A 111,896-nucleotide genomic window follows, 5' to 3' on the forward strand; every position below is an offset into this window, starting at 1 on the left:
GGTCAAGTCAGGACATGATTTATTTTGAAACTCCTCTGTAGCATGTTTAACATAAGCACATTTCACTGTACCGCTAAGAATAGTCCTATAGAAATGGAGAGAAATTTAAAGCATGTGTGCATGTTCGCAGCACTGGGTGAAAGGGACCTAACATAAACCACGAGTTCATTCTGTGCAACATTAAGTGACAGTTTTTCACTCCTTCCTTGCCTCCAGGGACAGAGTCTTGCTGAGCAGTGAAGGGGTGTTTAAATCATTAGCACTGAGGAGAAAAAACTTGCACAAGAGTAAAGACGGACTCCATGGAGGAAACAGCAGTTCAGACTGTTGGTTATGGCTCTCAGTAAGCAAATGGCAATGAATGTTGAGTCCGTACTAGTACTGACATCCTTTTTTTTTTGCTTTAAAAGGTTTAAACTGCATGCTGCAAAGTGTCTGAGCATTCTCATCTGAGCACCGCGCCCAAATGAACCTGTTGCTATTCACAGCACAACTAGCATTTATACATAGAAATGCAGCAAGAAATGCAGGGCTTATCTTCATTGCAGAGTTAAATTAACCTTATAATGTTGTAAATTGAATATTGCCTTTATATTAAGTCCTGCTGACACACAAAAACTTCACTCAAGTATGATGTAGAGCCGACAGAGGGTAGAAATAGGTTAGTGCTGCCAGTCCTCACACACCTTTCCATAATTCCCATGCATCAAATTCTCCCAGAATTCACAGTGAAACAGTTTACAGAACAATGTCCTATATCTTTTCTGGTAATTGTAACCCAGACCAATATGATCCTTGTCTGCCCCAGTAGTCTGTCAGAAGCTCGCCTTTCTCTCATAGCAGGAGCAGCAGACGTAAGAGCATATTTTTTTTCCCGGAACTGTGGCTTCATGCACATTACTAGGGCTTTGCACGCTGTCAGATTGCTCAGCAGCACAAATTTAATCTTGATCACGTCTGGGCATATGACTGCATTTTTGTCAAATCAGAGAGAGCACATGATGGAGCTTTCACTCTCTTTTTCTATTAACACGAACTTTACAGCAGCCCGGGAAGGGTGGATGACGCCTGATCTCTCACAAAGCCAGGCAGTACGAAGTTAACCCGCTACATTACTCCGAACCGATCCGAGCTGGCAGAAGGAGTACGTAGGAGGTCAGCACTCTGCAACCTGGGGCCGTGCCATTCTGGATGCCATTAGGAGAGCCCAAAAAGCAGACGGACTGCATGAGCCAGCCAAGGCCTCACGGCAGCACACAAGCCCAGATGCTAGCTTATGCTGGCAATTTGAAAATGGATTTGCACTTGGGCATCCTTGGCCAAGTTACGCGCCGCCAGCCTATGGGGCCAACAAGAGAGACGCTATGGTGTTATCCCCCATCGCTCTACCTCACACGAGATTACCTCCAAGTGAAATAACTCAAGAAAATAGATCTAAAATAACTCTGCTTGAACACTGCAAATGCTTCACTGTATGGCCTAAGGCACACAGGCAGTACTGGCCTCCCTGGCTCAAGAAGCAAAGCTCAGAGCCATCTCCTGGCCCTCCCCTACAGACTGCTACCACCTCGTGGCCATTCTCTTCCCTACATTGACAACAGCCCCCGAATCCTCTAAAAGTTAATTCTATTTTCCCCCATTAGCTGTTCCAGTGGAGATAAATGATTTTTAGGGAAAGAAGTAGCAAACCCAAAGCGGTGTGGGAGAACTGTGTCACTGTAGAAAAAGTAACGTTGAAGAAAAACATGTCAAAAACCTTTTTCGTCAAGTTTGCACAAGGATCGCAATATAGCACCTATCGCTCCATTTTGCAAATGCAAATTAAATTCTTTTAAGGAAAGATAGCACAGATGCTTTAAAAACAAATGAGTAATTTGTGAAGAAACAATTTCTCTAATATCAAACAAAGCACTCATTCTGAAATCCTGCCATACAGGTCAAAAATGCACAGTTAGCACGTCACTACTGTAAGAGGCAGGTTCAAATACTCTCTCTGTTGCTCAGTAGAAGAGTATGCTTACCACCCACAGTCCTTCTGTGACCGCCTGTCACCTCTGTGACTTGCTTTGGGCAAGGTTCAGGGCACTGGGCAGTCATGCCTGCCCGTAATTCGCAGAAATCCTGGGGATAGGTATTCACACTCAACCAAATTGGACTCCTAGTTTAGCCAAGGAACTCTCCCCCGGAACCCTCTATAACCGATGGAAGAAAAGCAGGTCTTCCAGAGAGCAAACCCAAGCAGAACCAAAATTTAGTGCTCTGGATTGTTCTTTGGGAGAACCTACCTTCAGGGACAACAGAGGAAGCTGAGGGAGTCCCGCTAGTTTGCTTAGGTGACTGCGACTTCCAACATCACAGTTATTTCTGAACTCCTGTCTACGTCCCCCTTTCTGTCGGGTCTTCGTTCCTCTCTTTAGCCACTGACCTTGTCCTAGGAGAGCAACACATAGGTCTGCTTTTCTTCACTCTGCCTTCCTTTACTTTCTGATCCCCTCAGTCAGGGATGTTGAACCACTGGCACCGTCGCCAGGCTGGTCATCAGGAGCTGGGGCTGGCACCAGGAGGCGAGCTTCAGGACTCCAAAATTAATTTGGCACTGGTCAGCAAAGAGGTTAACCCTTCCTCCCCTGGGTGGTCTCTGCCCAGGCTCTGGACTCTGGGCACTTCTCTGGGCCTTGTGCAGAGGCGTTGCTCTGGAAGCTAGCTCGTTTGGGAGTCAGCCATCCAGGCACTAGAAAGGGTGAAGAACTATGACAAGGAAGCTAGAGATTAAGAGGGCAGCCTCCTCTTAGAGACGATGCCAAGGAAGAAGGAGTCACACTACATGTGAACTGTGGTGTTTGCAGCCCCACTGTGGCACTGGTTTAGGCACACCTAAAGCTCAGTGCAATCTCCTACATCCCTTTCTACCTATTTTAGACAAAAGGGATGCTGTGAAAAAATAGGAAATCTAATTATTGTAGCCACGAGACTGAAGTGATAGGGTAACATCGTGGTGTAACCCCAGCCAGCAACTCAGCACCACGCAGCCGCTCGCTCACTTCCCCCCCACACCCGGTGGGATGGGGGAGAGAATCAAAAGGAAAAAGGTAAAACTCATGGGTTGAGATAAGAACAGTTTAATAGAACAGAAAGGAAGAAAATGATGATAAACAATAATAATAAAAGGATTGGAATATACAAAACAAGTGATGCACAATGCAATTGCTCACCACCTGCCAACCAATGCCCAGTTAGTTCCCAAGCAGTGATCCCCCCAGGCCAACTCCCCCCAGTTTATATACTGGGCATGACGTCACATGGTATGGAATACCCCTTTGGCCACTTTGGGTCAGCTGTCCTGGCTGTGTCCCCTCCCAAATTCTTGTGCCCCTCCAGCCACCTTGCTGGCTGGGCATCAGAAGCTGAAAAATCCTTGAGTTGGTCTAAACACTACTCAGCAACAACTGAAAACATCAGTGTGTTATCGACATTCTTCTCATACTGAATCCAAGACATAACACTGTACCAGCTACTAGGAAGAAAATTAACTCTATCCCAGCCAAAACCAGGACAGGTAATGGCCAGAATGTAACAAGAAACTGGAAGAGGGATGACTGAGCAGAACATCTTCTGTCCATGAAAGGGCCCGCAAAACCCTACAGAAGGCAGCTACGATACCGCCCAGCAAGAATGGGAAGATGGGGAAATGTCTCCTCCGGTCTCTCCGGCACCGAGCGCCCACTCCCCCGTGTGTCTGCGGGGCGATGGCCCAGGTACAGCCCACCAGAGCCTCCTCGGAGAGCCGAAGACCACCCTTCCTCCACAGGAGAAGGGGTTGCCTGGTTGATGGAAACCCACGGCGTTCGTCAACGCGGCATTGACTTTACTGCGGCGCTTTGTGCTGCTTGCCTTCCCTCACTTAAAGCTCCAAGGCTTTACAGGGGACAGCGGGAAAACCTCTGCTCCCCCCACCCCAGTGTCACGACCCAGACTGGATAGACCAGGGAGTTGTGTTTAATTCGAAATTTCCTCGGGCTAAATTGAGGTGAAATGACACCAAACGATCAGTTAAATATTTATTTATGACAGAAGCAAACTGAACTGGGGAGGCGTGGTAGGAGGTGGCCGGGTTTCTCACAACAGGAATTGGCATGGGACTACTTCTGTAAACCGTGCAACCATGTACATCCATTCAGGGAGTAAGGAGAACCTCCCGTTGGGTCAGGAGGTTCCGAGCAGACCCCCGTGCTTTCCAGACCCCTCCTCAGAGAAGGGCCCAGGGGCGGCTGGATCCACTCTTAGTCTCAGACTTGGTCAACGGTTTATATCTTGAAACGGATGAGGTGTAGGGATTGTGGAAAAGGAAAAGGAACGAGAGAAGAGGACAGAGAGAGAAAAAGGAAGAGAGAAAGATTCCACCGGTGCTGGGCCCAGTGTTGGTCCAGTCAGCCAAGGGGTCCAGTCCCGGTGGGCTTGCGCACCCGGGGCCTCAGTGTGTGTCCTTTTATCATCCTCCTTCGGGCGGGCACCCGAACTCCTCAGGTTAACGAGCAGTTTGTGAGCCTTTGGGCCTGGGGGTCGCTTGCGGAGTAACTTCTGCTTGCCTGCAGACGCAGCCATTGTTTGATCTGTGTATCGGAAGAAGGAGCTGGGCACCCTCCAGCACGCCCTCCCGCTCCTGTTGCTGATGCCCGAGCCGATGGGCTTTCCCCCTTGTCTCCTCGCTGTGCAGGGTTCGCCTTTAAGCAGAACTTGCCCCACCACAGCGTTTGAGACCTTACCTCCCCCACTCCCTCACACCCAGCCCCGGCCGGCGCGGCTCAGCCCCTCACCCAACTCTCGCGAGAGCCGGGCGGGCCGCCCGCCGGTTTTCCCGCTCGGGCGGGACGGGCCTTTGCCGCTGCCGCCCCTCAGGGGCCGGGGGCACCGGGGGGGGGACACACACCGTCCCCTCGGCGGAGGGCCGGGGCCGGGCGGGGAGAGCCTGGCCGTCGGGGAGGAAGGCAGCTCAGCCAGAGCCGTCGGCGCCTGCTCCCGCTCTGAGGTGGTCCCCGGTGAGGGGGAAATCAGCCGTAAGCCGTTAGAAGCATCTTATTCTCATGAGAAAATCGGTAAGCAGCCCCCCCCCCCGCCTCCCGAAGCTTCTACAGGCAGCCGAAGTGCATCGCGTCTGTCAGCTGCATGTGGGGAGCTCGGCGTGTGCGGGGCTACCCCCGCCCCGAGAGCCCATGCCCCTGTGGCGGAGGGCAGGGCGGGCAAAATAAAGTCCTCCGTCTCCTCCACATGATGATCCTGCCCGTGCTTTGGTCCCTGAACCGTCTGCAGTGCTTGGCCTCTGGAAACCGAGCGCCTCATCAGCTGCTGGACTGACAAGCAGGTTTTCGGAAACCCTGCGTTATGTTTGCAAGTGTGGTGAATGGCAATAGGGGCAGTAAATAAAGGTTGAGAGTGTTCTTACCGGCTGCGAAATGCACTACCGGCATTTATTCCTATCTCAGGAAGGAAATTCGGGGTTTAATTGAATGCGATGTTAATGAAAGGGGACTAGACTGAAATCCCAGGAAATAAATGTTCCATGTTAAGCACAGGGAAGGGGACAAGCACTGTTGTCTCAGTGCTGCCTTGCCAGTGCGCTCCAAATTTAACCCAGGGTAGTTGGTTGCTTTTCATGGCCCACATGCACTTCGGCTGCAAAGTGCTACTTCTTTAACTTTCGCAAAGTGTTACGCCTCAATTCCCCTGTATCAAGTTCCTCACCTCCCTGTCCCAGTCATTATCGCTTTGGGATAATTGTGGCATATATCTGGGCTGCCACCAGAAGGGCCGTCCTAGCTCTTGGTTTCCATTGTCTCTCCTGCTCGTAGATCAGGAGGCTTGCTTGATGAGTGGGATCAGAGGGCTAATTAATGCAGCTGAAAACCAAACATTTTTTTCTTATATCAGCTTTCTGCTCTAGCTTTTCACACAGCAGTAGGAATACTAGTACTGCACAAGAGAGGCACTGGGGAAGCAAAAGAGGACAAGTGGAAGCGTGTCGCCTTTGAGCAGCAGACGGGAATAATGATGGAGTACACGACCATGCAGATCTGGCCTAATTCTTACTCGGGCCATGAAGTAAACCAAAACAGAGGCAGCTCTTCTCTCTGAAAGTAAAAAAAAAAAAGCAAGCTGTCCTACTGTGGACTTTCGATTTTATTTTAGTATTTTAATTATTATTTTTTTTTAGGTTGAAGGCGCCTCTAACTCATTTGTGACAGAAGACAGTCAGCAGTGTGCTGTTCTTACAGGTTAAGACCCTTTCAGTTATTCCCCTACGTTTTCCCTGTAAGACCACAAGGTGGAAGAAAGGGGACAGGGGAAGATATTAGTGCTCACATAACTGTCAAGGTCTAAACAAAATTGGAGGTAGGTCTAGTCATACTTTATGGTTCTTGACCTAGGTGAGTAGTTATCTCAGTCCCATCGTGGAGCATGGCCTTGGTCACCAGTTACTGATTTGGTGTTATAGTAGCCAGGTATCCATTAGAGTTAGGTATCCACTACAGTTTAAAAATGGGTTTAGCATTTTTATTTTTAATTCATTTACTTTTCACATATGATGTCATCTACACTTGAAACCAGATCCTTCAGGTGAAGCTCTTCTGCTTAGTATGTTCTTTTGTTTGTTGTGAGGAGAATTAGATCTAGCAACCAGGTCTAAAGCTGTTGAGAATTTTTTTCTGGTAAAATAAGTCTCACGGGTGCTGGTATCTGATTCAGACCCAAAGCAAATACAAAAAATTTCCCATTAAACCAAACTCCTATCTTTTGGCCAGCTGTAAGCAGATAGTAGGAAGGATGGGGAATAATTTGAAAGGAGATCTTTTCATATCTATGGCAAAAGACAAGTAGTTAACTCTGGGCAGTGTTGTGGTCAGTGCACAGTACCAGCAGTGCCAATCATCCAATTACTAGATTTTTTTTCAAAGCCTTTTCTCTGCCTGTCATGTTTTCATTCAAGTGGCTTCTCACAGAATTCCTTGCTGACAAGCAACCCCCCACCTCCTCCAAATGTCTCCATTGCTTTACAAAATTCTTGACAGCATCAGATTTTTACCTTTCCTGTCGTGCTAGCCAGTACTATCTCGTTGTTGCATACATGCTGTGTGATAAGTTTTGTAGGAATACGCTTTGTTAGTTATTTGTGTAATATCGCACAGTACAGATTTTGACTCGGGTATCGAGATTGTAGGCCTCACCGTAACACACTAGTAATAAAAGCAGTAATAATAAAGGATGCCAACATTTTCTATAGGAACTATAGTTAAGCAATTAACTATAACAATAGTTAAGTAAGCTATTCCCTGCTGCAGTTGAATGCTTGATGTGCTTTGTGGTTTAATGAATTAACGGTTCAGTCAACACTACTTTTAAATTCAGTGTGACTTATAGGATGAAGCATTAAATTTACATTTCAGTGGGATGTAATTTTACTGTGCCATGCTTAGTTATGTTATTTTTACGTAGATAATCTCTGCAGCCTGTTTCCACTTGGAAGAGCAAGAGAGACTGATGTGAGGGTTCTTTCACTTTCCTATAGATTCCATTTGTGCTCATCTTCTTCCAAGGACGAAACAGATTCTGTTATCATCTGACTCGGAGGCAGTGGTACCCTATCCTCAGGAGCCTCAGAATCTGGATGACTCGTCACCTGCCAGTCAGTTTTCCCTGGTGTACTGGCCACACCAATGTAAAGTCATCAGGGACAGAATTGAGCACATTGGTAAGTTATTGTGTTACCCTTAAAATCGTGTGTATGGGCAAAGAGGAAGCACACCTTTTATATAAATAAAGCCAAGAATTTGTAGTTAGTAGAAGTGAAATCTTAAGAGACAAATCATTATTAGTCCAGATTGAATTGCTACATTAAAAAAAAAAAACCAATAATGCAGTTACAATTATTATACATATGCTTCTCACACCCTTCTCCTGGCTTCCCTTCCACTGCTCCTCTAGGTCCTAAGGTCAGCGGTTTCATTGTAGAGGTTTCGTTCTGGAGGAGGGGAGGGGCTGTTTGTTGCGACTTGTCAGCCTCTGGAGTCCTTTGCTGGGAGAAATACGATGTTTGTATTGATGATGTCTTCTTCCTCACTCTAGGATCCAAATAACTCTGGGGTCATTTTCACATGTTTGCTAGCTCAGTCTTACACCTTTCTCTTTCTTCATCAGTCTGCAGCTCCATGTTGCATCTGAATTTACTATATATGGTGTTCTTTACATATGTTAGATATTATTTCATTGTTCTCTTTGTTACCCCTAAAATGAGTTTTGTCCAGCTCTAGGTCTGCATTTCTACACAGAACAACTCCTTGTTACTGCTCTCTGTATAAGCCTATGGTTGTACCACACAAAGATAAACAAAAATAAAACAAATTAGCCATACATATCTGGTCAATTTGAGAAGCTGCTGTCACAGCTAAATTAAGTGAAACAAAGCTGCAGGCAGATAAAGAAAAGTTCAGACAGAGCAAACCTGACAAGCCTTAGTCCTGAAGTCTTAACATCAGTACAAATCTCATCTGTTACTAGCCGTGTCAGTACTGTATTTCAGGGCTATACAGTTAAATAGGAATGTCAGCTAATAACTGCTTTTATGCAGTCTATACAAAAGTCATACTGCAAACCTATTTCGAGATAGCGAAGACTCGAGCAGTCCCTGTGCTTTATAGATACAACCAATTGCAATTTGGAAGTAATCAGTAGAAATTGGAAATGCACAGAGGTGGGATTGAGACATCTATGCCCTTATTCTGTTACCTTTGAAAATAGATCCCAGTATCTTGAATGGAGTGGGATAGGACTGCTGTGAGTATTACAGTAAGGAAAGGCCTACTGTCAGAATGAATCAGTGTTCAACAGATCTTTGACATGCCAGGCAGATGTCACGCGAGTTACATGGAGACACTGCATTATAGCCATGCAGCCTCTGTGTGGTCAGCAATCAATGATTTCACTCTGTAGTTGGAGCATCTGTTTTCCTAATGGTACCAATGCTGTCTAATGTTCACCATTGTCATCCGAGCTGATGGTAAGCAAGCTGTACAGGGAATAGAGGTAAGTTTGCACAGCAAAAGTTAGTCCATGCACAGATTCATATGTCTTTTTATTTAGAGTTATAGTGAAGATTTGTTCACCGATCCAAAAAATGAGGTTCAAAAGGGGGCTTCCCTATTCATTTATGTGCAACTGGTATAAATAGGATGAACCACTTTTCAATATGTCCTTCATATTATACAGACTCTAATACAGTCTTTGTGCTTGTACTCCTTCTATGTGTCTCTTCTTTTTCAGATTGGATACCCACTACCCCTGAGCCATTGTACACTACAACAGGTTTGGAGATGACACCACCATACCAAACTCCTGACAAAGGCACTGTGATTTATCTAGGAGAAGAAGGTGGGAACACCCTGAGAAATCTTGCTGTCAGCTGTAGGTAGATGAAGCACGTGCTTTGATCTCCTTTATGAACCTAATTCAAAGCCTGATGAAATCAATGTGATTTTCTATTGTTATTTTGAAGCACTTGGGAATAAATTATTTTCCTATAGATAGGGAAGGAAATTAGTTACATAGTTACACAGCTGTCTCATCATCGATAAGTTCTGCTTGTACTTTTAATTATCTCAAAAGTCCAGCTCAGCTGAAGCCATTGTTCTGAGTGAATAACAGTATGAACCAGCCTAAAATGAGTTTGTTCTGAAAATATGAGTGGAGAAAGGTAACTTAACAGCCAAAAGAGGAAGTGAAAAAGATGAGAGCTGTGTAACTGCAAGATCAATACTAAAGTCTGTGTTGGGAGAATATTTTGTTATCCTGGTTGCTGTAGTGGTTTTGCCAAGACTTATAAACAAAATCTGGTCAAAGTGTGTATTTTGGTATCATGGTTCTCAGGCTTTGTTAATGAAACTTTCCAACCGAGGAGGTGAAAACTGCTGCCTTTAAGTATGGCCAGTTCTCCCTCCTGCTCCTGAGGAATGACATTGTGCAGGCAGTTACAGGCAGACAGTTAGCAGTTCCTGGGCTAACAGACATCAAGCTGCAGCAGAATACGAGTGCTTGCTATCACTGTGGAGACTCTGTATCTAAACATATGGATAGTAATAATATTTGTTGACTACAGGTTGAGTTTTTAAGTGACTGTAATTGTACGTTCACTGCCTTGAGTGTGCCGCTTTGCCCCCTAGCCTTGGGTTTGGCTGTTAGCAGGACCCATGGAGAACTTCAGAGCCCTGGAGCCTTTACTCCCCCTTCCCTGCTTGCACCAGGGAGAGTAGACTGCTTGGGCGAACTGGGCTGATGGGTGCTGCGGCCAGCGGGGGGACAGGAGCAGGTAGGAGGAGGAGGTGAACTTTGGAGCCCCATGGAATTCATCTTCTTTCTGTTCCTGGGACACAAACCTCCAGCTTGCCAGCTTTGCCATCCAAGTTATATAGCAATAAATATAATTTTTAAAACCCTAAAATCCTCCTCACAGAGAAGCTCTATAGCGTAGGACAGGCATCTGCATTATGCAGATTTATGACCTGAGTGCCTCAGACTGGCATGTAATGAGCTATCGCATCCTGTGGGAGACAGCAGCAGCACTCTCCTGATTCCCACTCAGTTTGAATTTGAATTCAGCAGGAGCTGGGAGTTACTGCCTGTCTGGGAACTACCTGCTGCTGAATTCCTACAGGCCCTCATAAAATCTGATTTGAGAAGGAAAAATACAATCCAATGGTGACTCCCATGCAGAAAAATTAAAATATCATGGTAGAGATCTCAGATTTTATGCATGCATTTCATTCTATAGCATTTGACTGATACAGATGTTTCCAGAAACAGTTTTACTGGATTAACTACTGAATCCTTTTTCTTCCTTAATGTTAAGGAAGAGCATGAAGAGGAAGGGAAGGGTAGAGAAACTGTGAATGAAATTTCAGCTAAATAGAAAGTAATTATTTGAGTGGGTATCCCAGCCAGCAAAGCTAACAGTCTTTCTCTATAATGAAAACCCCTGTGGGTCTGTAGTAACTTCAGTCACGAAGAACAGTACACTGAATATGGCATCTTTTGTGTATGGCAACAGTGATTTAAGGAATGAAAAAATTACTTCTAGGAATCTTGGCTTTACACAACTTCCCTGAGTAGTACTGTCAGAGCGTTAATAACACTACAGGGGAGAATAAGACAGACAGACTGCTGCAGGATAAATCTCTAGCGCAGCCCCAGTCACGCGAGGGCAGACACAACTCTGATCTGAATGGGGGCTGCTGTGCAGCTTTAACTCTGCTGTATAGTACAGGGTCAGTCCCCCTGATCTGACAGCACGGTAAGGCGGCTGTTTCTCCTCAGGGGGATCCAGCAATAGGGAGATAGAGAGAAGCAAGAATACAGGAGTTGAGAATACAACAGCTTGGTGATCAGTGTCCAGCCACCAGTACAAATCCTTCCTTTTGCCAGTTAGAAGGTTATGTAGCAGGGAATTTCACTTCAGGCAGATAAGACAGCCAGTTCGATATTGGCGGTGTGAAACCCACAGTCTCACAGTATGTAGTTCCAGCCCGGAATACCTACAGTTTTCACCTGTCCTTGTTTTCCCTGAGCTGGTCTTAACCCAAGCAGAGTGCAGCTCGTGCTGCTGGGGTCGGCCAGAGTCGCCAGCATGGCTACACTGACTCTGCAGCAGGACCTCTGGGCTCCCAGCTTTCAGCAGAAGAGGCGCATCCTCTCTATTTTGTGGGTACAGTTTGGAGATGATAGGAAGTTTTGATTACCCCGGTTTTCCACACCTTGGTGGCAAAAGCCTTCTGGTATCTAACGAACTGCCCCACCAGAAAAGTAAATTCTTGCTGATGGCAAATCTAGAAGTTCTGTTTTTTAATGAACTATGGTAATGAAGATTGGAGTAAAAAGTTCAGTTATGCCTCTGTGAGCATCTCATCTGAGGAACAGTGAATGGTGATTGCTGCTGGGTCTGGGTGTCACCTTTTTTACTTCCAGACTAGAATAATTGAAAACAGAGATTTAAAAACAAACTGATGGCAACGGTTGTCAGCTACATATGATTTCTGAGCAGAGAGGTTGCCCATTTGACTGGTGAAAAGACCTGGGGGAGCTGAGTCCTAGAGTCTTTCCACCTAACTCAGTTGCTTTGCCTAAGTGCAGAGTATGAATTACCCTTTGCTTGTGCAGAGAGACACAGGTGCCTCCAAGACAGAATCAGATCTTAGGCTGGCTGAAATCCATAAGGTTAAGTGGGAATGGGCAACAAAACCTTTGTATAATTTCTTCTACACTTACCTGAGATATGCTTTGAAATTCAGCTCCATGCAATTGTCTGTTTCTAGAAGGAATTTTCGGAAGGATGCAGGTATTCCCTAAAATGACTCAGACAGAAATGAAAGACATCTGTTCTGCTCCTTCCCCTAGCTAACAAGAACTCCTGCTTTATGTATTCCCAAGAGAGAGGTGTCTGCCCCCTGAAGCAGATCCTCCATCAGAAAGAGGACAACACACTGATCTTCGAAGCACGGTTTGAGAGTGGGAATTTGCAGAAGGTGGTCAAAGTGTAAGTTTCTAATCTTTTTTTCTTTTATTAAGATGGAGTTATTATCAGAGTTGTTATTATCAGCAGCCTGCTGTCAGTTTCTGAGCAGGATGTGTTATTCTGGGTTCGTAACTTGTTTTACATTAGTTGAACAAGCTTCAAAAGTAGTTTCAGGTAGCCTTCACTTGAAATGGTCTGATAGCCATTCCATAGCACTGGATGATTGCTGCAGGTGATAATCACCCACACAAACTCAACACCCTTTCTTAAGCACCTCCTTTTAAAGCATAGCGTGGAGAACATTTTTAGAAGTCCTAGTTATCATTAAAAGTCCTAATGAAGACAGCAGTTGCATTATTGACACACTTGGTGCGATTAGGCATCTTTTCCTGGCAGCTGCGTAGACTTTGATTTATGACAGTGTAAATTGGATTTGCACCTCATTCACTGCAGGGTGCTTTTTCATTGCAATCTGCATTATTTGACACTGCATCATACTACAGTGCTAGCCAGCATCACAACTGTTTGTCTTCTTTTTGGTACCAGCAATGAATTTGAGTACCAGCTGACCCTGCGCACCGACCTCTACACAAGCAGACACACACAGTGGTACTACTTCCAAGTAAGCAATACACAGGCAGGGATGCCATATCGCTTCACTATCGTCAACTTTACCAAGCGTAACAGCCTATATAAACATGGCTTGCGCCCACTGTTGTACTCAGAAGCTGATGCTAAGAAACGCAAGGTTGGCTGGCGAAGGACTGGAGATGAAATCAAGTATTACAAAAACAATGCGGGCCAAGATGGACGTCAATATTTCTCACTCACTTGGACATTCCAGTTCCCTCATGACCGAGACACCTGCTACTTCGCCCACTGCTATCCTTACACCTACTCCAACCTGCAGGAGTACCTGGTGGCCATCTCTAAAGATCCAGTGAAGTCCAAAATCTGCAAGATTCACATCTTGTGCCATTCACTGGCAGGAAACTCAGTGTATGTTTTAACTATCACCAAGCCCCCCAAAAGTGGCAAGGGCACCAAGAGAAAGGCTGTGATACTAACCGCAAGGGTGCATCCAGGAGAAACTAACAGTTCCTGGATAATGAAGGGCTTTCTGGATTACATTCTTGGCAATTCAGGCAAAGCTCAACTCCTGCGGGACAATTTTGTCTTCAAAGTGGTACCCATGCTGAATCCAGATGGTGTGATTGTGGGAAATCACCGCTGCTCTTTAACAGGTCAGGACTTGAACCGCAAATACAGATCTAATGTGAAGAAATTTTATCCTTCCATTTGGTATACCCGAAACATGATCAAAAGGTAACCTCATTTTCTTTCCCTTTAGAATAGATGATTTGCCTTTCCACTGTCTCTTTGTTTGTGTGACTTCTCTATGTCCCTTATTGTTTTGTTATTGTTTACATTTTTGCCCTGTACCCAAGCCTTTTTGACTGTTTTGTTTACGTTCAGTTGCATTTCAGAGTGGGTTATTTTATCCTTCAGTATTGTGCAGGTTTTCCTTTAATATACTTTCTCCATTCCTGGTAAAAAGTTGTATCTCCAAAGTAAAAGAGTTTTCGTCAAAACATTTTCAGCATATTTCTTCCCACTATCCTTTGCCAAAATCTACTTATCAAATTCCTTGTTTCTTTCATTTTCTTCTTTTCTGGCATACAACCATGTCCCAGAATGAAGTTAGGTTCAGAACAGATCCCAGATGTCCATTTGACAGCAAAGATTGCCAAGTTTGCTGTATGTTTTGCTACAAAGATGTTTGATTTCTTATGCAGACTTCCAGTCACAGAGACATTGATCCTCTGGATATAAAACTAAACCTTTGGATATTAAACTAAACCGTCAGCTAGTAAACTAAATCCATCTGGTTTAACTTCTGTAACAAATTAATACAAACAAGACTTTTGTGCAGAAAGCCAGTGTCAGAATCAGTACAAGTTTTTCATCTGGTAATCAGTAATGTTTTTCATCTAGTTACAGCCTGTTTTAAATAAGATCTGCGTTCTTTCAAATGAATGTTGTGGCATGTAGATCCCTAGCTTACAGGGGATGAGCACTGTGCCTCTCCTTTTCCATGAGAATTCCTCTCTGTGTCTTACAATATGGAGAGAGCCTGCATTTGTGAGTGCCCTGTAATTAATATTAATTATGTCTGCTGAAGTGCTACTGACCTTCAGCCTCATATTAAGCTACTGTCAGCTGAGACAGATGTGTTTATTACTGCTTCCTTCTTAGTTCCACCATGGATTTCCAACTCCTGCCCAGAGTAAAGCCCCAAGTGACAAGCTGTGGTGCCATCACATCTTCCCTCTAGAGCTCTGCCTCAACATGAATTGGGCTTTGGGGGTGTGGGTTGCTAAACCCCAATGTGTCTGTCTGCAAATTTTCTTTAAAAAGTTAGTTAAGCAATAATACATTGCAGAATCTTGGCATATCATAAAAATTGATGTCTCCAGTTTGATAAAGGAAAGAATATTCACTGCCATTTATGCTTCAGTCTCATAATTGTACAACATGTATTATTCAACACATGTACAATAGTGAAAGAGCAGCAGATAAGAATAGCGGATTTCAGCTGTACAACATGCTCGTGTACACGTCTACAGAGCTGGATGTATGTAACTGACCCTCAGAGTTAGAACAAACACGTGGACAAAGGCTGATGATGCATACACTTATATCTTATCTCTGTGCAGTGACAAGTGTTTTATTCTGGAGGGAAATGAGCAGTTTGGCTCTAATCTAGCATGCCAAAGGTTTAACTTAGAGCTCAGAATATGAAACTTGTATTGATTTCTTGCTCTTTAGGTTACACATGAGCTTCAGTGTAACGTATTAGCTTAGACTAGTTTCTGAGGTGGAAAAAAAAAGGCACTTTTAATGAAGTATTCTATGTCATCCCATATTACAGAGTGATGGGGGACCATGGTGTTTTTCTGTATTGTGACATCCATGGTCACAATAGGAAACAAAATGTCTTCATGTATGGTTGTGAGAGAAAGCAGCAAGCAAAAGCACCATACATGCATCCACGTGTGTTCCCACTCCTGCTGAGCAAGAGCTGCCCAGATAAGGTAAGAAAATGTCTGGCTAGAAACTTACTCACCTAATAATTCAAGCACCGTCTGGGATCCCTCATTTTTTGTTGAGGTATCACATTTACTAAAAGACTGCACTTCACCCAGTAAAATAATCTTCAATTGGCTAAAACTAGAAATGGTAGAAATTAATTATTAATTAGGAAAAAAAAAAAGTTTAGTAGGAAATGACAGCTTTCAAAATAGGTCATTTTCAAGCAAAATCTGACTGCAGTAAGCTTCTTTTGAACCAGAAAGGTTGCAAAGGCTCTGGAATAAAACAACACACAAACTAACCTACTAGGTGTCATTTCATACTTGCAGCTAATGCTGTTTTCCTCAGATATCAATAATGAGGTGGTTGTGAGCTCCAGATCGGTTGCATCAAACTGTTGGTCTGTTAATTCACGAGAGAAGAGCTATTCCAACTTTTTAGTAAATATGCATGTTGGTATGTAACAGGATTTGTGGTATCTCAGCTGGTCAGCTGTCGATATAGGATCGTTTAGAAACAGTAAGTACAGCCACATAAAAAATTACTTGCAGATGTCTCAGAAATCCGTAAAGTAAAATAAACTTTTAATCAAAGAGCTGTTATTTCACCTACATCTCCGTTATACCAGTAATAACAGTATGCTCTGAGCTATGTTGTGCAATATTCAAGTAGAGTGAAAACTCACAATTGTTTACCTGGTAGATAAGATTTAAAGACCTTGGAGGGTTAAAATGTAATTATTGCATCCTCCTGTTTACTTCAAAGGCTAATGCTGTACCTGTCTTTTAAGTTCTCATTCCCAGACTGCCGTTTTGGAGTACAAAAGAGCAAAGAAGGCACGGGTCGAGTGGTAATGTGGAAGATGGGCATCAACTACAGCTACACTTTGGAAGCCTCTATCTGCGGCTCTAAGTTGGGTGAGACAATTCCCTGTAGCTATTTAGTAGGAATCATCAAACAAGACCTTTACTTTTGGTTTTTCATGGAAAATGGTAGCTGGAGCTACCATTCCCTTGGTGTTCACTCTTATTGGGTAGAAATGAATGATGCTTTAAGATAAGAGTTGGAAAATACACTAAAACTAGGGCATTCACCTAGCAACCTTTCAGGCCACCGCTAGCATTATTGCATAAGTATCATGAAACAACAACATTAGTGGATGGCAAATTCAAAGCAGTAACTAAAGCCAGTTATATTTGTAGGAAATTTTGTAATAGGAAATCAGTTAACTATGCAATATAGTTAACCCCCTTCGAGTGGTTAGATTTGTTCACATAAGCAGGATAATAGTCTGTAATATCTGTATAAAACTCTGGCAGTCATAGACTTGTCTAGCATCCGTGAGTGAAAGATATGTGAGTTTGCAGTCAGCCACCATCCTGAAATACCACAGATACCTAGCAGCCAGGAGGATGACTGACATTTTCATTTCTGTCTTGCTCCTATTGATGCTGCAGGCTGCAGACAAAGCACCCATTTTGATACGAAAGACTTGGAGTCAATAGGACACCATTTCTGTGATGCTCTCTTGAACTACTGTGTTCATAACAAGGAGGTAAGGAAAGCCCCCCTAGGCCTTTTCTCCTGCCTCAGTTCATCCTCCTGTGACAAAAAATAATACTCTGTGGGGTTATATCAATAATAAATTTGATAATGGCTTTCTTTAAGCAGTGAACTAAATTTGTGGTGTTTCTTATTATTATCTGTGCCTGAAGGAACACAAGAAAGTAGTGAAACAGCAAGCCAGGGTGAACTCCAAGGTCCTGAATTCTGATGTGTTAGACTGGGATTCCAGGTAACTTAGAACTATTCAAATATGCCACAATTTATTATATGTTCTCTGCACCTCATAAGGAGTGCCAGAGTAAATGTTAGAAATATTACTAAAATTGGACTTTTAATTGTCACACTCCTTAATTTAACACTCCTTAAAAGATTGCATACAAATCTTAAATCCAAACCTTAATAGCCAGTTCACTGGAAGTAGAGCTCTGTATCTACCCCAGGTGGCCTTCCTGAGGAGAGATGAAACCGTGTTGGTACACAGCTTGGTCTATTGCATCACTTAAATCAATACGCTTTTTTTCAGCTCTACATTTTGCAGAGCAGTCTAGCCACAATATAAGGTATATTGTTTGGGGTTTGTGTAAACCTAATTTCATTAACCATGGAAGATGCTAATCTGATTCCATTTAGCCAAAGGGGTTAAGTTCAGGGTAATTGATAGCAGTGCAAGAATCTGTACCCGACCAAAGGATATACCTATGAAACATGATCAGCTCCTCCTGTGCCAGTGCGGACTGGGAGTGACTGCAAGATCAGTTGTGAGAGGTGGGCATTTGTGTTTTATGAACAGCTGTGGCCCTGTGGTCATTTATTAAGGAATAAAACTTATGTACATTTCTTTTTTGGGGAAACATTAATAGGTTGGATCTATCTTATCAAACTTTAGGTGCCCAGAGTATAGAAATCAAGAGCTGAGCTTCACAACTGGTGCTGAACTGCAAGGAAATAAAAAGAGACACAAGATCTTAATGCATCATCAGAGAACTAGGAGAAGACTCATTGGGAACAAAGAGGATGATGTTCTGTGAGAGGATTTAGGAGGGGAGGGGGAAGGTGTGTGAAGCAGAACTAAAAGAAACCTAGGTAGGAGATGCCATCTGGATAGATCACATCTCTTTCAGTAACCAAGCTTTTTGTAAGATGATAATGCCCACTTTTTGCAGGTTAGCTGTAGGTCTGTAAAATTAAAATGTGCATCTGGAAGGCAGGCATGTGGAAAATACATTTACATCTCTACAACTAGGGCTGCTACAGAAAACACCTGCTAATGGTTGAAATGAGTGGTGCAAAATACTGTTTGCAATCACCAAATTTGGAAATTAAACAAAACAATGCTCATCTTCCACAGCAGGCAAACTTCTGACAGCCCAGACTCCTGTGATCTTGTTGAACACCAGCTAAAACTAGGTACTAAGGTATGCTATGACTTTTTCTTGTGTGTTTACATCTCTGTCCTGGATGTGACTGGGAAAGAATCACTAGAGTTTAACAGGCTCTATTTTGAAGAACCTTAGGATTAAGTCAGTCAGAATAATTAACAAATCAATGGTCTATAGAGATACAGTCCAAATGAACAGTGCAGAGCAGTATTAATTTTCCCTATAGCTTAACCCAGGTGGTGTGTTTGTTCCAAAAGAAGGTGCCTTTCTACCTGTCAGGTTCTACAGTACAGCTGAGCAAGCAGACACAGGGTCAGGATGAGGAGGGCACCAGCGTTAAGCACAAGAAGTATCGTGACACCAGTACACTGGTGTCAGCCATACTTTGCAGATACCCAGTTCAGAGTGTTCAGGAGTTGTGTTCTCCTCTCTTGTGTGCAGGCAAGTCATCACACTGGTGCTAAGTGCTGTCAGCATAAGACTACCCCATTGCCTGCTTCTAAGCTCACAGGCAAATGTAGCCCCAGATTTAACAAAATACTTTCACTGGAGGGCAATGAGAACATTTTATTTTCCTGAAACCTGTATTTACTTGTTTTGCTGAAAAGAATAGGTTGAAACATGGTTTTTGTCCTTGTTTACTTGGTGGTTATTTCTTTGGTGCCTGTGATTACCATAATATTACTCAAGATGTTTCCTGTAGATAAGCAAAACAAACTTTGTTGAGTGTATTACTTTCAGAAAGCTTGTGGATGAATTTTAGCCAACAATAATAGTTCCTGTAAATTCTTGCTTCCTGTTTGTGACATAAATACAGTAAATAAACGACAGTAAAAGGGGAAGCTGGTACCGGGACTGTGTACTAAGAGTGTGTAAAACTGAAGTGACCCCTGTAACACTTTGCAAAACATGCAGATAGGCATTTCAGATGACTGGGCTGGTTGACAAATTGCATGATTTGGAGTTTTAGATCTAGTTTCAGAGATGATAGTTTGACACATGATATAGTCAGATAAGCTCTGGTGAGTGCACTTGTGGTGAGGGAAGCTGCCACAGATCCCTTTATGTGCTCTGCCCCTCCCTGGAGGTGCTTGTCCCTGGAGGAGTTATATGGAGAACCCATTTTTGTGCAAAGTCCAACAGTTCCACTTAGTCCCACTGCCATCCAGAGTTTAAGCAAAGCTGCTGGGTTTTGTATTTCAGGAAGGTGAAGTCCAGACAGACTTTCCAGTTGCCCAACCCACCTGGGGGGTAGTAATTTCTGATGGAAGGACTGTGAGGGTGGTGTCGACTTTTAATGTTTATCCACAGCTTGAAATTTCTTCCCCTATTCTGTTCAGTGCTAAAGAACCAAGCAGGAGTTTCCACCACTGATGCCATGGTATTTCCAGGACTATATTAGTTACAGAAGGTCAACTGTAATGGGTTGGATGAAAAGTCTCTTTTGCATGGTACAAGGACTGGTAGCAGAGGGTTAGTGAAAGTACACAGGGGAGGCATGAGTATTGAGATGTTTTTTCCTTAATGTACCCTCTGTCTTGTTTGTTCTTGTAACGCTTCCTTTGGGATTGAGTTTATTCATATGTGAATGATAAATCCACACGGGCACATTTCCTGATGCTGGATTTAAAAAAAAAAATTATTCATGAAAACTTTAGAATGAAAATGGTAAATGGACTCAGTTAGCAGCATTTTCTGGTTAACACCAAGCATCCTGGGCCTTTTAGTACTTCTCCGCCCTTCATGCTTTCTTGGCCCACCTCCTCTCATCTGGCCGGCAGTATGCCTGTGCATGGGGGTGTGACATGGGGCTGGCAGCTCTCAGGACTGGCAACTTGAGAAAAAATTGCCTAAAACTCTGAGCCTTTCCACTTCATTTGCTAAAAATAGCCTTGTTTGGGTCGAAACACTCAACATGCCAGGCAGTGGGATTGATTCTTTTTTTTTTCTGATGTCCGTAAGCACCATTTCCTTGTGGTCTGTAAATGGTACATACAAGCAAGGCAGGCGGGTTTGCCTGACATGTGTGACTAAGCTGTAGATTGAGCAGGCTGCCACATAACTCATTCATAACTGCGTATTGCAAACATCAGTATACATTGCAAAACTGTTAGTTAAGTGGAGCTTCACTAGGTCCTGTTCTGTAATTTCTGTGCTGAAACACAGGCAAAGACACCTTTCATGCAATTGTAGGAATTGCATTCATGCATCTCTCATGCAGTGAATTAAAGCGCTTTTGCTGGATGCATGCTAGGAGCAAAACACGTCAGAGTGATACCGTTACTATGTAAAGAAAGCAACAACAGTTTATCAAATGAGTTTGAAAGAACAGTACATCACAATTCCTTCAAGAAGTTTCTTTCTTTTGTTCTTTTCATGATTATGTGCATTTTTCCATGTGGATCTACTTCAGTGACTAATTAAAGTTATTAGATCAAAAGACCTACCAAAATTTCCGTTGTTGTTCTTGATGGGAGTTCTTAAAGGCATTTGAAAAAGGTGAATAGCAAGGAATATCACATGTACAGTAGAGTTTTTGACAGAAATTCATGCTGGAGCTGTATGTACATAGCCCTCAGCGGCACTTTGTTGATGTTCAGTCTAGAAACATATATAGCCCTCAGATGTAAAATAGGAGCACTGTTATTATTGCCTAGAGAAAGCAAACTGTTGTTTGGAAAGAAGAAGTCACATTAATATTTTGATGGGTAATATTCTTGTTATGTACATAAACATTGTAATGCTGGCTGCTTTATTAATGCTTTCATTGGTTTAATAGGTTGACCAGCGCTTCCCAAGCTTTTTGCATTTTATGCCAATCTTTCTTTTCGGAAGCCCCAACGTCAGAAAAACAGAGCAGTGGCAATTAATACTACTGAGAAAGCATGGCTGTCCAGGTTCCCAGACTAAAAATAAACAAGCCATATTGAGTAGGAAGTGAGGTCCCTAGTCAATGTGATATGTTTGTGTCCAGGTTCATAAGTATTTGCTGAACAGAACAGCATAAGGAATTCAGTCTTGAGCAGCTGGCTTACATGTGTTCCTTCTGGCATTGTGATTATCATGTTTATTTGCAACTGTTGGGTTTTTTTGTTTGTAACTATAATATTCCCTCATGAATCAAAATGGTTACATACTATATTCTGTGCAGAAAAAAACCAAAACATCAGGAGAGCATTTTCACAGCATTGCTGAGGACAGAAATCATGAAAGCAAAAATGTGAGTATTTTTCATCCTGGTAGAAACATCTTGTGCTCTTTTTCTGACCAGTCTCTGACACATGACAACTTAACTCAACCACTGTAACTTTAGACAAACAATTTTGTCACCAAAAGCTGCTGACCAAGAATGCCCATTGCTCTTTGTTGTCTATTTCATCTGTGAATGAAGAAGTATCAACACCAACAAGTCTGGGGCAGGAAAAAATGGTAAAATTATGTCTTATGAATATATTATTTGATACATTTAGATCTTTCTGTCAAGTAATATGCCTTGGAGCTGGAGATTATACCAGTTCTTGTTCAGTCTCCAAAACTGCTAACATCTCACCCCCTCAGCTGGACCTGTTTCACTTCCCGTTTCATTGAACAGGATTTTTGCCAAGTCCATTAAAACATTTTCTGTTGTGTTTTCCAGTCCAGTAGAGTGGTGTGAAAAGAAGAGAAGGACATTCTAGGGAAACAGGCAATACATTTTTTAATTAACTTTGGGATCAGCCCAGCCCTGAAATACTTGTGCTGGCAATATTCCTAAAGCTGCACTGTGCCCCTCCCTACCATTCAGAGTGTGTGACTTGGTACTCGGCATTAGTCGGCCTAGCAACTACCATGGTATTAAGTTTACTAAAGGGTCGTTGTCAGAATAGTTGGTATAAGATCTAATTTTTTTAAAAACATCCCTTCTCCATCTATTATTGCTGTTTGGCATCCTACATGACTGTTTATGAGCCTTGCTGTAGTTGACAAACGCTTAAAAATCATAGATGAAAATAGTGTAGTCTAATGTTACGTTCCTACTTTCATGAAAAGGAATTTAACTTAAATATTTTTTACAATGCTGAACACCCAACAGCTTGCAATGTGAACACAAGTTGCTGAGTTTTCTGAGCTTTTGAAAATCAGGCCAAATACCGAATGCCTAGCTTGCCTTCTGCTTGGGGGGGGGGGGGGGGGAGAACAAAAAGAAAAAGCCCAGCCTTTACATGTTAGCTCTTTTCCCACTAGTTATTGAACCCTTACCAAGCTTCCCCTGTCCTAACCTAGTATACTCCTAACCTAGTATACACTCCTTGAACATGCCATAAAGTGGCTGACTAATAATACCTTTCTGTCAGTCAGTCTTTTGGAACTTAATAATACTAATAATTCGTTCATGTTTCTATTCTGTTTCACAGACTCCAGGCATTGAAACTCAGCATAAGATATTTCAGGTACTTGAACCAGTGAAAAAAGGTAAACATTATATGTTTGTTTAATTCTTAAAATCCCAATAAGCCATTTTTTTTCTAGAATCACAAGCCTCAGTAGGGAGTATCTTCCAAAAAGATAAGTACAGAGTTTCTTGGCTGGGATTTCACTCAGTCTCAGCATTTGGAAGAGCTCGTTTTTCTTTAGTTTAAACTGTCCTCATCACATTATTACACTTCGCTTTACTGATTGGGAACAGTCTCACTGGAGAAAAACAACCCGAGGCCAATTCCAGAGAGGTGAAAAAATATTTGCTCCTGTTTGCAGTAGGATACATGCATTTCTAATAATGTGCTCATTTGGTCCAGAGAAACTAGAGGAGAAAACATTCATTGAAGTCAAACAAGGCAGGCCAAATCCTATGGAAAATTAGGATCAACCAGAACTTTTTGGTTTCAATACAGACAAAATGAAAGAAGCAAATATGGAGGCTAAGGAAACAGAACTGGAGGACTTGTGTCATTGCAAGCACTAGGAAATCTAGGAAAGATTTAGGTGTCAAAGTGAACAAGTAGCTCAACATGAGTTATCTTCATACTGTGCCATGAGGACAAATACAGTTCTTCCATATGTGAAAATAGGAGGGAAAAGCTATTTTGACTTCTTTGTAGAACTTCTCTGAGACTAATACTGACTGACTTTGACTGCTTCTAGTGTCATCGTTATTTTAAAGAATTTTTTAAAAAAGAAGAATGCAAAAGAGAACCCCTGAAAGTATTTAAGAACCGAAGACAACCTCCTGTCATGACACTTAGAGAGTTCAGCCACTTTATGATGAAATGAGACTTTATGGGATGAAAATTGTCTCCTAAAATACAAGGACATTCTGCAGTAGAGCAGCTCAGAGTAGCGGGGATAGCCTCAGTCGAAGAAAAAGAAAGCACGAGAAGCTGTGACTGCAGTTGATAAGACAGAAATTTGCATTAGAAGTAAGAGATGCATGTTTTGGCAGGGAGTCAGAACACCCAGTAGTGCAAATCCCAGATGTAGTACGTTTTCTGTCTCGCTTCATCGAACACACAATCTGCAACAGGGTTCATAGAAAACTGAATAAAATTGCTGGCCTATTTTTCATGGTAGGTGAAACAAATGATGAGAGAATCTGTGGTTCTTTTTGGCCTTAAAAATCTGATTTTCATAAACTTTTAATTTTTGACATTGAAACAGAATAGGCTTCTTACAGGAGCATAGAGTTTATTGAATTCAGGAGTTTAAGGATAGGGTTTGGTAGAGTTTTTGGTAGGGTTTTAATTGAAAACATTGATGTGGACAGAGTACTGAAAAAACAATGGAATTTGTTATGCCTAGTGTCAGACTTTGTGGCTTCACAGATACGCTAAAAGCCGTGAAATAGCCTGCTATCAAGCGTACAAAACCAACAAGTTAATCTATGAGGAAAATAGCGAAGTAGAAATGTCCTGAATACAAAGCTGCCTGCCCTCACCTCACAGTGTCATAAGTCAGCATTCATTGATTTTAGCCATTGTTATTATGTTTACTTATTCCAGCAAACACCTGTGAGCAGTGTTAATTACAGCATCATGTTACTTTTTAAAAATTCTTACAGTTCATTCTCTTGCCAAAATTTTGCAAAGCTGATATTACATTTCACTTCTGACCTCTCCTACACAGATAAACAAGCCTTATGAAATATTCTGAGAATTACAAAAAGAAAATAAAAGGATTCTTCTCATTGAAATAAGAGCTTTAAAGTCTTTTCCAGATGTCACGTCAGCAAATCATACAGAACACTACTTCAGCTGTTGTTTTCATGAGCAGGGATCTAGAATTCCTCAGTGAGGACCAGATGAGAAATATTAAAATAGTTATACCTATTATCTGTGGTTTTATATAAATCTGTGGGTTTTATGAATTCATAGGGAGCTATCACAGATCAGTTAAACAGAGGAATGTGAGAACATACTACTTATTCTCTGCCTACATTAAGGATACTGGAATTAATTCTCAGGACAATCCTTATTCATGTGATTTTCACACTTTGGGTGATGAAAATCTAACTGTCATGCTGTAGTGGCATGTTTTAGTAATGACTTTGTGCTTGGTTCTGAATTCCTGTCTTGTTTTTCTCAGACATGTATCCAGAGCTATTCTGCCTTATGACTACTTTGGTTTTGTCTTGGAGAACTTAACTAGAAAAAAAAACAAACAACAAAGCAGCATGGTAACTGAAAAACTAACAGATGAATATTTTGTTTGTGAAAGGGTTTGTAGGAAGAATGTGCCTGTGATAGGAGAGGACTGGATTCATTGATTGAGGAGATCCTGTGTTCTTAATGTATTTTTTAAACCTATGTAAATATAACTGGAAGGTTTCCCTGGGTTTTGCCCTCCCTACTTTATTTTGGCCAGGTGGGTTAAATATTATTAATGAAATTCAGTATCAACTGTATAAAGCACCTCTTCACTTAGAATAAAGGGAGCTTCAAAATGTTGTAAATGTTGTGTCTAAGGGACACGCCTGCGCATACACTGTCAGACCTGGTTCATCTCGCCCATGGACCTTACGCAGTAGTTTGCTGCCTCACCGGGGCCATGCCTGTCACACCAGCCAACGTGCTGGAGTTCCATGTCTTGAGAAGGAAGATGCCTGAGCCACCTGCAGTATGGAGGGAGAGGTGAAGTTAAAAGTGACTTTCCCTCTGCCAGCCTCTAAGTCTGGGCACAAATCATTACAGCTGTAATTGGCTTCTGTGGGACAGGCAGCCCAGTTAAGTACAGTTTAAGTACCGGTACAGTTGAGTACATTTAAGTGTTATGACTGATAAGGGCTTGCCTGCCAAAGAGGAGATTAATAAAGAATGCATTTTTAAATGTTTTTGCAATCTTGGCTGACTTTGAAGAACTTTCTTCCCCAGCTGCAGCTGTTCATTCCTAGCTATTGTGTACCATACCCAAGGGTAAAAATTTAACAGATCACATTCTTCTAAGCTTTCCTGGAATTGATGTTGCTTGGAGGAAGGGAAACAAACAAACAAACAAGCCCCAAGCAAAAGCAACAAAAAAACCCCAAACACCATATCCTGGCTCTTAATACTTTGTTACTGGTTTTTTTTAGATCCGGACTGGAGTACTGTCCCACAGCCTGTAAAACACTTTATAACCCCTTTTTCTCCCTCCTACTGCTCTTCCGGAGATGTCTTATCAGCAGGGTGTGTAGTGAAGGCAGGTGCTATATATGTACCTGAGAGGAAACAATTTCTAGCCCAAAGGTTGCTGTCACTCAGGTACTTTTATCACACCTGCACTGGACCCCTGTTCAGCTGCTGCCCGAATGCAGTGGCACCACCACGCTGGAGGCTTCCACACTACGTAACTTCTAGCTTCCCTGGGTGCTGGCACTGCTCTTCCCCCGGGGCACCTTGTTCTTACGCAGCCAGCAGTCCATGAACACCTACCGCCTGTGGAGATCAGTCGGGTGGCACCAGCTCTTCTTCTCTCCCACTCCCACCCATGTTGCTTGACCAGTGGGGCTCGACATAGTACTCGTGCTCTGGAGATGTCTGTTAGGACCCTAGTCCAGTGTCATTTGGATGTTAAACACTTGCTTTCCTTGGAGCAGACGCGAGGAGCGAGAACATGTTCTTCAACAGAGCTGCATGCTTACCAAAACAAAATAATCATGTTGCCTTTGGCACCTTCACTTCCTGATTTACAGTTCTATGCATAGTGGAACAGTTTCAGAGTATCTTCCTAGATACCTAGAGTATCTTTTTCCCAAAACAGCCTTTATTAGGCAATAGATGAAGAAGGGGAGGTGGGCATGTGCGTTGGAATCTGCTCAATATGAAGAAAATCTTAACCCCACAGCTAGTCATCTGAGTAAATGGCTTGATGTCCAGCAATGTCTGCTTAGTGTAACTCTACTTACTGTTACAGTAAGTAGCGTTACTGTAAGTAACTGTATCAGCCTCAGCCAGTTATTGAGTCTGAACTGGCCAAGACAAAATTTGGATGTTTCATTGTGTTGATGGTTTTTTTTAAGACATCTGATACGTGCTTTCAGTGTTTTTCTTTTTTCTACTTTTTACAGTAAAATTGCCAATTGCAGCCTCTGCCAAACAAGTAGGAGAGGATTTCAGGTAGGATACTATTATATTTTACAAGTTTCTAGTATTTTTCACAAAGCGGGAGTGAGAGAATGATCCCAGCCTGATTCCTCTACAAATCCACTCTCCTCCTTTTTATGCTCCTCTGACACTGTGCTTCATTGTTTTTCATTCATAAACTAGACAGCTGTCCTTGGCCACTTCACGCTGTGGTTGAGACTGCAGTGGAAGGTGATATTAGAGAAGCAGAGAATCCTCTTTCCTCCATCTCATCTGGAGCACCAGCCCCTCTCCTTCAGCACATAGCTGAAGCTCCTTTCCCCAGCTTTGCTGGACTCACTGGCTCACAGGCACTGATCTGGTGCTTTTCTGGAGGAAGGGGTGATTGCTGCTGCCTTGGGAGAGAGAGAGAAAATAGGGCCATGCAGCTACTAAGAAACAGGGCAGAGGTGAGAAAATAAAGGCCAAGCCAGGCTAGGTGGCACGAACAGTCCAAAACAGACATTTACTTATTTAGAATGGTTGGATATCTTAAAATCACAATATTGTCATGGTGCTAGTGCATAGCTTATTGGTAGTGCACTCCCTTCACTTCTGGGTTCTCATGCTTTGGTGATGAACAATGACGGTTGTACCCTCTTAGGGGTGTGCAAGGCCCCGTGGCAGTAACACTGACAATCAGTGTTGACTACTTTCCTACTGATAGCATAAAAAGTTCTGTGTCTTGCCAAGCATACATGTGGCTGTTGTTGGGTAATGGAGCAAAGTGGAGTTAGCTAGCTAGTTAGATTGTAGCGGATCCTGCCACAAACACTTTATGAAATAATACATATTAATTTGTTCACACTAACTGATTTCAAGGACTCCAGCTTTGCACCTTGCAGCTCAGACTTTGCTACACGAACTTGAAAATTATAGGCTCTCCCCTGATAAAAGAGGAAAGAAATGTTTTTGGTGTCTGTCTGTACTTCTGTGATAAGGTAACCCTCTGCTGTTTCTATGATGGGTACTTCTGGCTGACGCAGAAAGGATAGTGATATAATGGCTACATGATATTGGCAATAGTGTCCTTAAGATAGTATCGTGGCATTGTGGTTCTTTGTAGTTTGAAATACAGTAAATTCTTTTGGTTTTTTCCCCCCCCTCATATGATTCTTGTGAAATGCTCCAGACTAAAGTAGGAGGAATTTTACCTGTAAGGATTTTCTATTCTGCATGGTCATCTTTATGTATATCTTGTCATGAAATTGTGTGGAGATAAAATATTGTCCGGCCTGACCTCTGTGTGTTTTAGCTCTGAGAGTCTCACCCAGGATGCTAAAGGCAGTCATGAAAAGCCGTCTGTGCCACAGGAGGCAGGAAAAAGTGTGTGCCGTGATACGATCCTATCCACAAGAGACAATTTCCATTCACCCAGCTTTAATCTGGTCTCCCAGAAGAGGAAGAAACACAATGGCAAAAGTGTCTCCAAGTCTGCAGAGAAGACATTCCAATATTTAAAAGGTTTCTCAGTTATTGTTCTATTTGAAATACACCAGAGAATAGTATTTAGTTCTGTTTGTTGGGTTTCTTGGTCTAGCTATCTCAAGGTACTGAAAGACATAAGACAGATGGTAGCAGTACATCAGCAGTGCTGGAAAATTCCTAGGTGTTCAGCAGCAGCTGATAGCAAGGTGGCAGATACCAGAACTGGCGTCATGGAGCTTCCCGGCTGAAACACTGGAGGTCCAGAAGCTCATTAACCTCTTTGTGAACAGCCCAGGGAAAAGAGCTTGGAAAATCTCAACCTAATGGCAAAGGATAATGCCTCTGACCCTGCACTATCCTTCTGCAGTTACTGGTGGGAGAGGCTCTAACCATCGGTTCATTGCTTTTCATATGTATCAGCATTCCATAAAGGCATGTCTGGTCTGATGCTGTGAAATGTTGGAATTAGCCTTTCCAGGGGAGGTCAATAGAATATCATATCTCTGGAGCAATAAAACCAGGTCCTGTGCCTATGGCTGAAGTTTCCACATTTTAGTACTAGATTTTGAGTCATGCTGTGGCTCTCCTTTAGTAAAGGAAATGTTTCTGCCATAATACCACAGTTTCTTGTGAAGGAAACCAAAGCCATGTACTTTTTTAGTAAGTAGTAAGTCTGTAGTAGTTGATATGGTTTTGTTTTTTCCTCCTTTTTGGCTCAGGTCATGATCGTACTGCAAAGAGCAATTCAAAAAAGGAAGAAAGGAAAATGAAGGAGAGGCTCCCCTCAGAAAGCACAAGGTCCAAGAAAACCAGGACAGCAAGCCAGTATGCAAATTTGGGGAAGAGTAAATCCTGCTAGCCACAAGACATACGGTAGTTCTCCCTGTCGTTACTGCCTGAAGCAAAGAACAGACAACATGCTGCAAAATATCGGGGTATATTTTGGAGCCCCAGTCCTTCAGCCAATGAAGGCACATGAAAGTGTCATGTAGCTGATTTGCTTAAACAGTTCCCAAGACTTTGGTTATGGATTATGACTCTACCAGCAAGGGAGTAGATACCTGCAGATATCAAAATTCTTCTTGCTCTTTTTTTTTCTGAAAAATAGTTCACACACATTGGCTAATGTAGACATAAAGTTTCTCTCACCACATGAAGAAGATTCCTAAATTCTAAACCAGTTTAGTAGCGAGTCTCTCCTGAATATAAAGTATCATTTGTCTTAAACAATATATACTGGTTTTGTGAGGCAGACTCCCCCCTCCTTTTTTTTCCTTCTTCACTCTATTTGGAAGTTTCCCTAAGGTTCTCAAGGAAAGCGATTATTCACCAAGCAGCTGAAGCCACCATTCCTTGATCATAGTAGAGAAACTGGAGAGTCATAAGCCACAACAATCATTCCCCCCTTTCACCAACAAACCAAATACATGTTACACTCAAAAACATTTGACATAAAATCTGTACACAAATAGTCCATCTGTGGAACTCTTTGCTAAAGGATGTAATGGATGCAAAAAACATACATGGATTCAGGTGGATATGTACCTTATAGATAGACCACTGGGAGTTTTTGAATAGACACATACGGCTTGGGAAATCTCCTCCAGGGAAAAGAGTGAGAATCTAGGAGAGTGCTTGGGAAAAGCATTGGATATGTTTGTTCTGTTCCTGCTCTCTCCTGGGCATCCACACATGGTCACCTTGGAGGTGGGGTGCTGTGATAGATGGCCCCTTGCCCTAAAGCAGTGTGGCCATTCATGTGTTCTTACATAATTGGGTAATATTTTATTTGTAACAGTCATCTACCTGCACAGTGTGCATTTTTCTTAATGTGTAGCATTGTACAGACATTTGGGAGACAAGATGAAAAATACACTGTTTAAGACAGGTACTGAGTTTTGTTTCCTTTAAATTTCCTAGCACTTAGGATTGCCCAGTAAGCAAGTCAGTGGTGTTCCTCTCTCTACCTTGTCTCTGTCTCTACAGCATGCTCCATTTTAGTCTGTACATTGGAACCTATTGCTGCAAAATCAGGGCCATTAACTTTGGAGCATTTGAGAGGGGCTGCTCTAGAATTGCCAATAATAAATAAAACCTAAATTATATTGCTTTGGGAAACCTAGGGTTCAAACTGCAGAGCAACTAACACTGGATCCCCAGACCAAGCTGCGCTTCTTTAACTGCACTCTATCTGCAAGAAGAAAGAATTGGCCAAATACTTAAAATGTATTGCTGGAAGGAAATACCCCATACAGCCCCTCTGTTGTGCACCATATAAGAAACAAGACGACAAATCATACTGTATTGCAGCAAGACAAATGGAGTAATAAAGACAAAAGTCCTGGGGATTGAGTTCTGGGAGCCTCATACCTGATACCCTATGGGATTAGGGTTCAGTCTCACGGAATCCTGAATGCAGCACACGTGCAGACAGCACAAAGCCGTTTAGCTTTGCACTGCTTTGGACTCCAGTTCTTAGGTTGCCAGCAATGTCCTCATGACAGCTATAGGAATAAAAGCATAACGTTGGTTTCGTTTCACTGAGATTTATTTATTGTTAGTTGTCAGCAGATTACAGATGAGGAAAAAAATAGTCATTTCATGATTTGTTCTGAATAAAAATTATTTCTAAACAATGTAGAAGAATATGAAGTGAGCTCCAACCTCTCTTCTCACCAGCCTAAGGACTCCCACAGGAATCCCTCAAGTCTTGTACAATAGGGCAGTACTAGCTATATCTCAGAGGGGTTTTGAGTAACTAGAGGGAGCAGAGTTCTGCTGTGGAGATTCCTTCAGGAATGAGGACCAGGGTCATGACCAACTTCTGGGAAGCAAGTCTGGTAGCTTACTTTTAAAACAGCAGGCTAAAATAAGCAAAATACTTTTGAAAGTCCCAGCTCATCTCATGCTTTACCTGTCATTGCTAATATTACTAGAACTGCTGACAGTGTTGCTGTGTGTGCTTTAACGGCACCACAGGGAACTGCAGAGCAGTTCCTTCCACTGTAAAGCCATGTGAACATCTTAACACACACAAGAAATATTACATTTCTATTTCAGGAAGCAGTTCCAGGAAGAAACAATTGCATGGGGATTTAGTGGAAGCTGACTCCTGGGAAGAGCTCTCCTTTCCCACCCACAGACACCAGGCCCCAGCAGCCCAAAGACTCACCCGATCTGTCCCACCTCCAGGCACACATGTAGAAGCCCCGCTCTCTTTCTCCTCTCCCTTCCCCTTCTTTCTCCATTAGACGTGTTGACCATCACCCCCCTGCTTACCTCACCCCACACCCACCGCACCTCTCCTCCCCTCCCCAGCTGCTCCATCATCAGACTTTGAGCATCTGAAGCCACAGGAGCAGCCAGGGGACCCCTGTAAAACGTCCCTAGGAAGAAGAAGAGTGGCGCATGTTGCATCCTGCCCAGCCCTCAGGCACAATCTTCCCTGCCCAAATGCCTGGAAGGAGAAGGCAGGGGAACAGCCTGCCAGAGAGGCGGCCAAAGATGTGGAAGGCAGCCTACCGAATAAGGTCAGTGGTACCAAGGGCAAGTCTTGAGCCAGAGGCTGACTGTACCTCTCCCCGCCGGCAGCCTGGGCATCCCCGGAGGCATTAGAAGCAGCAGAGAGCGAGACCCTGCAGGGGAGGAGACACGGGAAACACGGAGGAGCGCTTCCACCAGAGGTGCACAATCAGGCGACCGGCTCTGGCCAGGAAGGTGCCACACTCCAAAAGTAACGTTCCCAAATGGCGTGTTTAGTGCTCTGAGCAGTGCAGAGAAGGCCGGAGAGATGGAGGTGTATGCAAAGGCTAAAGCCAGGATGCGTGGCCATCTGTCAGGCTCACGAAGGCTGAGGCGTAGGAGATGGGAAGGGGATCAGACGCCTCTCTAGGAGGAGTGCCGTGGCATGATGGAGCAGACCCATTGCGGCAGTCATCCCGATTGCCCCAGCAAACAGGACCCCAATGCGAAGTGAGGATGCGTGTGATGGAGCTGCTTGTGCCTCCTTCTTGTGGCTGCAAAACGGCAAACTCCCCTGCGGTGCTGAGGTCAGCGGAGGAGTCGGCTGATCACCAGACCCAAATCGTAACGCCCTTTTCCTTCCTGAACGACAGAAAAGTGAGTGGTGTGAGGCGAAACCGCGTGAGAGCACAAACGTGCCTCCTGCCAACGCGTGTTTCCTCACTGGAACAGAGGTCTCACCTTGGTGCTCTCTGCTCGTACCCCAGTTTCGCAGCCAGCAGCCCCAGTGTTAGTTACCGGCCATATTCAGCCCCGAGGCTTCCTTCTGTGCCGCCACCATTCACCACGTTCAGCTCAGCAGCTATGGCCTGCGAGGCTCTATTTGCTGCAAACCTTCCACCCCCACCCCGATTCCTCCCACCATAACCCCAGCCCAAGCTATCTGTGATCCGAACCACCTCAGTCCAGCTCCTTGTCCTTCTCAGTGCTAAAATTATTCCACGCACACAGGCTGGGTAGGAAGGCACCTCCCCACCGCTACCTGCCTGATGGCTCTATCCATCCAGCTTCTCTTCTTCCTCCCGTATTTCCCTTCACCTCCCTCGTGCTCTTGGATGCGAGTGCCAATATTACAGGCTCACAACCTCTGTACCACCCGGAGGTTTCCAGACCGTGCCTAGGTGTGGAATGACTAGGTGGGACTCCGTGAACAGCTTCATGGCTAGGTGTCCCACACGTACCCCTCCCCAACACACACCTCTCTACCAGACCCACCACCAAGGCTGCTTACAGGACAGGACAAGCAGTTCTGGACCTGGCCAGGAGGACTAAAGGAAGGAGAATTTTACCCCTTACATCACTCGAGGTTTCACAGGTTTCCTGTCGCGGCAGGCAGCTTGCCGCTTCTGCGCCGTGCCTGCGTGGGCGCCGCGTCTGCAGGCGAGGGGGAGTCGGAGCAAAGCTGGGTCTGGGAAGCGGAGGGAGGGGAGCAGTGTTCAACGTGCAAGAAGGGCGAAGTGGTCAGTGTTGGGGTTGGCACTGGGATGGTCAGTCACCTCTACAGAAGTATCCAAACAGAACAAACTCGTCTCGGCCCCCACGGACACCCAAGCCGCTCTAGTAGCACAACTTTCCTGGGTGAGCTTAGCCCGGTCAGTTATTCCCGTCGGTCAGCACAGCTGGGAGAAGAAAGTGCAAACCCGCCACCGCTTTGGATGGCAGTGGCAGCGCTCGGCCTGTTTTCTTGCTCATATTTATTAGATGACGCAGCATCAGGGAGGAGCATTGCATCAGGCTCCCACGACCTTCAAAACTGAAAGAGAAACCAGAGGCAGCTGCTTGTGACACACCAGGGGCTGCGGTGTCAGAGCCCAGACGCCACGGGACCTGGCAGCAGCCACAGACGGGCTCGGCTCGCCGGGGTGGCACCTCGGCCCTCTCCAGCGAGTTTCAGCTCCGCACCCAGCCAGATGGGCAGCCCGTAAGTATCCTCCGCTGGGTCCCCCACCTTTTTAATGCCGCTGCCATCGGGGAGAGCTGCCAGGAGAAGAAGTGCTGCAGGACGCAAATGTCTGGGAGGGAGCAGTTCCTTCCCCAGCTGTGGCACACTTTGGGGACAGTTCCTCCGCAGCCTGGTCCGCGTACCGTCGGCTGGTTTCTGTTTGCCAGCAATCCCTAATTCGTGAGCAGCCTTTCTTCCCCTGTGGTTTCCCTGCAGCGGATCCTGCCTGAGGGGGAAAGAGGGATCCTGGGGAGGAGCAGGTGGCTTAAAGGAAAGGTTCCAAGTCCAAAGCTGCCTTCCTTTCCCACCACTCTTGCGCGGCATTACTCGCCCCAGCAGCCGGGGAGGGGGGATGCAGGAAAGCCAAGGCACTGAGCCAGCAGCTCGCTGGGGAGGGACGCACAGCCCCAGCCTGGCAAGCCGCTCACCTGCCCGTGAGTCAGCAGAAGGAAGGGCCCCGCAGCCCCGGCAGCACGGAGGGTCCCTACAAGCCCCATCTCACACACAGAGACCTCCCGAGCGGCGCACACGCAGCCTTTCTCTGCCCGGGAGACAGACACAGAGCTCTCCCGTGGTGCAGTCCGGTGCTTCCAGCGATGCCAGCCCAGAAACAAGGGGGCTGAAGCCAGGCTGGGGGTCCCTGTGCCATGCTGGGGTTCCTCTTTCTTGCATCCTTGATGGAGAGCCGCAGACTGACCTGTCCAACGGCACAGGCACCTCCTTAGAGCCGGAGGGGCTGCAGATGTCTGGGAAAAGCCTCAGCTGGACACGGGCTGACAGCTCTTTCCTGTTTATCCCCTGCGTCTCTGCTGGGCTGCCTCCAAACCGGCCTCGGGGCCGAGCTGCAGAACTCAGGAATGCCAAGTCTGGGACACCAGGTCTCAGTTTTCCAGTTACCAAACCATCCGTCGCCTCCAGGCCAGCCATGCGCGCTCTGCCCCAGCTGGCACCGGGCACCCGCATCGGACGGGTTTCGGTTTCTGTCCGTCGCAGTCACGCCTGGGGACAGGGATTTTACCTGCTGGGCTGGGGACACAGCGGGAGGCTGAGAGGGAAATCTGCCCACAGTTTGGCAGAGCGAACAGAGGGGCATCGCTGGGAAAAAAACAGGTCTTTATAGACATGAGCCTCAAAGCAGAGGAGAGGGCAGAAATACCATTGGATTTCCCCGGGGCCCTCATACACACGGAGATCACGTAACAGCACAGGGTCTCTGAGGTGGTTCTTCTTCGCCCCTGCCATGTATTTCCACGAACCTGCTAGGAATTTAATTCTCTGTCCCCTCTCTAGTAAACAAGTGCAATTTTTAATTACTTTTATATTTTATGGAGGTGGGGGAGGGTTAATAAAAAGTAACGCAAGATGATTGAACGAAAAGCCCGTATTTCTACAGACCTGCCTGCCTTAGGAAACTGGTCTAAAGAAACACAACAGCAAGGGTTAGTGGGTGAGGAGGGCCAGGAGCCAGCTGGGCTGTACTGGTCCCAGCTCTGAGCTCTAACACAAAACCGTGGGGAGCTGGTCAGCTAACCAAGAGCCCCCTCCAAGCACAGCTTGTTCTCCCTCCGAGGGCTGCGAGGCAGGGAGAACAGTGGGCAGGCGTAAGCCGTTGTGGGACAGGGAGAAGAGCAGCAATGCCTGGCTGCAGGAGAGCATGCGTAAAGCCAGACAAAACACCATGACAAACATGGTGCAATTACATGTGCAAGAGGTCTCGTTCTGGAGCACGCTCTGGGGCCAGGCACAGATCTTTTCCTGGTTGTTTGTGTCTCCATTGTAGATTCAGAACCATGGGCATCCTCCGCGTGACCGTCCAGTCTCTCCAGAAGCCTGTTGTGAAGACCTCCAAGGGAAGCTACAAGAAGTAGTGAAGTAGTGAGCAGGGGAAGGGGACAGGTCGGTGTCTGGATGCTGTGACCCCCTTCCATGGTGTGTGTGCTCCTCCTGGCTATGACTGTGGAGGACGAGAAGTTTGGGATGCAGAAGCTTTATCGCTGTGCACATTAAACATGGGTGCCCCACTCCCAAGTATCCAGGGAGACAGGGAGTGTGGGGGGGATGCTGAAGGGTCTCTACTCACCAGCACTGCAGCCAGGCACCGGGTACAGATTGAGTGGGGTCTCTCCTGGCACTCTAAAAACTCAGAGGCTGTACTAAATCCACAGGCAGCTGTGGGGTGATGGCCTGGGACATCAGGATGATATACCACTGGGCAACGGGCAGTGGAGGGGAGACAGCAGGACCGACGTTGTGAACTTCTGGAGGGAAGGTGGTAAATCACAGGAGATAGTGCTTGGCATAGGCAGGAAAGGGGTTATCTGCAGAGCCTCAAGCCGGAGGCTGAGCTTGAAGCCAAGGTCTGAGCTCCTTGCCCTGTGTGTGCCTCTGTACAGACTTGGGTGGGCAGCGCTGCGATGCTGCATGGCTCTGCAGCCAGCGGTACCCCTTCCTCATGCCAATTCCCTGTTTTTCAGTGTAAAGCAGAAGCCTGCAAGACGGCACTGAGGACAGTCCACGTTTCCAGGACAGGAGCAGGGACTCGGGTTTGCCAGGCAGTCTGAGAGAGGAGCGAGGAGGATGGCAATCGCAGGTCTGTCTCCGTAGCCTCAAAGAAGGGCAAGTGGCTGCAGGTGGGTCCAGGGTGTCTCTTTGTGGTGGATGACTGCCCGTCTGCGTGGGGCATCGGTCCTCAGGGAACCGGGACAGAGGAGCACCATGTCTGCCAGCCTCAGCGGGGAGCAGGGCTGCAGGCCATCAGCCCTGCTGTGCCCAGAAATGTGCAGGCACACGGGCCTCGGGGGCATGTGGATGCTGGAAATGAGCAGCATCAATGGCATCAAGTGTCCCAGAGCTAGGGGGGGGGAGGCAGGGGGAGCCTGCACTTCAGATCTTGTCGTGCCTGCATTTTACTCACTTGTCCAAAGATCACAAAGGATGTCCTTGTCTGGCCACAACTGAAAGAAAAGCATTTTCCCAGAATAGCTCTTAACCCCTTCCTTACCAGACAACAGTGTTTTGCTCCCCTCCCATCACTGCAGTTTACTGACAAATGCTTCTCTTGTCCAACATGAGGCCGTGGTGCAAAGGGCCCGTGTGGGGCTAAGGGAGCCATACTGTCCTCCCAGTGATGGTCCACACACAGGACATCATTAAAGCCACCTTTGCTGTGACCAAAAATGCACACCCCCCCACCCAGTAACACAGGCACAGCACAGTCAGAGACACTCCTGCTCTACTTGCAAGGGGAGTCCCGAGACCTCAGGGCCACAGGCTCAGAGCACACCTTGGGAAGGGTGCCATGAGACGCAACCACCAGTGGGTTCCCCCCCTTCGTGTTTGGCAGCAGGCGTCCCCACAGCAGGCTGTACCACGGTATCAAGAGAGCACGCAGGCGCCAGGATGGGTCTGCTGCTGCAGCAGCGGTGCACCGGGCACCTGCTGTGTGCACTGACCTTCCTTGAGGCTGCTGGAAACTTGGCCCTGATGCTCTACGCGCTGCTGTGGGAAGCCGGGAACCCGGTCGACCGCCCTGACAAACGCATTGGCTTTTACAACTTCTGCCTGTGGAACGCGACAGCTGGGGAGCTGCAGTGCCTGGAGTACAAGCATCTGCAGGTGATGGGCATCAGCCTACCAGGAATGGTGCTAGCCAGGGTTTGTGTGTACGCCTGCCTGGTCTTCAGCATCTTCTACCCCGTTTTTGTTGCACACGTGCAGTGCAGAGAGGAGAGGGAGGGCTGGAAGGCGATCCTCATCATACTCATCATCAAGATGATAATCCTCTCTGGAGGCCTGGGTACGTTTCTTTTCCAAACCTCGCAGTGGATTCACCTCTCTGATTTCACTGGGGGCTTCCTGGCATTGCTTGGGACTCAGGCTCTGCTACTGCTCCAGATTCTCACTGCCACTATGTACCTCAGCTGGGCCAAGCAACACACACCCGGGTCAAAGCCCTTTTCCTGACAGGGCCCTGCCCGTCGGCATTTGAGGGCGAAGAAGATGCAAGCGCTATTGATAACATGCTTTAAAACAGTAATCCCGCTACAGCTTTAGTCACTGGTAGGAATTTGATCCTTAGTCCAAAGGCCCATCTCCAGCCTCTGGCAAACGGCTGCGTGCAGTGCTCCTGCAGCAAGCAGGCAGCAGACACCAACACCCGCAGCACGGCGTGGAAGCTTTCTGGGAACAGCAGCGTGCAACACGCCCCTCGGCCTGGGGCACAGCATCATAAGCGACAGCATTTCTGGCCCTGACCCAGAGGAGAGCGAAGGGGACGGATCAGAACCAGCACACAGCGGACACAACCCTCTGGCCATATCTAGCCTAAGTATAAGCAGGCAGAGAAGCAAGCAGGCTTCCTTTCTTGGCGTTGCCCAAAGAGACTCTGCTCCTTCTCCACCTCCCGAACTAACCAGGGACGCCTTCGAAGCAACTTGAGGAGCTGTGGCTTCACACTGCCACCACAGCAGTGGCAGCCCCAGAGGGGCACTGGAAATACTCTTCAGCAGGAGCACCTGTACTTCACCTGCTGGAATAACACCTGGAGTGACTCTGCTTTAGTTCATTCGGGTGAAGTGGCCCACATCCAACCCCAAGCAGCAGCAGAGCCCCTGCAGGGGCAGCCCAACAACTTGCTGAGCACTGAACACAGCTCTGAGGAGGAGGAGGGTTTCCACGAGGAAGCAGAGGATTTTGGTGCAGAGCCCCAGGTTTGTCCCCACTGACATTACGGGGCTGAGCCCAGCAGTCCAGCAGCCTTTGAGACTCCAGGAGAACGGGTTCTGCGCGAGGGCAGGTCACCGCAAAGCTAGCCCACACCAACGCACGCCCCGTGCAAGCGTGTGCTCGGGGAGCAGCGCAAGGGCTGCCGAAGGCTGGGGTGCAGTGCCCCAGCTGGGCCATCGCAGCCAGCGCACTGGATGGGGTCTCTCCGCCTTAGCGGCGGTGCACAGCACCGCTCCGTGCCACGTCTGTAACCTCGCACAAAGCAGCGCCTGCTTCCCCCCCCCATCCCCTTAACCTCGCACAAAGCAGCGCCTGCTTTCCCCCCATCCCCTTCGGGACACCAGGGGCCGTTTTCTCCCCTGCTGCCCTCGTGGTGGGGGTGTGGCTGGTGACGCTGCTGTGACTGATTCTGCGTTTCATGAAAGGCTCTCGCACCTGCCCTGGCTTCGTGTGGTTTGTTCATCCCCGCTTCAGACTGGCTCTTGCCACTGAGCCATCCTTATCCCTCCCTAGACCCCCGCGCACCCTGCCATGGGGTCAGCCCCCTCAGAACGGTCCCTGCCCCTGCCAGTCTGCTCCCACCCGTGTCCTCCCCAGCTACGGGAGGCCTGCCCGAGCCTGCGGGCAAATCCAGCGTCAGGCCCAACGGGGACAGCCTGCCAGGCCCCACGGCAGCTGTCACGGAGGGACCGCAAGGACAAGGGAGCCCCAAGGCTGGACCGCGACTATTCGGCTCCGCAGAGCCAGCAAAAGCCTGCCAGGGCCAGCAACTCCCTGCTCCCCTCGAGCCCCGACACCGACCCACCAAAGGGACGCTCACGGGAACCCACACCTCCTCTTTCATCTCTCCGTGCTCCGAGATGCCGAGCAAAACTGAACACAACCTAACCCGGAGCCAAAGCCCGCTGAAGCCAGCACACACCGGGAGAAGCCAGTGCCCCCTTCCTCTCCCCCATGGCTTTCGCGGGCCTCCTACCAGCTCCGCAGGCTACCAACACAGCAGCTCCACAGCCCGCTCCAGGTCCTCCTCCCACCGTCCTGGGTGTCCCCTTGGCTCCTGGGCAGCGGCGGAGCAGGCAACGTCAGCTGAAAAAGATCTCCCTGACGTATTTCAGAGCATCGTCCTCAGAGTCCTCCCAGCCTGGCCTCCCCGCGGCGCCACCGGCAGGGGACGGGAGAGCCGGGCTGCGGCCGCTGCCTCCCCCGCTGCTGGCCGTGCTTCCCGGAGCCTCCTTTGGCGTCGGCTGGAGCTCCTGCTCCTCCCGGCTCCCGGACCGGGCCTTCTCCTCACCTTCCTCGCGCTGCAGGTTCTAGCCAAAGGGAAAAACAACCAGAGCCGGCTGGGCGCGAATTGCACCCCGAGGGGCAGAAGGAGCAGCCCGCCCGCCCCCCCCACCGCGGGACACCCCCGGCCAGGCCCCAGGGAGCCGCCGCCGCCGCCGGCAGCGCTCCCTGCCCGCTCCCCCGAGCCCTCCCCGCTGCCAGGACCGTGTGCGTGTGTGTGTCCCCCGCCCCCGCCCCCGCCCCCGCCCCGGGGGGTCCGCGCTCACCTCCGCCAGGACCGCCAGGGCCACATCCACCAGCTCCGCCTCGGTCATGCAGTACACCGCCGCCCTGCCAACCGCACGGGGAAGACGCTCAGGGCGAACCGGGCCCGGCCTCGCCCGCCCCAGCGGCGCTACCTGGGACCCGCCGCCTGCCGCCGCCTGCCGCCGCCGCCGCTGCCCGCCCTTGGCGGGGGGGGTCCCCGCCGCGACCACCCGCTCGTCCCCCGCCGCCTCCAGCCAGGCCGGCAGCACCCGCCGCCTGCCGCCCGCCGCCATTGCCCGCGCCGGGCGGGGCGGGGCGGGGCGGGGCGGGGCCGCCCCGGGAGCCGCCCCCCTTGGGCCCGCCCCCCGTGGAATCCCCCCTTGGAACCGCCCCCTCCTCCCCGGCCGCCGCGCCCCCTGTGTGACGCCCCGTTGCTAGGCTGCCCCCTGCCGGCGCAGACGGCGTCCTGTGCGGAGCGGGAGCGACCGGAGCTGCCGAGCGGCGGCCGGCGCTCGGGGCTCGGCTCTTCTCGCCCCTGCTTCGCTCGGTTGGGCCTCGGGGAGACCGCCCGGGGCTCGGCAGAGCCCGCCGGGCGCCATCCCCGCGGCGGCATGCAGCGGCTCTTCTCGTGCTGCCTGGGGAGGGTGCGGCGGCCGCCGCCCTCCGACGGCGATGCCGGACCCTGCGCCGCCGAGCCCTCCGAGGTCCGGGAGAAGCCCCGGGGCGGGCTGCACGGCGCGGCCGCCGGAGGTGACCTGGCGCGGCTGCAGCGGCACTGGTGGAGGAAGAGATTCCGCATCAACAGGCGGGACGCGGAGAAGCAGTAAGGGGCGGGCGGCGCCCGGAGCAAAAGCCTCCGGCCGGCCACCCCGGCGGAGCCCAGCCCGGTGGCAAGCGCCCTTGTATCGATGGGAAGCAGGAGAGAAGGGTGCCTGGGTAAACTGTGGAGTAAAAACCCCTTTAGGAGTAAAGCACGTCTGAGGATTGCTCTAGCAAAACAAGATGCTCGTTCCTTCCCTCCCGGCTTCTGGCACAGCATCCCTGTTGTGCTAATGCACCACTTTGCATAGCAGCCTTGGTCTGGAGCACGTTTCTAGTATTTTCTTTTCTTGTTTGGGGGGTTTTTTTTGGTTTTAGTTCTGCTTATGCAGCAAACCTGAAAGTGGTCTCTCTCCAGAGCCCCACCTGACCCTCAGCCAAGGTTGTTAGAAGATAACACCTCTACAATGTATTAGCGCCTGCAGTGCTTGCCATGCAACCACAATCTTTGTTGGCCTCTTGATATCCCAACTAGGAGCTCTCTAAACTCTCCGGTCCTCTGGCTGACCATGGGAATTTCTTAAGCCCTTCAAAGTCAGGACTGGGTTTGAGGAGACGTTACCCCAGCTTCACGGGAAGAGTAGCTGCAGCATTAGTGTAGCATCCCACTGAGGTAGAAGCCTTGTAGTGAGATGTCAGTCTGCCAAGGGTTGTCTTAATCTCAATGGCCCTCAAAATGGAGAGGGGGTTTGTCGGATGAGACTGTAACCAGTGGGGCTGAGATACTCCATAGACAAGAATAAGCACCTGCAGCACGAACATGCCTGTAGTGAGTATTTCAGCCTCCAGTAGTCGTGCAGCAAGGTGTCGCTGGGTGTGGGTGTTACCCTTTACCAGCTGGCTATGAATATGGCTCGGATGGCTCATGAATGGCTGTTGCTCTTCCAGTAGAGAGTGTATGCAAGCGGGGGGGTATTTTTAACAAATGCATTTCCTTCCTTTCTGTATATAGTATTCAGAAGCAAGTGGAGCAAAACACCGGCTGTGAAATGAGGGGAGAATGTTCTGCAGGAGGCACAGAAGGCCCAGCAGTGCTTGACAGCTCTTGCTCTGGGAAGACTGCTGACTCTCCCTTGGGCACCCCTACACTGACCGGAGCAGGTAGGATCCTTCACCGTGGAGGAGGTGATGAAGACAAATCACTGGCCTGTAGAAGAATGATAACCTCTTGATTGGATGCAGGGCTTGAGGGATGGGGAAAGGCAGAGTGAAATAAGCACTCACAGCAGAGTCTCACATCTTACCTCCTTTGTAGGTGTCTTGCCAGCAGCAGGAGGACAAGAAGAGGAAGATTACGACTCCTCTTTTGATTCTGAGGTACATTCATAGAATCATAGAGTCAGTGTCAAATGGTTGCCCCTAGGGCCTACACTCTAGGCGCTTAGCTGCTTCTGCCTAGGTCCTCTCTGCCTTGGGCAGGTGTACGTCGGCCCCTTTGAAATCCGTGCTCAACAGAGATGCCTAACACGCCGGTGGTGTTTGCCTTTCCGTTCTTTCCATCATCTGATACCACGTTACGGGTGTTGGCTGAAGCGGGAGCTTTGTGCGTGGAAACGGGTTGAGAAGGAGTCTGTGCCAGTTCTCACGCACGTCTTTTCAATTACGCAGTCGGATTGTGAAGCTCCAACTAAAGCGTCGGCCGACGAGCTGCCTCCTGCTGCAGATGGAAAGGGAGCGTGCGCGCAGCCCGTTGCAGAGGAGAGCGGCAACGGTAATTTCCAGACGCACTAAATGGTTACCTTTGTAAGCTTCTCTGCGGTGAAGCACATGGGGAAAAGCAGAGTGAAATAAGCACTCACAGCAGCGTCTCGCTTCTTGCCTCCTTTGTAGGTGTCTTCCCAGCAGCAGGAGCACAGCAGCAAGATGATGACTCCCCTTTTGATTCTGAGGTAGATTCATAGATTCGTCTAGGTGGGAAAAGACCCTTAAAAGTCCAACCGTAAACCCAACACTGCCAAGCCCACCCCTAAACCGTGTACCCCAGCGCCACATCTACACCTCTGCTAAATACCCCCAGGGATGGTGACAGGTAGATTCACAGAATCATAGAGTCAGTGTCAAATGGTTGCCCATAGGGCCTACACTCTAGACGCTTAGCTGCTTCTGCCTAGGTCCTCTCTGCCTTGGGCAGGTGTACATCGGCCCCTTTTGAAAGCCCTGCTCAACAGAGATGCCTAACACGCCGGTGGTGTTTGCCCTTTCCGTTCTTTCCATCATCTGATACCACGTTACGCGTGTTGCCTGAAGCGGGAGCTTTGTGCGTGGAAACGGGTTGAGGAGGAGTCTGTGCCAGTTCTCACACATGTCTTTTCAATTACGCAGTCGGATTGTGAAGCTCCAATGAATGTGACGGCCGGCGTGTGGATTCCACCTGCACACAAACTTGGAGCATGGGCGCAGCCCGTTGCAGAGGAGAGCGGCAACGGTAATTTCCTGACGCACTAAATGGTTACCTTTGTAAGCTTCTCTGCAGTGAAGCACATGGGGAAAAGCAGAGTGAAATAAGCACTCACAGCAGCATCTCGCTTCTTGCCTCCTTTGTAGGTGTCTTCCCAGCAGCAGGAGCACAGCAGCAAGATGATGACTCCCCTTTTGATTCTGAGGTAGATTCATAGAGTCGTTTAGGTTGGAAAAGACCCTTAAAAGTCCAACCGTAAACCCAACACTGCCAAGCCCACCCCTAAACCGTGTACCCCAGCGCCACATCTACACCTCTGCTAAATACCCCCAGGGTTGGTGACAGGTAGATTCACAGAATCATAGAGTCAGTGTCAAATGGTTGCCCATAGGGCCTACACTCTAGACGCTTAGCTGCTTCTGCCTAGGTCCTCTCTGCCTTGGGCAGGTGTACATCGGCCCCTTTGAAAGCCCTGCTCAACAGAGATGCCTAACACGCCGGTGGTGTTTGCCCTTTCCGTTCTTTCCATCATCTGATGCCACGTTACGGGTGTTGGCTGAAGCGGGAGCTTTGTGCGTGGAAACAAGTTGAGAAGGAGTCTGTGCCAGTTCTCACGCACGTCTTTTCAATTACGCAGTCGGATTGTGAAGCTCCAACTAAAGCGTCGGCCGACGAGCTGCCTCCTGCTGCAGATGGAAAGGGAGCGTGCGCGCAGCCCGTTGCAGAGGAGAGTGGCAACGGTAATTTCCTGACGCACTAAATGGTTACCTTTGTAAGCTTCTCTGCAGTGAAGCACGTGGGGAAAAGCAGAGTGAAATAAGCACTCACAGCAGCGTCTCGCTTCTTGCCTCCTTTGTAGGTGTCTTCCCAGCAGCAGGAGCACAGCAGCAAGATGATGACTCCCCTTTTGATTCTGAGGTAGATTCATAGAGTCGTTTAGGTTGGAAAAGACCCTTAAAAGTCCAACCGTAAACCCAACACTGCCAAGCCCACCCCTAAACCGTGTCCCCGAACGCCACATCTACACCTCTTCTAAATACCCCCAGGGATGGTGACAGGTAGATTCATAGAATCATAGAGTCAGTGTCAAATGGTTGCCCATAGGGCCTACACTCTAGATGCTTAGCTGCTTCTGCCTAGGACCTCTCTGCCTTGGGCAGGGGTACGTCAGCCCCTTTTGAAAGCCCTGCTCAACAGAGATGCCTAACACGCCGGTGGTGTTTGCCCTTTCCGTTCTTTCCATCATCTGATACCACGTTACGCGTGTTGCCTGAAGCGGGAGCTTTGTGCGTGGAAACGGGTTGAGGAGGAGTCTGTGCCAGTTCTCACGCACGTCTTTTCAATTACGCAGTCGGATTGTGAAGCTCCAACTAAAGCGTCGGCCGACGAGCTGCCTCCTGCTGCAGATGGAAAGGGAGCGTGCGCGCAGCCCGTTGCAGAGGAGAGCGGCAACGGTAATTTCCTGACGCACTAAATGGTTACCTTTGTAAGCTTCTCTGCAGTGAAGCAGATGGGGAAAAGCAGAGTGAAATAAGCACTCACAGCAGCGTCTCGCTTCTTGCCTCCTTTGTAGGTGTCTTCCCAGCAGCAGGAGCACAGGAGCAAGATGATGACTCCCCTTTTGATTCTGAGGTAGATTCATAGAGTCGTTTAGGTTGGAAAAGACTCTTAGGATAATCGAGTCCAACCGTAAACCCAACACTGCCAAACCCACCCCTAAACCGTGTCCCCAAACGCCACATCTACACCTCTTCTGAATACCCCCAGGGTTGGTGACAGGTACATTCATAGAATCATAGAGTCAATGTCAAATGGTTGCCCATAGGGCCTACACTCTAGACGCTTAGCTGCTTCTGCCTAGGTCCTCTCTGCCTTGGGCAGGTGTACATCGGCCCCTTTTGAAAGCCCTGCTCAACAGAGATGCCTAACACGCCGGTGGTGTTTGCCCTTTCCGTTCTTTCCATCATCTGATACCACGTTATGCGTGTTGCCTGAAGCAGGAGCTTTGTGCGTGGAAACGGGTTGAGGAGGAGTCTGTGCCAGTTCTCACGCACGTCTTTTCAATTACGCAGTCGGATTGTGAAGCTCCAATGAATGTGACGGCCGGCGTGTGGATTCCACCTGCACACAAACTTGGAGCATGGGCGCAGCCCGTTGCAGAGGAGAGCGGCAACGGTAATTTCCTGACGCACTAAATGGTTACCTTTGTAAGCTTCTCTGCAGTGAAGCAGATGGGGAAAAGCAGAGTGAAATAAGCACTCACAGCAGCGTCTCGCTTCTTGCCTCCTTTGTAGGTGTCTTCCCAGCAGCAGGAGCACAGCAGCAAGATGATGACTCCCCTTTTGATTCTGAGGTAGATTCATAGAGTCGTTTAGGTTGGAAAAGACCCTTAAAAGTCCAACCGTAAACCCAACACTGCCAAGCCCACCCCTAAACCGTGTCCCCGAACGCCACATCTACACCTCTTCTAAATACCCCCAGGGATGGTGACAGGTAGATTCATAGAATCATAGAGTCAGTGTCAAATGGTTGCCCATAGGGCCTACACTCTAGATGCTTAGCTGCTTCTGCCTAGGACCTCTCTGCCTTGGGCAGGGGTACGTCAGCCCCTTTTGAAAGCCCTGCTCAACAGAGATGCCTAACACGCCGGTGGTGTTTGCCCTTTCCGTTCTTTCCATCATCTGATACCACGTTACGCGTGTTGCCTGAAGCGGGAGCTTTGTGCGTGGAAACGGGTTGAGGAGGAGTCTGTGCCAGTTCTCACGCACGTCTTTTCAATTACGCAGTCGGATTGTGAAGCTCCAACTAAAGCGTCGGCCGACGAGCTGCCTCCTGCTGCAGATGGAAAGGGAGCGTGCGCGCAGCCCGTTGCAGAGGAGAGCGGCAACGGTAATTTCCTGACGCACTAAATGGTTACCTTTGTAAGCTTCTCTGCAGTGAAGCAGATGGGGAAAAGCAGAGTGAAATAAGCACTCACAGCAGCGTCTCGCTTCTTGCCTCCTTTGTAGGTGTCTTCCCAGCAGCAGGAGCACAGGAGCAAGATGATGACTCCCCTTTTGATTCTGAGGTAGATTCATAGAGTCGTTTAGGTTGGAAAAGACTCTTAGGATAATCGAGTCCAACCGTAAACCCAACACTGCCAAACCCACCCCTAAACCGTGTCCCCAAACGCCACATCTACACCTCTTCTGAATACCCCCAGGGTTGGTGACAGGTACATTCATAGAATCATAGAGTCAATGTCAAATGGTTGCCCATAGGGCCTACACTCTAGACGCTTAGCTGCTTCTGCCTAGGTCCTCTCTGCCTTGGGCAGGTGTACATCGGCCCCTTTTGAAAGCCCTGCTCAACAGAGATGCCTAACACGCCGGTGGTGTTTGCCCTTTCCGTTCTTTCCATCATCTGATACCACGTTATGCGTGTTGCCTGAAGCAGGAGCTTTGTGCGTGGAAACGGGTTGAGGAGGAGTCTGTGCCAGTTCTCACGCACGTCTTTTCAATTACGCAGTCGGATTGTGAAGCTCCAATGAATGTGACGGCCGGCGTGTGGATTCCACCTGCACACAAACTTGGAGCATGGGCGCAGCCCGTTGCAGAGGAGAGCGGCAACGGTAATTTCCTGACGCACTAAATGGTTACCTTTGTAAGCTTCTCTGCAGTGAAGCAGATGGGGAAAAGCAGAGTGAAATAAGCACTCACAGCAGCGTCTCGCTTCTTGCCTCCTTTGTAGGTGTCTTCCCAGCAGCAGGAGCACAGCAGCTAGATGATGACTCCCCTTTTGATTCTGAGGTAGATTCATAGAGTCGTTTAGGTTGGAAAAGACCCTTAAAAGTCCAACCGTAAACCCAACACTGCCAAGCCCACCCCTAAACCGTGTCCCCGAACGCCACATCTACACCTCTGCTAAATACCCCCAGGGATGGTGACAGGTAGATTCACAGAATCATAGAGTCAGTGTCAAATGGTTGCCCCTAGGGCCTACACTCTAGGCGCTTAGCTGCTTCTGCTAGGTCCTCTCTGCCTTGGGCATGGGTACATCGGCCCCTTTTGAAAGCCCTGCTCAACAGAGATGCCTAACACGCCGGTGGTGTTTGCCCTTTCCGTTCTTTCCATCATCTGATACCACGTTACGGGTGTTGGCTGAAGCGGGAGCTTTGTGCGTGGAAACGGGTTGAGGAGGAGTCTGTGCCAGTTCTCACGCACGTCTTTTCAATTACGCAGTCGGATTGTGAAGCTCCAACTAAAGCGTCGGCCGACGAGCTGCCTCCTGCTGCAGATGGAAAGGGAGCGTGCGCGCAGCCCGTTGCAGAGGAGAGCGGCAACGGTAATTTCCTGACGCACTAAATGGTTACCTTTGTAAGCTTCTCTGCAGTGAAGCAGATGGGGAAAAGCAGAGTGAAATAAGCACTCACAGCAGCGTCTCGCTTCTTGCCTCCTTTGTAGGTGTCTTCCCAGCAGCAGGAGCACAGCAGCAAGATGATGACTCCCCTTTTGATTCTGAGGTAGATTCATAGAATCATAGAGTCGTTTAGGTTGGAAAAGACCCTTAAAAGTCCAACCGTAAACCCAACACTGCCAAGCCCACCCCTAAACCGTGTCCCCGAATGCCACATCTACACCTCTGCTAAATACCCCCAGGGTTGGTGACAGGTAGATTCACAGAACCATAGAGTCAGTGTCAAATGGTTGCCCATAGGGCCTACACTCTAGACGCTTAGCTGCTTCTGCCTAGGTCCTCTCTGCCTTGGGCAGGGGTACGTCGGCCCCTTTTGAAAGCCCTGCTCAACAGAGATGCCTAACACGCCGGTGGTGTTTGCCCTTTCCGTTCTTTCCATCATCTGATACCACGTTATGCGTGTTGCCTGAAGCTGGAGCTTTGTGCGTGGAAACGGGTTGAGGAGGAGTCTGTGCCAGTTCTCACGCATGTCTTTTCAATTACGCAGTCGGATTGCGAAGCTCCAGCGAAAGCGTCGGCCGTCGTGCAGCTTCCACCTGTATGCAGACGTGAAGCATGGGTGCAGCCCGTTGCAGAGGAGAGCGGCAACGGTAATTTCCTGACGCACTAAATGGTTACCTTTGTAAGCTTTTCTGCGGTGAAGCAGATGGGGAGAAGCAGAGTGAAATAAGCACTCACAGCAGCGTCTCGCTTCTTGCCTCCTTTGTAGGTGTCTTCCCAGCAGCAGGAGCACAGGTAAGAGGGAGGTTTTGACTCTTCTGAGAGCAAGTTACTTTGTTTTCCAGAGGTAATGCCGAAGTCACGCTCCCGTATCCCCGGTGCTGCAATGCAGTGCGATGCTGCAGTCTTGCTGGGGATTCCTTTCCCCACGATCTGTCTGTCCGTGTTCTCACTTGCTCAGGTTTCTGCACCGGAGAGAGAAGAGCTTCAGCTAAAGAAGGATGCTTCATGTCAAACCGACCTTCAAGGCGACAGACAGGTGACTCTAGTAGAGGCTGATGCAGATATCCATAAATAGAACCAGTCAGTGTACAGAGATCTGTTCTTGCTACTGTGTTCATTTTGGAACGCTGCTGAGAGGAGGTGACTGAATCCGGACCTGAGGTGTATTTCGCACCTCATTTTGTTCCCTTTGTGAAGCCGAAGGGCTGCATAAAGAGGGAAAACAGTGGGTTGGACGAAAGCACGTGCGCAGACTCTCATCCTCTATTCCAAGGAGAAGAATATTTAGCCTTTTCTGTGTATTAGGAAAGAGAAAGCCTCACGAAGAGCTGGCGATCCTGTAGATATGCTCAGCTGAGACAGTTGCCTGCTGGTGGCGGCCAAAATCTCTTATGTTTGAATTCACTGAGTCACAGAAGCATAGAATGGTTTGAGTTGGAAGAGTCCTTTAAAGATCATCTAGTGCAACCCCCCCTGCCATGGGCAGGGACACCTTCCACTAGATCAGCTTGCTCAAAGCCCCATCCAGCCTGAACACTTCCAGAGATGGGGCAGCCACAATTTCTCTGGGCAACCTGGTCCAGTGTCCCACCACCCTCATTGCAAAAAATGTCTTCCTTATGCCCACTCTAAATCTACCCTCTTTCAGTTTAAAACAGTTGCCCCTTGTCCTGTCACTTCAGGCCTTAGTAAAAAGTCTCTCTCTCTCTTTCTATTTTGAAAGGCCGCAGTAAGGTCTCCCCAGAGCTCGCTTTTCCCCAGGCTGAACAACCCCAACTCTCTCAGCCTTTCTTCACGGGAGAGGTGTTCCAGCCCTCTGATCATTGTTGTGGCCCTCCTCTGGACCTGCTTGAGCAGGTCCATGTCCTCCTTGTGCTGGGGACCCCAGAGCTGGATGCATTACTCCAGGTGGGGTCTCATGAGAGCAGAGTAGACGGGCAGAATCACCTCCCTCGACCTGCTGGCCACCCTGAAGGCCGAGCTAATGATATCATCCCATGAGTAAAAGCATCTCTCGTGTTGTCATCTTCTCACTGATTTCTCCATGCTCATGGAACACCATTTCTTTAGACATGGGTCAAGCAGCCGTGGCAGGAGCTCGCCAACCCTCTCAAAAGGAGCTCCCTCACAGAAGCTTCACCTGAAGCTGTGAAGTGCTACAGCGTGTACCTGCAGGAACAGAAACTGCAGTTGCAGAAGAAACTGTACCGTTCCAAAGCTAAGGTATGGAGAAAGCCTGTCTCTTGTCTCTTGGCAGGGGCCCAGGCCTTTTTTGTAGCAAACCAGAGCGGGGACCTGATCCTTTCTTGGGGGTTTTGTGTAACCCAGGGTGGTTCAGTGTGCGGTTCGCTGTGATGAGCGGGATGGGAGGGAACAGCACTGCTGCCTTGGGTGCCTGCCTGTTTGCACCACTTGAAGTAAGAGCGGAGGGCTGCACTGAGGTGGTCTTAGTACGCTAGACACCTTTGCAACAGGAGCAGACCGAGTGACATGTAATTGACTCGCCTTGTTTTATAAGCCTGGCGCCTACAATTAGTAAGGCCACTAACCGTGAAGTCACTTTGTCCTTGATTGGAGAAGGGGGGGGGTATTCCTTTCAAACAGCTGCTTCTCAAGGTTCACGGATCACGTGTATTTGCTGCTTCTCTTTGGCTCGGCAAAGCGGAGTGTGTGCTGACAGAGAAAGAGTAGGCATGCTGGAGTGTTGTGCTCACGCTTTTTTGCAGTTCCTCATCACGTCATCATTGTTATGGAGCTGCAAAGTCACTTTAGGAGCAGGAGGAGCTGCTAACCGTGTTGGAGTAGCCAACAAGCGGCTACAAAGAGTGTTTGGAGTCCTTGAGAGAGGAGGAGGAGCGTTGTGGCAGCGTTTAGGAAACGCTTTAGGAAATCATTTTAGACGTAGGAGAGGGGCCAGTGTAAAAGATGAAGTAACGTGGGTTTTGAGAGTCGACATGAGAGTCAGAGCAGTCCACTCCTTTTTATCAAACCTAAGTTGACTACCGGCGATTCTTCTTGTGGTTTGACAGCTGCAGGAATTAAAAGAACGGCATACCCGGACTGAGTGTTATGCCGAGTACCTGAAGGATGCCATCAGGAGGAACGAGAGGGAACTAACTTCCAGGAACCTGCAGGACCTTCTGACCACTTCTTCTGGAACTGCAGCTATCCCAGAGCTGGAAGACCACATACGACGGTAAGGAAGTAACAGAGTGGAGCAAGGCTTCGCTTTCTGCGATTGTGCGAAAACAACAGGACTGTCTTCTTGCATCCCAGCAAGATAATAATACACGATTTTCAAAGACGCTTTTGTTTTAGATGAGGTTCTTTCACATTCTTCTTTGGGGATTTGTGCTCTTGTGGCCTCCTGTGATAAGGCCTGTCCTTCTTTTCCAGGCTCCAAGGTGAAAAGGCCAGGCTGGAAACCACAGTCCAGCAACAAGCAAAGACCATCGAAGCCCTTTGGAAAAAACTGCAAGCCTGTGCCTTAGTAAGCTACTCACAGCCTTCCCTTTTCGTGAGCTACAGAGCCTAGTTCTGTATCTGTGTGGGAAATTTTAAGATGAGGTTTTCCTGGAGAGCCTAGGAGAGATCAGTTTCTCTGTTCTACTGACTACAGGCTGCTCTGAAAGTCCTGCTGGCCCATTCCCCCAGCTTTCTGGCTTTGAGAGTTGTTCCGTGAGACTATAGCAAGTCCTTCTTAATGCCATCTTTGTTAAGGACTTGACAGCAATGCACTGGCTTAAGTATTTTCTGCTTTAGACCAGTCGTGAGCTTGAGACCTCAGGCAGCACTTCAGACAGTCCTGCGGTAGAGGGGTTTGGTGCCTTCGGTTGCGGACACTCCTTGGGCTCTGGTGGTGGTGAGCACGTAGTCCTGGAGGCCTGACTGGCATCATCAGACTGGGACAGGAATTCTTCCGTGGCCTGTACTCTGGGCACCTTCCCATGTTAGTGGCCATGGATTCCTTGGCCAGAAGGTGTAGGTCTGTAATGCAACGAGAAGACCTCCAAAGATGAAAGGCTGCAACTAATAAGGGAATGACACCTCCATAGGCCATATTTTGTATGCTTGGTTGGCGCTGCCGTGAGGTATGACCTTCAGCCAGGGAAGTCCTAGTGTGACTTCTTTTTTCTTCTTTTAATGCTGCTGTAGTCTCATAATGGCCTGGAGGACTCGGTAACCGGCTTTCGGACAACACGGACTGCAAAGGAACACCGACGTCGGCAGGTATATGAACAGCTTCTGGGAACGACTGGTTTTAGTCTTTGAATTTCTCGTGGGCAGGTAATTTATGAAAAGGTCAGGTGGGCTGCGGGGAATCCCCCAGGTTTTTGGGCAGGACACCCTCAGGGGAAAAGTCTATACGTTTCCTCATTCCCCTGGTGCTACTGTGTTTTGCATCTGCTCGGTAGACAATATGCGGGCACTTGCGTTCATCAGCACGATTCCTTTGATGGGTAGGCTGTGTGCTGTGGACAGGAGAGACAGCTGTGGGTGAGAGCTGTGAGAGGAGACTGGACTTGGGAGATACATGTTTTCTCCTTTGTGGAGAAGGCTGGCTGCACATTCTGCGTGTGGATCCTGTTCCTGTGCTCTGTGTGTGATGCATCTTTTCTATTTTGAAAGCGTGGCAGTGAAAGCAAGGAAGTAAAGAAGCTGGGCAAGACGCAATGCCGATCGGAAGCGCTTCCGGATGAAGCGTGGAAAAGAAACGCCGCGCTGGAGGAAGAACAGACCAGGCATGGCTTTTTAGTGCTTTAAAGAAATACACACTGAGGAGAAGTCAAGCTTTACTGAACCCTAGTGTAAAAGCATGTGCATAACCGTTTGCGAGCAAATTCAAGCCTCGCATTCGATCTTGCCAGGTGCTTCTGTGCATGAGCCTATGGTTTTAAAAAGCTGCAAAAGGCCTTGCAAATGCAGGCTGCCTGCACTTCTCCTGGGTGGGAAGGAAGTCTTGTCCTCTTCTGTTCAGAGAAATTTGGGGCCCTCCAAGTGTTGGGTGGTGCTGGGGAGCTGGCTGCTCTCAGTAATTCCTGGCTTGTCAAGCACATTACAGATGAAGCAAGCCATCCGGGGCTGTGCTGCTTAGGTAAGAGTGTGTGCAAAAGGCCGACTGCTGCTTTGCTTCACGCTTTCCTTACTAATTTGCTGTGCAGGTTGAAGATGCTTCTGCAGATGTCTTCGACAACCCTGACTGCGTCTGCAGCGCGAAGGAGAAAGTCCCAGCTCAGTTTCTGGCGAGAGATGAAGTAAGTTGTTCCGAATTGACTAACTAAATTGGTAAACTAAGAAGAAAGCTGAGCTCTGGTTTGGTTGGTGGATTTGAGGCGATTATTCTTTTCTGCTAGAACCCGTGTGATTCTTTTCCTATACTTTTTTTCCGCGCTGCTAATTATCTCTTGGCTGTATTTTGCAAGTGATTGACTGCTCTTGATGCTCCTGCTCCTGTTGTGGCAGTAGATGATGATGATGTTGATGAACACAGATGTAGTTGTCGTGATGGGTAAAAACCACGAGCCAGGAGTCCCAGCAATGGCCTCACTGACCAGCATGCAGTGCCGGGGGCCCTGAGCAAGAACAGCGGAGCTGGTCACCACACACTGAGATTTTAATACATTTCAATACTCTGTCTGCAGGTGACGAATGCAGTCTCGATGGCCCCCCACCTTACGGATTTCCAGTCACAGCTGAACCTCCAACGCGGTTAACGATGAGAAGATGCACAAAGAGCGGAGGAAGTGCCAGTGCCAGAAAAGAGTGCTCCCAGGGGAGATGCGTGAAGCCTGGAAACCTTTGCCTTCCACCCTGTGCACCCACCCCACCCCCTCCCCGCCCACCCCTAATTACAAGTGTTCTGTCGCAGTTTGGTATTTAATAAACTCTGCCACCTCGTACGGGTCTTAGTTTTGCTGCACAACCGGAGCTCTTCGGACCTAGCGCGTCCGGACGAGGAGAGTCCTGTTCCTGAAGGCTCGCTCAGGCTCCCTTCCCACGCAGGCAGTCAGCACACCTCTCCCTGCCCTCGCTCGGAACGACCCCCAGTCCTGCAGACATCTCCGACGGGGAGCACGCGTCCGTGTCCTTTCCCTCTGCGGAGGCTTGAACCGTGGCGGTGCTCAGACCAGGGACCAGCGCTGAGCGACTGCTCATCATCGGTCGCCAGACTCCTTTCTAGAGCAACCCTCCCGCCGGTCTGGGCAGAAGGGGGTGGGCGAGCTCCCGGTAGCCACGGACGCTTTGCAGATCCCACCGGGACCTGGCGGATTTGCAGCCTGCCGAGGGGAAAGGCGGGAAGCAGCGGGCACGAGCCGCAGCAGGGAGAAACCCACCTCGACCCGAGGAAAAACCTTTCCTCCTGCGAGGGCGGCCAGGGACCGCTGTCAGGGAGCAGCGCGGGCACGCTGCTCCCTCAGGGACGGGGAGCCGAAGGGGGTCCCCGCAGCCAGCGGGGCAGACCCAGCCTCGGCCCGCACGAGCGAGGGGAGCGGGGCCGTCCCCGGGGAAGGCAGCCGAGAGCCCGCAGGGACGAACGAGCGCCTGGGGAGGCGGCGGCGCCGAGGGCGAACCGAGAAGCCGGGCCAGGCCGGGCCGGGGCTCAGGCCCGGTGGCGGCCAGCGGGGTCGGAGACAGCCCGGTGGTGGCCAAGCAGGGCCACGGGGAGGCGGCCGGCGGGCTGGGGTCCGTGGCCGGGAGAGACCGAGCTGGAGACGGGGACGCCATGACGGAGCTCGGGCAGGGCCTGCAGGCCTCCGCCTCCGCCTCGGGGGGCCTCCCGCGCCGGAGGCCCCCGGGGTGAGGCCGGAGGCTCCAGCTCAGCCCACCGGTGGCTTTTTTGTGCCACAGAGAGGTTGTAGGGTCTCTGTGCTTGGAGACGCTCCCGCCTGGACGTGGCCCTGGCTGACCCTGCTTTGAGCAGGGCGGGGGGGGGGAGACGAGACGAGGCCCCTTCCCGCCGCGACGACGCTCGTGCTTTCGGCGCTCTGGGGATGTCGCGCTGCGGGCCCCGTTTGCTTCGGCCAGACCTCCCGCCTGCTTCAGTGAGCTTTTTGCCAGAGTCTGACCGCGTACAAAAGACGACGGCAGACTGTACCCAGCATCTCCGGGCACAAAGACGGCAACGACCTTCTCAGACGCCCAGCCATGGCGTGAGGTGTGATGCCACCAGCGAAGAACGGCCGTCGAGTTAGCCGACGTCGACTTAGTTGACTTCCAGCCCCCAGTTTGAGAGCTGGAACTAGGAAAGAACCATCACACTCCCAGTCTGGCTGGGCAGCAGTGGGAGCTGCCAGCTAGGGAGGTCCACCTGGCCCAGTCCCCACCTCTTCAAACACAAGGAGACGGCTAGCTAGGCATTACAGCCTTGACAAACCACTCTTCATAAATACGCCAAAGCACGCTGGGCAAAGACAAACTGAAATAACGTTCCACCTCCTCTCCGGCCAATCGGCCGTCAACATGCTAACACATGTCCGGGCTCTAAAGCCAAAACGGCTCTCGGAAAATACCAAAGGTATCTTCAGACGGCAAATTGGACCCGTTCTCCACATAATCGAGAGTGAGAGCTCTGCCGAGGAACAACAGTACCGCAGACTCCCAAGAAAGGCCAAGAACGTAAGCAGCGGTGAGCTCGACGGCAATGGGCAAGCAGATGAGAGCTGGCTGCTTAGCCGTCCACTCAAAGACTATGCAACACCCGAGCACAGCACCTCCCCTGATGTTGGGGGGGTGCAGGGGGACAGACAGCTCCAGTGACAGAGAGCACTGTACATGACCAGACTGGTTCTGGCCCCCCCTCCTCCTATCCACCATCAGGTAGCTGCCAGGCATTTACGGAGCTTCTGAACTCCGACACAAGCCTTTCAAAAAGTCTGACTAGGGATCTCTCCTCTAGTTGGTAGCTGGCATCTATCCCAAGGCAATACCATACATCCAAACGCACGCAATTATTTTTGTTCCTGGATGTCTTGCACCGCTTCCCCCCCGTGTGTGGGTGTCAGTGCTGGAAGCACCTGGTGAAAGCCCAAGGGTCTTTTCGCCGTGCAGGAGACTTTCCTAGCACATCCCTGCCCCAGCCACCCTCCCCATGTTTTGCAGCAACAACTGAACAGAGCACAGGAATCAAGTGCAAGGGAGTATTTTCTTTTTATGGGGGAAAAAAACAAACGAACAAACACACACACAAACAAAAAAAATAAAAGCACAACAACAAATGCTATACTGAAAGAATACTCTGCTTTTGCACTGGCCTTTCCAGTTTGAGTCATCTTACCACCGTGCACTGTGCTGCCTCATGCATGCCTCCCCCAACCTCACCTTCTTCTGCAGAACCCCTGACGTGATCCCAGCAGCCTTCTAGCCACATGCTACTCAAGACTCCCTAACAGAGCGGGTCCAGCTGCCACTATGGATCAGTGAAGACTTAGTTTTCAGTGCTGCCACTGATCCGGTCCCATACCAGCATTCTACTGCACAGTGGTTTGGCAAACGTATTTAACTTTTCTCAAGAGGCAAAAGCTACAATGAGAAGAGGGACTGTGGTTTGCCTTCTCTCCCATGCAGTTTGTTCCTGTGGAGTTAACGCTGGTTTTGTCAAGTCTTTTGCTCTTTCCCTTCGGCACCGTCCAGGTTAAGACTTCCGAGCCAGTAAGGTTGTTAATTTAATCTTCCCATCCATAGAGGCGGTGAGGCAGGTCCCGCAGTCCATGGCCGTGCTCCAATCCACTGTGACAACGGGAGCTCTGTGTCCTCCCAGGGAAAGGCAGCTCTCCAGAACCTTTTCCTCACCGTTCAACTGAAAGAAGGAAAGCATAAGGTTTTAAGGAGGCAAGGTTCTGCAGTGGGGGCAGCGCACCCACAGGAGAAGCCAAAGCCTGCTACAGACTCCGTATCCCCATCAGCATACATAATTAAGCGGAAAAATCAGAGACATGTCGAGATGTACGTAGCACGCATGAGGAAGCAAATTTCCAGTCTCACAACAGAAGCACGCAGTCTCAAGCAGCTCAGTGTCTGCTATCAGCTGAGCTGCAGTAATTGAACAGGGCAGGCTAAAAGCACACGCTGATGAAGAGCACGTAAGCCTAACCTATAGCTCATGTTAGTGCGGGTGCTCCGAATGCCCCAGATGCAAAGTAAAAATTCCATCCAATCTGCCTTGCAATGGCTTATACTGATGCGTATTGACTCAAGAGGAGGCAGGCAAGGGGCAAGCGATCAGTAACCGCTTGTTACTGCGGCACAGAAATTGGGGTGCTTGGAACCATTCAGCCTTACCCTTCATTCCATTTCAGTACACAGCAAGAGGAGGGAATCAGGCTGGGACTAACATAGCACGAGCAAGCACACAAGGCAGATTAAAGACGAGCATCAGGCAACAATCGCGCATTTTGCGTTGAACTGGCATGCATCAATATATTAAAAAAGAATAATTTAAAACTTTGTCCTAGGCACTTGGGTACTAAGGAAAACTGCTGCAGCTAAGCTTTAAGAACACGGAGCACACGTACTCTAGCTACATACAGAGAGTCAAACGCTTACAGAGGGTTCAAACACTTGCTAAGCACCACACGCTGCTAAAACGCACGCTGTATGAAACTGAGCAGCAACTTGCACAGAGCACGGATGGGTAGGTGCTGCTCGAGAACTTCAGCAGCTGCTGTTGCAGCCTTGTAACAACAAGAGCTTGTATGGATGTGTAAGAGTACTCCCCGTCACTTCTCAGACTTACCTTAAAAAGGACTCCCCCAGTAGAAGAACACGTCAACATATAGTTGCCCTCAGAGTCAAAAGCAAAAAGCCTCCCTCGTGGGAACTGGACTTGCTTGTAGCCACTGTACCCGGACAGAACAAAAGGACCCGTAGCTTCGCTGGGAAGATCGTACTCAGGCACCTTCAAGCCACTTTTGTGAATATTTGTCGTGGTTTAACCCCAGCCAGCAACTAAACACCACGCAGCCGCTCACTCACTCCCCCCCACCCAGTGGGATGGGGGAGAAAATCGGGAAAAGAAGCAAAACCCGTGGGTTGAGATAAGAACGGTTTAATAGAACAGAAAAGAAGAAACTAATAATGATAACACTCATAAAATGACAACAGCAACAACGAAAGGATTGGAATGTACAAATGATGCGCAGTGCAATTGCTCACCACCCGCCAACCGACACCCAGCTAGTCCCCGAGCGGCAGTTCCCCGCGCCCCCTTCCCAGTTCCTATACTAGATGGGACGTCCCGTGGTACGGAATACACCCTTGGCCAGTTTGGGTCAGCTGCCCTGGCTGTGTCCTGTGCCGACTTCTTGTGCCCCTCCAGCTTTCTCGCTGGCTGGGCAGGAGAAGCTGAAAAATCCTTGACTTTAGACTGAACACTACTGAGCAACAACTGAAAACATCAGTGTTATCAACATTCTTCGCATACTGAACTCAAAACGGAGCACGGAGCACGGTACCAGCTACTAGGAAGACAGTTAACTCTATCCCAGCCGAAACCCGGACAGTCCAACATGAGGCCGTGGTGCAAAGGGCCCGTGTGGGGCTAAGGGAGCCATACTGTCCTCCCAGTGATGGTCCACACACAGGACATCATTAAAGCCACCTTTGCTGTGACCAAAAATGCACACCCCCCCACCCAGTAACACAGGCACAGCACAGTCAGAGACGCTCCTGCTCTACTTGCAAGGGGAGTCCCGAGACCTCAGGGCCACAGGCTCAGAGCACACCTTGGGAAGGGTGCCATGAGACGCAACCACCAGTGGGTTCCCCCCCTTCGTGTTTGGCAGCAGGCGTCCCCACAGCAGGCTGTACCACGGTATCAAGAGAGCACGCAGGCGCCAGGATGGGTCTGCTGCTGCAGCAGCGGTGCACCGGGCACCTGCTGTGTGCACTGACCTTCCTTGAGGCTGCTGGAAACTTGGCCTTGATGCTCTACGCGCTGCTGTGGGAAGCCGGGAACCCGGTCGACCGCCCTGACAAACGCATTGGCTTTTACAACTTCTGCCTGTGGAACGCGACAGCTGGGGAGCTGCAGTGCCTGGAGTACAAGCATCTGCAGGTGATGGGCATCAGCCTACCAGGAATGGTGCTAGCCAGGGTTTGTGTGTACGCCTGCCTGGTCTTCAGCATCTTCTACCCCGTTTTTGTTGCACACGTGCAGTGCAGAGAGGAGAGGGAGGGCTGGAAGGCGATCCTCATCATACTCATCATCAAGATGATAATCCTCTCTGGAGGCCTGGGTACGTTTCTTTTCCAAACCTCGCAGTGGATTCACCTCTCTGATTTCACTGGGGGCTTCCTGGCATTGCTTGGGACTCAGGCTCTGCTACTGCTCCAGATTCTCACTGCCACTATGTACCTCAGCTGGGCCAAGCAACACACACCCGGGTCAAAGCCCTTTTATTGACGGGGCCCTGCCCGTCGGGATTTGAGGGCGAAGAAGATGCAAGCGCTATTGATAACATGCTTTAAAACAGTAATCCCGCTACAGCTTTAGTCACTGGTAGGAATTTGATCCTTAGTCCAAAGGCCCATCTCCAGCCTCTGGCAAACGGCTGCGTGCAGTGCTCCTGCAGCAAGCAGGCAGCAGACACCAACACCCGCAGCACGGCGTGGAAGCTTTCTGGGAACAGCAGCGTGCAACACGCCCCTCGGCCTGGGGCACAGCATCATAAGCGACAGCATTTCTGGCCCTGACCCAGAGGAGAGCGAAGGGGACGGATCAGAACCAGCACACAGCGGACACAACCCTCTGGCCATATCTAGCCTAAGTATAAGCAGGCAGAGAAGCAAGCAGGCTTCCTTTCTTGGCGTTGCCCAAAGAGACTCTGCTCCTTCTCCACCTCCCGAACTAACCAGGGACGCCTTCGAAGCAACTTGAGGAGCTGTGGCTTCACACTGCCACCACAGCAGTGGCAGCCCCAGAGGGGCACTGGAAATACTCTTCAGCAGGAGCACCTGTACTTCACCTGCTGGAATAACACCTGGAGTGACTCTGCTTTAGTTCATTCGGGTGAAGTGGCCCACATCCAACCCCAAGCAGCAGCAGAGCCCCTGCAGGGGCAGCCCAACAACTTGCTGAGCACTGAACACAGCTCTGAGGAGGAGGAGGGTTTCCACGAGGAAGCAGAGGATTTTGGTGCAGAGCCCCAGGTTTGTCCCCACTGACATTACGGGGCTGAGCCCAGCAGTCCAGCAGCCTTTGAGACTCCAGGAGAACGGGTTCTGCGCGAGGGCAGGTCACCGCAAAGCTAGCCCACACCAACGCACGCCCCGTGCAAGCGTGTGCTCGGGGAGCAGCGCAAGGGCTGCCGAAGGCTGGGGTGCAGTGCCCCAGCTGGGCCATCGCAGCCAGCGCACTGGATGGGGTCTCTCCGCCTTAGCGGCGGTGCACAGCACCGCTCCGTGCCACGTCTGTAACCTCGCACAAAGCAGCGCCTGCTTCCCCCCCCCATCCCCTTAACCTCGCACAAAGCAGCGCCTGCTTTCCCCCCATCCCCTTCGGGACACCAGGGGCCGTTTTCTCCCCTGCTGCCCTCGTGGTGGGGGTGTGGCTGGTGACGCTGCTGTGACTGATTCTGCGTTTCATGAAAGGCTCTCGCACCTGCCCTGGCTTCGTGTGGTTTGTTCATCCCCGCTTCAGACTGGCTCTTGCCACTGAGCCATCCTTATCCCTCCCTAGACCCCCGCGCACCCTGCCATGGGGTCAGCCCCCTCAGAACGGTCCCTGCCCCTGCCAGTCTGCTCCCACCCGTGTCCTCCCCAGCTACGGGAGGCCTGCCCGAGCCTGCGGGCAAATCCAGCGTCAGGCCCAACGGGGACAGCCTGCCAGGCCCCACGGCAGCTGTCACGGAGGGACCGCAAGGACAAGGGAGCCCCAAGGCTGGACCGCGACTATTCGGCTCCGCAGAGCCAGCAAAAGCCTGCCAGGGCCAGCAACTCCCTGCTCCCCTCGAGCCCCGACACCGACCCACCAAAGGGACGCTCACGGGAACCCACACCTCCTCTTTCATCTCTCCGTGCTCCGAGATGCCGAGCAAAACTGAACACAACCTAACCCGGAGCCAAAGCCCGCTGAAGCCAGCACACACCGGGAGAAGCCAGTGCCCCCTTCCTCTCCCCCATGGCTTTCGCGGGCCTCCTACCAGCTCCGCAGGCTACCAACACAGCAGCTCCACAGCCCGCTCCAGGTCCTCCTCCCACCGTCCTGGGTGTCCCCTTGGCTCCTGGGCAGCGGCGGAGCAGGCAACGTCAGCTGAAAAAGATCTCCCTGACGTATTTCAGAGCATCGTCCTCAGAGTCCTCCCAGCCTGGCCTCCCCGCGGCGCCACCGGCAGGGGACGGGAGAGCCGGGCTGCGGCCGCTGCCTCCCCCGCTGCTGGCCGTGCTTCCCGGAGCCTCCTTTGGCGTCGGCTGGAGCTCCTGCTCCTCCCGGCTCCCGGACCGGGCCTTCTCCTCACCTTCCTCGCGCTGCAGGTTCTAGCCAAAGGGAAAAACAACCAGAGCCGGCTGGGCGCGAATTGCACCCCGAGGGGCAGAAGGAGCAGCCCGCCCGCCCCCCCCACCGCGGGACACCCCCGGCCAGGCCCCAGGGAGCCGCCGCCGCCGCCGGCAGCGCTCCCTGCCCGCTCCCCCGAGCCCTCCCCGCTGCCAGGACCGTGTGCGTGTGTGTGTCCCCCGCCCCCGCCCCCGCCCCCGCCCCGGGGGGTCCGCGCTCACCTCCGCCAGGACCGCCAGGGCCACATCCACCAGCTCCGCCTCGGTCATGCAGTACACCGCCGCCCTGCCAACCGCACGGGGAAGACGCTCAGGGCGAACCGGGCCCGGCCTCGCCCGCCCCAGCGGCGCTACCTGGGACCCGCCGCCTGCCGCCGCCTGCCGCCGCCGCCGCTGCCCGCCCTTGGCGGGGGGGGTCCCCGCCGCGACCACCCGCTCGTCCCCCGCCGCCTCCAGCCAGGCCGGCAGCACCCGCCGCCTGCCGCCCGCCGCCATTGCCCGCGCCGGGCGGGGCGGGGCGGGGCGGGGCGGGGCCGCCCCGGGAGCCGCCCCCCTTGGGCCCGCCCCCCGTGGAATCCCCCCTTGGAACCGCCCCCTCCTCCCCGGCCGCCGCGCCCCCTGTGTGACGCCCCGTTGCTAGGCTGCCCCCTGCCGGCGCAGACGGCGTCCTGTGCGGAGCGGGAGCGACCGGAGCTGCCGAGCGGCGGCCGGCGCTCGGGGCTCGGCTCTTCTCGCCCCTGCTTCGCTCGGTTGGGCCTCGGGGAGACCGCCCGGGGCTCGGCAGAGCCCGCCGGGCGCCATCCCCGCGGCGGCATGCAGCGGCTCTTCTCGTGCTGCCTGGGGAGGGTGCGGCGGCCGCCGCCCTCCGACGGCGATGCCGGACCCTGCGCCGCCGAGCCCTCCGAGGTCCGGGAGAAGCCCCGGGGCGGGCTGCACGGCGCGGCCGCCGGAGGTGACCTGGCGCGGCTGCAGCGGCACTGGTGGAGGAAGAGATTCCGCATCAACAGGCGGGACGCGGAGAAGCAGTAAGGGGCGGGCGGCGCCCGGAGCAAAAGCCTCCGGCCGGCCACCCCGGCGGAGCCCAGCCCGGTGGCAAGCGCCCTGAGGAGCCGGGCCGGCTCCGCGGCGCCGGCCTTACCGGGGGCCTGCCCCGGCTGGGGCGGGAGGCGGCGACCCCCTGCCCGTCCCCCCTGCCCTCCCCCGCCGGCCCGGCCCCTGCAGTGAGTCTTCTGCGGAGCTCAGCAGCCCTTCGTCCAAGCAGAGACGGCTGCTTGCCTGTTGCCCGACGGAGCGGCTTGCTTGAGCGGGGGCATGGACTCGCAGAAAGACAGGGCACGGCCGTCCCGCCGCTGCTAGAAACCCCGTGCCCTCCGTCTCTGGGACACGCCTGGCGTGGGACTGCTCGGGGGTGGGGGGGGAACCCAGGGCTTCCGCAGACTCCACACTCTCCGCAGCCTCCGGACTGCCAAGATGCGGTCTCCTTCGCTGGGCTGGGTGGCTGGGCAGTCCTGCTGGAGGCAGGGACCAGTGCCTGGGCACAGGAGTCCGTCCGTGCGGGCGCAGGTTCATTGACACGGCTGAGGAAATGCCTCCCGACTCCAGGGATGTGCTGGGGATTTTTCCTGGCCAGCCCCAGGCTTCGGGTGTGCCACTGCTGCCACCAGCTCCGGACCGCGGAAGCTTGCTTTCAGCTTGGTTTTTGCCAGTTGAGGCGTGTGGCCCCGCGCGGCGGGCACCGCAGCCTGAAACGGTGTCTTCAGCTGTCCGTGTTGACTGAATATGTTTCGTTTCTAGGACGCCTCTGCATCTGGCTTGTGCGAAAGGCCGGGCAGATGTCGTCCGATTCCTAGCAAGAGAGAAATGCCAGCTAAACCCTCGTGACCGCTTTAAGAAATCACCACTGATGAAGGTATGTGGAATATGTTATGCTGTTGCGCGTTGGGATTATCGATTATGCGCTGAACGATACGGACCTTGCGTGATTCTTTACGTAGGCCTGCGTAGAAACAGGTATGTTGCAGTCAGCGGGGAAGGGGCGTATGTTGCCTAATCTTTGAAGGCGCTTATACTTCCCACTGTTGGGAAGGTGCGGGAGTTCTGACAGTGAGAAATGTAGATGTTGGAAGTTATTCCTCCTTTGTGTCTTATTTCCAGGCAGTAGAGCACCAGCACAAAGACTGTGTGGCTATTCTGCTGGAGCATGGTGCCAACCCTAACCTCAGAGATGCTAGCGGCAACACTGCGCTTCACCTGGCTGCCATCACTGCTAGCAAACCCCTAGTCGAGCTGTTACTGGAGCACAAAGCCGATATTGAAGCTCAGAATAAGGTTAGCTTGGACTTTGGGTAAGGTTCCTCTTCCCAAAACTTGCTTGACTTTTCTGTGTTATTCTAAGGGAGATGATTTCCCCTTTCAGTTGGGATACACTCCGCTTACTGTTGCGATCACCAAGTGCTCTGAAGAGTTGGTGGAGTTCCTTCTTCAAAAAGGAGCTGACGTGCATGCTCGAGATAAGCATAAAAGGTGAAGGGTTTGTCAAAAGTGCGCGTGGGACGCCTTTAGCATTCTTCAAGTTGGACCGGGGGGAGGCATAGGAATGAGCTTTGAAAAAGAACCAGCAGCTGCCCAGAAGGAGCTCCTTCTGTGTGACTTGTGAAAGCAGACCCACACTCGGCTGCTTTCTTACCTCAGGGGACAGTTTCTGCCCTGAGGACTGCAAGAAAGTGTTGGCTGTGGTGCCGCACGCGCGCGCACACACACACATGCCCCGAGCCTGCTCTGGGCAGGTGGTTGGCCTGGAGACCTCCTGAGGTCCTGCCAACCTGAATTCTCCAACGCTTCCACGTATTTGGCTGTGCTTTCACTCTGCCTGTAGGAGAAGGGAAATGAATTCTTTGGGGAGCAAAGAGGGACTGAAGTAATGGCAATGCAATGTCCGCAGAAGCTGATGTATTTCCTTTCTTCTCTTGGATGCTTTAGGACCACCCTTATGGTTGCTGCTCTTGCTGGGGATATGAATATAATACAAATTCTCCTGCAGTATGGTGCTGATCTTTCTCAGGAAGACCTGTGTGGCTGCACAGTTCTACATTATGCCAGACTGTCTCAGCATGCTGTGTAAGTGTTTTACATCCTCGTTAGAGCGGCCGCGTTCTCAGAATGTGCGTGCTGATGTACGGCCCTTTTTGGTAACATCGCTGGGGTTTAGTGAGGCATTGAGACCTTTGTTGAAGCTGGGCTCCGTGATGTCTTCTGATGCATCTCTTTCCGTGTCAAGACTGGATTTGGAAGTTGAGGAAAACTTCCCCCCACAGTTCCCTCTGAGAATTCACCTGTGTGCTGCCAAGCTCCACTCCACTCAACTGACTAGCAACTACTTGCCTTTTGTTTCAGAGGGGATCTAACTGATATCCCCTGAGGTAAACTCTTCAGCGGTTTTCCTTCTCTCGTGGGTAGCTTTGCACCACTGGCCGTTCCTTCACTAAGGTGGCTATGTGTGCTTAACAGCTAGGCTGAAGGAAAGAGCCCACTTTCCTAGTGACGGTAGCCTAGTGATGGGTGAATGAACGGCATTCTTCCTACGAGCATGCCTTCTCTAGCCAAAAACAGCTGCCCGTGACCTCTTGTCACTGGGTCTTGACTTCATTTCTTCTCCCCCTGCCCCTTCTGTCAGCCTGGATCGATGGGAAGCAGGAGAGAAGGGTGCCTGGGTAAACTGTGGAGTAAAAACCCCTTTAGGAGTAAAGCACGTCTGAGGATTGCTCTAGCAAAACAAGATGCTCGTTCCTTCCCTCCCGGCTTCTGGCACAGCATCCCTGTTGTGCTAATGCACCACTTTGCATAGCAGCCTTGGTCTGGAGCACGTTTCTAGTATTTTCTTTTCTTGTTTGGGGGGTTTTTTTTGGTTTTAGTTCTGCTTATGCAGCAAACCTGAAAGTGGTCTCTCTCCAGAGCCCCACCTGACCCTCAGCCAAGGTTGTTAGAAGATAACACCTCTACAATGTATTAGCGCCTGCAGTGCTTGCCATGCAACCACAATCTTTGTTGGCCTCTTGATATCCCAACTAGGAGCTCTCTAAACTCTCCGGTCCTCTGGCTGACCATGGGAATTTCTTAAGCCCTTCAAAGTCAGGACTGGGTTTGAGGAGACGTTACCCCAGCTTCACGGGAAGAGTAGCTGCAGCATTAGTGTAGCATCCCACTGAGGTAGAAGCCTTGTAGTGAGATGTCAGTCTGCCAAGGGTTGTCTTAATCTCAATGGCCCTCAAAATGGAGAGGGGGTTTGTCGGATGAGACTGTAACCAGTGGGGCTGAGATACTCCATAGACAAGAATAAGCACCTGCAGCACGAACATGCCTGTAGTGAGTATTTCAGCCTCCAGTAGTCGTGCAGCAAGGTGTCGCTGGGTGTGGGTGTTACCCTTTACCAGCTGGCTATGAATATGGCTCGGATGGCTCATGAATGGCTGTTGCTCTTCCAGTAGAGAGTGTATGCAAGCGGGGGGGTATTTTTAACAAATGCATTTCCTTCCTTTCTGTATATAGTATTCAGAAGCAACTGGAGCAAAACACCGGCTGTGAAATGAGGGGAGAATGTTCTGCAGGAGGCACAGAAGGCCCAGCAGTGCTTGACAGCTCTTGCTCTGGGAAGACTGCTGACTCTCCCTTGGGCACCCCTACACTGACCGGAGCAGGTAGGATCCTTCACCGTGGAGGAGGTGATGAAGACAAATCACTGGCCTGTAGAAGAATGATAACCTCTTGATTGGATGCAGGGCTTGAGGGATGGGGAAAGGCAGAGTGAAATAAGCACTCACAGCAGAGTCTCACATCTTACCTCCTTTGTAGGTGTCTTGCCAGCAGCAGGAGGACAAGAAGAGGAAGATTACGACTCCTCTTTTGATTCTGAGGTACATTCATAGAATCATAGAGTCAGTGTCAAATGGTTGCCCATAGGGCCTACACTCTAGGCGCTTAGCTGCTTCTGCCTAGGTCCTCTCTGCCTTGGGCAGGTGTACATCGGCCCCTTTTGAAAGCCCTGCTCAACAGAGATGCCTAACACGCCGGTGGTGTTTGCCTTTCCGTTCTTTCCATCATCTGATACCACGTTACGGGTGTTGGCTGAAGCGGGAGCTTTGTGCGTGGAAACGGGTTGAGGAGGAGTCTGAGCCAGTTCTCACGCACGTCTTTTCAATTACGCAGTCGGATTGTGAAGCTCCAACAAAAGCGTCGGCCGACGAGCTGCCTCCTGCTGCAGATGGAAAGGGAGCGTGCGCGCAGCCCGTTGCAGAGGAGAGCGGCAACGGTAATTTCCTGACGCACTAAATGGTTACCTTTGTAAGCTTCTCTGCAGTGAAGCACATGGGGAAAAGCAGAGTGAAATAAGCACTCACAGCAGCGTCTCGCTTCTTGCCTCCTTTGTAGGTGTCTTCCCAGCAGCAGGAGCACAGCAGCAAGATGATGACTCCCCTTTTGATTCTGAGGTAGATTCATAGATTCGTTTAGGTGGGAAAAGACCCTTAAAAGTCCAACCGTAAACCCAACACTGCCAAGCCCACCCCTAAACCGTGTACCCCAGCGCCACATCTACACCTCTGCTAAATACCCCCAGGGTTGGTGACAGGTAGATTCACAGAATCATAGAGTCAGTGTCAAATGGTTGCCCATAGGGCCTACACTCTAGACGCTTAGCTGCTTCTGCCTAGGTCCTCTCTGCCTTGGGCAGGTGTACATCGGCCCCTTTGAAAGCCCTGCTCAACAGAGATGCCTAACACGCCGGTGGTGTTTGCCCTTTCCGTTCTTTCCATCATCTGATACCACGTTACGGGTGTTGGCTGAAGCAGGAGCTTTGTGCGTGGAAACGGGTTGAGGAGGAGTCTGTGCCAGTTCTCACGCACGTCTTTTCAATTACACAGTCGGATTGTGAAGCTCCAATGAATGTGACGGCCGGCGTGTGGATTCCACCTGCACACAAACTTGGAGCATGGGTGCAGCCCGTTGCAGAGGAGAGCGGCAACGGTAATTTCCTGACGCACTAAATGGTTACCTTTGTAAGCTTCTCTGCAGTGAAGCACATGGGGAAAAGCAGAGTGAAATAAGCACTCACAGCAGCATCTCGCTTCTTGCCTCCTTTGTAGGTGTCTTCCCAGCAGCAGGAGCACAGCAGCTAGATGATGACTCCCCTTTTGATTCTGAGGTAGATTCATAGAGTCGTTTAGGTTGGAAAAGACCCTTAAAAGTCCAACCGTAAACCCAACACTGCCAAGCCCACCCCTAAACCATGTACCCCAGCGCCACATCTACACCTCTGCTAAATACCCCCAGGGATGGTGACAGGTAGATTCATAGAATCATAGAGTCAGTGTCAAATGGTTGCCCATAGGGCCTACACTCTAGACGCTTAGCTGCTTCTGCCTAGGTCCTCTCTGCCTTGGGCAGGGGTACGTCGGCCCCTTTTGAAAGCCCTGCTCAACAGAGATGCCTAACACGCCGGTGGTGTTTGCCCTTTCCGTTCTTTCCATCATCTGATACCACGTTACGGGTGTTGGCTGAAGTGGGAGCTTTGTGCGTGGAAACGGGTTGAGGAGGAGTCTGTGCCAGTTCTCACGCACGTCTTTTCAATTACGCAGTCGGATTGTGAAGCTCCAACAAAAGCGTCGGCCGACGAGCTGCCTCCTGCTGCAGATGGAAAGGGAGCGTGCGCGCAGCCCGTTGCAGAGGAGAGCGGCAACGGTAATTTCCTGACGCACTAAATGGTTACCTTTGTAAGCTTCTCTGCAGTGAAGCACATGGGGAAAAGCAGAGTGAAATAAGCACTCACAGCAGCGTCTCGCTTCTTGCCTCCTTTGTAGGTGTCTTCCCAGCAGCAGGAGCACAGCAGCTAGATGATGACTCCCCTTTTGATTCTGAGGTAGATTCATAGAATCATAGAGTCGTTTAGGTGGGAAAAGACCCTTAAAAGTCCAACCGTAAACCCAACACTGCCAAGCCCACCCCTAAACCGTGTCCCCGAACGCCACATCTACACCTCTGCTAAATACCCCCAGGGATGGTGACAGGTAGATTCATAGAATCATAGAGTCAGTGTCAAATGGTGGCCCATAGGGCCTACACTCTAGACGCTTAGCTGCTTCTGCCTAGGTCCTCTCTGCCTTGGGCAGGTGTACATCGGCCCCTTTTGAAAGCCCTGCTCAACAGAGATGCCTAACACGCCGGTGGTGTTTGCCCTTTCCGTTCTTTCCATCATCTGATACCACGTTATGCGTGTTGCCTGAAGCAGGAGCTTTGTGCGTGGAAACGGGTTGAGGAGGAGTCTGTGCCAGTTCTCACGCACGTCTTTTCAATTACGCAGTCGGATTGTGAAGCTCCAATGAATGTGACGGCCGGCGTGTGGATTCCACCTGCACACAAACTTGGAGCATGGGTGCAGCCCGTTGCAGAGGAGAGCGGCAACGGTAATTTCCTGACGCACTAAATGGTTACCTTTGTAAGCTTCTCTGCAGTGAAGCACATGGGGAAAAGCAGAGTGAAATAAGCACTCACAGCAGCATCTCGCTTCTTGCCTCCTTTGTAGGTGTCTTCCCAGCAGCAGGAGCACAGCAGCTAGATGATGACTCCCCTTTTGATTCTGAGGTAGATTCATAGAGTCGTTTAGGTTGGAAAAGACCCTTAAAAGTCCAACCGTAAACCCAACACTGCCAAGCCCAGCCCTAAACCGTGTACCCCAGCGCCACATCTACACCTCTGCTAAATACCCCCAGGGATGGTGACAGGTAGATTCACAGAATCATAGAGTCAGTGTCAAATGGTTGCCCATAGGGCCTACACTCTAGACGCTTAGCTGCTTCTGCCTAGGTCCTCTCTGCCTTGGGCAGGTGTACATCGGCCCCTTTTGAAAGCCCTGCTCAACAGAGATGCCTAACACGCCGGTGGTGTTTGCCCTTTCCGTTCTTTCCATCATCTGATACCACGTTACGGGTGTTGGCTGAAGCGGGAGCTTTGTGCATGGAAACGGGTTGAGGAGGAGTCTGTGCCAGTTCTCACGCACGTCTTTTCAATTACGCAGTCGGATTGCGAAGCTCCAGCGAAAGCGTCGGCCGTCGTGCAGCTTCCACCTGTATGCAGACGTGAAGCATGGGTGCAGCGTGTTGCAGAGGAGAGCGGCAACGGTAATTTCCTGACGCACTAAATGGTTACCTTTGTAAGCTTTTCTGCGGTGAAGCAGATGGGGAGAAGCAGAGTGAAATAAGCACTCACAGCAGCGTCTCGCTTCTTGCCTCCTTTGTAGGTGTCTTCCCAGCAGCAGGAGCACAGGTAAGAGGGAGGTTTTGACTCTTCTGAGAGCAAGTTACTTTGTTTTCCAGAGGTAATGCCGAAGTCACGCTCCCGTATCCCCGGTGCTGCAATGCAGTGCGATGCTGCAGTCTTGCTGGGGATTCCTTTCCCCACGATCTGTCTGTCTGTGTTCTCACTTGCTCAGGTTTCTGCACCGGAGAGAGAAGAGCTTCAGCTAAAGAAGGATGCTTCATGTCAAACCGACCTTCAAGGCGACAGACAGGTGACTCTAGTAGAGGCTGATGCAGATATCCATAAATAGAACCAGTCAGTGTACAGAGATCTGTTCTTGCTACTGTGTTCATTTTGGAACGCTGCTGAGAGGAGGTGACTGAATCCGGACCTGAGGTGTATTTCGCACCTCATTTTGTTCCCTTTGTGAAGCCGAAGGGCTGCATAAAGAGGGAAAACAGTGGGTTGGACGAAAGCACGTGCGCAGACTCTCATCCTCTATTCCAAGGAGAAGAATATTTAGCCTTTTCTGTGTATTAGGAAAGAGAAAGCCTCACGAAGAGCTGGCGATCCTGTAGATATGCTCAGCTGAGACAGTTGCCTGCTGGTGGCGGCCAAAATCTCTTATGTTTGAATTCACTGAGTCACAGAAGCATAGAATGGTTTGAGTTGGAAGAGTCCTTTAAAGATCATCTAGTGCAACCCCCCCTGCCATGGGCAGGGACACCTTCCACTAGATCAGCTTGCTCAAAGCCCCATCCAGCCTGAACACTTCCAGAGATGGGGCAGCCACAATTTCTCTGGGCAACCTGGTCCAGTGTCCCACCACCCTCATTGCAAAAAATGTCTTCCTTATGCCCACTCTAAATCTACCCTCTTTCAGTTTAAAACAGTTGCCCCTTGTCCTGTCACTTCAGGCCTTAGTAAAAAGTCTCTCTCTCTCTTTCTATTTTGAAAGGCCGCAGTAAGGTCTCCCCAGAGCTCGCTTTTCCCCAGGCTGAACAACCCCAACTCTCTCAGCCTTTCTTCACGGGAGAGGTGTTCCAGCCCTCTGATCATTGTTGTGGCCCTCCTCTGGACCTGCTTGAGCAGGTCCATGTCCTCCTTGTGCTGGGGACCCCAGAGCTGGATGCATTACTACAGGTGGGGTCTCATGAGAGCAGAGTAGACGGGCAGAATCACCTCCCTCGACCTGCTGGCCACCCTGAAGGCCGAGCTAATGATATCATCCCATGAGTAAAAGCATCTCTCGTGTTGTCATCTTCTCACTGATTTCTCCATGCTCATGGAACACCATTTCTTTAGACATGGGTCAAGCAGCCGTGGCAGGAGCTCGCCAACCCTCTCAAAAGGAGCTCCCTCACAGAAGCTTCACCTGAAGCTGTGAAGTGCTACAGCGTGTACCTGCAGGAACAGAAACTGCAGTTGCAGAAGAAACTGTACCGTTCCAAAGCTAAGGTATGGAGAAAGCCTGTCTCTTGTCTCTTGGCAGGGGCCCAGGCCTTTTTTGTAGCAAACCAGAGCGGGGACCTGATCCTTTCTTGGGGGTTTTGTGTAACCCAGGGTGGTTCAGTGTGCGGTTCGCTGTGATGAGCGGGATGGGAGGGAACAGCACTGCTGCCTTGGGTGCCTGCCTGTTTGCACCACTTGAAGTAAGAGCGGAGGGCTGCACTGAGGTGGTCTTAGTACGCTAGACACCTTTGCAACAGGAGCAGACCGAGTGACATGTAATTGACTCGCCTTGTTTTATAAGCCTGGCGCCTACAATTAGTAAGGCCACTAACCGTGAAGTCACTTTGTCCTTGATTGGAGAAGGGGGGGGGTATTCCTTTCAAACAGCTGCTTCTCAAGGTTCACGGATCACGTGTATTTGCTGCTTCTCTTTGGCTCGGCAAAGCGGAGTGTGTGCTGACAGAGAAAGAGTAGGCATGCTGGAGTGTTGTGCTCACGCTTTTTTGCAGTTCCTCATCACGTCATCATTGTTATGGAGCTGCAAAGTCACTTTAGGAGCAGGAGGAGCTGCTAACCGTGTTGGAGTAGCCAACAAGCGGCTACAAAGAGTGTTTGGAGTCCTTGAGAGAGGAGGAGGAGCGTTGTGGCAGCGTTTAGGAAACGCTTTAGGAAATCATTTTAGACGTAGGAGAGGGGCCAGTGTAAAAGATGAAGTAACGTGGGTTTTGAGAGTCGACATGAGAGTCAGAGCAGTCCACTCCTTTTTATCAAACCTAAGTTGACTACCGGCGATTCTTCTTGTGGTTTGACAGCTGCAGGAATTAAAAGAACGGCATACCCGGACTGAGTGTTATGCCGAGTACCTGAAGGATGCCATCAGGAGGAACGAGAGGGAACTAACTTCCAGGAACCTGCAGGACCTTCTGACCACTTCTTCTGGAACTGCAGCTATCCCAGAGCTGGAAGACCACATACGACGGTAAGGAAGTAACAGAGTGGAGCAAGGCTTCGCTTTCTGCGATTGTGCGAAAACAACAGGACTGTCTTCTTGCATCCCAGCAAGATAATAATACACGATTTTCAAAGACGCTTTTGTTTTAGATGAGGTTCTTTCACATTCTTCTTTGGGGATTTGTGCTCTTGTGGCCTCCTGTGATAAGGCCTGTCCTTCTTTTCCAGGCTCCAAGGTGAAAAGGCCAGGCTGGAAACCACAGTCCAGCAACAAGCAAAGACCATCGAAGCCCTTTGGAAAAAACTGCAAGCCTGTGCCTTAGTAAGCTACTCACAGCCTTCCCTTTTCGTGAGCTACAGAGCCTAGTTCTGTATCTGTGTGGGAAATTTTAAGATGAGGTTTTCCTGGAGAGCCTAGGAGAGATCAGTTTCTCTGTTCTACTGACTACAGGCTGCTCTGAAAGTCCTGCTGGCCCATTCCCCCAGCTTTCTGGCTTTGAGAGTTGTTCCGTGAGACTATAGCAAGTCCTTCTTAATGCCATCTTTGTTAAGGACTTGACAGCAATGCACTGGCTTAAGTATTTTCTGCTTTAGACCAGTCGTGAGCTTGAGACCTCAGGCAGCACTTCAGACAGTCCTGCGGTAGAGGGGTTTGGTGCCTTCGGTTGCGGACACTCCTTGGGCTCTGGTGGTGGTGAGCACGTAGTCCTGGAGGCCTGACTGGCATCATCAGACTGGGACAGGAATTCTTCCGTGGCCTGTACTCTGGGCACCTTCCCATGTTAGTGGCCATGGATTCCTTGGCCAGAAGGTGTAGGTCTGTAATGCAACGAGAAGACCTCCAAAGATGAAAGGCTGCAACTAATAAGGGAATGACACCTCCATAGGCCATATTTTGTATGCTTGGTTGGCGCTGCCGTGAGGTATGACCTTCAGCCAGGGAAGTCCTAGTGTGACTTCTTTTTTCTTCTTTTAATGCTGCTGTAGTCTCATAATGGCCTGGAGGACTCGGTAACCGGCTTTCGGACAACACGGACTGCAAAGGAACACCGACGTCGGCAGGTATATGAACAGCTTCTGGGAACGACTGGTTTTAGTCTTTGAATTTCTCGTGGGCAGGTAATTTATGAAAAGGTCAGGTGGGCTGCGGGGAATCCCCCAGGTTTTTGGGCAGGACACCCTCAGGGGAAAAGTCTATACGTTTCCTCATTCCCCTGGTGCTACTGTGTTTTGCATCTGCTCGGTAGACAATATGCGGGCACTTGCGTTCATCAGCACGATTCCTTTGATGGGTAGGCTGTGTGCTGTGGACAGGAGAGACAGCTGTGGGTGAGAGCTGTGAGAGGAGACTGGACTTGGGAGATACATGTTTTCTCCTTTGTGGAGAAGGCTGGCTGCACATTCTGCGTGTGGATCCTGTTCCTGTGCTCTGTGTGTGATGCATCTTTTCTATTTTGAAAGCGTGGCAGTGAAAGCAAGGAAGTAAAGAAGCTGGGCAAGACGCAATGCCGATCGGAAGCGCTTCCGGATGAAGCGTGGAAAAGAAACGCCGCGCTGGAGGAAGAACAGACCAGGCATGGCTTTTTAGTGCTTTAAAGAAATACACACTGAGGAGAAGTCAAGCTTTACTGAACCCTAGTGTAAAAGCATGTGCATAACCGTTTGCGAGCAAATTCAAGCCTCGCATTCGATCTTGCCAGGTGCTTCTGTGCATGAGCCTATGGTTTTAAAAAGCTGCAAAAGGCCTTGCAAATGCAGGCTGCCTGCACTTCTCCTGGGTGGGAAGGAAGTCTTGTCCTCTTCTGTTCAGAGAAATTTGGGGCCCTCCAAGTGTTGGGTGGTGCTGGGGAGCTGGCTGCTCTCAGTAATTCCTGGCTTGTCAAGCACATTACAGATGAAGCAAGCCATCCGGGGCTGTGCTGCTTAGGTAAGAGTGTGTGCAAAAGGCCGACTGCTGCTTTGCTTCACGCTTTCCTTACTAATTTGCTGTGCAGGTTGAAGATGCTTCTGCAGATGTCTTCGACAACCCTGACTGCGTCTGCAGCGCGAAGGAGAAAGTCCCAGCTCAGTTTCTGGCGAGAGATGAAGTAAGTTGTTCCGAATTGACTAACTAAATTGGTAAACTAAGAAGAAAGCTGAGCTCTGGTTTGGTTGGTGGATTTGAGGCGATTATTCTTTTCTGCTAGAACCCGTGTGATTCTTTTCCTATACTTTTTTTCCGCGCTGCTAATTATCTCTTGGCTGTATTTTGCAAGTGATTGACTGCTCTTGATGCTCCTGCTCCTGTTGTGGCAGTAGATGATGATGATGTTGATGAACACAGATGTAGTTGTCGTGATGGGTAAAAACCACGAGCCAGGAGTCCCAGCAATGGCCTCACTGACCAGCATGCAGTGCCGGGGGCCCTGAGCAAGAACAGCGGAGCTGGTCACCACACACTGAGATTTTAATACATTTCAATACTCTGTCTGCAGGTGACGAATGCAGTCTCGATGGCCCCCCACCTTACGGATTTCCAGTCACAGCTGAACCTCCAACGCGGTTAACGATGAGAAGATGCACAAAGAGCGGAGGAAGTGCCAGTGCCAGAAAAGAGTGCTCCCAGGGGAGATGCGTGAAGCCTGGAAACCTTTGCCTTCCACCCTGTGCACCCCCCCCACCCCCTCCCCGCCCCCCCCTAATTACAAGTGTTCTGTCGCAGTTTGGTATTTAATAAACTCTGCCACCTCGTACGGGTCTTAGTTTTGCTGCACAACCGGAGCTCTTCGGACCTAGCGCGTCCGGACGAGGAGAGTCCTGTTCCTGAAGGCTCGCTCAGGCTCCCTTCCCACGCAGGCAGTCAGCACACCTCTCCCTGCCCTCGCTCGGAACGACCCCCAGTCCTGCAGACATCTCCGACGGGGAGCACGCGTCCGTGTCCTTTCCCTCTGCGGAGGCTTGAACCGTGGCGGTGCTCAGACCAGGGACCAGCGCTGAGCGACTGCTCATCATCGGTCGCCAGACTCCTTTCTAGAGCAACCCTCCCGCCGGTCTGGGCAGAAGGGGGTGGGCGAGCTCCCGGTAGCCACGGACGCTTTGCAGATCCCACCGGGACCTGGCGGATTTGCAGCCTGCCGAGGGGAAAGGCGGGAAGCAGCGGGCACGAGCCGCAGCAGGGAGAAACCCACCTCGACCCGAGGAAAAACCTTTCCTCCTGCGAGGGCGGCCAGGGACCGCTGTCAGGGAGCAGCGCGGGCACGCTGCTCCCTCAGGGACGGGGAGCCGAAGGGGGTCCCCGCAGCCAGCGGGGCAGACCCAGCCTCGGCCCGCACGAGCGAGGGGAGCGGGGCCGTCCCCGGGGAAGGCAGCCGAGAGCCCGCAGGGACGAACGAGCGCCTGGGGAGGCGGCGGCGCCGAGGGCGAACCGAGAAGCCGGGCCAGGCCGGGCCGGGGCTCAGGCCCGGTGGCGGCCAGCGGGGTCGGAGACAGCCCGGTGGTGGCCAAGCAGGGCCACGGGGAGGCGGCCGGCGGGCTGGGGTCCGTGGCCGGGAGAGACCGAGCTGGAGACGGGGACGCCATGACGGAGCTCGGGCAGGGCCTGCAGGCCTCCGCCTCCGCCTCGGGGGGCCTCCCGCGCCGGAGGCCCCCGGGGTGAGGCCGGAGGCTCCAGCTCAGCCCACCGGTGGCTTTTTTGTGCCACAGAGAGGTTGTAGGGTCTCTGTGCTTGGAGACGCTCCCGCCTGGACGTGGCCCTGGCTGACCCTGCTTTGAGCAGGGCGGGGGGGGGGAGACGAGACGAGGCCCCTTCCCGCCGCGACGACGCTCGTGCTTTCGGCGCTCTGGGGATGTCGCGCTGCGGGCCCCGTTTGCTTCGGCCAGACCTCCCGCCTGCTTCAGTGAGCTTTTTGCCAGAGTCTGACCGCGTACAAAAGACGACGGCAGACTGTACCCAGCATCTCCGGGCACAAAGACGGCAACGACCTTCTCAGACGCCCAGCCATGGCGTGAGGTGTGATGCCACCAGCGAAGAACGGCCGTCGAGTTAGCCGACGTCGACTTAGTTGACTTCCAGCCCCCAGTTTGAGAGCTGGAACTAGGAAAGAACCATCACACTCCCAGTCTGGCTGGGCAGCAGTGGGAGCTGCCAGCTAGGGAGGTCCACCTGGCCCAGTCCCCACCTCTTCAAACACAAGGAGACGGCTAGCTAGGCATTACAGCCTTGACAAACCACTCTTCATAAATACGCCAAAGCACGCTGGGCAAAGACAAACTGAAATAACGTTCCACCTCCTCTCCGGCCAATCGGCCGTCAACATGCTAACACATGTCCGGGCTCTAAAGCCAAAACGGCTCTCGGAAAATACCAAAGGTATCTTCAGACGGCAAATTGGACCCGTTCTCCACATAATCGAGAGTGAGAGCTCTGCCGAGGAACAACAGTACCGCAGACTCCCAAGAAAGGCCAAGAACGTAAGCAGCGGTGAGCTCGACGGCAATGGGCAAGCAGATGAGAGCTGGCTGCTTAGCCGTCCACTCAAAGACTATGCAACACCCGAGCACAGCACCTCCCCTGATGTTGGGGGGGTGCAGGGGGACAGACAGCTCCAGTGACAGAGAGCACTGTACATGACCAGACTGGTTCTGGCCCCCCCTCCTCCTATCCACCATCAGGTAGCTGCCAGGCATTTACGGAGCTTCTGAACTCCGACACAAGCCTTTCAAAAAGTCTGACTAGGGATCTCTCCTCTAGTTGGTAGCAGGCATCTATCCCAAGGCAACACCATACATCCAAACGCACGCAATTATTTTTGTTCCTGGATGTCTTGCACCGCTTCCCCCCCGTGTGTGGGTGTCAGTGCTGGAAGCACCTGGTGAAAGCCCAAGGGTCTTTTCGCCGTGCAGGAGACTTTCCTAGCACATCCCTGCCCCAGCCACCCTCCCCATGTTTTGCAGCAACAACTGAACAGAGCACAGGAATCAAGTGCAAGGGAGTATTTTCTTTTTATGGGGGAAAAAAACCAAACGAACAAACACACACACAAACAAAAAAAATAAAAGCACAACAACAAATGCTATACTGAAAGAATACTCTGCTTTTGCACTGGCCTTTCCAGTTTGAGTCATCTTACCACCGTGCACTGTGCTGCCTCATGCATGCCTCCCCCAACCTCACCTTCTTCTGCAGAACCCCTGACGTGATCCCAGCAGCCTTCTAGCCACATGCTACTCAAGACTCCCTAACAGAGCGGGTCCAGCTGCCACTATGGATCAGTGAAGACTTAGTTTTCAGTGCTGCCACTGATCCGGTCCCATACCAGCATTCTACTGCACAGTGGTTTGGCAAACGTATTTAACTTTTCTCAAGAGGCAAAAGCTACAATGAGAAGAGGGACTGTGGTTTGCCTTCTCTCCCATGCAGTTTGTTCCTGTGGAGTTAACGCTGGTTTTGTCAAGTCTTTTGCTCTTTCCCTTCGGCACCGTCCAGGTTAAGACTTCCGAGCCAGTAAGGTTGTTAATTTAATCTTCCCATCCATAGAGGCGGTGAGGCAGGTCCCGCAGTCCATGGCCGTGCTCCAATCCACTGTGACAACGGGAGCTCTGTGTCCTCCCAGGGAAAGGCAGCTCTCCAGAACCTTTTCCTCACCGTTCAACTGAAAGAAGGAAAGCATAAGGTTTTAAGGAGGCAAGGTTCTGCAGTGGGGGCAGCGCACCCACAGGAGAAGCCAAAGCCTGCTACAGACTCCGTATCCCCATCAGCATACATAATTAAGCGGAAAAATCAGAGACATGTCGAGATGTACGTAGCACGCATGAGGAAGCAAATTTCCAGTCTCACAACAGAAGCACGCAGTCTCAAGCAGCTCAGTGTCTGCTATCAGCTGAGCTGCAGTAATTGAACAGGGCAGGCTAAAAGCACACGCTGATGAAGAGCACGTAAGCCTAACCTATAGCTCATGTTAGTGCGGGTGCTCCGAATGCCCCAGATGCAAAGTAAAAATTCCATCCAATCTGCCTTGCAATGGCTTATACTGATGCGTATTGACTCAAGAGGAGGCAGGCAAGGGGCAAGCGATCAGTAACCGCTTGTTACTGCGGCACAGAAATTGGGGTGCTTGGAACCATTCAGCCTTACCCTTCATTCCATTTCAGTACACAGCAAGAGGAGGGAATCAGGCTGGGACTAACATAGCACGAGCAAGCACACAAGGCAGATTAAAGACGAGCATCAGGCAACAATCGCGCATTTTGCGTTGAACTGGCATGCATCAATATATTAAAAAAGAATAATTTAAAACTTTGTCCTAGGCACTTGGGTACTAAGGAAAACTGCTGCAGCTAAGCTTTAAGAACACGGAGCACACGTACTCTAGCTACATACAGAGAGTCAAACGCTTACAGAGGGTTCAAACACTTGCTAAGCACCACACGCTGCTAAAACGCACGCTGTATGAAACTGAGCAGCAACTTGCACAGAGCACGGATGGGTAGGTGCTGCTCGAGAACTTCAGCAGCTGCTGTTGCAGCCTTGTAACAACAAGAGCTTGTATGGATGTGTAAGAGTACTCCCCGTCACTTCTCAGACTTACCTTAAAAAGGACTCCCCCAGTAGAAGAACACGTCAACATATAGTTGCCCTCAGAGTCAAAAGCAAAAAGCCTCCCTCGTGGGAACTGGACTTGCTTGTAGCCACTGTACCCGGACAGAACAAAAGGACCCGTAGCTTCGCTGGGAAGATCGTACTCAGGCACCTTCAAGCCACTTTTGTGAATATTTGTCGTGGTTTAACCCCAGCCAGCAACTAAACACCACGCAGCCGCTCACTCACTCCCCCCCACCCAGTGGGATGGGGGAGAAAATCGGGAAAAGAAGCAAAACCCGTGGGTTGAGATAAGAACGGTTTAATAGAACAGAAAAGAAGAAACTAATAATGATAACACTCATAAAATGACAACAGCAACAACGAAAGGATTGGAATGTACAAATGATGCGCAGTGCAATTGCTCACCACCCGCCAACCGACACCCAGCTAGTCCCCGAGCGGCAGTTCCCCGCGCCCCCTTCCCAGTTCCTATACTAGATGGGACGTCCCGTGGTACGGAATACACCCTTGGCCAGTTTGGGTCAGCTGCCCTGGCTGTGTCCTGTGCCGACTTCTTGTGCCCCTCCAGCTTTCTCGCTGGCTGGGCAGGAGAAGCTGAAAAATCCTTGACTTTAGACTGAACACTACTGAGCAACAACTGAAAACATCAGTGTTATCAACATTCTTCGCATACTGAACTCAAAACGGAGCACGGAGCACGGTACCAGCTACTAGGAAGACAGTTAACTCTATCCCAGCCGAAACCCGGACAGTCCAACATGAGGCCGTGGTGCAAAGGGCCCGTGTGGGGCTAAGGGAGCCATACTGTCCTCCCAGTGATGGTCCACACACAGGACATCATTAAAGCCACCTTTGCTGTGACCAAAAATGCACACCCCCCCACCCAGTAACACAGGCACAGCACAGTCAGAGACGCTCCTGCTCTACTTGCAAGGGGAGTCCCGAGACCTCAGGGCCACAGGCTCAGAGCACACCTTGGGAAGGGTGCCATGAGACGCAACCACCAGTGGGTTCCCCCCCTTCGTGTTTGGCAGCAGGCGTCCCCACAGCAGGCTGTACCACGGTATCAAGAGAGCACGCAGGCGCCAGGATGGGTCTGCTGCTGCAGCAGCGGTGCACCGGGCACCTGCTGTGTGCACTGACCTTCCTTGAGGCTGCTGGAAACTTGGCCTTGATGCTCTACGCGCTGCTGTGGGAAGCCGGGAACCCGGTCGACCGCCCTGACAAACGCATTGGCTTTTACAACTTCTGCCTGTGGAACGCGACAGCTGGGGAGCTGCAGTGCCTGGAGTACAAGCATCTGCAGGTGATGGGCATCAGCCTACCAGGAATGGTGCTAGCCAGGGTTTGTGTGTACGCCTGCCTGGTCTTCAGCATCTTCTACCCCGTTTTTGTTGCACACGTGCAGTGCAGAGAGGAGAGGGAGGGCTGGAAGGCGATCCTCATCATACTCATCATCAAGATGATAATCCTCTCTGGAGGCCTGGGTACGTTTCTTTTCCAAACCTCGCAGTGGATTCACCTCTCTGATTTCACTGGGGGCTTCCTGGCATTGCTTGGGACTCAGGCTCTGCTACTGCTCCAGATTCTCACTGCCACTATGTACCTCAGCTGGGCCAAGCAACACACACCCGGGTCAAAGCCCTTTTATTGACGGGGCCCTGCCCGTCGGCATTTGAGGGCGAAGAAGATGCAAGCGCTATTGATAACATGCTTTAAAACAGTAATCCCGCTACAGCTTTAGTCACTGGTAGGAATTTGATCCTTAGTCCAAAGGCCCATCTCCAGCCTCTGGCAAACGGCTGCGTGCAGTGCTCCTGCAGCAAGCAGGCAGCAGACACCAACACCCGCAGCACGGCGTGGAAGCTTTCTGGGAACAGCAGCGTGCAACACGCCCCTCGGCCTGGGGCACAGCATCATAAGCGACAGCATTTCTGGCCCTGACCCAGAGGAGAGCGAAGGGGACGGATCAGAACCAGCACACAGCGGACACAACCCTCTGGCCATATCTAGCCTAAGTATAAGCAGGCAGAGAAGCAAGCAGGCTTCCTTTCTTGGCGTTGCCCAAAGAGACTCTGCTCCTTCTCCACCTCCCGAACTAACCAGGGACGCCTTCGAAGCAACTTGAGGAGCTGTGGCTTCACACTGCCACCACAGCAGTGGCAGCCCCAGAGGGGCACTGGAAATACTCTTCAGCAGGAGCACCTGTACTTCACCTGCTGGAATAACACCTGGAGTGACTCTGCTTTAGTTCATTCGGGTGAAGTGGCCCACATCCAACCCCAAGCAGCAGCAGAGCCCCTGCAGGGGCAGCCCAACAACTTGCTGAGCACTGAACACAGCTCTGAGGAGGAGGAGGGTTTCCACGAGGAAGCAGAGGATTTTGGTGCAGAGCCCCAGGTTTGTCCCCACTGACATTACGGGGCTGAGCCCAGCAGTCCAGCAGCCTTTGAGACTCCAGGAGAACGGGTTCTGCGCGAGGGCAGGTCACCGCAAAGCTAGCCCACACCAACGCACGCCCCGTGCAAGCGTGTGCTCGGGGAGCAGCGCAAGGGCTGCCGAAGGCTGGGGTGCAGTGCCCCAGCTGGGCCATCGCAGCCAGCGCACTGGATGGGGTCTCTCCGCCTTAGCGGCGGTGCACAGCACCGCTCCGTGCCACGTCTGTAACCTCGCACAAAGCAGCGCCTGCTTCCCCCCCCCATCCCCTTAACCTCGCACAAAGCAGCGCCTGCTTTCCCCCCATCCCCTTCGGGACACCAGGGGCCGTTTTCTCCCCTGCTGCCCTCGTGGTGGGGGTGTGGCTGGTGACGCTGCTGTGACTGATTCTGCGTTTCATGAAAGGCTCTCGCACCTGCCCTGGCTTCGTGTGGTTTGTTCATCCCCGCTTCAGACTGGCTCTTGCCACTGAGCCATCCTTATCCCTCCCTAGACCCCCGCGCACCCTGCCATGGGGTCAGCCCCCTCAGAACGGTCCCTGCCCCTGCCAGTCTGCTCCCACCCGTGTCCTCCCCAGCTACGGGAGGCCTGCCCGAGCCTGCGGGCAAATCCAGCGTCAGGCCCAACGGGGACAGCCTGCCAGGCCCCACGGCAGCTGTCACGGAGGGACCGCAAGGACAAGGGAGCCCCAAGGCTGGACCGCGACTATTCGGCTCCGCAGAGCCAGCAAAAGCCTGCCAGGGCCAGCAACTCCCTGCTCCCCTCGAGCCCCGACACCGACCCACCAAAGGGACGCTCACGGGAACCCACACCTCCTCTTTCATCTCTCCGTGCTCCGAGATGCCGAGCAAAACTGAACACAACCTAACCCGGAGCCAAAGCCCGCTGAAGCCAGCACACACCGGGAGAAGCCAGTGCCCCCTTCCTCTCCCCCATGGCTTTCGCGGGCCTCCTACCAGCTCCGCAGGCTACCAACACAGCAGCTCCACAGCCCGCTCCAGGTCCTCCTCCCACCGTCCTGGGTGTCCCCTTGGCTCCTGGGCAGCGGCGGAGCAGGCAACGTCAGCTGAAAAAGATCTCCCTGACGTATTTCAGAGCATCGTCCTCAGAGTCCTCCCAGCCTGGCCTCCCCGCGGCGCCACCGGCAGGGGACGGGAGAGCCGGGCTGCGGCCGCTGCCTCCCCCGCTGCTGGCCGTGCTTCCCGGAGCCTCCTTTGGCGTCGGCTGGAGCTCCTGCTCCTCCCGGCTCCCGGACCGGGCCTTCTCCTCACCTTCCTCGCGCTGCAGGTTCTAGCCAAAGGGAAAAACAACCAGAGCCGGCTGGGCGCGAATTGCACCCCGAGGGGCAGAAGGAGCAGCCCGCCCGCCCCCCCCACCGCGGGACACCCCCGGCCAGGCCCCAGGGAGCCGCCGCCGCCGCCGGCAGCGCTCCCTGCCCGCTCCCCCGAGCCCTCCCCGCTGCCAGGACCGTGTGCGTGTGTGTGTCCCCCGCCCCCGCCCCCGCCCCCGCCCCGGGGGGTCCGCGCTCACCTCCGCCAGGACCGCCAGGGCCACATCCACCAGCTCCGCCTCGGTCATGCAGTACACCGCCGCCCTGCCAACCGCACGGGGAAGACGCTCAGGGCGAACCGGGCCCGGCCTCGCCCGCCCCAGCGGCGCTACCTGGGACCCGCCGCCTGCCGCCGCCTGCCGCCGCCGCCGCTGCCCGCCCTTGGCGGGGGGGGTCCCCGCCGCGACCACCCGCTCGTCCCCCGCCGCCTCCAGCCAGGCCGGCAGCACCCGCCGCCTGCCGCCCGCCGCCATTGCCCGCGCCGGGCGGGGCGGGGCGGGGCGGGGCGGGGCCGCCCCGGGAGCCGCCCCCCTTGGGCCCGCCCCCCGTGGAATCCCCCCTTGGAACCGCCCCCTCCTCCCCGGCCGCCGCGCCCCCTGTGTGACGCCCCGTTGCTAGGCTGCCCCCTGCCGGCGCAGACGGCGTCCTGTGCGGAGCGGGAGCGACCGGAGCTGCCGAGCGGCGGCCGGCGCTCGGGGCTCGGCTCTTCTCGCCCCTGCTTCGCTCGGTTGGGCCTCGGGGAGACCGCCCGGGGCTCGGCAGAGCCCGCCGGGCGCCATCCCCGCGGCGGCATGCAGCGGCTCTTCTCGTGCTGCCTGGGGAGGGTGCGGCGGCCGCCGCCCTCCGACGGCGATGCCGGACCCTGCGCCGCCGAGCCCTCCGAGGTCCGGGAGAAGCCCCGGGGCGGGCTGCACGGCGCGGCCGCCGGAGGTGACCTGGCGCGGCTGCAGCGGCACTGGTGGAGGAAGAGATTCCGCATCAACAGGCGGGACGCGGAGAAGCAGTAAGGGGCGGGCGGCGCCCGGAGCAAAAGCCTCCGGCCGGCCACCCCGGCGGAGCCCAGCCCGGTGGCAAGCGCCCTTGTATCGATGGGAAGCAGGAGAGAAGGGTGCCTGGGTAAACTGTGGAGTAAAAACCCCTTTAGGAGTAAAGCACGTCTGAGGATTGCTCTAGCAAAACAAGATGCTCGTTCCTTCCCTCCCGGCTTCTGGCACAGCATCCCTGTTGTGCTAATGCACCACTTTGCATAGCAGCCTTGGTCTGGAGCACGTTTCTAGTATTTTCTTTTCTTGTTTGGGGGGTTTTTTTTGGTTTTAGTTCTGCTTATGCAGCAAACCTGAAAGTGGTCTCTCTCCAGAGCCCCACCTGACCCTCAGCCAAGGTTGTTAGAAGATAACACCTCTACAATGTATTAGCGCCTGCAGTGCTTGCCATGCAACCACAATCTTTGTTGGCCTCTTGATATCCCAACTAGGAGCTCTCTAAACTCTCCGGTCCTCTGGCTGACCATGGGAATTTCTTAAGCCCTTCAAAGTCAGGACTGGGTTTGAGGAGACGTTACCCCAGCTTCACGGGAAGAGTAGCTGCAGCATTAGTGTAGCATCCCACTGAGGTAGAAGCCTTGTAGTGAGATGTCAGTCTGCCAAGGGTTGTCTTAATCTCAATGGCCCTCAAAATGGAGAGGGGGTTTGTCGGATGAGACTGTAACCAGTGGGGCTGAGATACTCCATAGACAAGAATAAGCACCTGCAGCACGAACATGCCTGTAGTGAGTATTTCAGCCTCCAGTAGTCGTGCAGCAAGGTGTCGCTGGGTGTGGGTGTTACCCTTTACCAGCTGGCTATGAATATGGCTCGGATGGCTCATGAATGGCTGTTGCTCTTCCAGTAGAGAGTGTATGCAAGCGGGGGGGTATTTTTAACAAATGCATTTCCTTCCTTTCTGTATATAGTATTCAGAAGCAACTGGAGCAAAACACCGGCTGTGAAATGAGGGGAGAATGTTCTGCAGGAGGCACAGAAGGCCCAGCAGTGCTTGACAGCTCTTGCTCTGGGAAGACTGCTGACTCTCCCTTGGGCACCCCTACACTGACCGGAGCAGGTAGGATCCTTCACCGTGGAGGAGGTGATGAAGACAAATCACTGGCCTGTAGAAGAATGATAACCTCTTGATTGGATGCAGGGCTTGAGGGATGGGGAAAGGCAGAGTGAAATAAGCACTCACAGCAGAGTCTCACATCTTACCTCCTTTGTAGGTGTCTTGCCAGCAGCAGGAGGACAAGAAGAGGAAGATTACGACTCCTCTTTTGATTCTGAGGTACATTCATAGAATCATAGAGTCAGTGTCAAATGGTTGCCCATAGGGCCTACACTCTAGGCGCTTAGCTGCTTCTGCCTAGGTCCTCTCTGCCTTGGGCAGGTGTACATCGGCCCCTTTTGAAAGCCCTGCTCAACAGAGATGCCTAACACGCCGGTGGTGTTTGCCTTTCCGTTCTTTCCATCATCTGATACCACGTTACGGGTGTTGGCTGAAGCGGGAGCTTTGTGCGTGGAAACGGGTTGAGGAGGAGTCTGAGCCAGTTCTCACGCACGTCTTTTCAATTACGCAGTCGGATTGTGAAGCTCCAAGAAAAGCGTCGGCCGACGAGCTGCCTCCTGCTGCAGATGGAAAGGGAGCGTGCGCGCAGCCCGTTGCAGAGGAGAGCGGCAACGGTAATTTCCTGACGCACTAAATGGTTACCTTTGTAAGCTTCTCTGCAGTGAAGCACATGGGGAAAAGCAGAGTGAAATAAGCACTCACAGCAGCGTCTCGCTTCTTGCCTCCTTTGTAGGTGTCTTCCCAGCAGCAGGAGCACAGCAGCAAGATGATGACTCCCCTTTTGATTCTGAGGTAGATTCATAGAGTCGTTTAGGTTGGAAAAGACCCTTAAAAGTCCAACCGTAAACCCAACACTGCCAAGCCCACCCCTAAACCGTGTCCCCGAACGCCACATCTACACCTCTTCTAAATACCCCCAGGGTTGGTGACAGGTAGATTCACAGAATCATAGAGTCAGTGTCAAATGGTTGCCCATAGGGCCTACACTCTAGACGCTTAGCTGCTTCTGCCTAGGTCCTCTCTGCCTTGGGCAGGTGTACATCGGCCCCTTTTGAAATCCGTGCTCAACAGAGATGCCTAACACGCCGGTGGTGTTTGCCCTTTCCGTTCTTTCCATCATCTGATACCACGTTACGGGTGTTGGCTGAAGCGGGAGCTTTGTGCGTGGAAACGGGTTGAGGAGGAGTCTGTGCCAGTTCTCACGCACGTCTTTTCAATTACGCAGTCGGATTGTGAAGCTCCAACTAAAGCGTCGGCCGACGAGCTGCCTCCTGCTGCAGATGGAAAGGGAGCGTGCGCGCAGCCCGTTGCAGAGGAGAGCGGCAACGGTAATTTCCTGACGCACTAAATGGTTACCTTTGTAAGCTTCTCTGCAGTGAAGCACATGGGGAAAAGCAGAGTGAAATAAGCACTCACAGCAGCGTCTCGCTTCTTGCCTCCTTTGTAGGTGTCTTCCCAGCAGCAGGAGCACAGCAGCTAGATGATGACTCCCCTTTTGATTCTGAGGTAGATTCATAGAATCATAGAGTCGTTTAGGTTGGAAAAGACCCTTAAAAGTCCAACCGTAAACCCAACACTGCCAAGCCCACCCCTAAACCATGTACCCCAGCGCCACATCTACACCTCTGCTAAATACCCCCAGGGATGGTGACAGGTAGATTCATAGAATCATAGAGTCAGTGTCAAATGGTTGCCCATAGGGCCTACACTCTAGACGCTTAGCTGCTTCTGCCTAGGTCCTCTCTGCCTTGGGCAGGTGTACATCGGCCCCTTTTGAAATCCGTGCTCAACAGAGATGCCTAACACGCCGGTGGTGTTTGCCCTTTCCGTTCTTTCCATCATCTGATACCACGTTACGGGTGTTGGCTGAAGCGGGAGCTTTGTGCGTGGAAACGGGTTGAGGAGGAGTCTGTGCCAGTTCTCACGCACGTCTTTTCAATTACGCAGTCGGATTGTGAAGCTCCAACTAAAGCGTCGGCCGACGAGCTGCCTCCTGCTGCAGATGGAAAGGGAGCGTGCGCGCAGCCCGTTGCAGAGGAGAGCGGCAACGGTAATTTCCTGACGCACTAAATGGTTACCTTTGTAAGCTTCTCTGCAGTGAAGCACATGGGGAAAAGCAGAGTGAAATAAGCACTCACAGCAGCGTCTCGCTTCTTGCCTCCTTTGTAGGTGTCTTCCCAGCAGCAGGAGCACAGCAGCTAGATGATGACTCCCCTTTTGATTCTGAGGTAGATTCATAGAATCATAGAGTCGTTTAGGTTGGAAAAGACCCTTAAAAGTCCAACCGTAAACCCAACACTGCCAAGCCCACCCCTAAACCATGTACCCCAGCGCCACATCTACACCTCTGCTAAATACCCCCAGGGATGGTGACAGGTAGATTCATAGAATCATAGAGTCAGTGTCAAATGGTGGCCCATAGGGCCTACACTCTAGACGCTTAGCTGCTTCTGCCTAGGTCCTCTCTGCCTTGGGCAGGTGTACATCGGCCCCTTTTGAAAGCCCTGCTCAACAGAGATGCCTAACACGCCGGTGGTGTTTGCCCTTTCCGTTCTTTCCATCATCTGATACCACGTTATGCGTGTTGCCTGAAGCAGGAGCTTTGTGCGTGGAAACGGGTTGAGGAGGAGTCTGTGCCAGTTCTCACGCACGTCTTTTCAATTACGCAGTCGGATTGTGAAGCTCCAATGAATGTGACGGCCGGCGTGTGGATTCCACCTGCACACAAACTTGGAGCATGGGCGCAGCCCGTTGCAGAGGAGAGCGGCAACGGTAATTTCCTGACGCACTAAATGGTTACCTTTGTAAGCTTCTCTGCAGTGAAGCACATGGGGAAAAGCAGAGTGAAATAAGCACTCACAGCAGCGTCTCGCTTCTTGCCTCCTTTGTAGGTGTCTTCCCAGCAGCAGGAGCACAGCAGCAAGATGATGACTCCCCTTTTGATTCTGAGGTAGATTCATAGAGTCGTTTAGGTTGGAAAAGACCCTTAAAAGTCCAACCGTAAACCCAACACTGCTAAGCCCACCCCTAAACCGTGTCCCCGAACGCCACATCTACACCTCTTCTAAATACCCCCAGGGTTGGTGACAGGTAGATTCACAGAATCATAGAGTCAGTGTCAAATGGTTGCCCATAGGGCCTACACTCTAGACGCTTAGCTGCTTCTGCCTAGGTCCTCTCTGCCTTGGGCAGGTGTACATCGGCCCCTTTTGAAAGCCCTGCTCAACAGAGATGCCTAACACGCCGGTGGTGTTTGCCCTTTCCGTTCTTTCCATCATCTGATACCACGTTACGGGTGTTGGCTGAAGTGGGAGCTTTGTGCGTGGAAACGGGTTGAGGAGGAGTCTGTGCCAGTTCTCACGCACGTCTTTTCAATTACGCAGTCGGATTGTGAAGCTCCAAGAAAAGCGTCGGCCGACGAGCTGCCTCCTGCTGCAGATGGAAAGGGAGCGTGCGCGCAGCCCGTTGCAGAGGAGAGCGGCAACGGTAATTTCCTGACGCACTAAATGGTTACCTTTGTAAGCTTCTCTGCAGTGAAGCACATGGGGAAAAGCAGAGTGAAATAAGCACTCACAGCAGCGTCTCGCTTCTTGCCTCCTTTGTAGGTGTCTTCCCAGCAGCAGGAGCACAGCAGCTAGATGATGACTCCCCTTTTGATTCTGAGGTAGATTCATAGAATCATAGAGTCGTTTAGGTGGGAAAAGACCCTTAAAAGTCCAACCGTAAACCCAACACTGCCAAGCCCACCCCTAAACCGTGTCCCCGAACGCCACATCTACACCTCTGCTAAATACCCCCAGGGATGGTGACAGGTAGATTCATAGAATCATAGAGTCAGTGTCAAATGGTGGCCCATAGGGCCTACACTCTAGACGCTTAGCTGCTTCTGCCTAGGTCCTCTCTGCCTTGGGCAGGTGTACATCGGCCCCTTTTGAAAGCCCTGCTCAACAGAGATGCCTAACACGCCGGTGGTGTTTGCCCTTTCCGTTCTTTCCATCATCTGATACCACGTTATGCGTGTTGCCTGAAGCAGGAGCTTTGTGCGTGGAAACGGGTTGAGGAGGAGTCTGTGCCAGTTCTCACGCACGTCTTTTCAATTACGCAGTCGGATTGTGAAGCTCCAATGAATGTGACGGCCGGCGTGTGGATTCCACCTGCACACAAACTTGGAGCATGGGCGCAGCCCGTTGCAGAGGAGAGCGGCAACGGTAATTTCCTGACGCACTAAATGGTTACCTTTGTAAGCTTCTCTGCAGTGAAGCACATGGGGAAAAGCAGAGTGAAATAAGCACTCACAGCAGCGTCTCGCTTCTTGCCTCCTTTGTAGGTGTCTTCCCAGCAGCAGGAGCACAGCAGCAAGATGATGACTCCCCTTTTGATTCTGAGGTAGATTCATAGAGTCGTTTAGGTTGGAAAAGACCCTTAAAAGTCCAACCGTAAACCCAACACTGCTAAGCCCACCCCTAAACCGTGTCCCCGAACGCCACATCTACACCTCTTCTAAATACCCCCAGGGTTGGTGACAGGTAGATTCACAGAATCATAGAGTCAGTGTCAAATGGTTGCCCATAGGGCCTACACTCTAGACGCTTAGCTGCTTCTGCCTAGGTCCTCTCTGCCTTGGGCAGGGGTACGTCGGCCCCTTTTGAAAGCCCTGCTCAACAGAGATGCCTAACACGCCGGTGGTGTTTGCCCTTTCCGTTCTTTCCATCATCTGATACCACGTTACGGGTGTTGGCTGAAGCGGGAGCTTTGTGCGTGGAAACGGGTTGAGGAGGAGTCTGTGCCAGTTCTCACGCACGTCTTTTCAATTACGCAGTCGGATTGCGAAGCTCCAGCGAAAGCGTCGGCCGTCGTGCAGCTTCCACCTGTATGCAGACGTGAAGCATGGGTGCAGCGTGTTGCAGAGGAGAGCGGCAACGGTAATTTCCTGACGCACTAAATGGTTACCTTTGTAAGCTTTTCTGCGGTGAAGCAGATGGGGAGAAGCAGAGTGAAATAAGCACTCACAGCAGCGTCTCGCTTCTTGCCTCCTTTGTAGGTGTCTTCCCAGCAGCAGGAGCACAGGTAAGAGGGAGGTTTTGACTCTTCTGAGAGCAAGTTACTTTGTTTTCCAGAGGTAATGCCGAAGTCACGCTCCCGTATCCCCGGTGCTGCAATGCAGTGCGATGCTGCAGTCTTGCTGGGGATTCCTTTCCCCACGATCTGTCTGTCTGTGTTCTCACTTGCTCAGGTTTCTGCACCGGAGAGAGAAGAGCTTCAGCTAAAGAAGGATGCTTCATGTCAAACCGACCTTCAAGGCGACAGACAGGTGACTCTAGTAGAGGCTGATGCAGATATCCATAAATAGAACCAGTCAGTGTACAGAGATCTGTTCTTGCTACTGTGTTCATTTTGGAACGCTGCTGAGAGGAGGTGACTGAATCCGGACCTGAGGTGTATTTCGCACCTCATTTTGTTCCCTTTGTGAAGCCGAAGGGCTGCATAAAGAGGGAAAACAGTGGGTTGGACGAAAGCACGTGCGCAGACTCTCATCCTCTATTCCAAGGAGAAGAATATTTAGCCTTTTCTGTGTATTAGGAAAGAGAAAGCCTCACGAAGAGCTGGCGATCCTGTAGATATGCTCAGCTGAGACAGTTGCCTGCTGGTGGCGGCCAAAATCTCTTATGTTTGAATTCACTGAGTCACAGAAGCATAGAATGGTTTGAGTTGGAAGAGTCCTTTAAAGATCATCTAGTGCAACCCCCCCTGCCATGGGCAGGGACACCTTCCACTAGATCAGCTTGCTCAAAGCCCCATCCAGCCTGAACACTTCCAGAGATGGGGCAGCCACAATTTCTCTGGGCAACCTGGTCCAGTGTCCCACCACCCTCATTGCAAAAAATGTCTTCCTTATGCCCACTCTAAATCTACCCTCTTTCAGTTTAAAACAGTTGCCCCTTGTCCTGTCACTTCAGGCCTTAGTAAAAAGTCTCTCTCTCTCTTTCTATTTTGAAAGGCCGCAGTAAGGTCTCCCCAGAGCTCGCTTTTCCCCAGGCTGAACAACCCCAACTCTCTCAGCCTTTCTTCACGGGAGAGGTGTTCCAGCCCTCTGATCATTGTTGTGGCCCTCCTCTGGACCTGCTTGAGCAGGTCCATGTCCTCCTTGTGCTGGGGACCCCAGAGCTGGATGCATTACTACAGGTGGGGTCTCATGAGAGCAGAGTAGACGGGCAGAATCACCTCCCTCGACCTGCTGGCCACCCTGAAGGCCGAGCTAATGATATCATCCCATGAGTAAAAGCATCTCTCGTGTTGTCATCTTCTCACTGATTTCTCCATGCTCATGGAACACCATTTCTTTAGACATGGGTCAAGCAGCCGTGGCAGGAGCTCGCCAACCCTCTCAAAAGGAGCTCCCTCACAGAAGCTTCACCTGAAGCTGTGAAGTGCTACAGCGTGTACCTGCAGGAACAGAAACTGCAGTTGCAGAAGAAACTGTACCGTTCCAAAGCTAAGGTATGGAGAAAGCCTGTCTCTTGTCTCTTGGCAGGGGCCCAGGCCTTTTTTGTAGCAAACCAGAGCGGGGACCTGATCCTTTCTTGGGGGTTTTGTGTAACCCAGGGTGGTTCAGTGTGCGGTTCGCTGTGATGAGCGGGATGGGAGGGAACAGCACTGCTGCCTTGGGTGCCTGCCTGTTTGCACCACTTGAAGTAAGAGCGGAGGGCTGCACTGAGGTGGTCTTAGTACGCTAGACACCTTTGCAACAGGAGCAGACCGAGTGACATGTAATTGACTCGCCTTGTTTTATAAGCCTGGCGCCTACAATTAGTAAGGCCACTAACCGTGAAGTCACTTTGTCCTTGATTGGAGAAGGGGGGGGGTATTCCTTTCAAACAGCTGCTTCTCAAGGTTCACGGATCACGTGTATTTGCTGCTTCTCTTTGGCTCGGCAAAGCGGAGTGTGTGCTGACAGAGAAAGAGTAGGCATGCTGGAGTGTTGTGCTCACGCTTTTTTGCAGTTCCTCATCACGTCATCATTGTTATGGAGCTGCAAAGTCACTTTAGGAGCAGGAGGAGCTGCTAACCGTGTTGGAGTAGCCAACAAGCGGCTACAAAGAGTGTTTGGAGTCCTTGAGAGAGGAGGAGGAGCGTTGTGGCAGCGTTTAGGAAACGCTTTAGGAAATCATTTTAGACGTAGGAGAGGGGCCAGTGTAAAAGATGAAGTAACATGGGTTTTGAGAGTCGACATGAGAGTCAGAGCAGTCCACTCCTTTTTATCAAACCTAAGTTGACTACCGGCGATTCTTCTTGTGGTTTGACAGCTGCAGGAATTAAAAGAACAGCATATCTGGACTGAGTGTTATGCCGAGTACCTGAAGGATGCCATCAGGAGGAACGAGAGGGAACTAACTTCCAGGAACCTGCAGGACCTTCTGACCACATCTTCTGGAACTGCAGCTATCCCAGAGCTGGAAGACCACATACGACGGTAAGGAAGTAACAGAGTGGAGCAAGGCTTCGCTTTCTGCGATTGTGCGAAAACAACAGGACTGTCTTCTTGCATCCCAGCAAGATAATAATACACGATTTTCAAAGACGCTTTTGTTTTAGATGAGGTTCTTTCACATTCTTCTTTGGGGATTTGTGCTCTTGTGGCCTCCTGTGATAAGGCCTGTCCTTCTTTTCCAGGCTCCAAGGTGAAAAGGCCAGGCTGGAAACCACAGTCCAGCAACAAGCAAAGACCATCGAAGCCCTTTGGAAAAAACTGCAAGCCTGTGCCTTAGTAAGCTACTCACAGCCTTCCCTTTTCGTGAGCTACAGAGCCTAGTTCTGTATCTGTGTGGGAAATTTTAAGATGAGGTTTTCCTGGAGAGCCTAGGAGAGATCAGTTTCTCTGTTCTACTGACTACAGGCTGCTCTGAAAGTCCTGCTGGCCCATTCCCCCAGCTTTCTGGCTTTGAGAGTTGTTCCGTGAGACTATAGCAAGTCCTTCTTAATGCCATCGTTGTTAAGGACTTGACAGCAATGCACTGGCTTAAGTATTTTCTGCTTTAGACCAGTCGTGAGCTTGAGACCTCAGGCAGCACTTCAGACAGTCCTGCGGTAGAGGGGTTTGGTGCCTTCGGTTGCGGACACTCCTTGGGCTCTGGTGGTGGTGAGCACGTAGTCCTGGAGGCCTGACTGGCATCATCAGACTGGGACAGGAATTCTTCCGTGGCCTGTACTCTGGGCACCTTCCCATGTTAGTGGCCATGGATTCCTTGGCCAGAAGGTGTAGGTCTGTAATGCAACGAGAAGACCTCCAAAGATGAAAGGCTGCAACTAATAAGGGAATGACACCTCCATAGGCCATATTTTGTATGCTTGGTTGGCGCTGCCGTGAGGTATGACCTTCAGCCAGGGAAGTCCTAGTGTGACTTCTTTTTTCTTCTTTTAATGCTGCTGTAGTCTCATAATGGCCTGGAGGACTCGGTAACCGGCTTTCGGACAACACGGACTGCAAAGGAACACCGACGTCGGCAGGTATATGAACAGCTTCTGGGAACGACTGGTTTTAGTCTTTGAATTTCTCGTGGGCAGGTAATTTATGAAAAGGTCAGGTGGGCTGCGGGGAATCCCCCAGGTTTTTGGGCAGGACACCCTCAGGGGAAAAGTCTATACGTTTCCTCATTCCCCTGGTGCTACTGTGTTTTGCATCTGCTCGGTAGACAACATGCGGGCACTTGCGTTCATCAGCACGATTCCTTTGATGGGTAGGCTGTGTGCTGTGGACAGGAGAGACAGCTGTGGGTGAGAGCTGTGAGAGGAGACTGGACTTGGGAGATACATGTTTTCTCCTTTGTGGAGAAGGCTGGCTGCACATTCTGCGTGTGGATCCTGTTCCTGTGCTCTGTGTGTGATGCATCTTTTCTATTTTGAAAGCGTGGCAGTGAAAGCAAGGAAGTAAAGAAGCTGGGCAAGACGCAATGCCGATCGGAAGCGCTTCCAGATGAAGCGTGGAAAAGAAACGCCGCGCTGGAGGAAGAACAGACCAGGCATGGCTTTTTAGTGCTTTAAAGAAATACACACTGAGGAGAAGTCAAGCTTTACTGAACCCTAGTGTAAAAGCATGTGCATAACCGTTTGCGAGCAAATTCAAGCCTCGCATTCGATCTTGCCAGGTGCTTCTGTGCATGAGCCTATGGTTTTAAAAAGCTGCAAAAGGCCTTGCAAATGCAGGCTGCCTGCACTTCTCCTGGGTGGGAAGGAAGTCTTGTCCTCTTCTGTTCAGAGAAATTTGGGGCCCTCCAAGTGTTGGGTGGTGCTGGGGAGCTGGCTGCTCTCAGTAATTCCTGGCTTGTCAAGCACATTACAGATGAAGCAAGCCATCCGGGGCTGTGCTGCTTAGGTAAGAGTGTGTGCAAAAGGCCGACTGCTGCTTTGCTTCACGCTTTCCTTACTAATTTGCTGTGCAGGTTGAAGATGCTTCTGCAGATGTCTTCGACAACCCTGACTGCGTCTGCAGCGCGAAGGAGAAAGTCCCAGCTCAGTTTCTGGCGAGAGATGAAGTAAGTTGTTCCGAATTGACTAACTAAATTGGTAAACTAAGAAGAAAGCTGAGCTCTGGTTTGGTTGGTGGATTTGAGGCGATTATTCTTTTCTGCTAGAACCCGTGTGATTCTTTTCCTATACTTTTTTTCCGCGCTGCTAATTATCTCTTGGCTGTATTTTGCAAGTGATTGACTGCTCTTGATGCTCCTGCTCCTGTTGTGGCAGTAGATGATGATGATGTTGATGAACACAGATGTAGTTGTCGTGATGGGTAAAAACCACGAGCCAGGAGTCCCAGCAATGGCCTCACTGACCAGCATGCAGTGCCGGGGGCCCTGAGCAAGAACAGCGGAGCTGGTCACCACACACTGAGATTTTAATACATTTCAATACTCTGTCTGCAGGTGACGAATGCAGTCTCGATGGCCCCCCACCTTACGGATTTCCAGTCACAGCTGAACCTCCAACGCGGTTAACGATGAGAAGATGCACAAAGAGCGGAGGAAGTGCCAGTGCCAGAAAAGAGTGCTCCCAGGGGAGATGCGTGAAGCCTGGAAACCTTTGCCTTCCACCCTGTGCACCCACCCCACCCCCTCCCCGCCCCCCCCTAATTACAAGTGTTCTGTCGCAGTTTGGTATTTAATAAACTCTGCCACCTCGTACGGGTCTTAGTTTTGCTGCACAACCGGAGCTCTTCGGACCTAGCGCGTCCGGACGAGGAGAGTCCTGTTCCTGAAGGCTCGCTCAGGCTCCCTTCCCACGCAGGCAGTCAGCACACCTCTCCCTGCCCTCGCTCGGAACGACCCCCAGTCCTGCAGACATCTCCGACGGGGAGCACGCGTCCGTGTCCTTTCCCTCTGCGGAGGCTTGAACCGTGGCGGTGCTCAGACCAGGGACCAGCGCTGAGCGACTGCTCATCATCGGTCGCCAGACTCCTTTCTAGAGCAACCCTCCCGCCGGTCTGGGCAGAAGGGGGTGGGCGAGCTCCCGGTAGCCACGGACGCTTTGCAGATCCCACCGGGACCTGGCGGATTTGCAGCCTGCCGAGGGGAAAGGCGGGAAGCAGCGGGCACGAGCCGCAGCAGGGAGAAACCCACCTCGACCCGAGGAAAAACCTTTCCTCCTGCGAGGGCGGCCAGGGACCGCTGTCAGGGAGCAGCGCGGGCACGCTGCTCCCTCAGGGACGGGGAGCCGAAGGGGGTCCCCGCAGCCAGCGGGGCAGACCCAGCCTCGGCCCGCACGAGCGAGGGGAGCGGGGCCGTCCCCGGGGAAGGCAGCCGAGAGCCCGCAGGGACGAACGAGCGCCTGGGGAGGCGGCGGCGCCGAGGGCGAACCGAGAAGCCGGGCCAGGCCGGGCCGGGGCTCAGGCCCGGTGGCGGCCAGCGGGGTCGGAGACAGCCCGGTGGTGGCCAAGCAGGGCCACGGGGAGGCGGCCGGCGGGCTGGGGTCCGTGGCCGGGAGAGACCGAGCTGGAGACGGGGACGCCATGACGGAGCTCGGGCAGGGCCTGCAGGCCTCCGCCTCCGCCTCGGGGGGCCTCCCGCGCCGGAGGCCCCCGGGGTGAGGCCGGAGGCTCCAGCTCAGCCCACCGGTGGCTTTTTTGTGCCACAGAGAGGTTGTAGGGTCTCTGTGCTTGGAGACGCTCCCGCCTGGACGTGGCCCTGGCTGACCCTGCTTTGAGCAGGGCGGGGGGGGGGAGACGAGACGAGGCCCCTTCCCGCCGCGACGACGCTCGTGCTTTCGGCGCTCTGGGGATGTCGCGCTGCGGGCCCCGTTTGCTTCGGCCAGACCTCCCGCCTGCTTCAGTGAGCTTTTTGCCAGAGTCTGACCGCGTACAAAAGACGACGGCAGACTGTACCCAGCATCTCCGGGCACAAAGACGGCAACGACCTTCTCAGACGCCCAGCCATGGCGTGAGGTGTGATGCCACCAGCGAAGAACGGCCGTCGAGTTAGCCGACGTCGACTTAGTTGACTTCCAGCCCCCAGTTTGAGAGCTGGAACTAGGAAAGAACCATCACACTCCCAGTCTGGCTGGGCAGCAGTGGGAGCTGCCAGCTAGGGAGGTCCACCTGGCCCAGTCCCCACCTCTTCAAACACAAGGAGACGGCTAGCTAGGCATTACAGCCTTGACAAACCACTCTTCATAAATACGCCAAAGCACGCTGGGCAAAGACAAACTGAAATAACGTTCCACCTCCTCTCCGGCCAATCGGCCGTCAACATGCTAACACATGTCCGGGCTCTAAAGCCAAAACGGCTCTCGGAAAATACCAAAGGTATCTTCAGACGGCAAATTGGACCCGTTCTCCACATAATCGAGAGTGAGAGCTCTGCCGAGGAACAACAGTACCGCAGACTCCCAAGAAAGGCCAAGAACGTAAGCAGCGGTGAGCTCGACGGCAATGGGCAAGCAGATGAGAGCTGGCTGCTTAGCCGTCCACTCAAAGACTATGCAACACCCGAGCACAGCACCTCCCCTGATGTTGGGGGGGTGCAGGGGGACAGACAGCTCCAGTGACAGAGAGCACTGTACATGACCAGACTGGTTCTGGCCCCCCCTCCTCCTATCCACCATCAGGTAGCTGCCAGGCATTTACGGAGCTTCTGAACTCCGACACAAGCCTTTCAAAAAGTCTGACTAGGGATCTCTCCTCTAGTTGGTAGCTGGCATCTATCCCAAGGCAATACCATACATCCAAACGCACGCAATTATTTTTGTTCCTGGATGTCTTGCACCGCTTCCCCCCCGTGTGTGGGTGTCAGTGCTGGAAGCACCTGGTGAAAGCCCAAGGGTCTTTTCGCCGTGCAGGAGACTTTCCTAGCACATCCCTGCCCCAGCCACCCTCCCCATGTTTTGCAGCAACAACTGAACAGAGCACAGGAATCAAGTGCAAGGGAGTATTTTCTTTTTATGGGGGAAAAAAACAAACGAACAAACACACACACAAACAAAAAAAATAAAAGCACAACAACAAATGCTATACTGAAAGAATACTCTGCTTTTGCACTGGCCTTTCCAGTTTGAGTCATCTTACCACCGTGCACTGTGCTGCCTCATGCATGCCTCCCCCAACCTCACCTTCTTCTGCAGAACCCCTGACGTGATCCCAGCAGCCTTCTAGCCACATGCTACTCAAGACTCCCTAACAGAGCGGGTCCAGCTGCCACTATGGATCAGTGAAGACTTAGTTTTCAGTGCTGCCACTGATCCGGTCCCATACCAGCATTCTACTGCACAGTGGTTTGGCAAACGTATTTAACTTTTCTCAAGAGGCAAAAGCTACAATGAGAAGAGGGACTGTGGTTTGCCTTCTCTCCCATGCAGTTTGTTCCTGTGGAGTTAACGCTGGTTTTGTCAAGTCTTTTGCTCTTTCCCTTCGGCACCGTCCAGGTTAAGACTTCCGAGCCAGTAAGGTTGTTAATTTAATCTTCCCATCCATAGAGGCGGTGAGGCAGGTCCCGCAGTCCATGGCCGTGCTCCAATCCACTGTGACAACGGGAGCTCTGTGTCCTCCCAGGGAAAGGCAGCTCTCCAGAACCTTTTCCTCACCGTTCAACTGAAAGAAGGAAAGCATAAGGTTTTAAGGAGGCAAGGTTCTGCAGTGGGGGCAGCGCACCCACAGGAGAAGCCAAAGCCTGCTACAGACTCCGTATCCCCATCAGCATACATAATTAAGCGGAAAAATCAGAGACATGTCGAGATGTACGTAGCACGCATGAGGAAGCAAATTTCCAGTCTCACAACAGAAGCACGCAGTCTCAAGCAGCTCAGCGTCTGCTACCAGCTGAGCTGCAGTAATTGAACAGGGCAGGCTAAAAGCACACACTGATGAAGAGCACGTAAGCCTAACCTATAGCTCATGTTAGTGCGGGTGCTCCGAATGCCCCAGATGCAAAGTAAAAATTCCATCCAATCTGCCTTGCAATGGCTTATACTGATGCGTATTGACTCAAGAGGAGGCAGGCAAGGGGCAAGCGATCAGTAACCGCTTGTTACTGCGGCACAGAAATTGGGGTGCTTGGAACCATTCAGCCTTACCCTTCATTCCATTTCAGTACACAGCAAGAGGAGGGAATCAGGCTGGGACTAACATAGCACGAGCAAGCACACAAGGCAGATTAAAGACGAGCATCAGGCAACAATCGCGCATTTTGCGTTGAACTGGCATGCATCAATATATTAAAAAAGAATAATTTAAAACTTTGTCCTAGGCACTTGGGTACTAAGGAAAACTGCTGCAGCTAAGCTTTAAGAACACGGAGCACACGTACTCTAGCTACATACAGAGAGTCAAACGCTTACAGAGGGTTCAAACACTTGCTAAGCACCACACGCTGCTAAAACGCACGCTGTATGAAACTGAGCAGCAACTTGCACAGAGCACGGATGGGTAGGTGCTGCTCGAGAACTTCAGCAGCTGCTGTTGCAGCCTTGTAACAACAAGAGCTTGTATGGATGTGTAAGAGTACTCCCCGTCACTTCTCAGACTTACCTTAAAAAGGACTCCCCCAGTAGAAGAACACGTCAACATATAGTTGCCCTCAGAGTCAAAAGCAAAAAGCCTCCCTCGTGGGAACTGGACTTGCTTGTAGCCACTGTACCCGGACAGAACAAAAGGACCCGTAGCTTCGCTGGGAAGATCGTACTCAGGCACCTTCAAGCCACTTTTGTGAATATTTGTCGTGGTTTAACCCCAGCCAGCAACTAAACACCACGCAGCCGCTCACTCACTCCCCCCCACCCAGTGGGATGGGGGAGAAAATCGGGAAAAGAAGCAAAACCCGTGGGTTGAGATACGAACGGTTTAATAGAACAGAAAAGAAGAAACTAATAATGATAACACTCATAAAATGACAACAGCAACAACGAAAGGATTGGAATGTACAAATGATGCGCAGTGCAATTGCTCACCACCCGCCAACCGACACCCAGCTAGTCCCCGAGCGGCAGTTCCCCGCGCCCCCTTCCCAGTTCCTATACTAGATGGGACGTCCCGTGGTATGGAATACACCCTTGGCCAGTTTGGGTCAGCTGCCCTGGCTGTGTCCTGTGCCGACTTCTTGTGCCCCTCCAGCTTTCTCGCTGGCTGGGCAGGAGAAGCTGAAAAATCCTTGACTTTAGACTGAACACTACTGAGCAACAACTGAAAACATCAGTGTTATCAACATTCTTCGCATACTGAACTCAAAACGGAGCACGGAGCACGGTACCAGCTACTAGGAAGACAGTTAACTCTATCCCAGCCGAAACCCGGACAGTCCAACATGAGGCCGTGGTGCAAAGGGCCCGTGTGGGGCTAAGGGAGCCATACTGTCCTCCCAGTGATGGTCCACACACAGGACATCATTAAAGCCACCTTTGCTGTGACCAAAAATGCACACCCCCCCACCCAGTAACACAGGCACAGCACAGTCAGAGACGCTCCTGCTCTACTTGCAAGGGGAGTCCCGAGACCTCAGGGCCACAGGCTCAGAGCACACCTTGGGAAGGGTGCCATGAGACGCAACCACCAGTGGGTTCCCCCCCTTCGTGTTTGGCAGCAGGCGTCCCCACAGCAGGCTGTACCACGGTATCAAGAGAGCACGCAGGCGCCAGGATGGGTCTGCTGCTGCAGCAGCGGTGCACCGGGCACCTGCTGTGTGCACTGACCTTCCTTGAGGCTGCTGGAAACTTGGCCTTGATGCTCTACGCGCTGCTGTGGGAAGCCGGGAACCCGGTCGACCGCCCTGACAAACGCATTGGCTTTTACAACTTCTGCCTGTGGAACGCGACAGCTGGGGAGCTGCAGTGCCTGGAGTACAAGCATCTGCAGGTGATGGGCATCAGCCTACCAGGAATGGTGCTAGCCAGGGTTTGTGTGTACGCCTGCCTGGTCTTCAGCATCTTCTACCCCGTTTTTGTTGCACACGTGCAGTGCAGAGAGGAGAGGGAGGGCTGGAAGGCGATCCTCATCATACTCATCATCAAGATGATAATCCTCTCTGGAGGCCTGGGTACGTTTCTTTTCCAAACCTCGCAGTGGATTCACCTCTCTGATTTCACTGGGGGCTTCCTGGCATTGCTTGGGACTCAGGCTCTGCTACTGCTCCAGATTCTCACTGCCACTATGTACCTCAGCTGGGCCAAGCAACACACACCCGGGTCAAAGCCCTTTTATTGACGGGGCCCTGCCCGTCGGGATTTGAGGGCGAAGAAGATGCAAGCGCTATTGATAACATGCTTTAAAACAGTAATCCCGCTACAGCTTTAGTCACTGGTAGGAATTTGATCCTTAGTCCAAAGGCCCATCTCCAGCCTCTGGCAAACGGCTGCGTGCAGTGCTCCTGCAGCAAGCAGGCAGCAGACACCAACACCCGCAGCACGGCGTGGAAGCTTTCTGGGAACAGCAGCGTGCAACACGCCCCTCGGCCTGGGGCACAGCATCATAAGCGACAGCATTTCTGGCCCTGACCCAGAGGAGAGCGAAGGGGACGGATCAGAACCAGCACACAGCGGACACAACCCTCTGGCCATATCTAGCCTAAGTATAAGCAGGCAGAGAAGCAAGCAGGCTTCCTTTCTTGGCGTTGCCCAAAGAGACTCTGCTCCTTCTCCACCTCCCGAACTAACCAGGGACGCCTTCGAAGCAACTTGAGGAGCTGTGGCTTCACACTGCCACCACAGCAGTGGCAGCCCCAGAGGGGCACTGGAAATACTCTTCAGCAGGAGCACCTGTACTTCACCTGCTGGAATAACACCTGGAGTGACTCTGCTTTAGTTCATTCGGGTGAAGTGGCCCACATCCAACCCCAAGCAGCAGCAGAGCCCCTGCAGGGGCAGCCCAACAACTTGCTGAGCACTGAACACAGCTCTGAGGAGGAGGAGGGTTTCCACGAGGAAGCAGAGGATTTTGGTGCAGAGCCCCAGGTTTGTCCCCACTGACATTACGGGGCTGAGCCCAGCAGTCCAGCAGCCTTTGAGACTCCAGGAGAACGGGTTCTGCGCGAGGGCAGGTCACCGCAAAGCTAGCCCACACCAACGCACGCCCCGTGCAAGCGTGTGCTCGGGGAGCAGCGCAAGGGCTGCCGAAGGCTGGGGTGCAGTGCCCCAGCTGGGCCATCGCAGCCAGCGCACTGGATGGGGTCTCTCCGCCTTAGCGGCGGTGCACAGCACCGCTCCGTGCCACGTCTGTAACCTCGCACAAAGCAGCGCCTGCTTCCCCCCCCCATCCCCTTAACCTCGCACAAAGCAGCGCCTGCTTTCCCCCCATCCCCTTCGGGACACCAGGGGCCGTTTTCTCCCCTGCTGCCCTCGTGGTGGGGGTGTGGCTGGTGACGCTGCTGTGACTGATTCTGCGTTTCATGAAAGGCTCTCGCACCTGCCCTGGCTTCGTGTGGTTTGTTCATCCCCGCTTCAGACTGGCTCTTGCCACTGAGCCATCCTTATCCCTCCCTAGACCCCCGCGCACCCTGCCATGGGGTCAGCCCCCTCAGAACGGTCCCTGCCCCTGCCAGTCTGCTCCCACCCGTGTCCTCCCCAGCTACGGGAGGCCTGCCCGAGCCTGCGGGCAAATCCAGCGTCAGGCCCAACGGGGACAGCCTGCCAGGCCCCACGGCAGCTGTCACGGAGGGACCGCAAGGACAAGGGAGCCCCAAGGCTGGACCGCGACTATTCGGCTCCGCAGAGCCAGCAAAAGCCTGCCAGGGCCAGCAACTCCCTGCTCCCCTCGAGCCCCGACACCGACCCACCAAAGGGACGCTCACGGGAACCCACACCTCCTCTTTCATCTCTCCGTGCTCCGAGATGCCGAGCAAAACTGAACACAACCTAACCCGGAGCCAAAGCCCGCTGAAGCCAGCACACACCGGGAGAAGCCAGTGCCCCCTTCCTCTCCCCCATGGCTTTCGCGGGCCTCCTACCAGCTCCGCAGGCTACCAACACAGCAGCTCCACAGCCCGCTCCAGGTCCTCCTCCCACCGTCCTGGGTGTCCCCTTGGCTCCTGGGCAGCGGCGGAGCAGGCAACGTCAGCTGAAAAAGATCTCCCTGACGTATTTCAGAGCATCGTCCTCAGAGTCCTCCCAGCCTGGCCTCCCCGCGGCGCCACCGGCAGGGGACGGGAGAGCCGGGCTGCGGCCGCTGCCTCCCCCGCTGCTGGCCGTGCTTCCCGGAGCCTCCTTTGGCGTCGGCTGGAGCTCCTGCTCCTCCCGGCTCCCGGACCGGGCCTTCTCCTCACCTTCCTCGCGCTGCAGGTTCTAGCCAAAGGGAAAAACAACCAGAGCCGGCTGGGCGCGAATTGCACCCCGAGGGGCAGAAGGAGCAGCCCGCCCGCCCCCCCCACCGCGGGACACCCCCGGCCAGGCCCCAGGGAGCCGCCGCCGCCGCCGGCAGCGCTCCCTGCCCGCTCCCCCGAGCCCTCCCCGCTGCCAGGACCGTGTGCGTGTGTGTGTCCCCCGCCCCCGCCCCCGCCCCCGCCCCGGGGGGTCCGCGCTCACCTCCGCCAGGACCGCCAGGGCCACATCCACCAGCTCCGCCTCGGTCATGCAGTACACCGCCGCCCTGCCAACCGCACGGGGAAGACGCTCAGGGCGAACCGGGCCCGGCCTCGCCCGCCCCAGCGGCGCTACCTGGGACCCGCCGCCTGCCGCCGCCTGCCGCCGCCGCCGCTGCCCGCCCTTGGCGGGGGGGGTCCCCGCCGCGACCACCCGCTCGTCCCCCGCCGCCTCCAGCCAGGCCGGCAGCACCCGCCGCCTGCCGCCCGCCGCCATTGCCCGCGCCGGGCGGGGCGGGGCGGGGCGGGGCGGGGCCGCCCCGGGAGCCGCCCCCCTTGGGCCCGCCCCCCGTGGAATCCCCCCTTGGAACCGCCCCCTCCTCCCCGGCCGCCGCGCCCCCTGTGTGACGCCCCGTTGCTAGGCTGCCCCCTGCCGGCGCAGACGGCGTCCTGTGCGGAGCGGGAGCGACCGGAGCTGCCGAGCGGCGGCCGGCGCTCGGGGCTCGGCTCTTCTCGCCCCTGCTTCGCTCGGTTGGGCCTCGGGGAGACCGCCCGGGGCTCGGCAGAGCCCGCCGGGCGCCATCCCCGCGGCGGCATGCAGCGGCTCTTCTCGTGCTGCCTGGGGAGGGTGCGGCGGCCGCCGCCCTCCGACGGCGATGCCGGACCCTGCGCCGCCGAGCCCTCCGAGGTCCGGGAGAAGCCCCGGGGCGGGCTGCACGGCGCGGCCGCCGGAGGTGACCTGGCGCGGCTGCAGCGGCACTGGTGGAGGAAGAGATTCCGCATCAACAGGCGGGACGCGGAGAAGCAGTAAGGGGCGGGCGGCGCCCGGAGCAAAAGCCTCCGGCCGGCCACCCCGGCGGAGCCCAGCCCGGTGGCAAGCGCCCTGAGGAGCCGGGCCGGCTCCGCGGCGCCGGCCTTACCGGGGGCCTGCCCCGGCTGGGGCGGGAGGCGGCGACCCCCTGCCCGTCCCCCCTGCCCTCCCCCGCCGGCCCGGCCCCTGCAGTGAGTCTTCTGCGGAGCTCAGCAGCCCTTCGTCCAAGCAGAGACGGCTGCTTGCCTGTTGCCCGACGGAGCGGCTTGCTTGAGCGGGGGCATGGACTCGCAGAAAGACAGGGCACGGCCGTCCCGCCGCTGCTAGAAACCCCGTGCCCTCCGTCTCTGGGACACGCCTGGCGTGGGACTGCTCGGGGGTGGGGGGGGAACCCAGGGCTTCCGCAGACTCCACACTCTCCGCAGCCTCCGGACTGCCAAGATGCGGTCTCCTTCGCTGGGCTGGGTGGCTGGGCAGTCCTGCTGGAGGCAGGGACCAGTGCCTGGGCACAGGAGTCCGTCCGTGCGGGCGCAGGTTCATTGACACGGCTGAGGAAATGCCTCCCGACTCCAGGGATGTGCTGGGGATTTTTCCTGGCCAGCCCCAGGCTTCGGGTGTGCCACTGCTGCCACCAGCTCCGGACCGCGGAAGCTTGCTTTCAGCTTGGTTTTTGCCAGTTGAGGCGTGTGGCCCCGCGCGGCGGGCACCGCAGCCTGAAACGGTGTCTTCAGCTGTCCGTGTTGACTGAATATGTTTCGTTTCTAGGACGCCTCTGCATCTGGCTTGTGCGAAAGGCCGGGCAGATGTCGTCCGATTCCTAGCAAGAGAGAAATGCCAGCTAAACCCTCGTGACCGCTTTAAGAAATCACCACTGATGAAGGTATGTGGAATATGTTATGCTGTTGCGCGTTGGGATTATCGATTATGCGCTGAACGATACGGACCTTGCGTGATTCTTTACGTAGGCCTGCGTAGAAACAGGTATGTTGCAGTCAGCGGGGAAGGGGCGTATGTTGCCTAATCTTTGAAGGCGCTTATACTTCCCACTGTTGGGAAGGTGCGGGAGTTCTGACAGTGAGAAATGTAGATGTTGGAAGTTATTCCTCCTTTGTGTCTTATTTCCAGGCAGTAGAGCACCAGCACAAAGACTGTGTGGCTATTCTGCTGGAGCATGGTGCCAACCCTAACCTCAGAGATGCTAGCGGCAACACTGCGCTTCACCTGGCTGCCATCACTGCTAGCAAACCCCTAGTCGAGCTGTTACTGGAGCACAAAGCCGATATTGAAGCTCAGAATAAGGTTAGCTTGGACTTTGGGTAAGGTTCCTCTTCCCAAAACTTGCTTGACTTTTCTGTGTTATTCTAAGGGAGATGATTTCCCCTTTCAGTTGGGATACACTCCGCTTACTGTTGCGATCACCAAGTGCTCTGAAGAGTTGGTGGAGTTCCTTCTTCAAAAAGGAGCTGACGTGCATGCTCGAGATAAGCATAAAAGGTGAAGGGTTTGTCAAAAGTGCGCGTGGGACGCCTTTAGCATTCTTCAAGTTGGACCGGGGGGAGGCATAGGAATGAGCTTTGAAAAAGAACCAGCAGCTGCCCAGAAGGAGCTCCTTCTGTGTGACTTGTGAAAGCAGACCCACACTCGGCTGCTTTCTTACCTCAGGGGACAGTTTCTGCCCTGAGGACTGCAAGAAAGTGTTGGCTGTGGTGCCGCACGCGCGCGCACACACACACATGCCCCGAGCCTGCTCTGGGCAGGTGGTTGGCCTGGAGACCTCCTGAGGTCCTGCCAACCTGAATTCTCCAACGCTTCCACGTATTTGGCTGTGCTTTCACTCTGCCTGTAGGAGAAGGGAAATGAATTCTTTGGGGAGCAAAGAGGGACTGAAGTAATGGCAATGCAATGTCCGCAGAAGCTGATGTATTTCCTTTCTTCTCTTGGATGCTTTAGGACCACCCTTATGGTTGCTGCTCTTGCTGGGGATATGAATATAATACAAATTCTCCTGCAGTATGGTGCTGATCTTTCTCAGGAAGACCTGTGTGGCTGCACAGTTCTACATTATGCCAGACTGTCTCAGCATGCTGTGTAAGTGTTTTACATCCTCGTTAGAGCGGCCGCGTTCTCAGAATGTGCGTGCTGATGTACGGCCCTTTTTGGTAACATCGCTGGGGTTTAGTGAGGCATTGAGACCTTTGTTGAAGCTGGGCTCCGTGATGTCTTCTGATGCATCTCTTTCCGTGTCAAGACTGGATTTGGAAGTTGAGGAAAACTTCCCCCCACAGTTCCCTCTGAGAATTCACCTGTGTGCTGCCAAGCTCCACTCCACTCAACTGACTAGCAACTACTTGCCTTTTGTTTCAGAGGGGATCTAACTGATATCCCCTGAGGTAAACTCTTCAGCGGTTTTCCTTCTCTCGTGGGTAGCTTTGCACCACTGGCCGTTCCTTCACTAAGGTGGCTATGTGTGCTTAACAGCTAGGCTGAAGGAAAGAGCCCACTTTCCTAGTGACGGTAGCCTAGTGATGGGTGAATGAACGGCATTCTTCCTACGAGCATGCCTTCTCTAGCCAAAAACAGCTGCCCGTGACCTCTTGTCACTGGGTCTTGACTTCATTTCTTCTCCCCCTGCCCCTTCTGTCAGCCTGGATCGATGGGAAGCAGGAGAGAAGGGTGCCTGGGTAAACTGTGGAGTAAAAACCCCTTTAGGAGTAAAGCACGTCTGAGGATTGCTCTAGCAAAACAAGATGCTCGTTCCTTCCCTCCCGGCTTCTGGCACAGCATCCCTGTTGTGCTAATGCACCACTTTGCATAGCAGCCTTGGTCTGGAGCACGTTTCTAGTATTTTCTTTTCTTGTTTGGGGGGTTTTTTTTGGTTTTAGTTCTGCTTATGCAGCAAACCTGAAAGTGGTCTCTCTCCAGAGCCCCACCTGACCCTCAGCCAAGGTTGTTAGAAGATAACACCTCTACAATGTATTAGCGCCTGCAGTGCTTGCCATGCAACCACAATCTTTGTTGGCCTCTTGATATCCCAACTAGGAGCTCTCTAAACTCTCCGGTCCTCTGGCTGACCATGGGAATTTCTTAAGCCCTTCAAAGTCAGGACTGGGTTTGAGGAGACGTTACCCCAGCTTCACGGGAAGAGTAGCTGCAGCATTAGTGTAGCATCCCACTGAGGTAGAAGCCTTGTAGTGAGATGTCAGTCTGCCAAGGGTTGTCTTAATCTCAATGGCCCTCAAAATGGAGAGGGGGTTTGTCGGATGAGACTGTAACCAGTGGGGCTGAGATACTCCATAGACAAGAATAAGCACCTGCAGCACGAACATGCCTGTAGTGAGTATTTCAGCCTCCAGTAGTCGTGCAGCAAGGTGTCGCTGGGTGTGGGTGTTACCCTTTACCAGCTGGCTATGAATATGGCTCGGATGGCTCATGAATGGCTGTTGCTCTTCCAGTAGAGAGTGTATGCAAGCGGGGGGGTATTTTTAACAAATGCATTTCCTTCCTTTCTGTATATAGTATTCAGAAGCAACTGGAGCAAAACACCGGCTGTGAAATGAGGGGAGAATGTTCTGCAGGAGGCACAGAAGGCCCAGCAGTGCTTGACAGCTCTTGCTCTGGGAAGACTGCTGACTCTCCCTTGGGCACCCCTACACTGACCGGAGCAGGTAGGATCCTTCACCGTGGAGGAGGTGATGAAGACAAATCACTGGCCTGTAGAAGAATGATAACCTCTTGATTGGATGCAGGGCTTGAGGGATGGGGAAAGGCAGAGTGAAATAAGCACTCACAGCAGAGTCTCACATCTTACCTCCTTTGTAGGTGTCTTGCCAGCAGCAGGAGGACAAGAAGAGGAAGATTACGACTCCTCTTTTGATTCTGAGGTACATTCATAGAATCATAGAGTCAGTGTCAAATGGTTGCCCATAGGGCCTACACTCTAGGCGCTTAGCTGCTTCTGCCTAGGTCCTCTCTGCCTTGGGCAGGTGTACATCGGCCCCTTTTGAAAGCCCTGCTCAACAGAGATGCCTAACACGCCGGTGGTGTTTGCCTTTCCGTTCTTTCCATCATCTGATACCACGTTACGGGTGTTGGCTGAAGCGGGAGCTTTGTGCGTGGAAACGGGTTGAGGAGGAGTCTGAGCCAGTTCTCACGCACGTCTTTTCAATTACGCAGTCGGATTGTGAAGCTCCAAGAAAAGCGTCGGCCGACGAGCTGCCTCCTGCTGCAGATGGAAAGGGAGCGTGCGCGCAGCCCGTTGCAGAGGAGAGCGGCAACGGTAATTTCCTGACGCACTAAATGGTTACCTTTGTAAGCTTCTCTGCAGTGAAGCACATGGGGAAAAGCAGAGTGAAATAAGCACTCACAGCAGCGTCTCGCTTCTTGCCTCCTTTGTAGGTGTCTTCCCAGCAGCAGGAGCACAGCAGCAAGATGATGACTCCCCTTTTGATTCTGAGGTAGATTCATAGATTCGTTTAGGTGGGAAAAGACCCTTAAAAGTCCAACCGTAAACCCAACACTGCCAAGCCCACCCCTAAACCGTGTCCCCGAACGCCACATCTACACCTCTGCTAAATACCCCCAGGGTTGGTGACAGGTAGATTCACAGAATCATAGAGTCAGTGTCAAATGGTTGCCCATAGGGCCTATACTCTAGACGCTTAGCTGCTTCTGCCTAGGTCCTCTCTGCCTTGGGCAGGTGTACATCGGCCCCTTTGAAAGCCCTGCTCAACAGAGATGCCTAACACGCCGGTGGTGTTTGCCCTTTCCGTTCTTTCCATCATCTGATACCACGTTACGGGTGTTGGCTGAAGTGGGAGCTTTGTGCGTGGAAACGGGTTGAGGAGGAGTCTGTGCCAGTTCTCACGCACGTCTTTTCAATTACGCAGTCGGATTGTGAAGCTCCAAGAAAAGCGTCGGCCGACGAGCTGCCTCCTGCTGCAGATGGAAAGGGAGCGTGCGCGCAGCCCGTTGCAGAGGAGAGCGGCAACGGTAATTTCCTGACGCACTAAATGGTTACCTTTGTAAGCTTCTCTGCAGTGAAGCACATGGGGAAAAGCAGAGTGAAATAAGCACTCACAGCAGCGTCTCGCTTCTTGCCTCCTTTGTAGGTGTCTTCCCAGCAGCAGGAGCACAGCAGCTAGATGATGACTCCCCTTTTGATTCTGAGGTAGATTCATAGAATCATAGAGTCGTTTAGGTGGGAAAAGACCCTTAAAAGTCCAACCGTAAACCCAACACTGCCAAGCCCACCCCTAAACCGTGTCCCCGAACGCCACATCTACACCTCTGCTAAATACCCCCAGGGATGGTGACAGGTAGATTCATAGAATCATAGAGTCAGTGTCAAATGGTGGCCCATAGGGCCTACACTCTAGGCGCTTAGCTGCTTCTGCCTAGGTCCTCTCTGCCTTGGGCAGGGGTAAGTCGGCCCCTTTTGAAAGCCCTGCTCAACAGAGATGCCTAACACGCCGGTGGTGTTTGCCCTTTCCGTTCTTTCCATCATCTGATACCACGTTACGGGTGTTGGCTGAAGCAGGAGCTTTGTGCGTGGAAACGGGTTGAGGAGGAGTCTGTGCCAGTTCTCACGCACGTCTTTTCAATTACACAGTCGGATTGTGAAGCTCCAATGAATGTGACGGCCGGCGTGTGGATTCCACCTGCACACAAACTTGGAGCATGGGTGCAGCCCGTTGCAGAGGAGAGCGGCAACGGTAATTTCCTGACGCACTAAATGGTTACCTTTGTAAGCTTCTCTGCAGTGAAGCACATGGGGAAAAGCAGAGTGAAATAAGCACTCACAGCAGCATCTCGCTTCTTGCCTCCTTTGTAGGTGTCTTCCCAGCAGCAGGAGCACAGCAGCTAGATGATGACTCCCCTTTTGATTCTGAGGTAGATTCATAGAGTCGTTTAGGTTGGAAAAGACCCTTAAAAGTCCAACCGTAAACCCAACACTGCCAAGCCCAGCCCTAAACCGTGTACCCCAGCGCCACATCTACACCTCTGCTAAATACCCCCAGGGATGGTGACAGGTAGATTCACAGAATCATAGAGTCAGTGTCAAATGGTTGCCCATAGGGCCTACACTCTAGACGCTTAGCTGCTTCTGCCTAGGTCCTCTCTGCCTTGGGCAGGTGTACATCGGCCCCTTTTGAAAGCCCTGCTCAACAGAGATGCCTAACACGCCGGTGGTGTTTGCCCTTTCCGTTCTTTCCATCATCTGATACCACGTTACGGGTGTTGGCTGAAGTGGGAGCTTTGTGCGTGGAAACGGGTTGAGGAGGAGTCTGTGCCAGTTCTCACGCACGTCTTTTCAATTACGCAGTCGGATTGTGAAGCTCCAACAAAAGCGTCGGCCGACGAGCTGCCTCCTGCTGCAGATGGAAAGGGAGCGTGCGCGCAGCCCGTTGCAGAGGAGAGCGGCAACGGTAATTTCCTGACGCACTAAATGGTTACCTTTGTAAGCTTCTCTGCAGTGAAGCACATGGGGAAAAGCAGAGTGAAATAAGCACTCACAGCAGCGTCTCGCTTCTTGCCTCCTTTGTAGGTGTCTTCCCAGCAGCAGGAGCACAGCAGCAAGATGATGACTCCCCTTTTGATTCTGAGGTAGATTCATAGAATCATAGAGTCGTTTAGGTTGGAAAAGACCCTTAAAAGTCCAACCGTAAACCCAACACTGCCAAGCCCACCCCTAAACCATGTACCCCAGCGCCACATCTACACCTCTGCTAAATACCCCCAGGGATGGTGACAGGTAGATTCATAGAATCATAGAGTCAGTGTCAAATGGTTGCCCATAGGGCCTACACTCTAGACGCTTAGCTGCTTCTGCCTAGGTCCTCTCTGCCTTGGGCAGGGGTACGTCGGCCCCTTTTGAAAGCCCTGCTCAACAGAGATGCCTAACACGCCGGTGGTGTTTGCCCTTTCCGTTCTTTCCATCATCTGATACCACGTTACGGGTGTTGGCTGAAGTGGGAGCTTTGTGCGTGGAAACGGGTTGAGGAGGAGTCTGTGCCAGTTCTCACGCACGTCTTTTCAATTACGCAGTCGGATTGTGAAGCTCCAAGAAAAGCGTCGGCCGACGAGCTGCCTCCTGCTGCAGATGGAAAGGGAGCGTGCGCGCAGCCCGTTGCAGAGGAGAGCGGCAACGGTAATTTCCTGACGCACTAAATGGTTACCTTTGTAAGCTTCTCTGCAGTGAAGCACATGGGGAAAAGCAGAGTGAAATAAGCACTCACAGCAGCGTCTCGCTTCTTGCCTCCTTTGTAGGTGTCTTCCCAGCAGCAGGAGCACAGCAGCTAGATGATGACTCCCCTTTTGATTCTGAGGTAGATTCATAGAATCATAGAGTCGTTTAGGTGGGAAAAGACCCTTAAAAGTCCAACCGTAAACCCAACACTGCCAAGCCCACCCCTAAACCGTGTCCCCGAACGCCACATCTACACCTCTGCTAAATACCCCCAGGGATGGTGACAGGTAGATTCATAGAATCATAGAGTCAGTGTCAAATGGTGGCCCATAGGGCCTACACTCTAGACGCTTAGCTGCTTCTGCCTAGGTCCTCTCTGCCTTGGGCAGGTGTACATCGGCCCCTTTTGAAAGCCCTGCTCAACAGAGATGCCTAACACGCCGGTGGTGTTTGCCCTTTCCGTTCTTTCCATCATCTGATACCACGTTATGCGTGTTGCCTGAAGCAGGAGCTTTGTGCGTGGAAACGGGTTGAGGAGGAGTCTGTGCCAGTTCTCACGCACGTCTTTTCAATTACACAGTCGGATTGTGAAGCTCCAATGAATGTGACGGCCGGCGTGTGGATTCCACCTGCACACAAACTTGGAGCATGGGTGCAGCCCGTTGCAGAGGAGAGCGGCAACGGTAATTTCCTGACGCACTAAATGGTTACCTTTGTAAGCTTCTCTGCAGTGAAGCACATGGGGAAAAGCAGAGTGAAATAAGCACTCACAGCAGCATCTCGCTTCTTGCCTCCTTTGTAGGTGTCTTCCCAGCAGCAGGAGCACAGCAGCTAGATGATGACTCCCCTTTTGATTCTGAGGTAGATTCATAGAGTCGTTTAGGTTGGAAAAGACCCTTAAAAGTCCAACCGTAAACCCAACACTGCCAAGCCCAGCCCTAAACCGTGTACCCCAGCGCCACATCTACACCTCTGCTAAATACCCCCAGGGATGGTGACAGGTAGATTCACAGAATCATAGAGTCAGTGTCAAATGGTTGCCCATAGGGCCTACACTCTAGACGCTTAGCTGCTTCTGCCTAGGTCCTCTCTGCCTTGGGCAGGTGTACATCGGCCCCTTTTGAAAGCCCTGCTCAACAGAGATGCCTAACACGCCGGTGGTGTTTGCCCTTTCCGTTCTTTCCATCATCTGATACCACGTTACGGGTGTTGGCTGAAGCGGGAGCTTTGTGCGTGGAAACGGGTTGAGGAGGAGTCTGTGCCAGTTCTCACGCACGTCTTTTCAATTACGCAGTCGGATTGCGAAGCTCCAGCGAAAGCGTCGGCCGTCGTGCAGCTTCCACCTGTATGCAGACGTGAAGCATGG

The 111,896-nt window shown here is 52.0% G+C and overlaps 11 protein-coding genes and 9 long non-coding RNA genes across 32 annotated transcripts; 12 read left to right on the forward strand and 8 right to left on the reverse strand.

Annotated features, from left to right (window-relative positions):
- Positions 1-4,860: 4,860 nt before the first annotated feature.
- On the forward strand, positions 4,861-30,944 carry LOC128135422 (cytosolic carboxypeptidase 3-like). 6 transcript variants are annotated; one of them, XM_052774341.1, is made up of 16 exons: positions 4,867-5,093; positions 6,209-6,269; positions 7,562-7,744; positions 9,313-9,420; positions 12,436-12,574; positions 13,100-13,879; positions 15,486-15,648; positions 16,437-16,563; positions 17,104-17,201; positions 17,362-17,441; positions 18,561-18,627; positions 21,743-21,811; positions 22,986-23,043; positions 27,110-27,158; positions 28,420-28,628; positions 29,312-30,944. In XM_052774341.1, exons 1-16 carry the CDS (start codon positions 5,082-5,084, stop codon positions 29,449-29,451), a joined length of 2,343 nt encoding a protein of 780 aa, XP_052630301.1. In that variant the 5' UTR covers positions 4,867-5,081; the 3' UTR covers positions 29,452-30,944. The 6 variants fall into 6 exon arrangements, with proteins under 6 accessions (XP_052630304.1, XP_052630307.1, XP_052630301.1 ...); XM_052774344.1 differs by lacking the exon at positions 6,209-6,269 and having other exon boundaries at positions 4,861-5,093; XM_052774342.1 differs by lacking the exon at positions 21,743-21,811 and having other exon boundaries at positions 4,868-5,093.
- LOC128135424 (uncharacterized) lies at positions 28,471-33,691 on the reverse strand. The gene is made up of 3 exons (XR_008233079.1): positions 33,611-33,691; positions 30,893-31,096; positions 28,471-28,598 (listed from the first exon to the last, which is right to left on the reverse strand). It is a non-coding gene; the product is annotated as an uncharacterized LOC128135424 (long non-coding RNA).
- Positions 33,692-33,834: 143 nt separating this feature from the next.
- LOC128135423 (transmembrane protein 140-like) lies at positions 33,835-38,019 on the forward strand. Of its 5 annotated transcripts, none has more exons than XM_052774350.1 (4): positions 33,835-34,035; positions 35,837-35,952; positions 36,531-36,646; positions 37,403-38,019. In XM_052774350.1, exons 3-4 carry the CDS (start codon positions 36,634-36,636, stop codon positions 38,017-38,019), a joined length of 630 nt encoding a protein of 209 aa, XP_052630310.1. In that variant the 5' UTR covers positions 33,835-34,035; positions 35,837-35,952; positions 36,531-36,633. The 5 variants fall into 5 exon arrangements, with proteins under 5 accessions (XP_052630310.1, XP_052630309.1, XP_052630308.1 ...); XM_052774349.1 differs by having other exon boundaries at positions 33,840-34,035; positions 35,837-35,985; positions 37,400-38,019; XM_052774348.1 differs by having other exon boundaries at positions 33,847-34,035; positions 37,400-38,019.
- A 1,063-nt stretch (positions 38,020-39,082) lies between these two features.
- On the reverse strand, positions 39,083-40,604 carry LOC128135425 (cell cycle regulator of non-homologous end joining-like). Its single transcript, XM_052774353.1, has 3 exons — positions 40,471-40,604; positions 40,332-40,395; positions 39,083-40,091 (listed from the first exon to the last, which is right to left on the reverse strand). Exons 1-3 carry the CDS (start codon positions 40,602-40,604, stop codon positions 39,864-39,866), a joined length of 426 nt encoding a protein of 141 aa, XP_052630313.1. The 3' UTR covers positions 39,083-39,863.
- Positions 40,605-48,673: 8,069 nt separating this feature from the next.
- LOC128135549 (uncharacterized) lies at positions 48,674-51,030 on the forward strand. Of its 2 annotated transcripts, none has more exons than XR_008233116.1 (4): positions 48,674-48,718; positions 48,885-48,962; positions 49,650-50,149; positions 50,956-51,030. It is a non-coding gene; the product is annotated as an uncharacterized LOC128135549 (long non-coding RNA). The 2 variants fall into 2 exon arrangements; XR_008233115.1 differs by having other exon boundaries at positions 49,997-50,149.
- A 60-nt stretch (positions 51,031-51,090) lies between these two features.
- Positions 51,091-52,663, forward strand: LOC128135594 (uncharacterized). Of its 2 annotated transcripts, XR_008233151.1 has the most exons (4): positions 51,091-51,122; positions 51,323-51,416; positions 52,082-52,156; positions 52,556-52,663. It is a non-coding gene; the product is annotated as an uncharacterized LOC128135594 (long non-coding RNA). The 2 variants fall into 2 exon arrangements; XR_008233150.1 differs by having other exon boundaries at positions 51,323-52,156.
- Positions 52,664-56,404: 3,741 nt separating this feature from the next.
- On the reverse strand, positions 56,405-57,839 carry LOC128135543 (uncharacterized). The gene is made up of 2 exons (XR_008233112.1): positions 57,660-57,839; positions 56,405-56,723 (listed from the first exon to the last, which is right to left on the reverse strand). It is a non-coding gene; the product is annotated as an uncharacterized LOC128135543 (long non-coding RNA).
- Positions 57,840-58,517: 678 nt separating this feature from the next.
- Positions 58,518-59,677, forward strand: LOC128135711 (transmembrane protein 140-like; the record flags this gene model as incomplete). Its single annotated transcript, XM_052774785.1, has 1 exon — positions 58,518-59,677. A coding segment is annotated over one exon (810 nt), but the record flags the coding sequence as incomplete, so codon positions are not given.
- A 713-nt stretch (positions 59,678-60,390) lies between these two features.
- LOC128135673 (cell cycle regulator of non-homologous end joining-like) lies at positions 60,391-61,912 on the reverse strand. Its single transcript, XM_052774741.1, has 3 exons — positions 61,779-61,912; positions 61,640-61,703; positions 60,391-61,399 (listed from the first exon to the last, which is right to left on the reverse strand). The coding sequence occupies exons 1-3, from the start codon at positions 61,910-61,912 to the stop codon at positions 61,172-61,174; spliced, it is 426 nt and encodes a 141-aa protein (XP_052630701.1). The 3' UTR covers positions 60,391-61,171.
- Positions 61,913-62,108: 196 nt separating this feature from the next.
- LOC128135712 (ankyrin repeat domain-containing protein 7-like) lies at positions 62,109-64,821 on the forward strand. Its single transcript, XM_052774786.1, has 6 exons — positions 62,109-62,442; positions 63,212-63,326; positions 63,572-63,745; positions 63,834-63,940; positions 64,397-64,534; positions 64,695-64,821. Exons 1-6 carry the CDS (start codon positions 62,231-62,233, stop codon positions 64,819-64,821), a joined length of 873 nt encoding a protein of 290 aa, XP_052630746.1. The 5' UTR covers positions 62,109-62,230.
- Positions 64,822-69,890: 5,069 nt separating this feature from the next.
- On the forward strand, positions 69,891-72,044 carry LOC128135637 (uncharacterized). Its single transcript, XR_008233179.1, has 3 exons — positions 69,891-69,974; positions 71,009-71,161; positions 71,968-72,044. It is a non-coding gene; the product is annotated as an uncharacterized LOC128135637 (long non-coding RNA).
- Positions 72,045-72,102: 58 nt separating this feature from the next.
- LOC128135636 (uncharacterized) lies at positions 72,103-73,675 on the forward strand. 2 transcript variants are annotated; one of them, XR_008233178.1, is made up of 4 exons: positions 72,103-72,134; positions 72,335-72,428; positions 73,094-73,168; positions 73,568-73,675. It is a non-coding gene; the product is annotated as an uncharacterized LOC128135636 (long non-coding RNA). The 2 variants fall into 2 exon arrangements; XR_008233177.1 differs by having other exon boundaries at positions 72,335-73,168.
- A 3,742-nt stretch (positions 73,676-77,417) lies between these two features.
- Positions 77,418-78,852, reverse strand: LOC128135635 (uncharacterized). Its single transcript, XR_008233176.1, has 2 exons — positions 78,673-78,852; positions 77,418-77,736 (listed from the first exon to the last, which is right to left on the reverse strand). It is a non-coding gene; the product is annotated as an uncharacterized LOC128135635 (long non-coding RNA).
- A 678-nt stretch (positions 78,853-79,530) lies between these two features.
- Positions 79,531-80,690, forward strand: LOC128135713 (transmembrane protein 140-like; the record flags this gene model as incomplete). The annotated part of the gene is made up of 1 exon (XM_052774787.1): positions 79,531-80,690. A coding segment is annotated over one exon (810 nt), but the record flags the coding sequence as incomplete, so codon positions are not given.
- Positions 80,691-81,403: 713 nt separating this feature from the next.
- LOC128135634 (cell cycle regulator of non-homologous end joining-like) lies at positions 81,404-82,925 on the reverse strand. The gene is made up of 3 exons (XM_052774701.1): positions 82,792-82,925; positions 82,653-82,716; positions 81,404-82,412 (listed from the first exon to the last, which is right to left on the reverse strand). The coding sequence occupies exons 1-3, from the start codon at positions 82,923-82,925 to the stop codon at positions 82,185-82,187; spliced, it is 426 nt and encodes a 141-aa protein (XP_052630661.1). The 3' UTR covers positions 81,404-82,184.
- A 9,064-nt stretch (positions 82,926-91,989) lies between these two features.
- Positions 91,990-93,560, forward strand: LOC128135639 (uncharacterized). Its single transcript, XR_008233180.1, has 4 exons — positions 91,990-92,020; positions 92,221-92,314; positions 92,980-93,054; positions 93,454-93,560. It is a non-coding gene; the product is annotated as an uncharacterized LOC128135639 (long non-coding RNA).
- A 3,742-nt stretch (positions 93,561-97,302) lies between these two features.
- On the reverse strand, positions 97,303-98,737 carry LOC128135540 (uncharacterized). Its single transcript, XR_008233109.1, has 2 exons — positions 98,558-98,737; positions 97,303-97,621 (listed from the first exon to the last, which is right to left on the reverse strand). It is a non-coding gene; the product is annotated as an uncharacterized LOC128135540 (long non-coding RNA).
- A 678-nt stretch (positions 98,738-99,415) lies between these two features.
- On the forward strand, positions 99,416-100,575 carry LOC128135714 (transmembrane protein 140-like; the record flags this gene model as incomplete). The annotated part of the gene is made up of 1 exon (XM_052774788.1): positions 99,416-100,575. A coding segment is annotated over one exon (810 nt), but the record flags the coding sequence as incomplete, so codon positions are not given.
- A 713-nt stretch (positions 100,576-101,288) lies between these two features.
- On the reverse strand, positions 101,289-102,810 carry LOC128135674 (cell cycle regulator of non-homologous end joining-like). Its single transcript, XM_052774742.1, has 3 exons — positions 102,677-102,810; positions 102,538-102,601; positions 101,289-102,297 (listed from the first exon to the last, which is right to left on the reverse strand). The coding sequence occupies exons 1-3, from the start codon at positions 102,808-102,810 to the stop codon at positions 102,070-102,072; spliced, it is 426 nt and encodes a 141-aa protein (XP_052630702.1). The 3' UTR covers positions 101,289-102,069.
- A 196-nt stretch (positions 102,811-103,006) lies between these two features.
- Positions 103,007-105,719, forward strand: LOC128135715 (ankyrin repeat domain-containing protein 7-like). The gene is made up of 6 exons (XM_052774789.1): positions 103,007-103,340; positions 104,110-104,224; positions 104,470-104,643; positions 104,732-104,838; positions 105,295-105,432; positions 105,593-105,719. Exons 1-6 carry the CDS (start codon positions 103,129-103,131, stop codon positions 105,717-105,719), a joined length of 873 nt encoding a protein of 290 aa, XP_052630749.1. The 5' UTR covers positions 103,007-103,128.
- Positions 105,720-111,896: the final 6,177 nt, after the last annotated feature.

This window comes from Harpia harpyja, chromosome 23 (genome assembly GCF_026419915.1).
Source record: "Harpia harpyja isolate bHarHar1 chromosome 23, bHarHar1 primary haplotype, whole genome shotgun sequence".
NCBI lineage: Eukaryota > Metazoa > Chordata > Aves > Accipitriformes > Accipitridae > Harpia > Harpia harpyja.

Coding starts and splice junctions, on each gene's coding strand:
- LOC128135674 (XM_052774742.1), bottom strand. CDS start 102,810: ATGGCGGCGGGCGGCAGGCGGCGGGTGCTGCCGGCCTGGCTGGAGGCG. Junction 102,602..102,676: donor CAGGCGGCGGCAGGCGGCGG/GTCCCAGGTAGC, acceptor TGCGGTTGGCAG/GGCGGCGGTGTACTGCATGA. Junction 102,298..102,537: donor CCCTGGCGGTCCTGGCGGAG/GTGAGCGCGGAC, acceptor CCCTTTGGCTAG/AACCTGCAGCGCGAGGAAGG.
- LOC128135634 (XM_052774701.1), bottom strand. CDS start 82,925: ATGGCGGCGGGCGGCAGGCGGCGGGTGCTGCCGGCCTGGCTGGAGGCG. Junction 82,717..82,791: donor CAGGCGGCGGCAGGCGGCGG/GTCCCAGGTAGC, acceptor TGCGGTTGGCAG/GGCGGCGGTGTACTGCATGA. Junction 82,413..82,652: donor CCCTGGCGGTCCTGGCGGAG/GTGAGCGCGGAC, acceptor CCCTTTGGCTAG/AACCTGCAGCGCGAGGAAGG.
- LOC128135425 (XM_052774353.1), bottom strand. CDS start 40,604: ATGGCGGCGGGCGGCAGGCGGCGGGTGCTGCCGGCCTGGCTGGAGGCG. Junction 40,396..40,470: donor CAGGCGGCGGCAGGCGGCGG/GTCCCAGGTAGC, acceptor TGCGGTTGGCAG/GGCGGCGGTGTACTGCATGA. Junction 40,092..40,331: donor CCCTGGCGGTCCTGGCGGAG/GTGAGCGCGGAC, acceptor CCCTTTGGCTAG/AACCTGCAGCGCGAGGAAGG.
- LOC128135422 (XM_052774341.1), top strand. Junction 12,575..13,099: donor TTGCAGAAGGTGGTCAAAGT/GTAAGTTTCTAA, acceptor TTTTGGTACCAG/CAATGAATTTGAGTACCAGC. Junction 13,880..15,485: donor ACCCGAAACATGATCAAAAG/GTAACCTCATTT, acceptor CCCATATTACAG/AGTGATGGGGGACCATGGTG.
- LOC128135673 (XM_052774741.1), bottom strand. CDS start 61,912: ATGGCGGCGGGCGGCAGGCGGCGGGTGCTGCCGGCCTGGCTGGAGGCG. Junction 61,704..61,778: donor CAGGCGGCGGCAGGCGGCGG/GTCCCAGGTAGC, acceptor TGCGGTTGGCAG/GGCGGCGGTGTACTGCATGA. Junction 61,400..61,639: donor CCCTGGCGGTCCTGGCGGAG/GTGAGCGCGGAC, acceptor CCCTTTGGCTAG/AACCTGCAGCGCGAGGAAGG.
- LOC128135712 (XM_052774786.1), top strand. CDS start 62,231: ATGCAGCGGCTCTTCTCGTGCTGCCTGGGGAGGGTGCGGCGGCCGCCG. Junction 62,443..63,211: donor AGGCGGGACGCGGAGAAGCA/GTAAGGGGCGGG, acceptor TTTCGTTTCTAG/GACGCCTCTGCATCTGGCTT. Junction 64,535..64,694: donor AGACTGTCTCAGCATGCTGT/GTAAGTGTTTTA, acceptor TTCCGTGTCAAG/ACTGGATTTGGAAGTTGAGG.
- LOC128135715 (XM_052774789.1), top strand. CDS start 103,129: ATGCAGCGGCTCTTCTCGTGCTGCCTGGGGAGGGTGCGGCGGCCGCCG. Junction 104,839..105,294: donor GCTCGAGATAAGCATAAAAG/GTGAAGGGTTTG, acceptor TGGATGCTTTAG/GACCACCCTTATGGTTGCTG. Junction 105,433..105,592: donor AGACTGTCTCAGCATGCTGT/GTAAGTGTTTTA, acceptor TTCCGTGTCAAG/ACTGGATTTGGAAGTTGAGG.